Source organism: Onychostoma macrolepis, chromosome 05 (genome assembly GCF_012432095.1).
Source record: "Onychostoma macrolepis isolate SWU-2019 chromosome 05, ASM1243209v1, whole genome shotgun sequence".
Lineage (NCBI taxonomy): Eukaryota > Metazoa > Chordata > Actinopteri > Cypriniformes > Cyprinidae > Onychostoma > Onychostoma macrolepis.
The window spans coordinates 32,665,305-32,789,805 of NC_081159.1; the positions used below are offsets into that span (position 1 = coordinate 32,665,305).

The 124,501-nt window shown below is 38.0% G+C and overlaps 3 protein-coding genes and 1 pseudogene across 6 annotated transcripts in view; all 4 read right to left on the reverse strand.

The window, feature by feature from the left end:
• Window positions 1–11,565, reverse strand: part of kat5b (K(lysine) acetyltransferase 5b) — a 13,409-nt gene extending 1,844 nt beyond the window's left edge. The window contains exons 1-15 of one of the 3 annotated variants that reach the window (XM_058776839.1): window positions 11,478–11,565; window positions 11,302–11,368; window positions 10,589–10,657; window positions 10,289–10,425; window positions 10,046–10,114; window positions 8,215–8,388; window positions 7,929–8,000; window positions 7,494–7,556; window positions 4,474–4,536; window positions 3,849–4,097; window positions 3,135–3,224; window positions 2,835–2,975; window positions 2,620–2,713; window positions 2,265–2,424; window positions 1,580–1,661 (exon numbers count right to left, since the gene is read on the reverse strand). In XM_058776839.1, the coding sequence (XP_058632822.1) occupies window positions 1,580–1,661; window positions 2,265–2,424; window positions 2,620–2,713; window positions 2,835–2,975; window positions 3,135–3,224; window positions 3,849–4,097; window positions 4,474–4,536; window positions 7,494–7,556; window positions 7,929–8,000; window positions 8,215–8,388; window positions 10,046–10,114; window positions 10,289–10,425; window positions 10,589–10,657; window positions 11,302–11,368; window positions 11,478–11,492 (1,545 nt within the window). In that variant the 5' untranslated portion in view covers window positions 11,493–11,565. The remainder of the gene's footprint in view (window positions 1–1,579; window positions 1,662–2,264; window positions 2,425–2,619; window positions 2,714–2,834; window positions 2,976–3,134; window positions 3,225–3,848; window positions 4,098–4,473; window positions 4,537–7,493; window positions 7,557–7,928; window positions 8,001–8,214; window positions 8,389–10,045; window positions 10,115–10,288; window positions 10,426–10,588; window positions 10,658–11,301; window positions 11,369–11,477) is intronic. The other 2 variants (XM_058776840.1, XM_058776841.1) reach the window with 2 other exon arrangements.
• Window positions 11,566–16,444: 4,879 nt separating this feature from the next.
• Window positions 16,445–20,272, reverse strand: LOC131541347 (uncharacterized; annotated as a pseudogene).
• Window positions 20,273–58,695: 38,423 nt separating this feature from the next.
• im:7154036 (fermitin family homolog 3) lies at window positions 58,696–78,940 on the reverse strand. 2 transcript variants are annotated; one of them, XM_058776731.1, is made up of 15 exons: window positions 78,120–78,940; window positions 76,923–77,062; window positions 75,997–76,229; window positions 75,653–75,769; window positions 75,009–75,177; window positions 74,631–74,733; window positions 74,366–74,473; window positions 74,076–74,204; window positions 68,597–68,643; window positions 65,957–66,081; window positions 65,773–65,879; window positions 64,358–64,573; window positions 63,910–64,034; window positions 59,062–59,203; window positions 58,696–58,947 (listed from the first exon to the last, which is right to left on the reverse strand). In XM_058776731.1, the coding sequence occupies exons 2-15, from the start codon at window positions 77,054–77,056 to the stop codon at window positions 58,768–58,770; spliced, it is 1,935 nt and encodes a 644-aa protein (XP_058632714.1). In that variant the 5' UTR covers window positions 77,057–77,062; window positions 78,120–78,940; the 3' UTR covers window positions 58,696–58,767. The 2 variants fall into 2 exon arrangements, with proteins under 2 accessions (XP_058632714.1, XP_058632713.1); XM_058776730.1 differs by lacking the exons at window positions 76,923–77,062; window positions 78,120–78,940 and having other exon boundaries at window positions 75,997–76,242.
• A 4,913-nt stretch (window positions 78,941–83,853) lies between these two features.
• Window positions 83,854–104,412, reverse strand: stip1 (stress-induced phosphoprotein 1). The gene is made up of 14 exons (XM_058777147.1): window positions 104,259–104,412; window positions 101,225–101,434; window positions 100,563–100,704; window positions 95,661–95,802; window positions 92,102–92,267; window positions 91,356–91,482; window positions 89,162–89,264; window positions 88,947–89,067; window positions 88,531–88,627; window positions 88,296–88,420; window positions 86,397–86,433; window positions 86,186–86,289; window positions 85,909–86,081; window positions 83,854–84,660 (listed from the first exon to the last, which is right to left on the reverse strand). The coding sequence occupies exons 1-14, from the start codon at window positions 104,265–104,267 to the stop codon at window positions 84,588–84,590; spliced, it is 1,629 nt and encodes a 542-aa protein (XP_058633130.1). The 5' UTR covers window positions 104,268–104,412; the 3' UTR covers window positions 83,854–84,587.
• Window positions 104,413–124,501: the final 20,089 nt, after the last annotated feature.

The following is a 124,501-nucleotide window of genomic DNA, read 5'->3' on the forward strand; positions in this document are numbered from 1 at the left end:
ACTTTCATGTAATTATGCATAACTTATTGTTATTATAATAGTAAGTACATGTAATGTGTAACAAGGACACCTTAAAATAAAGTGTTACCAAGTAATTTTATTTCACGGTAACAATATATATAACGATATAGTTATTTTTGCTTTAAATAAGGTCTTTATATAAAAATTTTTGATACCATACAAATTTCTGAATACTTGTCACAAGTGTCAATAATCACAAAAAAATAATACTAGCCTAAATTCAAAACAAAAAAAACATTACTCCATTATCGGCACTTTCACATATGCAGGTCTCTTTGACAGCGCTCAGAAACAGTCTCTTAGACAGCATGCACATATAGCAAAATTAATCCTCTTTCGTTGCTGATTGCGTTTCAACGGCCTAAAATCACTTGTTTTAAAACCGCAATGGTTAAAAGCACGTGCAAACATTAAGTTCTTGTGACCACTTAGCACAGCAACGCGAGCGTGTAACTGCAATAGAGACGATAGTCAAAAATCACTACCAGTTGACAAATTTCTACCGGTTAATTGTTTCTATTGGTATATTGCCCATCCCTAACATATACAAAGCTGCACTTTACTTAAACACTACGTCAGACATTATACAATGGTAAAATACCAAGAAAATGCCATTGAAGACATTCGGTTGCCTTCAGACATACATTCATATAACCACACACACGTGCGCACACAAACAAAACTCTTGGGATTTGTACAAATCATGTGAATGGCTTGTTTCAATGCCAGAACAGCATATAATTCATTAACAGTAGATCATAAGCAACTGCTTGTCATAAAAGTGCACTATTCATTGATTGTAAACTGCTCTGAAACTGAGAGTCTGTTGATCGTGCAACAGACTTTGAAATGTGCAGAGCTCATTAATTAATTGAAGTCATATCCTTAAGTTCAATAATCAAATTAAAGCCCAAAGTATACTTCACTTTTTACGCGTACGCGAGGGACAGCGTACAGCGCGCATGACGCGAACTGCGTACCACCCGATTTTTCTAACCGCGCATACTTTGTAAGTAAGTTATTTTGCAGTAATCAGTTCTTCCACATAGCGGCAAAATGAAACTAAAGAGACAGAAAACGACAACAAAATAGCGGAGACTGCAACAACTGACACTCACATTAACAAGCGCTTGTGAGCGAGAGGGTATGAGACAGCTCAGCTTTGCTTTGAAAGAGTTCAATAATATTTGTTATCAGTCATGACTTAACAGGGAAAAATACAGCAGACACTGAACATGGATGAAGCTTTCTAGATGTGATGCGCATGTGTTGACCGCCCGCGTTCGCACACAACTTTAAATGGAGTATACTTTGAAAGGCTACGCGTTCGACAGTACGCATACTCTAGTGAACAAAAACTAAGTATACTTCGGCCTTAATCAATCACATCATGATTCCTGTTTTTCCATCCCCAAATGTAAGATCTCTTGAAATTATAATTAAGACCTTTTTTATACCATTATGATATTTAAAACTTTAAATTTGCTATAACTGAACTTTTTAAGGACCCATGAGACTCTGGGAAATCTGAAAGCAAGCATCCTAAGTGATCGCTTACCTTATAATAATTGATGAGGTTGAGGTATTGAAGAGTTGATATCACATCCTCTTTCTTGACACTGGTGATCTCACTGATTTCACTGACAGAATCAAAAATTGCCATAACAATAAAAAACATAACCAACGATACAAACTAATCTTTTAAAAAACTTCAATAAAACCACTGAGACAATCAAAATGAAGATGGGTATATCAGATGGGAAGAAAGAAGATTTTGCATTGAGAAAGCTGTGTTTTTCATTGTAATATTCCTTATGAGAATATAAAAAGTGTATCATTAGATTATCATTATTGTAATAATCATGGGAATCATCAGTTCTAGACAATTTTATAAAAGCTGCATAAACTAAAAGGCAGTACAACAAATCTTACCATGATGTATGCTTACAATTTAATATATCACTGACAATTTTTTTTTTTCCTTACAGTAATGAAAATTGGGGGTAGGTGTTCTAGTGTTGTCACAATATTGGAATTTTATATGTTTGTATGATGTCTTGAAAAATACTGTTATCCAATACTATTTTCAATACAACAGGTAAAAATAAAATAAAATAAAAAAATCCCAATATTAAGGTAATATTATGGTAAAAAAAAAAAAAAAGAGAGACCAAGATTCACCCAAATACACTTTTTGGTTCAGATTTTTGGCATAACGAGGATAATGAGGTTATGACACCTACTTGATGGTGATCTGTGGCCGTTCTCCATTTTCTGATTTGAGGTTCATGAGGATCTCCAGAATTGTCTGTGACCAGTATGAGCGGTAAGAAAGCAGACCCAGATCAGACAGAGGCTTCTCTGGAGTGCCCGTCTTTCCTTCCACTTTCGAAAGCTCATAACCTGACAGATGTGAACCAAAAACAAGAGTCAAGTTTTATTATTTGAAAAGGTTTGCTTATACTACCTTTTGATTATTCTGGCAAGCAATAATTTTGCACACATTGTAAAAGTAAAATTAAAAAATAAATAATTTTTTAATTCATTCTTTGATTGTATGCACCTCAGAAAAGACCAAATAACTGCACGATTACTCACTGAACTCAATTAGTAGTTTGCCATAGCCTCTTCTCTGATAAGGTGGTAAAGTCAAAATGCAGGCCACATTATAGTCTTCTGTTGATTCCTTTTCCTTTAATGGGAGGAAAGCACAGACAATAAAAACACAATGCTATCATACAAAAAAGGGGACTAGACAAAATGTAAAACACTTTGAATATCAGTGCACTAATGCAAGCAGATCTGTAGTTTACCTTGGAGAAGTAGCCAACTATGTGGAAACCCTTTGAGTCATACTCTGTCATAACATAGAAGAGGAAAGGATCTGTGTCGTAGTACAGGGTCTTGTGGTCCAGGAAGCATTTGGCCAATAAACACAAATTTTGGGAATATGTCTGTGTGGTGGAGAAAAAGAAAAGAAAAAAAAGGTCAAATGTATTTCTACAAACATATGCCTCACAATTCAAAATTTGCTACAGTTAAGTGTTTAACAGTAGCGTCTGTCTGATCGGTCAGTTCTAAACATCAATTATTACGAACTAGAGGTTACCCACCTTGTTTTTCCTGCCATCTATTTCAAAAAAGGATATAGTTCCTTTGCGATAGATCTCATTTCCTGGCGGGTGTCGAAGGTTGCATTTTGTCTGTAAATGTTATAAACAGGTGACAATTATCTGTGAGCATGTGTATTATGTCAAGATAAATGCACACCAAGACTCAAGCTTATTGTTTTTAATGTGTCTGGGCTCAGGTGCCAACGGAAAAGAATGTAGCTGGCAAGTAAAAACAGAAATCAGCAAAACAATTAAACTGATTCTATATACACATATATAATTAAATGTCCAAGCTTAAAAATATTAATTTAATATAAATACAGGATTTATATAATAGGAAAAAGCTTTTGCAGTTTTACTGATAGAAATCGTCTCATTAGACTGAATTTAATTATAATACCTGAAACGAAATCAGCTAAATAAAGTATGAACACATCGCCAGATACAAGTAGAGCTTGACAGATTGAACTGTAAGAATAGCTTGACCTGCACAAATAAAGGACATGAGCAATTCAAAAACAGAGTACAGACTATAAAACATTTGTTTCGCCTCCTGCCCATTTTGTCTACTTTACCCTTTATGCCTGAAAAATATAAAGATCATCATGACAAATTTTGAGATTTTTGTGTTTCGTGCCATTTTACTGTGATGGAACTTATATATGATGCTGGAAGCGTGTTTGCTATTTTATTTAGTCCTAAAACAGCTCTTACCAGGTGCCTCTGTAGACACTTGAGACTCTTGAGGTACTTAAGACAGAATTCACAAAGGTAGAGGATGGGGAGGGTGGTGAGCTCCTGTGGGTATGGAGAGAAGTACCATGGCTTTAGCCTGTGCCGCCCCAGCTCAATACAGTCTATGTTCTTCATTCGTGTGACGATGTCATCGTGACTGCGGTCTGACACTAAACTACCAGTCATGCGAGGGGCAGAGGGGATGCCATCAGAACTGTCCTGGGAATCCTGAGAGCAAATAGTAGAATTAGAGAGATTGTAGTAGTGCATCTAACAACAATAACAAAAGTGGATGTCATATGCAATTTAAAAAAAACAAAAAAAACTCTAAACTTTGTTATATTGCTAGGGAAAGTGGTTACACTCTTGCTTTCATTTCTGTAAATACCAGGAATTTTATCCATCTTATTACCCATTTATTATTACCCAATTACCTGAAAAAGTCAGTTAAGAGAACTGAATAAAACCAACTCCTGCATTTACAAGATCCAATGGCTTTTTAGCTAAATTTCTATTGTTTGAGCATCACAGTTTTGCCTAAAAGCCCTATGCCTCCACTTTTACAGACACACAATAAAGGCAATGGGAAGTAAAGGAGCCGGACCTCTCCTGGTGGCAAAAAGACGGTGGAGCAGCGAGGGTTGTTATTCTGGAACACCTTTACCATCTAACAGAAAAACACAAGTGGATGCAAAGCTTTGGGACATTTTACTTAAGAGTGGAGGAAAACAGGTAATAGAAAAAAATCAGCAAATTATGAATAGGGAATACAAAACATTTTAAATGTTTGATGATTAGGGGACAATGTGACTTGCGGCCTCATTTTTTTATTTGCATTCAACAGTCTAAAAATGTACTGTTTTACGTGCCAAGTAGAAAAAAATTTATGATGTATGGTTTGTTAGGATCAGATAATATTTGGCCGTGATACAACTATTTGAAAATCTGGAATCTGAGGGTGCAAAAAAAAAATGTGTGTGTGTGTGTGTATGTATGTATGTACGTATATGTACATGCCCCCTTCCTGTTTTTTTTTTTTTTTGCATATGTCACACTTAAAAGATTCAGATCATCAAACAAATGTTAATATTACACAAAGATAATGCACAAAATGCATTAAAAAGTACAAAATGCAGTTTTTAAATGATGATTTCATTTATTAAGGGAAAAAAAAGCTGTCCAAACCTACCTCGCCCAACGTGAAAAATTAATTGCCCCCTCCTATTAAATCATGAAAGAACTGTGATTAACCACATTATTTTAGAAAGCTGAGTTAAATTTCACTAGCCAAACCCAGACCTGATTACTGCCAGACCTCTTGAATCAAGAAATCACTTAAATAGAACCTGTCTGACAAAGTGAAGCATGTTTAAAGAGCAACACATCATTCCGCGATCTTAAGAAATTCAAGAACAGAAGAGAAACAAAATAGTTGACATGTAACAGTCTGGAAAAGGTTTGGGACTCCAGCGAACCATGGTCAGAGCCATTGTCCACAAATGGAGAAAACTTGGAACAGTGAACCTTCCCAGGAGTGGCCGGCCTACCGAAATTACTCCAAGAGCACAAAGACGACTCATCCAGGATGTCATAAAAGAACCCAGAACAACATCTAAAGAACTGCAGGCCTCACTTGCCTCAATTAAGGTCAGTGTTCATGATTCAACAATAAGAAAGAGACTGGGCAAAAACGGCATCCATGGGAGAGTTCCAAGGCAAAAGCCACTGCTGACCAAAAAGAACACAAAGGCTCGTCTCACAATTGCCAAAAATATCTTGATTATCCCCAAGACTTTTGGGCAAATATTCTGTGGACTGATGAGACAAAAGTTGAACTTTTTGGAAGGTGTGTGTACCGTTACATCTGGTGTAAAACCAACACTACATTTCATAAAAAGAACATCATACCAACAGTCAAACATGTTGGTGTTAGTGTGATGGTCTGGGGCTGCTTTGCAGCTTCAGGACTTGGACAACTTGCCATAATTGATGGAACCATGAATTCTGCATTCTATCAGAAAATCCTGAAGGAGAATGTCCAGCCAGCAGTTTGTGACCTCAAGCGCACTTGGGTTATGCAGCAGGACAATGATCCCAAACACACCAGCAAGTCCACCTCAGAATGGCTCAAGAAAAACTAAATTAAGGTTTTGGAGTGGCCAAATCAAAGTCCGGACTTAAATCCGATTGAGATGCTGTGGCATGACCTTAAACAGTCCATTCATGCTCGAAAACCCTCCAATGTGGTTGAATTAAAACAATTCTGCAAAGAAGAGTGGGCCAAAATTCCTCCACAGCGATGTGAAAGACTCATTGCCAGTTATAGCAAACGCTTGATTGCAGTTGATGCTGCAAAGGGTTTAGAGGATTTAAAAAGATTTAGGGGGCAATTAGTTTTTCACGTAAAGCCAGGAAGGTTTTGACAGCTTTTTTTCCTTAATAAATGAAATCATTATTTCAAAACTGCATTTTGTATTTACTTCGGTTATCTTTGATTCAGATCATCAAACAAATTTGAATATTACACATTCAAGTGTGAAATATGCAAAAAAAAAAAAAAAAACACAGGAAGGGGGCAAAAACTTTATCACACCACTGTATGTATGTGTATATATATACTTGTTATAGCACTTGCATAGCATCTTAAAAAAAAAACACTAGCTTTTCTAATCTTTTTGTATTATATCTATTTGTTTTCTTTTTATTTATTATACAATTAACAAAAGCAAAAAAGGCCTCTAAAACTAGCTTGCTCTATTCTCTTTCTATTCTATTCTATTTGTTTTTTTATTTAAAAAAAAAAAAAACCTTGCTACGTGTACTGCGTTAAGCTAACTGAGACTTGTTATAGCACTTGCAAATCATTTGATGATTTTGATTGCTTCCATTGTCCTCATTTGTAAGTCGCTTTGGATAAAGCTTCTGCTAAATGACATGGGGTCAGTTTTACCAACAGCTTGCGCCAGCGCAAACCGGCTTTTGCCGTTAAAATCGTTTTTTCAAAAGACACACAGTGGCGAATTAGCACTGAAAATTTTTTCCACTCCTATTAATTTATTTTGAATGCCAGAAGAACACATTATCCGAACATGTCATTTGCCAATCAATCCTCAACTAGGATTCACGCAATACCAGGTCTATCAAAACTTCTAGCAAACCTTCATTTTTTTTGGCCTCCGGTTCTTTTCGACATTCTGTGGCTTCTTTATTTCTTTATTCTTTATTTGCAACTACGCTAATTTGCGCTGCGCTTGGTATATTGCATTGGTCGATATGTAAATGAGATGTTGCGTCGGTGTTCTTTAATTTGTGCATTATTAGCAAATCACCCACAGAAATTTCCCCTCCCATCGGCGCTGTTTTGGAATTGCGCTCTTGCGTTAATTTGCCCCAATTAGTAAAACTGGCCCTAAATGTAAATCTTGAAAAATTTGAATATCGTGAAATTTTTTTTTTTTTGTAACTTGTTTCAAAAAGTGAAACTTTCATATATTCTAGATTCATTACATGTAAAGTAAAACATTTCAAAAGTTTTTTTTTTCGTTTTAATTTCCTTTTTTCTAAAAGCCCTATGCCTCCACTTTTACAGACACACAATAAAGGCAATGGGAAGTAAAGCCGGACCTCTCCTGGTGGCAAAAAGACGGTGGAGCAGCGAGGGTTGTTATTCTGGAACACCTTTACCATCTAACAGAAAAACACAAGTGGATGCAAAGCTTTGGGACATTTTACTTAAGAGTGGAGGAAAACAGGTAATAGAAAAAGTTCAGCAAATTATGAATAGGGAATACAAAACATTTTAAATGTTTGATGATTAGGGGACAACGTGACTTGCGTTCAGGGGACAATGTGACTTGAAAAAAAGTTATTCTAACTGACTAAGCTTGCTAAGCTTATGCCAGCTACTTCTAGGCAAATAACACTGAAATGTGTAATGTCTGATTTATAAATGTTTGAGTGTTAATCAAAAGATGGGATTCTATCATTTTTTATTACATTTAAAAAAGGTGCATCATGTTGTACTAAGAAAACATCTGTAAATCGAGTTGAAGAGCCTACCTCGTCCGTCCCCCCACAATTTTTCCTTTTTCTCCCTGGCTGAGAAGGAATAAGACGACGTGTTGTGCCATTCTTCCAGAGGAAAAAAGCAAAGGGGGAAAAATAGTCAAAATTAAATCAGTTTTATATAAAAAACAAAACAAAAACAGCAAGCTCTCAACATATTCTCTGTATTCATATTCTTTTTATGCTGATCATTGCATAGCAGAGATGACCTTATGTGACAGATTTAACTTAACTAGCTTCAATCATTTGAAAAAAAAAAAAAAAATTGTGTGTTTTTTACTGTGGTGAGAGAGGTGAGCTGCTCATGTTCTTCTCTGGATTTACTGCTGAAGGAGGGGTCCCTCATGGCTGGATAGACCGAGGCCTGACTTGCCTCTGCAGAACTTGGAAGTGAAGGCACTGGAGTCGCTGCAGTCACTTGTGCTGCCAAAGAGACAGATTCAGCTTTTCTCTTCTGAAAGAGCAAGCAGAAAGACGGATAACTTTTTATCAGCATAGAAAATGAAGCGCAACTTCAGCAAAAAGTTTTTTTCACATTTCTGAATAAAGTGGTGTTTGCCTATGCAAAACACACCGCCACCACCACTATGCTAGGGTGTTGTAGGTGGTTGGCAGGGTGCTTATGTTATCTAAAGTGTGATGAGTGGGTTTCAGCATGTTGCTACATTGTTCAAGATGATTTCTTAGTGGCCCATTTCAAAAGCTCCCACAGGAGCTGTACTTGATATTCTGGTCCTTAGATATGGCTTGGGTCTCTCCTTCAGTCCATCAGATTTTTCTCACCAATTTTTATAAATATGCCTGTAAAAGCTAACCATTTACACCCCTCCTCTACTGCTTGAGGTATCATTCACGGTAGCAGAAAAGTTGTGGGACAAGTTAAACACAAAAGTTTACAGTGTGTTTAGGGGTTTGTTCAAATCCCTAACCCTAACTCTAATTCGTAACAATAATCACCACTAATAGCTGATGAATAATAATAATAAAATGAATGTATTCTAGCCACTTACCTCATGTTATAAAACAGATTACAGGCAGTAATGACTGTGCTTATTATGAGTAATGAGAATATATTATGACAAATATGAAAAATGCTTTCATATTCACTACCAGTCCAAAATATGAGTTTAAAGTTTTTTTTTTTGTTTGTTTTTTACATTTTTGAAAGACATTCATTATTTTAAAATGTAGTTCATTCCTGTGATGCCAAAACTGATGTTTCAGCAACCATCAACTTATACAGCAAGGATGCATAAAATTAATCAAAAGTGAAAGTAAAAACATTTTAGATGTATATTTCAAATAAACTGTTCTGAAGAAAAGTCTCTTTTTTTTTTTTTTTTTACAATTGAGCACCAATACTAATTGATAATAACTGAGCACTGAATCAGCATATTACAATGATTTCTGAAGGATCGTGTGGCACTGAAGACTGGAGTAATGATGTTGAAAATTCAGCTTTGCCATCAAATACATTCAAAACAGAAGTGATTATTTTAAGAACACTGAATAGATTTGCTTCAGGCCTAGAGAAAGAAAGAAAAAAAAAACTGCAACAGATGCTATGACTATATTTTACATATAGAGCTGTGTAGCATGGCATCTGTTTAGAATATCTTTTTATAAGGACAGACCACCCCAAAATTAAAATTGTCATCATTTACAACATTTTCCCTTATGTTGTTTCAAACCTTTAAGACATACTTTCTTCGGTGGAAGATATCTTGAAGAAAACACAAGATAACATTTTTTTAAATAAATAATAATGAGTTAATAAAACAAAAACAATGGACCCCACTGACTTTCCGTGTATAGGAAAAAAAAGGTTTGGAACAGCATGAGGGTGAGTTTTAGGAATTGAGGGAGATGACAGAATTTTAATTTCTTGGTGAACTAATTCTATAACATTGCTAGCATTATCATCACATAAATTTTCACACAGCTTGCCAACTGGCAGTGTAAATTGAGACGAGGCAAAAAAAGCATCCCTCACACTTGTTGCAAAGTGTGATATAAGATTTTTTTTTTAACATAAATTCAGCCCATTGATTAAAAGCTCTTTCTTGACAGATTGACTTTTATTAGTGTACAATGGGCGGGTTTGTCTGTACCGGTGTGGGGAGGGTTTTGCCTCTTGAAGGAGCTGAAGCAGACTGAATGTTGAGATCTAGACTCTTCCTCTGAATTTGAACAGAAAGGAAGAGAGGTTGGTAAAGTATTACATGGCACGTAAACAACTCTTTGTGACACAACGTTGTAAAATGAAGGTCAATCAGGTGGAGGTGCGTAACACATATCAAATAAACCCTAACGTTGTAGGCAGATTTGAAATAACCAAGAAGCAACATTCTTACCACATCTCTCTCTGGGGAGCTGGGGCGGGACCCCGGCAGGCCATTCTTCGTTGGAGTCTTTGCCTCCTTTTTGGGAAACTGGAGCTTCTTCAAGTCCAGGCGGTCTGGAGTCACCCATTCATCCAGTCGCTTATTGACTTTGCAAAAAAATATATCAAGTAAATCAATTGGATTTTTCTTTACAGTTAGCAAAAAGGTAAATAAAACTTACATCAAACTGATTCATGTTATAAAAATTATATTGTATATGTTAGAGAACAAAACGTAAATCAAGCATAAAGGCAAATGGTTAATACTCACAGTCAATATAGTGGACATAATAAAGCTTTCTCCCAGGAATATCTTTGACACTGAGAATTTCAGCCAATGCTTTGAAGGAATAAAAGGATAAATTTAAAAAATAAAAAAAAAAGTCCAAAGTTGTCCTAAGACAAGAATGCATTTTGGTTTTAGGACAACTTGAAAGGTTTTGATCCACTTCAAATGCTGACTACTGTAGTTCTTAAGAAAAAGTCTTAAAACAACAAGAGGTTATATTTACTATTAATGGCTTGGACCAGTTCAAAATAATGTGACTCCACATGTTGTTTTTTGCTTAACTGAGATCTTAAGATATAACTTAAGAAATTCAAATTCATTAAAAACATTTACCAATAATAAAACGGACCATAGTACAACAATGGTATTTTTGTACCATAAGTTCTACTGTATCTTGGGACACATAAATCGTAAAATGGTGCATTCACATAATCTTCATTCAGTTCCATAACACAACTTAGCCTACTGTAAATCATCACCCAATGCCATCACTGTACCACCATATGTTTTATAAAAAGTGATTATCGTCCGAAAACGATTAACGTAAGAAAACAGTCCCTATAGTTAAATTGACCGGAAGAAATATTTTAATTTACACTTAAGTGACATAGTGACATTATCAGTGAGTAACGTTAACGTTACAGCCTCGTGTCTTTTGTTTACATTCGATACGGAGCTCTCTGGCTGATACTTACGCCACTCGTCTTCATTTTCTTGATTTTTCCGCAGTACGGGAAGCCGGCAGCCTTCAACGATTTCGATCTATGGGGAGATAATGCCGTTATAAAGCAAGGCTCTCAATGTCAATAGAGCGAATGTTTCACAACAGCATTCACACAACACAAAACCACACAGACTGTGAGCAGCTTACCGAGGAGTCCGCCATCTTAATCACAAAACACCTCCAGTGCACAGAATTGTGGGTAAAAACAGAACGCTGGCTTGTTGCTCCAGGGGGCGCTAGACGGCTCTCAAAGCCCCATACAGTGAGCTGCCTTGCAAAAATCTAAAGACTTGTTTACTCGAGACAATTAGGCATACTGTATGGTATTGTCATTTAAAAGTATAAACTACGAGGATTTTTAAGATAATAAAAAGTAAGAAAAATACATACACAATAATAATAATAACAATAATAATAATAACAAATGTTTTTTTTTTTTTTTAAATGCATTGATCAATCAACTGTGATTGGTACATCATGACCAGCGCAGTGAAAAGTAGCAAGTATCACGCGATAGCAATGGTGTGTAGATAGTAATAGTCAGGGGCGGATTGGCCATCGGGCAATTCTGGCAAATGCCGGGGCCGGAGCATTTTTTTTTTTTTTTTAATGTGGACCGGTCAGATTTTTAAAATATATATATAAATGTTTTTTTACAGGCCAACAGCGCATAGGATGGGTTTTTTTATCGCTTTCACGATTTCATATGGTTATAATAATCAGGGGCGTCATGCACTCATTATTTTTGAGGGGGCAAGTGTGTGTGTGTGTGTGTGTGTGTGTGTGTTTTATAACCTAAAAAGAACGTTCCCAGAACGTTCCCTGCAGGTTATTTTAAAGTTTTATTTTTATAACCTACAGAGAACGTTTCCAGAAAGTTCCCTGAAGGTTATTTTTAGTTGTCATAACCATGTAAACTAATTAAAGATTTTTCTGATTATTCTAATGCTGAAATGTGTATTTTTTTTAATCATAAACAAACTGTTTGCAGAATTTCATGTCTGAAATAAGCTTTTAATCAAGTGTAGACATCAAAGTCAAATCGCATTATATAGCTAACAAAAATACGTAACTGTTATGTAACCGCAACGTAATCTGGTGACCAAAGTTACGTCGTGGCGACCAGAAAAATGAAAGGTGCGTATACGTTGCCACAACGTAACTTTGTGACGTTGCCAGTTCGTAACTGCGACGTCGTGGCAACGTTGTGGATCAATAGTTGTGTGCTGGTAATCAGCTGGTAATTTGTTTATAATTATTTATTTTCTATGGGCGGACATGCAGTAGTTTAACCTAATTTATGTCCTCATATGCCCAAACTAATGTAAAGGCTTTTTCAACAGTGAATGATGAATAGACTCAAAATGAATTCAGTTCATTTATTTTGAAAAACACACAAATATGAACAGTAGAATACACCCAAATTATTAATAAAAACATAGGATATACAGCGAAATATGAATGAAAGCATTCAGGACGTTCCGTGCTCAGCATCATTAAAAACAGATGCTAGCATAAAATTTGCTAGCAGACATTTCAGATAATTAAGGAAAGATACCATAATCACAGAGGTGTTGATATTAACAAAAGGGTAATACTTTACAACAAGGTTCATTAGTTAACATTAGTTAACAACATTAGTAAACATGAACTAAGAATGAACATTACTTCTACAGCATTTATTAATCTTAGTTAATGTTAATTTCAGCATGTACTAATGCATTATTAAAATCACAAGTTGTGTTTGTTAACATTAATGCACTGTGAACTAACATGAATAAACAATGAACAACTGTATTTTCATTAACTACCATGAACAAAGATTAATAAATAGTGTAATAAATGCATTGTTCATTGTTTGTTCATGATAGTTCACACATTAACTAATGTTAACAAATGACACCTTAACGTAGACTGTATAAACATCATTTTTCAAAACAATAAATCTTTAAAATATTGAAAATGTTTATAAAACATAACAATGACCAATTATAACCACATTAGAACATATTTCACCCAAAAATTTAAATTCTGTCATTAATTACTTACCCTCATGTCGCTCCAAACCCATAAGACCCTGTTGTGCAGAACACAAATGAAGATATTTTTAACAGATGCCTTGTGTACGCAAAAACAAAACAAAAAAAAAACAGCAATAACAAAAATAGTATGTCTTTATTCACAAATTATGTATCTCCAAAGCATTTTCACAAAAGCACCATGAGATGGCCAGCTCTCACGGCAACGTAACACTGATGCATGATGGTGCTCTCATGTTATTTTGTAAATAAAAATGCAATGTTTTTTGTGCACACAAAACATTCACATCACTTCATAAATTGAGGTTAAACAACTGGAGTCACATGGGTTTACTTTAATGATGTATTTATTACCTTTCTGAGGCTTGAAAGTGGTAGTTGCCATTCTGAGGCTTGTCCCCCCTAAAAGTATCATTACAAGCGACTCTGTGTATTGAAAATAACATAATGGAAATATACTTAAAATAATTGTGTGGGTAGTAAAACAAAATAAACGCAAAAAAAAACGTTTTAACTTCAGAAATGTTTTGATTCCCCCCTCCCTTTCCTCACAGTGGTTTGGTCCACTGCCTGCTTTCCTTCTTTACCGATACACACACGAGTCCGGTGAGAGAGAGCAAGTTAGTTATGTGTAAGTAACTTAGGCTGTCAAGGCTATTTTATTCTCTTTAAACATCGGGTGAAATGATTCTCTCTCTTTAATAGAGATGATGCTGGATCATTAATAAATTAGTCATGACAAAAAAATTATGACATCTGATGTTTTTCTATGAGCGATTATAAGGTTAACAAGCTTAATACCGTAGCTTGTCACCCACTACAACTAACATGGCGATAAGCCTGTGTGTGGACTGATATTAGGCTAATATTGTAGACCTAACTTAATGATGTTAAGTGGCAGATCAGTGGGTTTAATGCGGTTGAATTAATGCGAAAGAGACGTACTAGGTTTCAGACGAAACCTAAAATACTATGGATGACGCAAAATAATAATTATAATATGACCGCCGTGGTGAACCATGGAACTCATATTATAACCTATGCTGTGTACACATATCTATCCTTACAAGTACAATTTTGGCTGTATTATTTGCGTCCCCTTCAAAAATTGCTCTTGAGAAATTTTAAGTTTATTGCCCCCTACTGTCAGATGAAATTTACGCCCCTGAGGATAAGAACAATTTTCTAGAATTTTCAACACAGTTTTTGGTCACTTCCTATACAGGGCTCCAGACTGCAACCAAATGGTTGCATTTTGTGACCGTTTTTTTCTGCCGGTGCGACTAAATTTTGTGAGCAATTACACTAGCTTGACCACTACGTTGTCCCACCTCATAAGCACTGCTATTTCTGTTGCATATGAGAAACATCAAACAGCAAGCGAAACAAAAGCAAGTGAAACCGCGCTACTTGTTTGAGCTGTGCAGCGTGGAGTGTTTATCAGCTCGGATCAGCGCAGAGCAAACAAACTTCTCCGAGCTCAGAACAGGTTTACTCAGGAAGCAGTGTTGATTTCGCAACGCTGTTAAAGCACAGTGCTGCGAGATCCAGTGAGAAGCATTCAAATTCTGCACAGATATCTGTTATAAACAGGTCAAACAGTGCTGACATATAACCAGAAGTAGTAATGCTAACTATAACCATGGTGTTGTGGCAGAAATAGTTATGCATTATGCATTTCAGGGTTTGTACAACCTTTTGAGAGAGAAATTCAAGCACATTTAAGTATTTCACACAACTATTTATAGCACTTTAAAACTTTAAAAAGCATACAATTAAAATTTATTTCAATTAAAGTTATTTTTAAAGGGATGACCAAAATATACTTTGTGGTAAACAAGCACTTTTGTAAAATTAAAAAAAAGGGGCATCAAATTACCACTAACCAGTAGATGGTGGCAGGGGAACACTTATAGGCTTATTATTTATTCATTTGTACTTTTTACTTTATATTTTGAAATTATAAAATCACTATTATATAATTTTAAATCATCAAGAAATCAAATTTTGTAAAAATGTTGTTCTTTTCTGTGTATGAAGTAAGAAAAGTCACAAAGTGCACTGAAAAACAAACTTCTCTGACTGAATCACACACAAAGCAAGAGAGCTCCTTTTATAATCACTGAAGTTGTTGGTCAGTTCCATATAATACTACAAAAAAATAATGGTACATTTAACAAGAGTAGAATATGTTAATTTTCTATATAAAACTTACATTTTGCACATGTTACTGTTGTTAATAAAAGTAAATTTTGTGCTTCCCAATTCAAGCTCAGTGCTTTACTGTCAAATGTGCATTACCAAGAAATAAATGTGTAATATTACTAGTAACTACACTTATTAGTGCAAAACTATAATAATTTTATGATTTAATTATCTTTATTTTTAAAACCCCCACACACCACCCCCAGCGCTACCAAATCTGCTTCTGGCGCCACCATCTGTAGAACTCAGTGGTGCTGGTGCCACTGCTCTCAAAAGTTAGTCTGGAGCCCTGCTATATACAGGTGCATTTCAATAAATTAGAATGTCGTGGAAAAGTTCATTTATTTTAGTAATTCAACTCAAATTGTGAAACTCGTGTATTAAATAAATTCAGTGCACACAGACTTAAGTCTTTGGTTCTTTTAATTGTGATGATTTTGGCTCACATTTAACAAAAACCCACCAATTCACAATCTCAACAAATTATAATATGGTGACATATGTTTATTACAGAGGTGGGAGGGTCTGTTTTGGACATCTGGGCGTTTCAGAGATCACGCGCTCTGTATGCATGCATTGCGTATAGTCATTCGGATTGATTACCATTAGTATAATCACACAAATACCATGATGAAGCTAAATGGCTAATATAGTCAAGTCAAGTCAAGTCACCTTTATTTATATAGTGCTTTTACAATACAGATTGTGTCAAAGCACTTAACAGTATCAAATTGGAGGATAGAGTGTCAGTAATGTATAATGATAAGATTAAACACTCAATTTTCAGTTAAAGGCATTTCATTATTGAATTCAGAGATGTCATTGTCTAGCTCAGTTTAGTTTAAATAGTATCTGTGCAATCAAATCGGCGATAATCGCTAGAAATGAACGGTCCCCAACTGAGCAAGCCAGAGGTGAAAGCGGCAAGGAACCAAAACTCCCTTTGTGACAGAATGGAGAAAAAAAAACCTTGGGAGAAACCAGGCTCAGTCGGGGGGCCAGTTCTCCTCTGACCAGACGAAACCCGCAGTTCAAAAGTTTATATTTCTATTTTAATTTTGTTGCAATTTCTAACAATAGTAGTATTATGTAGTTAGGTATTTTATTATATTTTAGTTATTTTGTTATTTTTGGGTGATATATCTGGGGATATATCTCTGGGGGTCATCCGGGCGTCCTGGTCTCCGCCGACGATGAGGGCCGCAGACATCACCTCCCGGCGCCGACCCACCATCTGATCGGACACGGACCGAGAAACAGACTAGGAAAGAAACAGACAAACATTAGCGCAGATGCCATTCTACTTACGATGTAACGAGTACATCGTGTGTTATGGGGAGTGTTCCCGGTTCCGGTTCATCTAATTAATGCAGCCTAACAATCCTTTAACGGATTTGAATAATAGAAGCGTATTAATGTGTTATGTGTAAGCCAGGCTAAAGAGATGGGTCTTTAATCTAGATTTAAACTGACAGAGTGTGTCTGCCTCCCGAACAGTGTTAGGTAGACTGTTCCAGAGTTTGGGTGCTAAATAGGAAAAGGATCTGCCGCCCGCAGTCGATTTTGATATTCTAGGTATTATCAAACGGCCAGAGTTTTGAGAACGCAGCGGACGTGGAGGACTATAATGCGATAAGAGCTTGCTCAAATACTGAGGAGCTAAACCATTCAGGGCTTTATAAGTAATTAACAAGATTTTAAAATCTATCCGATGCTTGATAGGGAGCCAGTGCAGTGTTGACAGAACCGGGCTAATATGGTCATATTTCCTGGTTCTAGTAAGGACTCTAGCTGCTGCATTTTGGACTAACTGTAGTTTGTTGATCAAGCGTGCAGAACAACCACCCAATAAAGCATTACAATAGTCTAACCTTGAGGTCATAAACGCATGAATTAACATTTCTGCATTTGACGTTGAGAGCATTGGTCGCAATTTAGATATGCTTTTGAGATGAAAAAATGCAGTTTTACAGATGCTAGAAACATGGCTTTCAAATGACAGATTGCTATCGAACAGCACACCTAGGTTCCTGACTGATGAGGAAGAATTGACAGAGCAGCCGTCAAGTGTTAGATAATGTTCTAGGTTACATGTGGGGTTTTTAGGTCCGATAATTAACACCTCTGTTTTTCAGAATTTAGCAGTAAAAATTACTCATCATCCAGTTTTTTATATCGACTATGCATTCCGTTAGTTTCTCAATTTGGTGTGTTTCACCGGGCCGCGAAGAAATATAGAGCTGAGTATCATCAGCATAACAGTGAAAGCTAACACCATGTCTCCTAATAATATCTCCCAAGGGTAACATATAGAGCGTGAAAAGTAACGGCCCTAGTACTGAGCCTTGAGGTACTCCATACTGCACTTGTGATCGATATGATACCTCTTCATTCACTGCTACGAACTGATGGCGGTCAGATAAGTACGATTTGAACCATGCTAAGGCACTTCCACTAATGCCAACAAAGTTTTGTAGTCTATTCAAAAGAATGTTGTGGTCGATAGTGTCGAACGCAGTGCTAAGATCCAGTAGAACTAATAAAGAGATACAACCACAGTCAGATGATAGAAGCAGGTCATTTGTAACTCTAATGAGAGCAGTCTCAGTACTATGATACGATCTAAATCCTGACTGGAATTCCTCACAGATATCATTTTTCTCTAGGAAGGAATATAATTGCGAGGATACTACCTTTTCTAGTATCTTTGACAGAAAAGGGAGATTTGAGATCGGTCTGTAATTAACTAGATCTTTGGGGTCAAGTTGTGGTTTTTTAATGAGAGGCTTAATAACAGCCAATTTGAAGGTTTTGGGGACATATCCTAATGACAATGATGAATTAATAATAGCCAAAAGAGGATCTATGACTTCTGGAAGCAGCTCTTTTAGTAGTTTAGATGGAATCGGGTCTAACATACATGATGTTGGTTTAGATGATTTAACAAGTTTATACAATTCTTCCTCTCCTACAGTAGAGAATGAGTGGAATTGTTCCTCAGGGGTCTATAGTGCGCTATCTGATGCGATACTGTAGCTGACGGCTGCAGGGATACAATTTTATCTCTGATAGTATCGATCTTGGAAGTGAAGTAGTTCATAAAGTCATTACTGCTATGCTCTTGGGAAATGCCAACACCTGTTGATGCTTGATTTTTCGTTAATTTAGTTACTGTATTGAATAAATATCGGGGTTATGTTTGTTTTCTTCTAGAAGAGACGAAAAGTAATCAGATCTAGCAGTTTTAATGCTTTTCTGTAGGATAGGGTACTTTCCGCCAAGCTAAACGAAATACCTCTAATTTAGTTTTCCTCCAGCTGCGCTCCATTTTCCGGGCTGCTCTCTTTAGGGCGCGAGTGTGCTCATTATACCACGGTGTTGGACTCTTATCCTTAATCTTCCTTAAGCGTAAAGGAGCAACCGCATCTAAAGTGCTAGAAAAGAGAGAGTCCATAGTTCCTGTTACATCATCAAGTTGTTCTGAGCTATTGGATATGCTGAGGAACTGAGATAAGTCAGGAAGATTATTTATAAAGCAGTCTTTTGTGGTAGAGGTAATGGTTCTACCATATTTGTAACAAGAAGTTGGCTTTACAGCTTTAGCTATATGGAATATACAGGAGACTAAATAATGATCTGAGATATCATCGCTCTGCTGCAAAATTTCAATGCCACTGACATCAATTCCATGTGACAGTATTAAATCTAGAGTATGATTTCGACAATGAGTAGGTCCTGACACGTGTTGTTTAACACCAATTGAGTTTAGAATGTCTATAAATGCTGATCCCAACGAATCTCTGTCATTATCAACATGGATATTAAAATCACCAACGATTAGGACATTATCTGCAGTCAGCACTAACTCCGATAGAAGATCAGAAAATTCTTTAATAAAGTCTGTATGGTGCCCTGGTGGCCTGTATACAGTAGCCAGTACAAACATCACAGGGATTTATCATTAACACTTGTTTCTTTGGATAACGTTATATGAAGCACCATTACTTTGAACGAATTATACTTGAAACCCAACCTCTGAGAGATACTGAAAATATTTCTATAAATTGTAGCAACACCTCCCCCTTTACCTTTTGCACGCGGTTCATGTTTGTAACAGTAATCTTGGGGTGTAGACTCGTTTAAAGTAATGTAATCATCTTGTTTTAGCCAGGTTTCTGTCAGACAAAGCACATCTAGTTTATGGTCAGTGAACATATCATTTACAAAAAGTGCTTTTGAAGAAAGGGATCTAATATTTAATAAGCCAAGCTTTATCATGTGTTTATCTGTATTATATCGTTTTTATTTGTTGAACATCAATTAAATTGTTACTATTACTTTGGTTTGGATGTTTTCTGTATTTTCTAGTTCGGGGAACAGACACAGTCTCTATAGAGTGATATCTAGGTGAAAAAGTTTCTATGTGCTGAGAGTTAACTGACTTTGGTGGCGTGAGGCGGCTAGCAGACGATCGGTTTAGCCAGTCTGTCTGCTTCCTGACCTGGGCTCCAGTTAGTCAAGTACAAACTCTAAGACTATGTGCCATATTTCTAGAGAGAAGAGCGGCACCACCCCAGGAGGGATGAACACCATCTCTTTTCAACAGGTCAGGTCTGCCCCAAAAATTCTTCCAATTGTCTATAAAGCCTATGTTATTTTGCGGGCACCACTTAGACATCCAGCCATTGAGTGATGACAGTCTGCTATGAATCTCATCACCACGGTAAGCAGGGAGCGGACCAGAGCATATTACAGTGTCTGACATCGTACTTGCAAGTTCACACACCTCTTTAACATTATTTTTGGTGATCTCCGACTGGCAAAGTCGAACATCATTAGCGCCGACGTGGATAACAATCTTACTGAATTTACGTTTAGCATTAGTCAGCACTTTTAAATTTGCCAAGATGTCAGGCGCTCTGGCTCCGGGTAAACAATGGACTATGGTGGCTGGTGTCTCTATTTTCACGTTCCGCATAATAGAATCGCCAATAACTAGAGCACTTTCATCAGGTTTCTCAGTGGGTGCGTCACCGAGTGGGGAGAACCTGTTTGATGTTCTGATCGAACGGAAGAGTGGTGTTTTGACCCGCGACTATGCCGCCTCACTGTCACCCAGTTGCCCTGCTGCACGGGCTCAACCGAAACCGAACAATGTACAGGACTCCTTGAGCTAGTCGCATCCAAAGCAGTATCTACAGCCCTCACATTCTTACTGTCCTCAACTAAAGTTTGGATGCGTGTCTCTAGTTCTAAAACCTTCTCTGTCAGCCTAACTATTTCCCTGCATTTATCACATGTGAATCCCTCGCTGCTGACAGAGACAGATAAACTATACATGTGGCAAACAGTGCAAACAACAATAGCAGGAGAAGAAGCCATTACTCACCGTGATTGATGAATGATACCAACTTAACTTACCACTTACCACTGTTGTTTGATGAGCTCGTGAAAACGGAGCGAGGAAAAATAAAATAATAATAGGCGCGAATAGAATGCAAATGGAACCGCGAGTGACAAGCTAACGGGCTAACAAGCTGCACTCGCGGTTTTTAAAGGAGAACGATCAAATTAGTTAGATTAGTTTGAAAGATAACACCAGAAATATGGTGGGAATTAAGTTATATATTATCACTTTAGACAAAAGGGATTGAAAGTAAAGTAGAGATTCAATAAAAAGCGAAGGTACACGGAGCTACAAACACAAACCTCTCAGCAGCACAACAGACTGAAGCAATCGAACTCAGAGGACTTAGTATAGCAAAACCATGTTAATGTGTGGTTACTTTACTTTTACTTTAGTTATTTATTTGTAGTAAACCCGTGTTTAATTTTCATAAAGGTACATATGTAATTAAAACATTATGTAATTGAGTGCAGAAATGAACGCAAATAATTTTACCTGACACTGATATTGTCACGCATTTGTGTTCCTGTTTGTCCTTATTTGGTTTAGTTCCTGTTCTCATTATTTAATCATCGTTCATTCTGTCCACCTGTGTTTATTAATCATCTCGTTTGCTCCTTTGGTTTGCCTGTTCTTTATAAACCTTCAGTTTCTAGAGTTTCTTTGTCTCGGATTTATGTTGTTTTCAATGGTCCACGTGTGTTGATGTTTATTAAAAGTATCTCTTTGTTTATTCCTGCCTCATGCCTCTTCACTATAACCATGACTGCGTGACAGAATCCGAGACCCATAAAGAAAGTGTAAGTGGCGTTCCCTCTCCCGCGTGTTTATTTTTCATTTTTTGAAAAGTCTGATCCCACTTTATATTAGGTGGCCTTAACTACTATGAATTTACATTTAAATTAATCGCTTGGTACAATGCACTTATTGTGTGCATACATGTGTTTACATTGTACTTATATTTTTAAAAATACCTACTATACTGTATATGTAATTACATCTGTAATTAATTTCTGTAATTACACTTAGAATTACACTGTTGACCCAACCCTTACACCTTAACCCACCCTTAAACCTACACTGTAAAAAAGAATTTCGCAATTTAGTTTGTTCATTCAACTTAAAATTTTAAATTTCACTGTCTTAACTAGTTCGTTAAGTTGACAAAACTAGCCATTTGCCCCCTCAACTTAAAAAAATGTGTTGAATCAATTTAATAACGATATCACGTCACTTATCGCGAGATCACGTGAAGACTTGCAGAAAGAAGACGTTGGTCAGCCATCTTGATGAGCTTCTCCACAGAGCTTGAAAATGTTTGTAAAGTAAATATTTGTATTTATTGATTTAACATGTGTACAATTACGTATGTTGTCTAAGAATAGTACAAGTATGGTTTAAAGCATCGCATTTTGTAGTAAAATGGATACCAGCGTTAGTTTCGCGACACTCCTCTTAAGCCTCAAAATACACGCGGTTCCACAGTATTTTTCATATAATTATTAACCTAAATATTCTCCCATGCTATACTGAGCTGAACTTATCTGGAGAATATACTGTTTGGTATTATTTGAGCCCAGTGCTGCATTAGAGACCGTTCAAACAGAGCACGAGACGGAGCGCGACGAACAACTGTGTGGATTTAGAACGGCGGAAATTTAAAAAAATGACCTTATGAATGATTAAAATTATTGGAAATAAACAAGATTACTGCTCGAACTGTCATTTTTCTGCACGTTGTAAGTGAAACGAACGAGCACCTCTCAGAGTTGGTTTGGAGAGCGTGCATTTGTCTGACATAATCTTGCTTCAGATGAGGTTCTAACGGTAGAAACTCTTCTTTCAGTTACAGTACAGAAGCAGTGTTGCCAATCTCCTCCCTCAGAAAATCTCTAGAACCAACCTCAAAAGTCTCCATTTTTCAAAAAAAGTGGCCAAATATGAAAAGAAAGTAAATACAGGTAATTTTGGTAAAGGTAAAGGAAAGTAAATATATATATATATATATATATATATATACACATCTACTTTACAAATGATGACAGTATAAAAAAATATAATAAAAGATGAAGTAGGCCTATAACAAAAAAATCTGAAGTGAAATTAGGAAATGCTTAGGCTTATTTGTAACTCTACAGGACACATTTGAATCAGTAAATTCTTCCTGTGATCTGCAAGCACATCAAACATGATGGAAATGATGTAAAGACACATAATGTTGGGCATTTGTTTCATGTGTCACCAAAGCGCATCCGCAAAGTCCTGCTCAAATACAACAGATAAGAAATATGATTCTCCCAAAACAAAACCTTTATTCATACAAACTTATTTCAGCCAACACACTCTATTACTACAAAGTAAGTGCAAAATACTGCATTCCAGCACACATGACACGATGATGCACTGTCTCTCAGTATCTGGTTGACATGACTGTGCATGAATTGTGGTATAACTTTTGTGTCTGTGGTTAAAACAAGATGTTCATGCACTGAGTAGTTGGTGCCTTGATGTAATCATATTTTTTCTCCACCATCTTGATGTTTATAATGAAATGGTGGTGTGTGTCATCATGTCTGAATGGCAGATGTACTGATGTGTGTTCACTGCGCAGACTCATTAGGCGCGTTCGACTTTAAGCGGCACTGCGCAGAATGGTCAGTGTATGACATCAAAGTACCGCGAGAGCGATAAGAGCCGACTGATCCTATGCTTTAGAATGGCTCTCGCGGTACTTTGATGTCATACACTGACCATTCTGCGCAGCGCCGCTTAAAGACGAACGCATCTATTGGCATGATTGAGAGCAAACGTGAGAGGGAAAAAAATCTCCACAAAATCGCTATTTTTATTTAAATATAGCTAAAATAGCTCCTTGTCGCAAAAAATCAATACAAGTCGCAGCAACAATGACAAAGTAGCTAAATTTGGCGACAAAATCCCCAAATTGGCAACACTGCTCACCGGACTCGTGTGTGTATCGGTAAAGTCCCCCCCAGGATTTACGCCTATGAGTGACATATCCGATTAACATGTACAGTGCATACTTTTAGGTTAAATTAATTAGCTTACTTCCATTCATCCGTTGACAAATTTCCAGCAAAACCTTTATATCAAAAACGCTCATCTACAAGACTACATTAAAAGCCCAAACTTTCATAAACAAGAGCTCAAGTCTTACCTCTCATAATTAGCTTACGGTTGAGATGCTAACAGACTTTTTCCGAAGACACTAATGAATGAATGAATGAATGAATGAATGATGAATTTATATAGCGCTTTTTATTGTGTATTGCTGTACACCCAAAGAGCTTTACAATCATGTGGGGGGTCCCTCCTCAACCACCACCAGTGTTCAGCATCGGCAGCCACAGTACAACAGCGCCAGTGCGCTCACCACACACCAGCTACAGGTGGAGAGGAGAGAGAGTCATAGAGCCAATCAAGTGGATGGGGATTATTAGGAGGCCATGATTGATAAGGGCCAGTGGAGGGAATATGGCCAGGACACCGGGGATACACCCCTACTCTTTACGAGAAGTGCCATGGGATTTTTAATGACCATAGAGAGTCAGGACCTCGGTTTAACGTCTCATCCGAAAGACGGATAAACCATTTCTATAAAGTAAATATTAAACGGAAGCGTGTCCTTTGCGTGAAAGAAAATGTCAGGAACGCTTGTATTTACTATTTGTGTAATGTTAGAGACTAAACGTACCTGAAATTAGTAAAAACAACAGTGACAGACAAAGTTGCTGCTTGACAGTTGAGCTGCCGCCCCGTTTCCATGGTGACTTCCTCAGCTCCAGTTCAGCGCGCGCTCGCCCATTAAAGCACGTAGAAGTCACGCAGAATTTTACGTAAATAATATAATATAATATAGATTTAGAAATGGTAAACGTGGTGTGGAAACAACATTAAAAAAACATTAATTAAAAACTAAGGCATAGGAATATATTTTTTCGTACACATTTACACATTATGTATTTTTTTAATATATTTCAACATATTTAACAGTGCTGTATGGGTGTAATTGATGTGAATTTATTAATAGGGCTATATAAAGGTGAAAAGAAGTTATCAGCTGTCAGGTAGCTAGCTTGAAGCCAGTGGGGCTGTCGGTAAGAACAGGTCCAGTCTAGTCAAACCAGGTATAGGAAGTTTATTGTACATCCAAGGAGGTTTTGTGCATCTAGATGTGTGGGTGTGCGTGTGGTTTATGGTCAATTACGCACACGCAGGAAAAAACACAGAAAGGAGTAAAACTCAGTCCTCTGCACTGTGTAAACACATGCAACAAATGGCAAGCTGTGGACACAGGTGCAGCTAATAAAGTCTGAGAGGTAGCTCTACTTGGCTTGAGTTCGGGTGGGTGGAGCTTGGAGCTAACAGGGAACTGAACAGGCTAAGAGGGGTGTGACACTGCATTGAGGGTGCAGATTAGAGACACAAAAACTTCTTAACAGCCGCCCCCAAATTTGTAACGCAAATTTGACAATTTACGGGGGATCAGGAAAGGCTGGGAGAGGAACAAGGTGGGCAACGGGCATCGTGTACGTCCTGTCCTTGACTTGGACATCAGCAACCCTACAACGGCCATCCTTGCTGGGATGGAGGGAAATCACTTTGCCCACTGAACACTGAGATCGGGGAAGTTGAGGATCAAGAATCAGGACAACAGTATTCGGTTGCAGGTTAGGATTGTCAGTGCGCCACTTCTGTCTGCACTGAAGAGAGGGGAGGTAATTTCTGAGGAAATGAGCCCAGAAATGATCAGACAGGATTTGACTATGACGCCATTGACAGCGACTGTACAGCTCAGAGTCTGGATATGTTACGAGAGGAAGGGAAGCATCATGCCGCCCCATTAGCAGCAAGTTAGGGGTAACAGGGTCAGGATCAGCAATGTCAGATGACACATAGCCTAAGGGCTTGGAATTTAGAATGCCTTCGATTTCAATCATGACTGTGCGTAGTACCTCTTCGTTGACAGTTTGAGCACCAAGGGTGGTCTCCAAGGCAGTTTTGATGGAGCGTATTTCACGCTCCCAGGTTCCACCGAAGTGGGGTGCGTGTGGAGGATTGAATTTGAAAGAAATCTTCTGCTTGGCTAGAGCTGCCTGAAGGTCAGGAGTTAAGGATTGGTAGGCTTCCAGTAGCTCTTTATTGCCCCCTGTCAGAGAGCAGCTCAAATGGTTTACTCTTGCAAGCAATAAAACGCCTGAGTGCCATCAAGAAGGAATCCGTATTCATGTGACTGAGTAGATCAAGGTGCATGCACCTAGTAGTCAGGCATTTAAAAATTATTCCCCACCTTTTTTCAGCTCGTCTGCCAGTCTTTACTGTGTAGGGCACGAAACAATCCATCCCAGTCGAGTAGAATGGAGGTTTGCTAAGGCGAAGGCGGGCTGGAGGAAGATCTGCCATTCGGGGAATAATTGGACGGGCACGGAACTGCTGGCACTTAGGGCACCTATGTTGATGTTTTCGGACCACCTCACGACCTCTCAGGATCCAAAACCTTCTCCTTAATTCAGCAAAAAGCCTTTCTGCCCCAGGATGGTGTAGGTGGTCATCATAATCCTTAACTATAAGTTTTGTGATAGGATGTGCAGGGTCCAGGACAACTGGATGAATGGTATCAGGGAGTAGATCACTCTGACGTAACCTTCCACCTACCCGAATGAGCCCTAGTGCTGGATCTAATTCTGGGGCAAGGGAGAGTAAACGGCTTGAAGGTAGAAGGGGCTTTTGGATTTGAAGGCAGGCCAAATCATCCCTGAATGAATCCATCTGGGCTTGTTTTAGGATTGCGGTCTCTGCATCACGGTAGTTTTCTGCTGATGGAGGTTCGCCGCCCCATGAAGGGAGGTAGCCATGCATTCAAGGAGGTCTTGGAAGGTGGCAAATTGACTGGGGTCAGGGATGGAGGGGTGTGGATTGAGGGATACAGTACCACAGAAATTGGGCTTGCGCAGCTCTACAGGGTCATCAGAATGATCTATGTTAGGGTTACTGGGCCACAGTTCAAGGGGTTGAAGCAGGAAAGCAGGTCCTTGGTTCCACCTGCAGGGTCTGCCAAGATCAGACAGCAGCTTTCCTCTGGTTAAGTCATCCGCCGGGTTGTTCTGTGAATCCACATAATGCCATTCCCGGCCTTTAGTGAGTTCCTGAATCTCAGCTATCCTGGTTCCGACAAAGACCTTGTAGCGGCAAGAATCAGAGAGAAGCCAATAGAGAACAGTCATAGAGTCAGTCCACAGGGTAATCGCTCTGATATGGAGGGTGAGCTCTGTTTGGAGGAGACTAGATAGCTGAGCACCTATGAGAGCTGCACATAATTCAAGTCGTGGAATGGATAGCTGTTTTTTGGGAGCAATGCGAGATCTTGCCATGAGGAAGGACACATTCATCTGTTGATAATCTTCTGTACGCATATAAGCAACTGCTCCATAGGACTGCTCTGAAGCGTCACAGAATATGTGAAGGTCATGTGTGGCTGCGGAGGGGTTTACTGACGGAGGTGTGACGCAGCGAGGCAAAGTGATGGTGGAGAGAGCAGGGAGTTCGCTTTCCCATGAAAGCCAGGCTTCTAGGAGATTATGAGGGAGATTTGGGTCATCCCAGTCTCGTGTCTTACCCCATAAATTCTGGACAATAATTTGAGCTCTTGTTGTGTAAGGAAGGATATAGCCGAGAGGATCGTACTGGCTAGCAAGAACTCTGTAAAGATGACGCATAGTTGGGGTGGTAGGTTCAATGGCTCTTTACCTGTATCGGAGGTTGTCCGTAAGGCAGTTCCAGAGGAGGCCCAGTGTAGACTCTGAGGGATCAAGAGAAGGATGGTGTGATAACCAGAGCACTGTTTGCTCTGACCTGGCTTCAGGAGGTAGGTCACAGATGACTTGAGGATCGTTACTGGCCCATTGTCTGATTTCAAGGCCACCAGAGGAGAGGGTAGTGTGCAGACTTTGTAGGAGGTCTTTGGCTTCCTCTGGGGTAGGTAGACTTTGTAAACAGTTATCCACGTAGAAGCAATTGTGTATGGAATGGGTAATGCGCTCATCTACCTGTGAGTCCATGATGATCCTTTGGAGGATGTAAATAGCACAGCAAGGGCTTGAGGTCGTGCCAAAGGGGAGAACTTGCCATTCATACATAGTTGGAGGCACTCTGCAGTCCAGGTCACGCCAAAGGAATCGCAGGAGAGGTTTATCCTGAGGTAACAGGCGCACGTGGTGAAACATTGATTTAATGTCTCCACTGATTGCAGCTCTGTGCTGCCTAAAACGGAGCAGAACTCCAAGGAGGGAAAGCCCAAGGATTGGTCCAGGAAGCAGCTGTGAATTCAGACATTGATTTTGGTAGGAGAAGGAACAATCAAACACAATGCGGTCCTTACTATTGTGATGCACAATGTGGTGGGGTATATACCAGGATTCAGGGACATTCTTTACTTCAGATGAGGACAACCTCTTGACACATCCAGCATCAATTAGTTTCTGGATCTCTCTGTTATAGATCTCAGCTTGTTGCGGGTTTTGAAGGAGTCGCCTTTCACAGTTGCGAAGACGGGACATAACTGCCTCCTTTGGGGCCTTCAGAGGGGGCCAGGGTTCTACACGAAGGAGAGGTGCGGCATATCGTAGGATGCCATCAACAGGTGTTCTGATGGTTTGGGTCTCTAGCTGGTGCATTGCCTCTTGATCCTGTTTAGATCGAACCACTGCTTTCATGTTTCTCTGGGGAAGTGCATCCAGCTGCCACAGCTTCTGAACATGGTGGTAGATGTCATCAGGTGGGCATTTAAAGGAAATATAGTGAAAATGAGTGGAGGAAGAGTTGGGGAGATCCCTCGCAGGACCCTGCAGCATCCAGCCGAGTTGGGTTTTAATTCCAACAGGAGCTCCCGGGGGGCCCAATTCCATTGGTTGTGTTGGGGTAATCAGGTGTGTTTGATTGGCCCCTAAGAGGAGTAGGGGTTTGACTTTATTAAGTTGTTTCAGAGGAAGCTGACGGAGGTGAGGGTAGCGTCGCTGGAGAGATTTCACAGGGTGAGAATGTTCGGACAAGGATAACTGGTCAGCAGTGAAAGCTTGACTGATGATATAAGACTTAGTTGGATGCGCTTTAGAAATGAGGGTGAAGGACACTGTAGCTCCATTAAGAGTCTGAACATCCTGTCTCACGGTTCTCAGCTTTAGGCTCTCAGATTTTCCTCTTAACTGAAGTGTTTGGGCAGCAGAGTGCAGGAGAATTGTTCTTTCAGAACCATCATCCAGTAAGGCATAAGTGTCCAAGGACTTGTCTCCATTTTGCAGGGTCACTTCCACTACCTTCAGTAGCACTTTATTGCAATCACTTGGATGGTCGAGATATAAATTCTGCACTTGCCTCTGGTTAATGGTGCATAGGATGTGTAGGTGTTTCCCGTTGCATTGGCTGCAGTGTCCCTTCAGGTCACATTGGGCTGCAAAGTGATCTCGTGCACATCGCCAACAGCGTCTCTCTTCCTGGATCCAGTTAGTTCTCTGGTCTTCGGAGAGCTGGAGGAAACCACCACATTTACTGACATGATGTTCGGTAGAGTGGCAATAGGCACACACTGGAAAGCCTTCAGATGAGGAATTGGGGAGAGGCTGTCGACCCTTAAGTGGGACAACTCGGGCTTTAGAGGAGGTCACATGAGAGGCAGTTTTGGCACCATGAAGTATGGTTGTACCTTTTAATGGGTGAGGGGGAGGAGGCCTCAGGCGGATGGGCTGCGGTGCTCTTTCCCTTCTGGGCTGACAACGGGCTTCTTGTTGTAGCCAGTTGGAAAAATCTAGGAGGTTATAGGAAAGGGGACCTGATCTACTCAAACATCTCTTAAACTGGCAAAACTGCTCATGGGGAAGCTTCTCTAGAAGCTGCTCAACATGCGAACCACAGGTAAGTTCAGCGAGACCTTCAGAGCCCATAGACTGAAGGAGGCCCACTAATGACTGAACTCTAAGGGAAAATTGGTCCAGGCCTCTACCATCACCTATGCGGATAGCAGGCATCTCCATTATAGCTCGGAGCTCCTTCAAAGCAAGTTGTCTAGGTTGACCATAACGCTCATCTAGGGCCCGTATAGCTTGAGTATACGGATCTGGGGCATAAACATAAGCCAATGCAAGTCTTCTCGCTTGGTCTACCTTCAGATGATCCAATAAGATGTGGTATTTATACTGCTCTGACTCTCCAGGATCTAACAAATTAGATAGGGCCATCTTTAACATCAAGTACTGGCTTTCATCCTCCCTAGTGAAATCAGGGAAAGAAGGACCTTCTACCCTCCTGTAACTTGACTGCAGGGGGCCAGTAGAAGGAACTAACTGACTTAAAGTAGGAGCAGATCTCAGGTAGGGAGGCTGCACATTGCTTGCTGGCTGAGCAGAGTAAGCCATAATACCAGGCAAAGATTGACTTGGCAGAGTATAAACTGGGTACATGGAGTTATACGGGGCTGGGACCTGAGATGTGACCACCGGCAACTGCCCTTGACTGGGGGGATGCGTGAGTTGCAAGGGCTGTGGCACAGGCTGGGTAAGAAGGGTACGGCTTACAGGAGTAGGACGTTGCTGCTGAAGTTGAAGAGGAGAGGGACTGCTCTTAAGCATACACTGCTGGATTAATCTACCCTGATTTCTTACTTCCTCTATCAGTTGTTGTATGAGTGCAGTCTGAGCATCAGGAACAGGGACTATTGGAGAAGCATATGGGTGTTCAGCATCAGGGGTAAGCGCTCTCTCAGATGGGACAGGTGAGTGAGAACATGGAGAATATGGAATGTCCTCTTGAGTGCCTCCCTCCATAGGCAGTTCTGACTCTTCTGAGTCATCCTCAGACTCCTCCTTTCTACCGGGTTGATAATGAGGACAAGTACCAGGCGTATCTGCAGAATGAAATGGTTGTTGTGTTTCTGCTGTAGGTAGTGGCGGCTGACGATATTGCAGGATGAAGTCATCATAACGTGCAGGGAGCTGAGCTTGGCGCCGTGGGCGCCCATGCTGTACCAATGAGGGCAGGGAGTGACTAGACATATCCACCGATCATCAATGAGCTCCGGCTCGAAGGACCATGAAAAGAAGTTATCAGCTGTCAGGTAGCTAGCTTGAAGCCAGTGGGGCTGTCGGTAAGAACAGGTCCAGTCTAGTCAAACCAGGTATAGGAAGTTTATTGTACATCCAAGGAGGTTTTGTGCATCTAGATGTGTGGGTGTGCGTGTGGTTTATGGTCAATTACGCACACGCAGGAAAAAACACAGAAAGGAGTAAAACTCAGTCCTCTGCACTGTGTAAACACATGCAACAAATGGCAAGCTGTGGACACAGGTGCAGCTAATAAAGTCTGAGAGGTAGCTCTAATTGGCTTGAGTTCGGGAGGGTGGAGCTTGGAGCTAACAGGGAACTGAACAGGCTAAGAGGGGTGTGACGCTGCATTGAGGGTGCAGATTAGAGACACAAAAACTTCTTAACAAAAGGCATATTAAAAGCAATCGTCCATATTCTGACTTGGTGAAAAGAAACACATTTTATCTTCAAGGAACGTTCAATCTTGTGTCTGAAGTTTAATTACACTTTTTAAATAGCATTATGGTAATCAGAGAGCAAAGAATTTACAAAAATTCATGTTAATGAAATTACGTGCATACAAAGTTGCAGTTACGTTGCCAGTAAGTCATGAAGTTACCAATATATTACGATTAGAGTACCTATCTGGGACGTTCTTGGTTACGTTACGTTAGGTATCTTGTTACGTTAGGAGGACGTACTGCCGACGTTGTGAGTTGGTAATAGGCTTGTTTGAGATGTGCCTTGCCTCGCCTGAAATGTAGGCGAGAGTAGGCGGCTGCAGTGAGGGGAGGAGTGAAATAAGCACAGTCAAGATGGAGGCTACGTCCGAAATCACATACTACTTGTGTAGGTACTACATTTGAATTCGAACGTACTACTCAACCGTTAAAAAAGTACGTTCTATATAGTATGAATGAGGGTAGTATGAATGGAATTCGGACGTACTACATCCGCCATGCTGATGTTGTCACGTGTCATGCGTCTTCACAACAGCGCGAAAATTTAAAGAGCCCACTTCACTGCACGAACATCGTTAATGATTTAAATTCTTAACGCTTAACGAACCGCCTATTTAAAGAAAGCAGCGTTAACAAGCTGATGTACTACAATGAGGTTAACATAACTCCATCTGATCGGTAATGATTAGAGATCTTTTTACACCCAATTCACACAATCGTTTCATCTGTTTGTTAAACCCTCAACCCTCTCCCGCGGCCTCATGGGATAGTAAAGTGTCCATCGTATGCCTACTACAGAATTCGGAAGGAAGTAGTAGGTCATCCGGGTACTTCTCGCCTACTGTTTTTCGAATACTATGAATTCGGACATACTACTCGCCTCGCATACTGTTTTTCGCATACTATATAGTAGGGAAGTATGCGATTTCGGACACACCCGGACAGTTCTGCCCTCTTGAAGTAGAACGAGATCTAAGGCAGATATCGCGTTATTGTCACTCATATGCTGTGCTGCTGATAAACATGATATAATTTCAGTTCTGTTGCTTTTATATGAATATAAATATGATGAACAAGACACTCAAAGTGCTTGCTATTTAATTCCATATGAAAGGCGTATTTATCCTCCATTTTTATTTTAATTCAAACATGTATTTTAGATTTTTATAGAAAATATGACAACAATCACATATCTCACACAGAGATCGCACTGTCAGTTTTGGGAATATTTGTGCACAATTTAAATACATAATAGCATGAAATCAGATTAAAAAAATAAAACATTTTAGAAGAGAATGCAGCATCACGGTTGTCTGAACCAATGAGCATTAAGCTGTGTCGTCAGTCAGGCGTTTCCCATCATGCTTTTGATCCGCGCAGTCGGTAGAGAGCAACTGCGTGCGACTGCTCAATCGGACACAGCCGCCTCGCCGTCGCAAGAGTTTTTTGGCACACGTCAGCATGACATCAGAGCAAGGCGGACATAACTTGGACACTTTTCTAACCGGCATGCATCTCACGGTGATCTCCGGTGATCGGTTCTGCGCAGATTTTGCTTATCTCAAACAAGCCTAATGGGATGGTAATGGAATTACGTGCATATGACGTCGTGGTTACGTTGCCTATTGGTAAATCGCCATTAATGGTCATTTGTTTTACTGACTGACTAACACTCGTTTATTGATCTCTTTATTGAATAATTACTTATAATTAATAAATATTCGAGAGTAAATATTGTGATTTCAGGGAGATTTGACAAGTAATTGAAGAGAACATGATATTAACCGATTAGTTTTTGTTTACAGACCAAAAGAGAGAAGCACGTACATCATCGTTAATTCAGTGGTAAGAAAATTTAATATTAAAGTCAAATAAATGTTATTCATTTTTAATGTCTGTAAAAATAAAATTTGCATTCTTAAAACCCAATATTTTGTTGAAGTCATTGTTATTGGTACTTAAGAAACGTAAGATCTGGGTTATATGATACATGGTAGTTATAATAAAGAAATCTTATATTAATTCAATGCCCCTTATGATGGTTAAATGTGCTCTGATTATCTTTAATGATTAAACAATAGTTTGAAACAAGACATATGGTTTGTAGTACTGATTATTGAGGTCCATATCTGTCCGTCTTCCCTGCCACAAATACTCTACTCGGGACGGGAGTGCTGGATGATTACTGACAGCAGCGCTATCGGAGTAAAGAGGTTAGAAGAACGTTCTGGGAACCTTCTAGGAACGTAAATAGAACATTTCCGTTAGGTTAGGAGAACGTTCTGGGAACCTTAAGATAAGTTCCCAGAAAGTTTCTAGGAACGTAAATAGAACGTTCCTTTTAGGTTAGGGGAACGTTCTGGGAACCTGCCAAGAACGTACCCAGAAGGTTCCCGGAACTTTCCACTAAGCTAAAGGGAACATTCTATTTACTTTCTTGGCTACCCAAAAGGGAATGTTCTTGAGAACATTCTGAGAATGTTCTGGGAACCAAAAATTGTTAGCTGGGAGGTTGCGCAGAGGTATGCTAATACATACATTGACAGGCAGGTAGGAAAAACAATAAAAACGCTCGGACAGGGCGTTTTGATTAGACGAACATTTCTTGGTCCTATGCCTTCCACAGAATATATAAATACATTTATATGGTGTGTGATTGATTATAACGCACAGTGCTGTAAAAACGCGTCTGTATCTGGTAGGGGTGGCACGGTACATGTATTCGTACCGAACGCATCTCTCGACTGACAAAGGAGTATACTTTAAAGGCTTGCGCACTCAACTGTTTACGAAAAGGAGCTTTGTGCTCGAGTATCCTACCTCTCTCATTCGGCACAAATCCAAATATTCCATAATATTTCCATATTTGCGATATAACCTATCTGAATGCTAAACTTATTATGTAAATGATAGGCTTTGTACTTCAGTCGCGTTTCAGCGGTGACACTGATGTTTGATTCACTGTATTTTATTTTGATAAAGTACCAACTGCGCTGTCAAGTTAGCAATGCTGGAACTGGTGTGTTTTGTGTGTGTGTGTGTGTGTGTGTGTGTGTGTGTGTGCGTGCGCGCTCCAGCGCGATCACTTCAACTGTTTCCTTATATCAGCAAACTTTAAACACTTATTGTCTTATTAATAATCACTGTATAAAGGTCTGCTTTTATGTGTTTACACTAACAAGGAAAACAAAACAGATTTTATACATATAACATGTAATAATATTTAGTATTTTCACATCTAGATGGAATTTTTTTTATTTGCACTACTGTCTGTTCAAAATAAATGAAAAGAAACTGAGCGTAGTAGATTATTTATTTTTTTTCCCTTTTGTACTGAAATCGTATCGAACCGTGACCCCCAAACTGAGGTACGTACCAAACCGTGACATTTGTGTACCATGCTACCCCTAGTATCTGGCTCAGCGCCAGCCAGCGAATGCAAATTTTAATTTAGCAGCTGATGATATGACGCGCTGAACGATTTAATCAATTATCATTTATCATATATAGAAAATATTATTCTGCTATTTTTTGTCTTTCCAGTGGCTCAGAAATCTGAGGGGGCACGTGCCCCCTTGCTTTGAATGGGCATGGCGCCTTTGATAATAATAATAATAATAATAATTATAATAATTGTTAAGCATTTCGCCCAGTCGGCCACAGGTCCCGAGATGGGCCGACCCAACTGGAAAATACTAAATTGATAAATTATTCAGTGTGATGACGTCGAATGTCTCTGCCAGCGCCTGTAGTCCCATTTAGCAACTTGTTAGCAACCGTCTTTTTAAAGAAACATAACAGTTTAAAAAAATCACAAGTGGGGTGTAACTGGTGTGTTTTATGTCGTAGAATAAAATGTGAAAGTATCTTGAGCCTGTGTGAGCCACAGACCTTATTTAAGGGATTTAACCAAAATCCCATTCAAAAAACCCATTGACTCATGGGACGATGGAACCGGAACTTGCTTCCGGGTTTTCGCCTACAAAGTGACATCATAGTTCCACCATTCTATAAGGTCAGGCACAAAAATAACTCTGGGACTAGGAAACTTGTATTTACGATAATTCCGATAGCACGTGAATGCAGCATAAGTTTCATATCTGCTGTTCCAATGATTACTTTTTTTGTGTGAGCTGCGTTCCCCATACAGTATGCATGTGAGATTAATTAAAATAAAAAACTCCTGGTAGCCATCACTCCTGGTGTTAAAGGCTATAAGGACCACCTATGGTGTGACATCAAAAGCAGGGCAGTCATGGCCTAACGGTTAGAGAGTTGGACTTGTAACCTGAAGGTTGCGGATTCAAGTCTTAGGTCCAGCAGGGATTGTAGGTGGGGGGAGTGAATGTCCAGCGCTCTCTCCACCCTCAATACCATGACTGAGGTGAGACCCTTGAGCAACCCCCAACTGCTCCCCAGGTGCCACAGCATTGACTGCCCACTGCTCCAGGTGTGTGTTCACGGTGTGTGTGTGTTCCCTTCTCACTGCTGTGTGTGTGTACTTGGATGGGTTAAATGCAGAGCACAAATTCCAAGTATGGGACACCATCATACCTGTCAACACTCCTGTTTTTCCCGGGAATCTCCCGTATTTCACACCCATCACCCAAATTTCAAACCATTTGTGGCAAACCTGGTAACCTACAACCCAGTTGCGATGTAGATTAAGTAGTAGATGCAGGAAGTTGAATCTACCATCAGTGGTAGAAATGGAAGGAGAAGAGTCAGGTGGTGCTCCGGCGAAGAAAAATATTCGTGTAAATTTAACAACAGCTGGACGGAAGAATTTCTTGTCTCGAAGCCATGTAAACCATGCCCACACCTTTTGCAAAGTGTGTCACATTCATTTTAATATCAGATACGGTCGGAAAAACGACATATCTCGGCATATTAAAATCACAGCGGCACATTCGTGCAGCCGAGGCACAAAATGGCAACACATACTATAAACACACAATGTTAGTGTTACGCACAATGTTACAAAGTTATGTAATGTAATTTGTTCCACGGTGTTTAACTGCTGTGCAGTGTTTGTTTAATAAAAAGATAAAATAAAGTAACAGTCATAATACTGCACAAATTATCCAAAATCTTCAATAATGCCGCAGGACCACTTTTTCAGAAATGTCTTTATTTTACACAATTAAAAATGGCAAAGTTCAAGTAATCTATTCATGCAGCATTCCATAGAATTAATCTTGACTAGATGAGAATTTCACAACACACTTTTACAACATTGACCTGAAAAGTTAAAGTAAAATGGTTTATGTAACATTCAATAAAATTACTCTGCATAAATAAAAAGCCCATAGACTAATTAGCACCACCATACACTTACTGACTTCTATATCAGCCTTGAATAAGCAATTTAGTAGGGGAACCAAGTACTAAGAAAAGGCCTCAAAGAAAAGCTCACAATTTGCACACACTTCAAAGGCAAATAATCACTACAAGTGCACGGTCAACCCACACAATTTCCCACTCAATACACACCACACAAAATACTTCCTATTCCCCGATTTAAATTTGCTCTAGTGCAGCTCTTTATGCCAGGCTAAAATATAGTCGTAACAGCACACGACTAATAATACTCACAACACGACAGTAATGATGCTACTAAATGACACGATTTCTTTTGATAAAACTCACTTTATCCAAGATTAGCAACGATAACGTTCAAACAGTTCAAGCAGCAATCTTCAAGGCCGCTCGGGAATCAGAGAGAGAAATAGGGAAAGAGCACTTAACTTGTTATCTGATTACTGGTTCATTTGCCCCACCTGCTATCCCTATTTATCCTAATTTCCTTCCCTATTTATTCTCTCTGTGTTCTTTTGGCGCATTCATGTTCTTCTGGGAAGTTTGTATTAACAGTTTGTGAAGTCGTAATTATGTTGTCAGGTGCGTTTAAGTCACTTTGGTCAGAGCAAAATGTACCGTTTCTACATAAAATTCATCGTTTTTTTGATCTACTTCTAAAACACACTTAGTGTGTTTTTATTTATTTATTTATTTTAATGTTTTAATTTAATTTTCGAAGGTTTCGAAAATGGAATCATAATTAATATGTACATGGAACTTAGTTTTATTATAAATGAAAATATGAGGACTGTCCAAAAAGTATCCAGCCATGTAATATGAAAAATCATCACGACAATGTGCCTACCTACGCATCACGTCTTGTGCAGAGTTTTTTGGCAAAAAATTTAATCACCCAAGGTGCCTGAGCACAGCCCCCCCCCTATATCCCATATTTGGTGCCTGGGACTTCTGGCTTTTCCCAAAACTAGAGGCATCATTGTCCTATGTACAATGTGTCTTGTATCTTGTATGTTCTTTAATAAATGTCTCTATTTTTCATATTAAAAAGCTGGAGACCTTCCAGACAGCCCTCATACATACATACATATATACAATTTCCAGTTTACAGTAGGGCTGGGATGATAAATCGATGCGGAATCGATTCCTGGATCGATTCTGAGATTTTCCGAATGCATCATGATTCCTCTGGAATCAGTTCTGAGCTTAGTTTTGAACAGCAGATGGCACTGCATGCTTTAGAAACAGCTTTACTCTGTTTGTTTCCAAATCCTTCTTGAACCTAAAATAATCATTCATAAAATTCGAAGAGTTTGAAGGGAATTACAAGGGTGTTCATAGTGGGCTGTGTTTACATTAATCTCGTATCATTAATGCATTCTGAGCCAAGGTGAAATTACAGACTCAGCCGAATGCACAAGCGCCCTTCTTCATGAGCATTTGAATGTGCAGATAAAAAATAGATTAGAGATATTGATATGACTTTATCCTCTATTTGTATAGTAAGCTATTAGGAGTGATAAGGCATGTGCTTCTGATGCTGTGTGCAGCTGAAATGAACCACACACTCATCACAGTTAATGAAAACATTGGCCTTACAAATCCTGAACCCCATCTGAAATGCATACAAATGAGAATGCTTATTTCATCAAAAACCTGTTCTCATGTCCATTACTGTCAGCGTGTCCTCAAAGTGATAACATGCTGTAGACTGCATTTTGCTCCAGCTGTATAAACATAGATCTGTAAATGCTACCGCTAATATGCATTTCGCTCCTGCATACAAATGCAAGACTGCTCACGAGACTTAGTTTAAAACTTGTTTATGGCTGCTCATTTTTTTTATTACTTTGGCAGACCACACAATATGCACAGCAATGTGGAATAAAAAACATTCTCTTATCTTAGATATTGATTTCACATGCTTCTGAAGCACGCTGCAACTCTTTCTGAAGCGCGCTACAACTGCTTCAGCAAGCACTTAGCCAAGTATTAATGCGCTAATACAAAAGAACCAATCAGCTGCACCATGTGATAATAATGTCATTATGTCCAATTGAGTTGCACCTATCGGACTGCGGCATCTAGAGTTTCATGACATAACCCTTGAATTTCCCACTGTTTCACAATTTGGGTCCAATGAATCTTGATATAATCATCCTGTAATAAGGACATGGGTTCATCTTCTAACATGGTTGTTTAAGTAATAAAAAGCCACACACTGCATCAGTTAGGCTAAAATGAAATGTTGCAATATATATAACATGCTAGAAACATATTAATCACTGCAATAATGATCCAATCCTAAAATCTTAAGTATTTGCAGTTACACTTTACTTGAAGGGGTGTGCATAAGACTGACATGACACGTTCATAATCATGACATGACACGTCATGAATATGAAGGGTTTTTATGCATGTTTATGACAACTGTCATTAAGTGTCATTCGCTCAGTTAATGCAAAGATGACACTGTTTGAAATGTCTTTGTTATGGGCTAGGGTTAGGTCAAATAATGTCATCTTTGCATTAAAAACAACTGTTTGCAACTGCCATTAAATGTTATTCATTCAGTTATGTCATTTTTAATGCAAAGATGACATTATTTGACCTAACCCTAACCTAATCCTACCCTTACCCCTAACCCTAGCCCATAACAAAGAAATCTCAAACAGTGTCATCTTTGCATTAACTGAACGAATGACATTTAATGACAGTTGTCATAAACATGCATAAAACCTCCTTCATATTCATGACATGTGTCATGTCAGTCTTGTGCAAGTAAAGTGTTACCATATTTGCTTATTTAAATACATTTTTTCAGTGTATTAGTTTCATTCAAAGGTAATCAGTAAAAAGGTCTGTATAATTTCCTAAATTATTATACCTTTGACTTTAATTGACTACCACCTCTAAATCGTATAAGGACTGTTCCATAGGTGCATGTGCAATAATTGTTTATAGTTCCTTGAAGAAATATGAAAGAAACCCTTTCCAATAAATATCTGTAAAGCTGTAAAAAAAATAAAAAAATAAAAAAAATAAAAATAACACTGAAAAAGGCATGAGACAGAGGAAAACGACATTTCTTTCTGACAGGTTGCTGAGTATATATGAACCCCTTGGAATGAACTAGTTTTCTGCAGTAATTTGCCATAAAATGGTCACAAAAAGCTCTCAAACAAGAAGAAGATCCAATTGCAGCTTTTATTCAAGAGTCCAAAAACAGTAATCCACATCAGGGCAAAATGCAGAAAAACATGCACAAGGTAATCCACAAAAAGGAACCCTCAAAAACAGAGCAACAGAAAACACGTAACAGAAAACAAAAATCCAGCATCCAAAGACTAAGTGAGCTAAAAGTGAGTATATATCAGGGTGAGCTAAAAGGTAAATCAGAAACAGCTGAAGGTAAAGAGACAATAATACAGAAAAGGTTGATGGGAACTGAAGTACAGAAGAAACAAACAAAAGTCAAGAAGAGTGCCCTCTGGTGGCTGTAGATGGGCACACCAACAGAGCGGATTCCAGACACTCCACAAAAAGTCAACGAAATCCAGGAGGGAGGCAAAACGGAGGCGGACCAGGGGGAGGGATGGTGTACCAGGCTCATGAAGTGGAAGAGGGCCTGGAGACAAAGACAGGCCAGACAGAGCGGATTCCAGACACTCCACAAAAAGTCAACGAAATCCAGGAGGGAGGCAAAACGGAGGCGGACCAGGGGGAGGGATGGTGGACCAGGCCCATGAAGTGGAAGAGGGCCTGGAGACAAAGACAGGCCAGGGCGCCAAGGCGGAGCAGGAGGCCAGGGCAGGGCAGGAGGCCAAGGCGGGGCCGGCAGTAAAAGAGGCCAAGGCGGGGCAGGCAGAGCAGGAGTAACCGTAGATCCCCATGGCGGAGCAGACGAGCACCACAGCAAGGTAGACATGACCAAAGATCCCCATGGTGGAGCTGACGGTGCTGAAGACCACCTCAGCAGAGCTGACAAGGCAGACGACCCCCCTGGCGGCTCAGGCAGGACTGCAATGAAGAGCACAGAGAGGTTAGTAACAGCCTTGATGGCTGTAACAGGACAGGCAGATTGTTCAGCAACGGTCTCCTTGACCGTAACAGGGCAGGCAGACAGTTCAGCAACAGTCTCTTTAGCCATGACAAGGCAGACTGAGAGTTCAGGAGTGGACATCACTGCCCAGAGGGGAGCTGAAGCGGACGCCACCACCGCGGGAGGTTCTGCAGCAGAAGCTACCACCTTGGGAGGAACTGGAGTAGGCTCAGGAATGGACTCCTGGACTGGAATGAGCTCAGGAGTAAACTCATAAACTAGAGTGGGCTCTGGAGCGGACTCGTAGACTTGAGTGGGCTCTGGAGTGAACTCATAGACTTGAGTGGGCTCTGAAGTGAACTCGTGAACTGGAGCAAGCTCTGGAATGGACTCTGAGGGCTCCCGGACTGGAGCAGACTCTGGAGTGGACTCTAAGGACTCCCGGACTGGAGCGGGCTCTGGAGTGGACTCTGAATGCTCCCGGACTGGAACAGGCTCTGTGGTAGGCTCCTGGGCTCCGGCAGGGCAAGGATCATGGGTGAGACAAAGTGAGCGGGCTGCTCAGTAACTTCTGGGACCACTGGAGTCGGGCCTTCCAGGACCACTGGATTTGAGACCACCGGAGTTGGGTTCTCCAGGACCACCGGACTTGAGACCACCGGAATCGAGTCCTCCAGGACCACCGGACTTGAGACCACTGGAGTCAGGTCCTCCAGGACCACCAGACTTGGGACTACAGGAGCGGACTTTGCTGCCCTCCTTCTCGACTTTCGTTTTGGTGTGGAAATCAATGGAGGGTCTTGAACTTGACTTGATAAGGGAGAAGGGGATGGAATAGTCCCTGCTGGCAGACTCTGGTGGTGGTGTCTCACCATCCCCTATTGACGAAGCTGCAAATAATGGGAGAAGTTCCAGAAGTTCAACAACCTTACTCGATCCATCTCCCAATGTAGTAAGGGTTCATCCAGAGAGAGGTTGAAGATGTCTGTTATGTCCTCACCCTGACAATCCAGCTTCTCCGCCCTCATCTAAAACTTCTGGGCAAAGGCCTGCACCTCCACTCCCTGCTGGTGAAGTGCAGCCAGACTTTGGAGACGGTCTTGTCTGTCAGGGAGCTGAATCCTGTCCTTCACACTGCTGCATCAGTAATGGTTGGATTATTCTGTCATGAAAATCTCTCAAACAAGAAGAAGATCCAATTGCAGCTTTTATTCAAGAGTCCAAAAACAATAATCCAGCAACCATAGACTAAGTGAGCATGATATATATCAGGGTGAGCTACTAGGTAAATCAGAAACAGCTCAAGGTAATGAGACAATAATAGAGAAAAGGTTGATGGGAACTGAAGTCCAGAAGAAACAAATATAGTTATAGTTGCGCCGCCTCTACTGCCGTGACTCCTGAAAAACATTTTAATTCCGCGTTGCTCCATCAAGCTCTCACTGGATCTGCTCGTCGGCGAGAGGACAGTCTGTACTTCCCCAACAGACAACGAAACAGCCATTTTTTGGTTGTTAAAAGAAAGGTGCGCTCATTCAAAACAGTTGCGTTCGATCCTTTGCTGGCTGCTGATTTAAATCTAGCGGGTCTGTTGTGTCTCGTGCCGCAAGTTCAATGACGCAGGCAGTGACTATTTTCTCCGGCCAATCAGTGATCAGCAGAGTTTACACGTCACGTTTTGGTAACGGTACAGTTCGCTTGGAACCTCGGCCGTGGTGGTACTAAAAAAAGTACCAGGTACCAGGTACTGTTCCCAGTGGAAAACCCCCCAAAAGTGAGCCGTACTGAACCGTACCGTGCCGTACCATGCAGTGGAAAAGCGCCATTAGAGATGATTCACAACACTTTGCTGTGCCGCAAACGGGATTTTGGATGACGACATATGCATGGACCAATCACTGAATAGATTTCCTTAATTAAGAATATTCTCAAATAAATTCACATTGAATGGTTAAATTCCTAATAGGAGTTTACATTCAACACACATTTGACAATTAAGAATTTTCAAGAGAATACATTATGGCAAGGAAACGGAGCGTCATCACAACTCAATTTAGGGTGCCGATAGACGATACTCAAAGATATCGCCTGTTGCTGATGGTGCAATTATTATTATTATTATCCGTCAAAAATAGACTAGGTGCCTATCTTTAGTGATGCAGCGCAGAGAGCCGCTTCAGAAACTTGCCATGACGTGGCTGATCAGCTCCAGTGGCCGGGGGGGTTGTAATGCGCCACAGCAGTGTAAATAAGGGGTAAGAGATTTATTCATCGTACAGTTTAGATCGCATAATACTCACGCTAGACTGAAGTCAGTTATGATGTTCTTTGGTCGTTTTGAATAACTGAGGAAATGTAACCATTTGATTAACTTGTCGCCAAACATTTCAAGAACATTCTTCCTCTCCTGAAAGACACACGTCTCTGTCTCCTCAGTGCCATCACAAGCCCCTACTGGCAACTCCTAACCATTTGAGAGACCTCTCGAGCTGTCTTAAATAACTGGGAGAGTAAGAGTGATTCTTAGCTTTAAGAAATTTGATAACTTGCTTTTATACTTAAGTTTGAAAGTAGGAGTAAATTTTAATTGCCCTGGGCCCGTATTTATCAAGCTTCTCAAAGTGCCATTTTAGTCTTAAGTGCTGAGAATTCATGAAATTTACTCCTAATTTCAAACGTAAGTATAAATGCAAGTTATCAAATTTCTTAAAGCTAAGGATCACTCTTACTCTCACAGTTATTTAAGTATTTATTCAAAATGAGCAAAGAACATTTACATTACCAAAGAACATCATAACTGATAGCGCGAGTATCATATGCTCTTTAAAAAACACACCCGTTATAATTAGTGAAGCTATCTACACTGTATGATGAATAAATCTCTTACCCCTTATTTACACTGCACATGTCTGCGGCAAGTTACTGCCATTACCATTAGTTACTAGGGTTGGAAAAATAAATCGTGGATCGATTCCGAGATTTTCCGAATGCATCGCGATTCCTCTGGAATCGATTCTGAGCTTAGATTTTAACAGCAGATGGCGCTCTACTCTAGTTTTTGTCTGCACACTCAAATGCTCATGAAGAAGAATGCTGAAGAGCACTTATGCGTTCGGCCGAGTCATGTAATATCACCTCAGATCATTAATGTAATAATGTAATGTAACATTAAGAGATTAATGTAAACACAGCCCACTGTGTTACACACCCTTGTAAATTGCTTCAAACTTTTCGAATTTTATGAATGATTATTTTAGGTTAAAGTGTGTGTAAGGATTTAGAAACAAGCAGAGTACGGCTGTTTCTAAGGCATGCAGTGCCATCTGCTGTTAAAATCTAAGCTCAGAATCGATTCCAGAGGAATCGCGATGCATTCGGGAAAATATCAGAATCGATCCAGGAATCAATTCTGCAACGATTTATTGTCCCAGCCCTATTAGTTACTACAGTTTGCTAGCTAGCTATGCCTTTGTCATGTAAATGCATAATACCTGGTTGTGATCATTTACAAAACAGCTCAGTCTCCTTATTAAATAAGCTGCTAGAGGAAGACTTTCCCGCGAGTGGGCGTGTTTTCAGTGCCGCCAGTGGACACACCCCCAGTGTTTGAGAGCAGAGAATACTGCTTATTTTTTCAAGATTTTGATACCTTATTTTATTTCCTTGGGTTTTTTTCTTTTTTTTTTTAATTCAAATTTGGCTAGGTGGTTAATAACACATTTGTCTGTGGTGTGACAAACTCAAAACACACATTTAATATTGACTTTACATGGACTTTAAAGATTGCTGTTTGTAAGAAGCATAAAGTTGGGTAATGCAGCAGAAAAAAATACCCTAGGCATTGAAGTAAATCCACCACAGACTGGCTTCAGAAAAAGAAAATGCACCTTTTGCAGTTGTCCAGTCGGAGCCCAGAACTTACACTCAAAAAAATTATTCTTGGCACAATTTTTTATGAAGTATTTGCATCTATTTGATTTTATTTAAATAATAGTTTTTTTTTTTTTATTTCATTTTTTATTTATGTACTCCGATTACTTAGAATCAATATAAATCCATTAACTGTCAAAACTATTAGATTTAATCAGTTAAAAATGATGAATAGGGTTTAAATAAAGCTGGCTCTGAAACAATTCAGATCCAATTAGTTAAACTGCATGCGATTGGTTTACATACAAATGGAATCGTTTACCATCCTTCAGTCGGTAGGTGATGGTACTGCATAATGACGTGCCTAAAGTGGCTTTGGCACGTGCGGGGTCGTCGGTTTTGACTTCCGGGAAGTGGCGGGCTGTTTGATTTCTGGCAGTTTGTTTTGAACATCTAAAACGCAAAATATTTCTAGGAAGGCGGTAGAGCATGACTGCTCCGTGAATGGATCAGAGGTAGGTGGCTGGAATAATATGGATGATAATGAAGGGGAGGATGAAGAATGGGGAGAAAGTAGGAGACGGACAAATGATAAAAGAGCCGAAGGGAATAAAAGAGTCAGAAATGAGCAAGATGAGGGCACGGAATGTGAATAAAATGGGCAAATTACGGTCCAAAAAAAAAGGGAGGAAAAATTTGTAGTCGTAATAAGATTTAATGAGAAGAACCAGGGAAGCATGAAGAAAGTTAATCCAATGGTGCTAACAACAACTCTGGCTAACAAGATCGGGGATATAGAATATGCAAAGGTTCTAATTGATGGCAATTTATTGGTGAGATGTGCTGATGCAGTGCAAATGGAAAAAGCGCTAAAAGTTAAAGAGGTAGGAAAATGCAAGGTGGAAAACACAGGAAAGGTGGGAGCTCGGATGGGAGGTGGAAGTACTGGAGTGATAATGGGGGTTCCAATAACTGTTAGTATGGAAGAATTAAAAAGGAATATAAAAGGAGGGAAAGTACTTAATGTACAAAGATTGAAATCAGCTAAGGAAGGAGTGATGAGAGACAGTGAAATGGTGTCAGTAGAATTTGAAGGAGAAAACGTTCCAAAGAGGGTATTCTTGGGTTTTATGAGTTATCCAGTAAGGATGTTTGTACCAAAACCAATGAGATGCTTTAAATGCCAGAGATTTGGGCACACTGCAAAGAATTGTAATAGGCAGAGAAGGTGTGCTAGATGCGGAGGGGACCATGAATATGGGAAGTGTGGTACAGGGGTTCCACCAAAATGTTGCAGTTGTGGAGGTGCCCACAATGTGGCATATGGAGGGTGTGAAATTATGAGATGGGAGACTAATATTCAAAAGATAATAGTGGAGAGAAGGATATCCTATGCTGAAGCTGTAAGAGTGTCAAAAGAGAGGGGAGATGCAATAAGAGAGCTAGAAGGTATGGAAACACGAGAACAACATCAGAGAACCAATGACAGAATATATGTGGGAAAAAGAGATTTAGTTACATTCATAGCAGGGGTGATTAAATCTAAAAATGAAAAAATTCAGTTGATAGTTAAAGTTGCAGTTAATCACTTAGGACTGGTAGGACTGACATGGGAAGAAGTGAGAGAAAACCTCACTACTCAGTCAAGCCAAGAAGCACCATGGGTTGGTTAATAATTTTAATGGTAATTCTTTAACAATGGAATGCTAGAAGCTTAATGGCTAATGGTTAAAAATTTAAGCATTTCATAAATGAATTAGAAGAGAAACCAGATGTGATATGTATTCAGGAAACATGGCTGAAACCAAATGTTGATTTTGTAATACATGGGTATACTGTGATAAGGAAAGAGTGATGGAGGAGGAGGGGGGGTGCCACATTTATCAAGCTGGGATTGCCATATAGGTTGATAGTAATGGGAGGTGATCAGGAATACATAGTGGTGGAGGTGTGGGAAAGAGGGGAGGGGATAAGTGTCATTAACTACTATAATCCATGTAAAAGGTTGTTGATTGATAACTTACTAAGTATTCAAGGTCAGGATAGACAAAAAGTAATCTGGTGCGCAGATTTTAATGCTCATAGCCCTATGTGGGGTGTACAAACAGATGCAAATGGTAAGATTATTGAAGAATTGATGGATGAAAGAGAATTGGTCAGTCTGAATGATGGAAGTGGAACTAGGATAAATTTAGTATCAGGAATGGAATCTGCATTAGATGTAACTTTAGTGTCTAATACTCTGGCTGGAAGTAGTAGATGGGAGGTCTGGGCAACAACTACAATGGGTAGTGATCACTACCCAGTAATATGCACAGTTTGTGGGAGACAAGAAATAATTGTAGAAGAAAGGATCCCAAAGTGGATATTTGAAAAAGCAGACTGGGATCAATTCAAGAAGATGAGTGAAGAAATAATGACTAGGATTGATACATCTGAAAATATAGAGGAGGTAAATAGCTAAGTTACTTCAGCAATTATAATGGCAGCTGAAGAAGCTATTCCTAAAGGGAAAAATAGAGGTAACCGAAGACTGGTGCCTTGGTGGAATGAAGAGTGTCACAAGGCAGTGTTGACAGAACCGGGCTAATATGGTCATAGAACCAGGAAATATGACCATATTAGCCCGGTTCTGTCAACACTACATTGGCTCCCTATCAAACATCGGATAGATTTTAAAATCTTGTTAATTACTTATAAAGCCCTGAATGGTTTAGCTCCTCAGTACTTGAGCGAGCTCTTATCGCATTATAGTCCTCCACGTCCGCTGTGTTCTCAAAACTCTGGCCGTTTGATAATGCCTAGAATATCAAAATCGACTGCGGGCGGCAGATCCTATTCCTATTTAGCACCCAAACTCTGGAACAATCTACCTATCACTGTTCGGGAGGCAGACACACTCTGTCAGTTCAAATCTAGATTAAAGACCCATCTCTTTATCCTGGCGTACACATAACACACTAATACACTTCTATAATTCAAATCCGTTAAAGGGTTGTTTGAAGAGAGAAGGAGAAGGTCAGTAACTTTGAATCAAAATATGCATGCTTTAAATTGGAAGGAAGAGACTGGTAGTATCATTGATGAGCCTTTTTCTTTGGCGGAATTGGTTAGAGCGATTAAAAGAGCAAAGCCTACTTCTCCAGGGAAGGATCAGGTGTGTTATGTAATGCTAAAACACCTCAGGGAAGGGTCACTGTTAAAACTGCTTGAGGTATTTAACAAAGTTTGGAAGGAGGGAAAACTGCCAGTTGCATGGAAAGAAGCAGTAGTAATTCCGATTAGGAAACCTGGCAAAGAGCCAAGTAAACCCACAAGTTATAGGCCAATTGCCCTTGCATCAAACTTGTGTAAGATAATGGAGAGAATGATAACAGAGAGATTGTCATATGAAATGGAAAAGAGAGGATTACTGGCAAGTTGTCAGAGTGGTTTTAGGAAGGGAAGGAATACAATGGATTCAGTAGTAAGATTAGAAACTGAAATAAGAAGGGCACAAGTAAATAAAGAGACCATAGTTGCAGTGTTCTTTGATATTGAAAAGGCCTATGATATGATGTGGAAGGAGGGGTTACTAATTAAGCTGGATAAAATAGGGATAGGAGGGAAATTGTTTAACTGGATAAAAGATTTTCTGTTCGGTAGGAAAATCCAAGTGAGAATTGGGGCAGAAATATCAAGCCAGTATGAGGTTGGGAATGGGACACCTCAGGGAAGTGTGATAAGTCCATTGTTATTTATTATTATGATAAATGATGTCTTTGTAAATGTTTCAGAAGACATTGGAACATCATTGTTTGCAGATGATGGGGCAGTGTGGAAAAGAGGAAGGAATATAGAGTACACAATTAGGAAGGTTCAGAATGCAATTGATAAAGTGGTAGAATGGGGCTATGACTGGGGGTTTAGGTTCTCAATAGAAAAGACTCAGTCTACAGTCTTTTTTTACCAGGAAGAGAATTCAGGAAGAAATGAGGCTAATGATGTATGGGAGAGAGTTAGAGAGGGTAGGTTTCATTAAGTTTTTGGGAGTGACTTTGGATGCAAGGTTGACATTTGCAGAACATATAAAGAAAATGGAAGACAAGTGCAAAAAGGTAATTAATGTGATGAGATGTTTGACAGGAAGAGAGTGGGGTGCCAGTCGTTCATCTCTTAAAAGTATATATGTGGCTCTGATAAGATCAGGGTTGGATTATGGTAGTATAGTGGTTGGGTCCGCAGCTAAGTCTCTATTAAAGAGGTTGGAGGTTATTCAGAATCAAGCTTTAAGAATTTGCTGTGGTGCTTTTAAAACGTCTTCAGTACCTGCCATACAAGTGGAAATGGGAGAATTGCCACTGGAATTAAGAAGGAATCAATTGGTGGCTAATTACTGGGCTGGATTGCAGGGACATAGTGACTCTCATCCCACAAAAGCAGTATTGCAGGATTGCTGGGAGAATGGAAGAAATTTAAAGGAAAACTTTGGTCGAATTGGAAACAATGTAGCAAAGGAGTTAGAAGTGTTTAATCTGCGAATAAGCCCTACGGCAGTTTTTCCAGAGATTGCCCCTTGGAAGATGATATGGCCTGAGGTAGACTGGTTTGTGCTTGAGGAGAAAAGGAAAGCAAAGGAAGAAGTTAATTTGAAAAGCATATTTAACAATCGAGTAGGAGGTAACTATATTGAATTTATACAGATTTATACAGACGGTGCTAAAAAAAACAGAGACAGAAGAAACAGGGTTTGGGGTGGCAATTCCAGGGAAAGAAGTAGAAATTAGTAAAAGAACGTCTAATAAATTAGGGGTATATACAGTAGAGATGATGCCAATTTTAATTGCTTTGCAATGGGTGGAAAAGGTAGGGCAGGGAAAGGTTTTGATATGCTCTGATTCTTTATCAGCCTTGGTAAGTTTAAGGTCATTACATTCTAAAGCTCGGCAAGATATCTTGTATGAAGTGTTTCAATTAAACACAAGAATAAGTCATAAGGGATGTCAGGTTAAATTTATGTGGGTCCCAGCACATGTTGGCATTACTGGTAATGAGTTGGCAGATAGGCTGGCTAAAAGGGCGCTAACAAAAGAGAAGGTAGAAGTGCAGGTAAATGTAAGTAAAGCAGAGGTAAAATGCATAATTTGGGAGAAAATCAATAAAAGGTGGCAAGAGAGGTGGGATAGAGAGGAGAAAGGGAGGCACTTATACCAAATACAGAGAAATGTTAAAGAGGATAGGGTGGGAATCGGGAATAGGAGAGAAGAGGTAGTGATGACGAGGTTAAGGTTGGGACACAGTTCCCTGAACAAAACACTAAAGATGATAGGGAAGCACCAGACGTGAGGGTGTAAGACTTTAGCCAGCAATACATCCTCCAACCACTAGGGGTCATACTCCTGCCATGACGAGCAGTATTGCTCCCAGCCACAAGGGGGCGCAGGATGTCTGTTGCCTGCAATCTTCCTCCCAGTTGCCAGGGGGCAACCATTGGCAAGAACTCTGTTGTACCTAGCAATTATTGTTGATGATACTCACCTGTGTAGGGCTCTATTTAAGTTTGCCTTTAGCCATTGTTTTTTGTTCAATCTTGAGCCTACCTACCTGTTGCATACTGTGAGTCTTTTGTAAGCTATTGTGCTTGTTTTGTTTTCCCTTTTTGTAACTATTGGAAGCTTTGCTGCTGGTTTTGTTTGTACTTTGTTCATTGTTTTTGTATCTTCTACAAGTAAAGCCACTTGAAGTTTATACCTCTCGTCTCCCACTTGTTATTCCTCTGCACTTGGGTCTCAAAATCCTCAACTTTGGTTTAGCTCACTCAAGAAGAACACCAGCTCTGTGACCAGGAGATATGGGTTCTAGCCCTGCTAAGAACAACCTTCAAGATTTTAGTCTATAGTCTGGCAGTTCCTGCTTCTGTATCATTTCAGCGGGATGCCGAGAAGAGGAGACAGTGGAGCACATAATCATGACTTGTAAGAAATATGAAACACAGAGGCAGGTAATGAAGTATAAGCTGAGGGAGATTGGAGTGCAGGGGTTCACATTAAAAAGGTTACTAAGTACTGTAAATAGGACACAGAATAGAATATTGATCTCATTTTTAAGGGAGGCAGGAATTTTCAACAGGGTTTAAATGGATAATTAAAGTGTGATGTGAGGGTGTGTATGTGTGTTTATGTGAGGGGATTAAGTGAGTGTCATGTAAGGGAATAGACTATCTTATAACCTATCCCTGGGATATGTTTAAGCAGGCTGCCACAAACAACAATACTACAGATCTTCAAGAGTACTCGGAGACTGTCACTGCCTACATCACCAAGTGCATTGATGAAGTAACGGTCACAAAGACTATCACTGTCCGGGCCAACCTATCCCGCGGCATCAGAGAGGCCAAAGACAGTACTCCAGGAGGATAGCTCATCGCTTCAGCGACAGCAGGGACACTCGGAGCCTGTGGCAGGGGATTCAGACCATTACGGACTACAAGCCCCCACCACGGACCTGTGACAGCACCATCCCACTGCTGAACGAGCTGAATGCTTTCTTTGCTCGCTTTGAGGCACAAAACAGCACCACTGCACAGAGGACTCCACCTCCTCCCGGCGACCAGGTGATGACGCTGTCCCCAGACAGCGTGAGGAGATCCCTCAGCAGGATCAATGCACGCAAAGCTCCGGGTCCTGACAACATTCCTGGGCGTGTACTGAGAGACTGTGCAGTGGAACTCACTGATGTCTTCACAGACATTTTCAACATCTCGCTGAGTCAGGCTGTTGTCCCCACATGCTTCAAAGCTACCACCATCATTCCAGTCCCGAAGAAGTCATCTCCATCCTGTTTCAATGACTACCGTCCAGTAGCACTCACTCCCATTCTCATGAAGTGCTTTGAACGGCTAGTCATGCAACACATCAAGTCTGTCCTCCCCCCCTCCCTGGACCCATTCCAGTTTGCATATAGGCCCAACCGCTCGACCGATGATGCCATCGCCACTGCCCTCCACCCAGCACTCACACATCTGGACAAAAAAGATACGTATGTCAGATTGCTGTTCATAGACTTCAGTTCAGCATTCAACACTATCATCCCAAATCAGCTCATTCATAAATTGGCCCAGCTGGGGCTCAGCACGTCGCTGTGCAACTGGCTGTTGGACTTTCTGACCGGGAGACCTCAGGCAGTACGGGTCGGCAGTAACACATCCAACACCATCACACTGAACACAGGAGCCCCCCAAGGATGTGTGCTGAGCCCCCTCCTCTTCACTCTGCTGACCCACGACTGCACACCGTCGCACAACTCCAACCTCTTCATTAAGTTTGCGGATGACACGACTGTGGTGGGTCTCATTAGCAACAGAGATGAGACAAATTACAGGAGCGAGGTGAGCCGCCTGGCCGGGTGGTGCAGTGACAACAATCTCTCTCTGAATGTGGAGAAGACGAAGGAGATTGTTGTTGACTTCAGGAGAATGCACTCTCTGCATGAGAGCAGCACCAAGTTCCTGGGTGTACACATCACAGAGGATCTCTCCTGGACCAACAACACTGCAGCACTGGCCAAGAAAGCACAACAACGTCTCTACTTCCTCCGTAAACTCAGAAGAGCCAGAGCCCCGGCCCCCATCATGTGCACCTTCTACAGAGGCACCATCGAGAGCATCCTGACTAGCTGCATCACTGTGTGGTATGGTGCCTGCAACGCGTCCTGCCGCAAGTCCCTTCAACGGATAGTGAGAGCAGCTGAGAAGATCGTTGGTGTCTCTCTCCCCTCCCTCCAGGACATCTACAGCACCCGTCTCACCCTCAAAGCTCTCTGCATTGCAGGCGATCCCACACACCCGACACACTACTTCTTCAGTCTGCTACCATCAGGGAGGAGACTGCGGAGTCTCCAGGCCAGGACCAACAGACTGAAAGACAGCTTCATCCATCAGGCTGTCAGGAAGCTGAACTCCCTCCCGTCCTTGCCCCCTCCCTCTCTTACCCCCCACCACCACCCACATCCACACACACACACTGTGATCAGCACCAGTCACTTTGTACAAGCATTGGACTGACCTCATTCAGCTACCTCTTCTGTCAGTCTGAAAAAGAATGCTCTTCGTCACTTTAAAAAATAGTCTCAATAAGCTCTTTGCACTACCATTTATAGTCTGCACTGTGTGTTTGTTTGTCTGTCTCACTGGTTTTGCACTCTATTCACCATGTGCCTTATGCCACTTTATCCATTTCATATTTTATTTTCATTTTTATTCTACATGTCCTTATTTGTAATAATTGCATTTTGTGTATATGTGTATATGTGTGTGTGTGTGTGTGTATATATATATATATATATATATATATATATATATATATATATATATATATATATATTTGATTTGTACTTATCTGTATTTTTGCGTTCTACTGTTAGTACTTAGTGTTATCTGTATGCACCAGGGAGTAAGAGAGTAACGAAATTTCAGTTCTCTGTATGTATGTACGGTACATGTGGCAGAATTGACAATAAAACTGACTTTGACTTTGACTTGACTTTGACTATTATCTGATCCACACTCCGGAGCAGAGGGGGCGGTAATGCACCAAAAAGCTGGATGCCAACCGCCATAAAACTGGAAAGAAGGCTTTGGCACGTGCAAATAAAAAAAAATCAGCGCCAGAAGTTCTTCTGAATCTCCTCATCATTTTGCATTGGAGCTGCCTGGATTATAATCTATTTGCAAGGTAAGATATATTTTCTGTACTCAGTGTATATTATTTGACAATTTAATTGTATATAGTATATACATTATTAGTGCGGTTGATATCGTATTACACTAATATACTATAGTTTATTTCACTAGCTAGATAATGGTACTAATTAGGACTGGGTTGAAATCTGTTTTTCGATTTGAATAGTTTCTCATCGTTTCTCAATCCTAAGAATCGATAGATGCTGTTTTCACTTGATGTGTTAACTTAAATGAAACTTAATGAAACACAATAAATTGCAGTAAGTTGTGTTACTTGTGATATGAAACAAAGTGTCAAATTTCAGATTCTGTCAATGGTATCACTAAAGTTAAACTGTAAATACAGTTTTGGTGTTAAATGTAATGTGAAAGATCATTTTAGCGCCTCAGTACAAGCAGCAGTGCAGAACTCACATGAACTGATCATCTCTTCCTCTTACTTCTAGTCACCACAGCAAATAAACATGAACGATCATCAGAAGGTGTTGAAAGAAACAGAACATCCTACCGGAATGAATCACATCTCATGTAATCGCTCAGAGTTTCAAGACGTCAAAGAAACGGCTTGTAAACAATGTCACAGAAAAGCCATTTGTGAGTGAGTTGTGACGGATCGGTGGCCCTCCCCCTCATCATCATCATCACCACCCCGTCCCTTATTCGCCGCCCTTCACCAGGCTCCCGACTGGAGTGGGTGGATGAGAGGAGGGGCCATGGGATCAACGCGGGCTGGCGGCGTGTGATGAGGCACAGCTGGACTGAATGAAGCCTCATCACCGCCGCCGTTAAATGCCGAGCGCGCCTCTCCTCGAGAGACCGGTCTCTTCCCCCGTGCATGCACGCTGGTGTCCTCGTGGGTCCAGGAAGGGTGCGTTGAGGGATGTCGCACCACCGGAGATGTGAGCTGCAGAACCCGCGGTCCGGGAGAAAGCCGCACCCGTATTACGGATGCCGGGCCGTTCAAGTCCTGCCAAAGGCCGAGGAAGAAGAGGAAAAGCCACCGCTCAGAAGAAGCCGCCGCCCCTCGTAACCGGACCAGAGCGGGAGCGCGTGCGGCCACCGGACTCCGCCCCTTCCCTGGACCCTTCCCCTTCGAACACTGCCCTCCTTCACGAGCCCCGCAGCACAACGAGGACACCAGATCCCCCCGTTTTGTTGGACACTTCTTTCCCTGGACACTTTTATTTATCACTTTTGTTTAATAAAAGCCTCTCCGAGGCCTGACGCCACACCCACTGTGTCTGTCGTTGGCTCCTCCCGTCACAGAGTATAAACTATAAACTTGTTACTTAACTAGAAAACTAGGATAATTTTGTTAAATATATGCACTAGATGACATTCATTATATTTTTTACTTAACCTGTTCTTCAATATGTAATGTAATTTTGAATAAATTAGTCTTTAAAAAAAAACAAGTAATGACATCCACTGTTTAAATGTTTGTATTTCAGCAAACTGGACAAGAAAAATCATATCATTAGAAATTTATTATTTAAAAAAATAATAATAATATAGAAACAGCCTTGCATGTAATTTTAAATGTTTATTTACAAACCACTTTATACCAATGTACCAATTGACAGGGTTTATTGTATAGTTGCAGCATTAGTTGAGTGAGATTTTTAACTCCGCTTTAGCTTTGTCTGAGTAAGTCAATGACTAATGTTGTGTTTTTGGGATCTTGTTGTTCTGCATGTTTGAGAATGAAGACTAAAATCAACTGCAATTACATCCCGAGGAGCCCAAGTATCTACCTCAATGAAGACACGGAGACACTCAGAATATGTGGTAAGTGTTTGTCAACATGCTCTTTTTACATTATATATGTCTTATGGATATATTTACATTGATAGTTATGTTAATTTTCTTATTGGCATCACAGTCTCGCTTTGCCCATGTGTGTGTAGTATGCAGCAAATTAGCTCATTTTTGATTTGATAAAACTCATTATCTCTTAGTAGAGGTAACTAGAAGTTAGTATGAAAACTTGAGTATTGGTAACTGTTTTACAAGTTCAGTCAACTTAAAGATTTAAGTACATCGAATTCAAAACAATTTTCTTAACAAGCTTGTTCTCTAGTTATTTCTCTCTAGTTCATTTGAGAAATAATAGCACATTTGCAGCTGTTACAAATGGCAATGCAGAGTAAAGTTTAAGTACAAATAATTACAAAGAAAGATCGATTAATACATTGGAAAAAATATGACATTTTGAAGTAAAATACTGAAATGGTGTTTTCTTGTAAAATGTACTCAAAGTTAAATTTTTTTTTTTTTTTTTTTAAATGCAGTACAAGTGATATCAAGCCACTTGACCATCCTGGAACAACACCAGTGCTCATGTTTTTAAGCTTGGCTGTGTCCAGTTCCATCAGAATTATCTTCTCCTTAAGGTTGTATAGTTCAAAATAATTGGCTATACATTTAATTCTTATTTTATACTGCCAGGTTAAAAAAGGTCGCTGCCTGGATTTAAATGAGTAAAAACTTGATATTTAAGGATTGACTCATTACTTGAAGTGATTCATATGTTTCTGGCATGTTGTGTGTTTGGCAACAATTCTTTTAGCCCTAACTGATGCAGTGTATAGCCTTCTATTTCTCAAACAACCAAGTTGGAAGTGGTACCCATGTCTATTTTCCAGGATAACAATGTCAAGATTAATCAGGCTCAAACTGTGAAAAATTGTCCACCAGAGAGTCCTGACCTAATCCCTATAGACCTTTTTTCTGTTAGTAAACAATGTGACGTTTTTCTGTGGGCGGGGCTTAGCTGGAGGCAGAAAGATTCCACTGACCGCTTCACTAACGCTAGCTATGAAGTTTGTTTACCTTGTTTTTTTAACAATGGCTGGAGAAAATCCGATTTTACCTGCATATTTAAGGTCACTCACTGTTTAGGACCATTATTATTTAAATAAGTTAACTTTAACGGACAAAATCAGATTGGCCGACCCTATGCTCATGGATGGACGATCTGACAGGATTACCTCCGATTGAGTGACTCGAGTCGCATATAACGTTAGAGAAACCTAACGAGTAGTAAAGAGAAACTCACCTGTGTCTATCTAGTCATGAAGATGTATATTTCAACTTCAGCAGGCTATTTTTACAGCTAACGTTATGTGAGAGTGAACTGGGCCAAAATACAAAAAGTAAGTTAAACATTCAATGTGATGGATATATTATTTGAAGATGTATGTATCATGGCCAAATAGTTATTTTAAAGTATATACATCCTGTAAATTATGTAAGTTAAGTTTACAATACTTTACATACAGTACATTTAAAGGAAGATGTGAATAGTTTCTGGAAATAAACATTCCAGAAATTAATTTTGAACTTTCTGTATTTGATTATTCTTTCTTACTAAGTTCTTAGAAAGTCCAGCCACTATCAATCACAACAATTACAGATGATTAAGCATATACATCGTCAGTTTGTTGTTTTACACACATGCACACAGACATTATTTCATAGTTGTGAGATGCATAAGAAATCTTTAGACACGTAACACAAACCATAATCCATAACAACAAAAGACAATACTTTGTTTAACCTTTTCTGATAAGAAGTGTGCGCTGCAAATGCAGCATTTCTGAAGATAGTTTCTGTCTAGCCACTCTGTAAAGTCGACTCCAGCACATCCTCAAGCAATTCAGTAGAGTTAAGCTCAGCATTTCTGCACTTTATTTTTTTCTGTTAAATTTGCTGTTGTTTTTTTTGCATTTATTTCTGCAGTATGGTCGATTGTGGCAAAATGTTTGAAAATAGTGTTTAACCTTATTGTGCATGTAAATATGAAGGCACTTTTTTGTTTTTTGTTGTAGCACACAAGTGTATGAACACTATGTAGTATGTCTTGCTAGCTCATATAGCCAAGTGATTTGAAGCATTAATAAATTGATATAATGTAACAGGGTGGTCTTGCTGTTGTTTTTTGTGTGCTGTAGTGATTGGGTGGGGTATGATTAAATATATGAAATACATTGGGTTAATTGATAAACAATTATGTAAATGTGATGCATTTTAAGTACATTGGGTTTATTACCTAATCATACATATACATGTTTCTTATGCATTTAAAACAAATTGGATTCATTGGTACTATTACATAAATCTTATTACTTACTTTCATTTATATAAGGTTGGCAAATTTGCATCACATAAAGTTTATTAGTTTAAGTTAAAAATATGTAATCAAAATGGATGGAAATTGAAATACATAAATCATAAGAATTGGGCCTAAATATTTTTTTGTGTGTAGAGATGCCGTGGAATAACCTTAAGATAGTTGTTCACACCAGACATCCTACAGATGTCTGAGCTGAAGCGGTTTTGTAAAGACTAATGGTCAAAAATTCATCCTGAACATTGTGCAGATCTGATCCAGAGCTACCAAAAGTGCTTGCTTGAAGTCATTGCTGCAAAAGGGGATTTGACCAACTATTAACAAGGGTTCACTTACATTTTCCTCCAGCACTCTGAATGTTTAATGGTTGTGTTCCATAAAGACACAAGAAATTAGAATGTTTTGTGTGTTATCAGCATAAGCACACTGTGTTTGTCTATTGTTGTGACTTAGATGAGGATCAGATCACATTTTATGGCAAATTACTGGAGAAAGCTAGTTAATTCCAAGAGGTTCACAAACTTTTTCTTACCACTGTGTATATAATGGTATGATGTTGTTAACAGGAGACAGGAAAATAAAAGTATATTTCATGTTTTTAGGAGATGTATTGGAATTAGTCTCACATCTAAAAAAACAACTTCTGAGTAGATGTACGTATATGGAGTTTATAATTGCAATTTAAGAGTAAACGAGCATCCTGTGCACTAAAATGAATTCAGAATTCATTTTAGTGCACAGGATGCTCTTTTATACACTCTGCTATACGCAATGCTTGTGAAACTTGCACTGTGGTTTCCTGCTCCAAATTATGTCACCACAATGTACCCTTTTTAACACTTGAGCTGCAAGTCACACATTGTAACGTCGCCTCGCAACGCTGTATTTAACGCAGTGGACTTTCATACATATATTAATGCAGCAACCCAAATGCTTGAAAATAACCTACAATAAGAATGTTCAAAGCCAATTAAAACAAAGACAGAGAAACATCACAAAATGAAACACCTCAGGTCTCACAAACGTGTCAAGACACAATAGTGTTTTTTAAGGGAAATAGTTATGAATGGCCATATCTGCATGTGTATTTTTATTTTTTTGGTCAGATCTTATCTTCAGTCCATAGGAACACAGACTTTTTTTTTTTCCTCATAGAGCTTCATGGCCACCTGTCAGTTTGTGAAACAGCTCTTCATTCAGGGTGTCACTCTGCTCCCGACTTCGAGTGGACATGAAGATGTAGCCACCGATGTACTCGTGGACAATCTTACAATCTGCTGTCACGCAGCTGAAGGCGATGTTCACATTGCCATCAAACTCAATGGCAACCTGGTACAGATATGGCAGGAATGTATTATTTTACACCATGATATTTATATTAATGTGAGAGCTTGGAAAAACTGACAAATCTCATTGGTACATAAATATATGAATTCGGATTACCTGTTTGATGTCCCAGTTGACATTCCATTGCCTCATGGTGTTGTATCTCCAGGTTTTCACAACATCTCCAACACTCAGGTCAATGCGGATTAAACGATTATTGGCAATGCCGAGCACCTCATCCTTACGGCAACCCTTAAACCTTATGTGGACAATGAAAATGTTTTTTTATGATGTCACTTATAATGTGAAATTATTTTGGTTAAATTATGTCATACAGAATTTTCAGTTCACACTGAAAATTCCAAAAGGAAAAATTGCACTTTAAATACCAGGATAATGTATGGAATGTTGGACACTTCATACACTCAACTGTTGCAAGGAGGCTATCACACTTGAAGATGCATGACAAAATAACCTTTAAAAATGTATGCAATACACAGTTGAATATATAAGTATAAAAAGTACACAGACAGTGTATAAGTGCATAGTGTATAGTACATCATTTGGTGAGTAATTTGTTATTTGTTTCTGTTTCCTTTGTTGCCTTGGTTTCTCCCGCTGTTCATTTCTTGTTATGGATACCCATGTTATTGTCAGTGTCTCATATAGTTCCTTGTTTCTCCCCTTGTATATATAACCTTATGTTTCAGTTGTTTTCTGTCCATTCTCGTCAATGTCTCATTAGTAGCTGGATGTTGGGCTATTTTGGTTACTTTGTACCCTAGTGTTACGCCCATGATTAGTGTGGCCCTTATTGGGTCGTATTTTTATTTTATTTTATTATTATTTTTTTATTGGAAATGTTAACCTCTCACCCCCTCATTTGTTTCTCCACTAGAAATATGTAATGTATGCAAAATAACATCCATATATCTTTTTATCAACTGGTATTTCAAGAACTCATTGATGATATTAGTTTTTGTTCACTGATTAAATTTTGACTGTTTCTGTTATCAGCGATGAGGGGCAGTTGTGGCCAAATGGTTAGAGGGTCAGACATGTTACCCGAAGGTTATGGGTTCAAGTCTCAGTACCGGCAGGAATTGTAGGTGAAGTTTGAAGATTTCTTACTTTTCTGCTTAGCAATACTGAGATTGAATGATAGCAGAAAGTACATTGAAAGATAAAATTGTAAGAAAACAAAACAAAATACAAAAATACCTGAGAAATATAAAAACTACATTTTCAAAACATATTCAATAATACTACTCCAAAAAATAAAAGATATACATATGCACATATATACATATACGTCTGTCCATACATAAACAAAATGTACATCCATTCACACATGCATATAATAAAAATAAAAAGTTATGAAACATACAATTGCAACTGTAAAAAGGATTCTAAGCATTCATGGAATGGTAGAGCTAGCACAATGTTTTGTCCTTGATTTGAATAATAATGAAACTGAACAATTAGATGGAAAGAGAGACCAAACTTAAGTTCAAGTGGAACAAAAAGCACTGAAGATTACATGTTCCATAATAGTTACACTTTATTTCGATAGTCCACTTTAGACCTTCTTCTAATTATAAGTAACTTTGTAACTGCATGTCTACTAACTCTAATTTGAGTAGGTATTAGTAGACTGGTAACACTTGATTTTAAGGTCCAAATTAGGAGTTTGTTGAGGGGAAAACTCTTAGTTAATTGTGAATGTGTTCCTTAATCTTAAGTGTTACCGGTAGACTGTTAATTTAGGGTTAGGGTTAGTAGAATAAATTGGCATGTACTTGCAATCTAATACCAAAAGGAATGGTAGAACTAGCATAACGTTTTGTCCTTGCTTTGAATAATGTCAAATTACTTTGCTTACTAAGGTGGGGAAGTGAATGTACAGCACTCTTTCACATTTAGTAACCATGACTGAGGATCAAGGCATCTAACCCCCAGTTGCTTCAGTTGGCACTGGAGCAAATGGCTGCCCACTACTCCAGGTGTATGTTCACAGTGTGTGTGAGCAGTGTTCACTATTCACTACTGTATATGTGCACTTGGATGGGTTAAATGCAGAGCAGAAATTCTGAGCATGGGTTACTATACTTGGCAACATGTCATGACAATGGCAGAACACTAGCAATGTCTTTGTTATTCTTCCTAAATGAAGATCCTGTAACAATTCAAATGCAAGAAAGAGGTATATCCAAGAGTACAACGGACTTCTCTCAAAGACTGAAGAACAAATGCAGTTCATTATGTTTGATTGTCAGAGAGCACCAAACTCTGTATCCAGTTTCTGCTGCTAAAGCACGTTGGATTGACATCACAATCCAGAGCAGATCACAATATATCAACAGCATTATAATTGAACTTTTTTAAAAAATATTTTATTTTGACATTATTTCAATAGGACAGTAAGTGGACATGAAGCAAAGTGGGACAGAGAGGGGGCAAGATTGGGAAAGGTCCACGAGCTGGGACTCAGGATGCCTGAAGTGCAGCAGCACCACATGTCAGTGCGCTGCCCACAAGGCTATCGCTGCCAATATAATTTAACATTGTAATGCCCTATTCGGACGGGACTAGTTTTCTAAACTACGTTTGAGTTTCGATTCTTATCACCTGACGTCTGCGATTTTCATGTACCAATTCGGACGGGACTAACATCTCCGTGTTTATTTCAGAGGTGGGAGGGTCTGTTTTGTACATCTGGGCGTTTCAGAGGTCACGCGCTCTGTATGCGTGCATTGCGTGTCATTCGGATTGATTACCATTAGTATAACAGTTTTACTACAAATACCATGGTGAAGTATAGCAAAACCATGTTAATGTGTGGTTGCTTTAGTTTTACTTTAGTTATTTATTTGTAGTAAACCCGTGTTTAATTTTCATAAAGGTGCATATGTAATTAAAACATTATGTAATTGAGTGCAGAAATGAACGTGAGTAATTTTACCTGACGCAGATTTTACAATAGCCAGTCTGAATGGTTTACGTGATCTGACTTGATTTTATTATTGTTTTTATTTATTTACTTATTTTTTCCTTGCTGGGAGGCAAATATATCAAACATGAGCGCGGTAAGAGCGTCTACGGTAATTCACGTTGGCCAAAACACACAAGGAAACGCATTGTGAAAAAAAATCTCACCGGCAATCACAGACATCGCATTCGGACGGGATTAGTTTTCTCAGAGGATCACTGAGTTTGCTGAAAAACAGTAGGTAATTTGCTCTGGAATTATTACAGAGGTTGTGTGAGAAAAACACAGACATGGCAGAATTGGACAGGATTAAAATCACCAAGTACGTCTGTGAAACACACATTTCTCTAACGACCCCCTGTAAAACTAGTCCCGTCCGAATAGGGCTTAAGACTAAAAACACTGTTCTGTGTTCTCATTTTTAACCTAATTCACAGTTTGCTAACATTTTAATGGTTTTGTATAATTATTAATTACATGCTGGTCACCAATGCATTATGGTCATTAAGACAGAATTTCAGCTTTGTTGAGCACACCCCACACGTTGTCCAATCTCAGCAAAATTTAGTTTGTTTCCATTTCTCATGAAGGAGAGTTGATTGGGTGGGTGAGAGCAAAAGATTTCAAAAGTCCAAAAATAAGTGCCACCCTACCCATGGTCCTTCAGCAAAACGGATTTTGAATGCAACTTTCAAGAAAAATAAAAATAAATTTGAGCCTATGCGATTTGAGCAGAACCAAGGAATTTTGTGTGCGGGTGGTTGGGGGGATACATCCAAAATCAACAGAAAACAACCAGATTTAGCATTTAATGAGATATGTAATAAATGTTTGTATAAATGTCAGGATTTTATGAAAATGACTTCTGCAGATCAGCTGAACTCAGTGCCCACTGGGGAATCTGTTAGAACAGCCTCTGATTCACCAAATGCAACATGAAATGCAGAGATAAGGTACAGTTTAACTTTGCAGTATCTAGTTTTTTGTTTTAAATTAATTTATTCCTATAAACTACAAAATATGTGGAAGATTGAATCTTTGCAGTATTTAAATATTTATAATATTCTGGAATAGCAACAGTAAATGCATTAATGACGTATGTTCTTGCTTCGGACCGTAATTTGAAAGTATATAATTTGATCTGAAGACACTGCTTTAATTTATAGTGAAAAATTGATTAACTTCAGTCAATTCCACTGTTTTCCGTATATGAAAATGCATGATGATAACTAGCAGTCAAGTTCTGTTGCAATTTTTCTTGGTTCATTATTGTGAAAAATAAATGTAAAAATGTCATATATGTATATAATATCAGGATCTGAACCTCATGCATAAAATTACATCACTACCCTACCAAGACTCAGAGTGTTGAAGAAGAAGAAGTAGTGCCAGAAGACAAAGAAGTGCCAGAACTGGGGCCTATACTATGAAGCCGGTTTGGATGGCTAGCTAGGTAAGTTTCAAATTAGTTCACACCAGCTATGGGTTTTAGGCACAGTGAAAATGGTTTGGATTTTAGTGGTGTTCGTTGCCATAGTAACTTATGGTCCACAGCTAAACTGCTCCTGGGCAGGATATATTCTGGTTTAGAGATTGCAAACCGACATTTGACCAAACAGCTTCGAGCAAAGTGACACATATGTGACACAATAAAGCCACTCCCCCAGTTTCCCTTGTTCCAAATTAAAAGTCACTACATAATAAAACATTTTAAAAGATAAAAATCTGGCTTTTAGTGATGATTATTTATTATAATTATTTTATAGAATTTATATAATTATTATACACTTTATCTTTTACACAAGCCATTTTAGTTTACTAATTATTATTAAGGGTTTATTTTAAATTAATACAAATGTATACATATAATATGAGCTTTAGAATCAACAGATAAAGCTTTAAACTTTAAAGCTTTAAAAATAGGTGCATGACACCCCTACAGGCCTCTGCCTACAGAGAAATTTTACTAAACTCACCTGACTACAATGTAAGAGAGGCCAAAGTCAGGCAGAGCCTGCCAGATCTGAAGGAACTTCTGAATGGCATCTGTTAATGAGAGCTGAGCAACATTCTGATAGGCCTCCAGGATCCTCGGTGTGAGCTGAACAATTAGAGGGAAAGAGACACCAAACTTAAATTCAAGAGAAACAAAAAGCACTGAAGATTACATGTTATATAATGGTTACACTTTATTTCGATAGTCCACTTTAGACATTTTACTAATTATAAGTAACTTTGCAACTGCATGTCTACTAACTCGAATTAGAGTAGGTATTAGTAGACTGGTAACACTTTATTTTAAGGTCTTGGCACTAATATTCTAATGACTGCTAGTTTGTATGTAGTTGCAAAGTAACTTTGTGAATTAGTGTTATGAATAATGCAGTAATTAACCAGTTCAAATATGCATTCTAAATGTGGTACCTGCTTGGGTTTGTACTTCTTCTGGTAGCGTGGAGAGACGAGGCTGTGTGTATTGATACTTTCATCTGTCTGAGCTGTGTTATTACTAGGTGTGGTTTTCTGCATGGCCAAGAACGACTGGATACTCTGCACCTCACTAGAGAATGAGCTGTCAGCTAAAGTCTTGCCCTTCGAAGCCAAACGACATGCTGCCATCCATCGGCTGTACTGTTGTTCCTAAAATAAGACAGAGAGTCAGAGTTTTTCTGTAGTTTTATGTAACATAGACCACAACGTACTGCTGTCCATTTTTGGTGAACCTGTATTACTCACTGTACAGACCTGGTTCTACAAGGGTGCTAAGGACATTTTCTGTGGTGCTGTCAGCCAATCAAATTTCTTATATTTGCTTCCATAGCATTTATTATGTTATTTAGAATTTCCATTTCCATATTTCCCATGGTGCGCTAAATTAAATGCTCATATCTCCAGCTGAGAAATGTCTCTGATAAAGAGACTACATCCGATATTCCTGGCATATTGGAAAGATCTAACAGTTTGTTTATTGAAATTAACAAAGCCATCGGCACCAGTGGTCGTTAGAATCTACTAAGGCTTTCCCAAGAGCTTTAATACATTGAAAATACCAAGATTCGTTTACATAGTATTTTTGATGTATTTTCTGATACATTTCTGAACCTTTACTTCTAATATGTTAACAAAATAAAACATAAATGTTGAACCTGGCCCTATCCATTTCTTTTCTTGAAATGTATGAAAATTAATGGATATTTATATAGATAATGCATCATTTACATATTTAAACAGCACTTCAGAAAACTTTGAATAAACTTTAAAGTCACTTAGGGTATGTTTACACAAAAATGATTGTAGTAAAAACTTAATTTTTTTCTTTATTGTTCTTTTTCATGTTTTTAGAGGTTCATGTACAGACAACAATGTTGTCAAAATGACCCCTGTTCATATAGATCTGTGAAAACTACTAAAATGTTGTGTTATGCATGCCAGGCCAGTAGTTGGCGATGTCACATTGCAAAGAAACACTACGTGCCTACACACATACACATTCCAATAGAATGAACATGAAAGACAAACAGGTATAATGTCACTCTTTTCACAAATTTGTGTTTTCGTAGTTTACAATGGAGACAATAACAGTATTGTTTTGAAAAAATTGCTGTTTCATGCCCCCAAAATGCCACTATGTAAATGAACAGATAAAATGCTTTTTTTTTTTTTAAATGGTGTCGTGTAAACGCCCATTATAATGATTATATTATGAGATTATAGATTATAATGTCTGAATGCTTTTATGTGATGTGTTACTGCCATGTTATTGGCTCATTAGGTCTAAATTGGCCACTGCATATACTGATGTCAGTTAAGCTGTTCTACACATATAATCATAGACTTACTTGCTCACAGCGCAAGTACACCTCATTCATGCCCTCTGGCCCGGGTATCAGCAACCTGATACAAAACTTCTGCCCAGCAACACTCACATCAGGGGCCACCTCGCAACCTGTGTTAACGAAAAAGCTGTTGTGAACCTGTGTGATATGTATATACACATTTTAACATCCATGAGTGTGTGATCACCTTTAAGGTTCATTTGTTGAATTGGCTCTTTAGAACTCTCCTCTTTACTCTTATAGTAGGAGATGGTCGTGTCCTTAAATGTAAACCAGTATTGTTTATATCCTTTCAGTGTCAGCCTCTTCGGTCTGAAAAAAAGGTGAAACCACAAGCATATTAGTCATAAAAGTCAGATTTACAGTGGTGGCCAAAATTATTAGAACACTAGTATTTTCACCAGCTGTCAGTTATTTCTATATTTTGCTGTAGTGTGTCAGTAGGAAATATCAGTTTACATTTCCAAACATTCATTTTGCCATTAATTGCAATAACTGTACTTTTATCTTAGTGAGGAGGCGGGGCTGACCCCGTTGCTATATGACACAGTCTTTTGAAGACTGTGATTGGTTGGTTGTCCAAGAAGGAAATAAAAGAGCCCTTTTAAGAATATGGTTTATTTTAAGCCTTCACTTTGAAATTACAGGCGTAATTTTTCCTGTTTTACTGTACTCTCTCTCTCTCTCTCTCACACACACACACACACACACACATTATATGTATATTAGTGGTGTCAAAATTAGCATGTTACCGCATGCGATTAATTTTTTCAGTTTAACGCGTTAAAAATATTTAACGCAATTAACGCAAAGTTGGTCATCCCACTTATAACTGCTGTTTCTGTCATTTTTTCTCTTGACAAGAAGTGTATTTATTCAGTCGCATAACGTTTTTACGATCAAATCAAACGGGAGACATTTCAGACGCTCTTCAACTGCATGCACAAAGGTATGTAGCCCGTATCATTTCATATCAAAGCGCAAAATAAACTACGTACATGCAATGACGTGGTCAGTTAAGTAATGAAGTTACCAAAAGGCGATTAAAGCTACCTGAAACTGTGCATGCATGTAATATATTTTATATGAGTCACATTTAAGGACATGTCTCTGAAATGGTTTTCAAAACTGTCCTGGAGCAGCCCGCACTGTCTCCCTCATCTAACACACCCGATTCAACTTGTCAGCTCATTAACAGACTTTAAGACCTGAAGTGGGTCAGAAATGGTAAAAAGAGTAGAGAGAAAATATGATGCATGTCAGATCCGTGTCATGTTCAGCAGCAGCAGCTCTTAAAGAAATAACAGCCAAAATAACCTAATGACCAGCTGCTGTGATGTCTATTAATCAAAGGACAAAGAAAAAAAAGAGGAAGATTTAAGGATTCATCTTTATTTAATTTAGAATTTAGTGTTTGATGACTTCAATTTCAATTTCCGTATTTCTGCTGAAGTGCACAAGTAATATGACATTTATTATAATGGGTTTATGTGAAGATTGAGTTAATTTAAGTTAACTTAAATTAGAAGTTATTTTTTTTAAAAGTCTAATAAATGTTACAATTGATAGCTCTCAATTATACTGTAATGCTGAATGGCTATAGTCAATTGTTAAATATGGGGGCAATTTTATAGAGAAATCAGTAGTATTGGGATCATTGATACTGACCTTTAGTCATAAAAAAGATGCCATTGAACAAATATTTAAAAAATATACTGTCTTTATGTTGTTTGTACATTAAATTGAAGATTGAATGTGAAATTATTGCTATATAAAAGTATATTTAAAAATTTTAATGTTAGGTGGGATTAATCGCGATTAATTTCAGAAAAATGTGCGATTAATTAGTTATTTTTTTTAAATCGATTGACAGCACTAATGTATATATCTTCTTTATTTTTTATTTACCATGCTGTCATACTTAACATATTTTATAGGAAATGAACAGCGACACAATAAAATTTTGAAAGTGCTGTAACAGACCCAAATCATCGCTGCTGCATAGTTGCATTTTTCCAGTTGCCAAATATGTTAATGTAGTGATTACATCCATTTCTGGTGCTATGGCATTTCTGCGCGGTGTCGGAGATGTTAGCGTGTCTCTAATAAGATCGGTCACAAACATGATCCCTGCACGATCTAATGTGTAGCATCTTATTAACTCAGTCATGCACTGTGTGCAACACAATTCTTCTCCCTCTTCATGTTTCGTCCATTTTCTCCACTGCTAAAGAAACTGTAAAGCCTGTAAAAGACCTCGTCCGTACTCCTAACAATTTTGGACCTTAAGACCTCTTTAAGCGTTAAGATGCTTTCTGAATTACTTTTTTTCTTTACTAGGATCTTTTCTTTAATTTTAAGGGGAAACACCCACATTTCTAAGAATTTTCTTAGAATTTTGTTACTAGGAGCAACTCATAGCGCTAAGATTTTTCATGAATACAAGCCCAGATCTCTGTGTGGAACACTGGCTGTTGTCAGACTCCAATCTCACTGGATTACTACAATTAATGGCAAAATTAATGTTTGGAAATGTGAACTGACATTTCCTACTGAAACACTACAGCAAAATACAGTGAAAATACTAGTGTTCTAATAATTTTGGCCACCGCTGTATTTGTATAGCACTTTTCACATTGTTTCAAAGCAGCTTTACAGACTGGATTACTATATTGTGGTATTTATCAATTGCTGTCATTACTAATTAACTTTAGTAAGAATTAAGAGTAATTTAGTTTTGTCAAAGATTTAATAATATGAACTAATAATAATAATAATAATAATATGATGTATTAATGTGGGAGGGGAGCTGGGATTTGTATCTTACCTGAATATTTTCAAGTAGTCATGTAGTTCTGGTGCTGTCATTGTTTCCTGTGTGGACACTTGAGATGTTAGATATGCAAACCGTTCACAGCTCACCAAAACAGTGATTTGGGGCTGTTTTGAAACACCCACAGTAGTATATGATGCTCTATAAATGCTACTGTATCATATTTGATACGCAAAATGATGATAGAGCCTACTTTTAATGCCTCTAAATTAGTGTTACAATTATAAACATGATCAAAACTTTGCTGAAAAAACCTGTTGTAGACAATCTGCTATGTGACTTCTGTCATCTGGTTGATAGTTCATACTTTTTAGCAAGTAGAAGGCCTTTTAGTATAAGTGTAAAAATGTCCACTTTAAGGGTGTGGTACACATTATTTCTGGATTGTTTTTTATGGATGCAGAAATTTTGTCCTGTCTGCAAAAAATAAATAAATAAATAAAACATTACCTTTGCGAATTACTAAAGACACCTTGACATATGTTTTTGTGAAATCTTTACCGATTTTTATAAAGTAAACGTTACATTTTATATTGTTACACTAATATAATTTAATATTTTTATTATTTTTTTCAATTAAATATTAATTAACTGAAATATTAATTAATATTTCAAGATGAATACATACTGGACTGAAGCAATTTAGGTTTACTTGTTTCAGTTTTCATCATTTTTAGAAAAATCATAATAACATTTATCAAATATGATACTTCAGGTTTTAGAGGAACTTTTATTTGTACATCTCTCAATTAATGCATCGATATATTGCATTAAATAATCATCTTGCATCATTAAATATCATACTGTTATGATTTTAATGGGGGATATAGAGTGAAAACTGATCTTTATATGCATTTTATGTAGACAGTCTGCTATACGGTTATATAGATCTCATTCATTTTTGATGGAGTCCAGACCTTCTGCTGTCAGTCTAAAGGTCTAGTTACGCAACACTTATGTCTCCTGTCTGCCTTCCCCTTTGTGATCCTCTGATCAACCCTTGGATTTGGCTGCACTGGTGGACTGTTTCTCAGTATACATCTCTCCCACTGACTCTGATTCTGACTCTCACTTGGTTACTTTGTTTGATTAGACTGTCCTCCCAGCTCTGACTTTGGCCCGTCTCGACTCATCCTGCTGAGGCCTGCTGAGTGTTTTGTTTTTGAATAACTCTCAATAAAGTTTTTGTTCAGTATCTTTCTGCTTCTGGGTCATATCTCATAAAGGCTGACTTTACACTCCGGCCAGTATAGACCCAGGCGAGATATCTCCTGCCTACTCAGTGATGGAATTCCTTAGAGTTATGCTGGGTCATCATGACTGAGGAGGAGATTTCTGATGCTCTGGTTTCTTGGGCCAACCAAGCTCTTGGGCCAGCTTTGCTGAATCTAGATCAAGCAGAATTTTGGGATCCCAACTGCCGCCACTGTTTGTCCTTCCCATAAGCCTTGGATCAACAGCTGTTTATTGTTGTGAGCCTGCTGGTCAGTTCTTCATGATTTAATGTGAAGTGCTGTTCTTTCTCTAGCCACATACATACATCATGGGGAGGTCCAAGGTGGTATGTGTGATCTCTCTCCTCAATGGATGGGCTGTGACTGGGAAACTGCTGGGAACTGTCATGTTCAGGCATAAGATTTGTAGTTTTTAAAGCAAAAATCACACATACCTGAAAGTACAACTGCAAACCATTCATCAAATGGAGAACAAATCCTTCATGACAAAAAAATGTGGCGAGGAAGAGTAGGCAAGAGCAGTGCTAGTAGCTCTCAATCTCAATTTAAGAATCAACAAACTCTGACTTTGTGCTTCCAAAGAGCTGAGGTTTGAGCAATAAATTCACATGAATATAAGAAATCAAAAACTGTACTTTTAGATTTGTTTGACACTGTATGTACACTAGACTGTGTGATTCAGTAGTTCACTTTCACGTGCTATCGGAAATTTCCTATTTCCCACTTATAAAGTCATGATTACGAGCTTGCCCCATTCAAGTGCTTTGTTGTCGGAAAGAACAAAATGTAGCATCCTATTGGTTGACAATCATGTAAATATTCACCGTTTTAGATAGTCACCTTGTTGACGATTCTGGAAGTTTGGTCAAATACATGCTTATTTCACTCTTTATAAAACATACATGCTTCAAATGATTGTTCATATATAGCAATACACTACTTTAGTGACAGAACAATGTGATGTTGTTGTGGAAAACGCTAATAAAGAATAGCATTGACAGCAGCAATGGTTCTCCCCTCCAACATGTTTAAAGTTTATGACCCGCCAAACTCAGAAACTCTGGTATCAAAATTATCTCTGAGTTTCCCAGCAGTAAATACAACTTGAGATGCGTCTAATTTCCCATTAGGAAACTTGATTCCGATAGCACGTGAAGGCGGGATAATTCCCTGATTGCACAAAAATGCAAACCACAACTCAGCATGTGAAAACAATTCTGAGAGAGAGATGTGTAAAATTACTTAATGTGTATATGGACTGACTAAAAAGTCTAGACTGCTTCATTTTGTGGAATAGGGGCATGCTTTTACCATTCCCTTCAATCATTTTCGGTATGCTTTGCTAAGTTTCTATAGGGACATCAATATATTGAGATCAGGAGGTCTGTGTTGATCTAATCAGCCTTTTCCTCCACCTGGAGTGAGTTTTGCACTTCAGAATCCATGGTTCTTCCATCAGGTTATGATTTGATTCTTCTAATCTCACTTCTGCTCCTGAGTAGTGGAAGGTGGCATCTAAGCCTGAGCCCATGCAGGTGGGAAGGTCGCGTCTTACTATGAAAGAGAACCAGTGGCATCCTTCCAATGGTCTGTGTCTTTCTGTCTAGTAAAAGCTCTTGCAAGTGAATAACCAGGTGAGTTCTGGTAAGCACAACTTCTGTCTTATTTACCAGTCCCACTGATATTCCACAACAGCACTCATAAATGATCTTTGCTCATCGACTCAAGAGCTGAGGGTAATTTCATAGACATATTTGTCTGTGTCTGTCCAGCGGCTGGTATGATTTGTGTACCTTCGATACCTTGTATATTTTTCCCCTCTCCAGGTGCACATCCAGAACATCAGATGCATGATCAAAAGGCTGCTGGAGGACCAGATTTATATTAAGGCAGAAAAGTAATAATTCCATTTCCAACCACTCCTGTTCTTGAAGACCTTTATCTTGAGGGAAAGGGTAGGGAACAACGGGGCTAAAGGCACCTTTGATATTATTTTCATCTAAACCACTAGATGGCACAAAAACGTTTCGTAACACTTTCCAAAACATCCGCTTTTCAATATGCATGTGTATATTTGTCTGATCTTTGACACGATCGCAGGCAGCAGTACAAAGTTGCTTCCTTGATCTAATAGGGTTTTTATTTTATTTATTTTTTTTTGTCGTAGATTTCAGTAGCAAATGAGAATCGCTAAAATTAATGCATATATTCTGAGACAAAGGTGTTCTTTATGATTTTCAGTTTTGTTTAAGATAATTAAAGCAACAGTTTTTAAATTGAAAAATAATATGTAAAAGTATGGTATTTGGGGTAAAAAGCGCCCCTACTGTTGGGGCTAAAGGCACACAGTAATTAACATGATAATTAATAGATGGCTGACTTTCCATTAGTTGACATGTTAGGTAATGTTGGGTGTCCATATTAGAGATAATCACCATGTTTAGAATGAAACCATCATATGTAAAAACATGATATTAATCATATCATATAATAAAATATAATTTGTTGTTACTACTGTAAATATATATTCAATTATTATTGGATCTCCTTCAATACTTTCAGAATCTTTACTTATTAAAATGATTTTGTTTTTGTATTTTAAAATATATTTTTTATATTAACATATTTTAATGATAGTATATTTATAAAAAAAATTAATTAAATTAAATGAACTCTTTTATTTTTAAAAATAAGCAGAAAATAGTACAAACTTTGCTAAAGTGATTGTTTTGAACAAGTATTAACTTAAACATTATTTAAAAAAAAACATTATTTTAGCTGAAGTATTTGTATCAATACTGTGTGCCTTTTACCCCATGCCACCTCATACATTTATAAGATTTTTAAACAAAATAAACAACTTTTCAATACAACGTATATATTTTTTCTGCAATTATACATTTTAGGCGTAGTGAACAGCACATTTTTTCTTAAGGTGAGCCTTTAGCCCCGTTGTACCCTACTAATTGACCCTGCAGTGGTATAAGGGCTTTAACTATAGTTGGCCATTTGCCTGACCTGTGCAAAGCCAACAACAATTCCTGGGCTTTGCAAACTTCTGTTGACAGTTTTGCTGCAAATACGGCACTTTTGCTGCTCCAGATGATGTTCCCCCTCCTGATACCACAGTCTATGGCCTGTTATGGGCCTCCTTCTATCCATTGGCAATACTGTGGTCTTCACCATGGTGGATCAATCCTCCAAAGTGGTCCACTTTGTTCCCATTCCTAAACTCCCATCTACTAGAGCAGGGATAGGCAACGTCGGTCCTGGAGTGCCGATGTCCTGCAGAGTTTTGCTCCAACCCTAATCAAACACAACTGAACAAGCTAATCAAGGTCTTCAGGATCACTAAGGCTACAGGCAGGTGAGGGTTTTTTTCAAGGTTGGAACTAAGCTCTACAGGACTATCCTTGTACTAGAGCATTGGTTCTCATCTCTGGTTGTGGGGACCCGCAGAACTCCATAGAACTATCACTTTTTTAAATTTCCCACATAATTACCCAGCACATAGTAATATAATTAGTTTATTTTAACACACACAATAACACTTCAACAGGGCACGTTGTCATAGTTGTCACAATGTGAACCCGTTGTGTTTTATGGACTGGAAGCCAACCCTGCTCACGTAGGGTTACCTTCCTGCAGACTTTAGTTCCAATCCTGCTCCAACATCTGCATGTATTTTTCTAGTCATCCTGAACACCTTGATTAGCTGGTTCAGATGTGTTTGATTAGGTTTGGAGCTAAACTCTGCAGGAGCAGGGTTCCCACTGTGACAACTTACCCAGACAACACGCCTTGCTATAGTGTCACTGTGTGTTACATGAAGTGTGTGTTATATACTCGCGTTTCCTGGGCAATAATAGAGGAAATGTTCAAAATCTTTGTGATAGTAAAGACTTAGGGTAGCAAGACTTGCATTATGGACTGCTACAGGAGAGAAAACCAACTGAGCTACCCAGAATTAAACATATTATTCAGCAACTATTGATATCTGTTTAATACTAAAATAAATATTTTATTTTAGCTAGTCTGTAAAAGAAGCCAGTAGAAAATTTTAAGGTGTACACTGGAACAATTCAGCAAAAGCAAGGAATATAAAAATACATTTGCACGTGATTAGTTTGGTGTAGACTTGTCCTACTGTTTTGATCATGTGAATATGTAAATGCATGACTCTACAGGCTTTGTTAAACTAGTCTTTTGAAGAGCTGTGTATATGTCATGAAACTGACCAGCATGTCATCTGCACTGCTTTCTCCTTCCATTTTCACCTCCAGACACTGTAGAGCCGAATCCAGATCTTCCATAGCTGGACAAGATGCCACAAACTGTTCCGTCAGAGATACTTTCCCAATGTGGTACTGATGTAATCACACACACAGAGATCATAAAAACAAAACAAAAAACACTTTTTACTATAGCTCCAATTATGTTTGAAAATTGTTCACGATCTCAGTGATCACAATGATAGATCATTTTTCATTTGTATGGTGAGATGATATCTGTTCTATATCACCTATACCTGCAAGGCGGCGAAGACCATCATCTCCTCCTCAGTGCATTCAATTTCCTCCAGCAGAATGGCCCACCTTGCCTGTTCATACAACTGCGTCAGGCGCACCACGTCAGCCTGGCAGATAGATTCAGATGATTTTTCATAATTTTATGGGGGGGAAACAGGAAAGGACAAACATTTAAATAAAATGTAAATAACAAATTTAAATAAAATAAATAAAAATATATACAAGTAAATACATAAATACAAAAGGGAAATATGCTGTACCTACCTGTGGCATGATATCATGAAAAGTATAGTATTTGAAACGCAGTAAGAGTTTATCAAATTCTTTGACTCCCTGTTGTAGAAGAGAACGGGATGAATCCAACCACCTGAGCAGAGATTTCAGAACAAGTTACCATTACAGCATATTATCATTTTTTTTTTTTTTCATCATACTCACAATGCATTATATTTGGGGCATGAAGTGCAAAATGAAGCTTTTCAGCATGAGGGTGCAACAAAAATGAGAAAAAATGACAAGGAGTGAGGTGGTGATTATTTTCTGAATGCACAATACAGTACCTTTTTTTGCATACACAATAAGCAGTATTTCATTGAATTTAGTCATCCTGAAAACCAGATGTTGCCTAGTGTATTACCCTACCTGCTGTTAATATGTGCTTTCTCCGTTATGTTAATTGTCCGATACAGCTTAGCAATGGTCTCTGGTGCTGGAGCAGGCTGACTGACCGCCAGCATTTTGTACACAGCCTCAGTTTCAGGCGTTTCAGCAAAGAAAGCAGGCATGCCATTGGCAAGCTTTGGGATTGTGCCTGCAATTGCACAAATGAACATCAGAGCAGCTTTACCTGACCTTTACTTGTGTGTGTGTGTGTGTGTGTGGGTTGGTATTTGTGGTTTACGGGGACACAAATTTGTTTAATGACATGGGTATGACAGAGGTATTACAATTTGTAGGTGGTTTATGAGGACATTTCCTGTGTCCTCGTAATTCAAAAGGCTTAAAAAAACATACTAAATGGTGTTTTTTTGAAAATCTACGTTTCCTGTAAGGGGTAGGGTTGGTGTAGAGCGATAGAAAATACAGTTTGTACGGTATAAAAACCATTAAGCTTATGGAGAGTCCCCATAAACCACAAATACCAACATGTGTGTGTATGTAAATAAGTAAGTAAATAAATATTATTTGTTTGTTTATTTAGTTAGTGTGTAAGCATACTTTGAATTGGATCTTATATTTATGTGTATTGGTTTGGAATTTATATTTTCTTTATATGTATTGCTCACTTGACGGAAGTGGTGCGCATGTGATGTCATACACCTCTTCCCCAAAATCTTTATCTTTCTTTTTCTTCTTCTCTTCTACTGGCCATAGAAGGGACAGTTCTTCTGGACGGCGAATGTCTAAAGAAGAGAAAACAAAAGTAGTCGTGCAATAATCAAATCAAACCACATGTGGTTTGGAAAAGCTATAGATAGAGCTTTCATTCTGGCATACACTGATCCTGACAACTTACTGGTCATATATTAACATAAATGTATGCATATTTTCAGCAACAGACTGTTTCTGTATAGATGATCTGAAAGTTAAAAGCTAGAAGAGCTATAGATGATTTGAACTCATCACTCACTCAGGAGTTTGCATATGCCCATGACGGTGCGGAACACGGAGCTGGAGAAGCAGACTTTCATTCGGAGGACAATGCCACTGGGCATTACCAACCGCAGGGGCTTGTGCTGGGGCGTGAGGCAAAGTCGGGCATCCGCATGAATTCCACATTTATCCAACGTCCAGGATGGTTTCAGTAACCACTGCTGCTTCTGTTCCCACCACAGAGCATGATCGGACCAATCCTTTTTATTTCTAAAGTGGAGAAAAAAATTGTCAGTCTCTCTTAAAATGTTGGGAAACTGTTCGTATATATATATATATATATATATATATATATATATATATATATAGGCTATATATCAGGGTGGTGAACTCTAATTAAAACTCACCTAAATGTAGCTGTCTAGTAACCTTGATTAGCATGTCCAGATGTGTTTGATTATGGTTGAATAATAATAATAATAATAATATACATATATATATATATATATATATATATAATAAAAATAACTAATAATTATGTAGAAAACTTTTACCAAAATGGATCTGGGAATTGATTTGAAAGACCTGAGACTTAAGAGTCTGTGTTAAAGAGTTATGGACATGCCTGAAATCAACAATCCTAATACCCTAATATCCTAAATATATTTATTTTATATAAAATAAAAGAAAAATAGTATTATTTTTTTTACAGTAAATTTAAACTTCTATAACTTTTTAATACTTTAATTTTACTAAATGATTTCACTTCTGCAGTAATCTGCCAATTGTCTTCTTTAAAAAGAGAACAACCTTTGGTCTGTATTCAAAGGCGTTCATGAATTATAATAATTTAAGTTTGTATAGTGCACTTTCTCGTGAATTTTCATAAACGGGGGTGACAGTTAAGAGGTTAAAGCCACTGCAAATAAATCTGAATGTCACTTAAAATAACAAACATCAGACATCAACTCACGTGACTTTTCCACAACTTTGAGGATGACTCCACCAATATGTAGGTCCGAGGTGACACTGATTTTAAGAGGTGGGGCTTCCGGTCCCAGTTCCTCTACAGAGACGGACAGGTCCCACACTGCCATTCTAAGCTGAATAGAGATGCCATGAGAAGTCATGCTTCCACAATCTCAGCTATTTCCCTTTTTTATACTTTTGCATTTAATCTGTTTAACCTGCTAACCTGCTGCTTTCTAACTAGCTTTAATCAGCACATTTACAGATAGGTGGCTGACAAATAACATGACTTATATAAAAAGTAATAAAAATTATTATTACCACAATTACTATACTTTCTAAATCGCATATAACCTTGACCAGTTGAATGCTTCCACAATATCAGCTATTTCCCTTTTTATAGTTTTGCATTTAATCTGTTTAACCTGCTTTAACTAGCTTTAATCAGCACAATTTCAGATGGGTGGCTGACAAATACAAATAACATGACATATATAAAACGTATTACATTACTTATTACTAATTACTTTCTAAATCCCATATCGACCTTGACCAGTTGAAAAATACAAGAATAATCATGAAACTGTAAATAAATTACAGAAAAAAAAGAGTAACCCCTTGCTTTACTTTTTTAAGGAAATGTAATTAAATTACAGTAATTAATTATTTAGTAATGTATTACAACAATGTGTGTATACACACACACACAGAAAGAGAGAGAGAGAGAGAGAGTCACTTTACATTATATAAAATGACTTAATAATCAAAAACATTAACCATTCAGAAAAAGACAAACTCGCATTAGAGATGTAGAATATGGTCAAGCCAGCAGAGTATGTGCTTTATAAGTACTAATAAATAGCTAATATGCTAGTGATATGCATGTTAATAAGCAACTAGTTAATAGTAAGAATTGGTCCCTATACAAAAGTGGTACCAAAAAAAATCAAACCTTTGTTAATTCACATGTAGCAGGGTGCACCAGTAATATTGTACACTTTGATTAAAATAATAAATAAATAAACTTAAGAAATCATTATGAAAAAACAAAGATAGTGTCTCTACGGTACACTGTCTAGGCCTGAAGGCCCATGCGTGTGCACCTTCTTCTCTTCTAAACCTTACACCAGCCGTCAGACAAAACATCCCACCCTTCCTTTTTGTTGTGTTTCATTTTTTTCTGTTTCTTACCTCGTATGGTTGTGGTTCCAAAAATGTTAAGCGATGTACAGACTACGCCCTTGGTCTCTAGCACTTTCTATCTGCCTCTCTCATGAACTTGTGAGACATGTGCTGTCACTTCCTCCCTATTTTTTTTCTGTCTTTATCTGCTGAGGTTTCACTCTGTCTATGTGAGTGAATGGCTCTTCTCTTTTTCAGACTGATTTCTTAAGGGTTCAGCTACCCATAAATAGGTTTCTCTTCCTCTTCCTGTGATTGAGATGCACTTTTAAAATGAAACAAAGCCATATAGCATACTTTTTGTTTTTTTCTTTTTTGTTTATGCATTTATTTATTTATTTTTAATAGAATGCATCCAGAAGACTTCTGCTCCCACAATAGTTTAATAAATTTGACTTTTCTAGATTACTGCACTTATACATCAACTATTATACAGGTAACTATATAGTGCTCCCTGCTGGATAGATTTTGCAGAACAGAGTTTATGTATTTATTTACTTAAAAGGTGATCAAAATCTTTGATCAAAGTCTTGCGAAAAAATATTGTTTTGCTTGTGCTTTGGATCTGCTGGAGTAGATGAATGTGTTTCCAGGCAGCAGTGTACAGATACAAGATATTATATCAGAGCGGATGGACAAATAATTAAGGTGATTTTTACATAATTAATAATTAAGTTGAGGTTTACCATAAATTTATAATCCATACATTTTTTTTTTTTTTTGTTAGATGACAGTTTGTAGGATGAATGTTTTCCCATCTGTCATTAATAACATTTTGTTATTGTTTATCAAAATATTTAAACGTTTAAACTGTGATTTAAAATACAAAGAGCGTGTGAAGTGTATTGTTGTACAGTCAGAAGCTGCTTCTTTAAAGGGACAGTTCACACAAAAATGAAAATTATGTCATCATTTATTTACCCTCAAGTCGTTCCACACCTGTACAAGTTTCTTTCTTCTGCTAAACACAAAAGAAGATGGAAGTAGTTGGTGTTAGCCATTCCAAAGGACTTTGAGCAGGAAAAAATGCTACTAAGTGCAGGTTTGGAACATCTTCAAGGGGTCATATAATGCTACATGCACTTTCACAAGTTGTTTGAACTGAAATGTGTGTTGGCAGTGTGTGTACACAAGTTAACACAACCACCCTAAATGATAAAAATCCACCCAGTGTTTTTTTTGTAATCACGTTAAATCTTTACCCCTTTCTCAAATCGAGCCGTCTGTCCGTGTGACGTCACACGGACGGAGGCCCCTCCCACGATTGTTGATTGACATCAGCCTTTTAGCACAGACTGCACTGGGGCCGTATGTATAAAGCCGCTCAGAGTAAACTTTTAGTCTTAAGTGTGTCAAAATTCTAAGAATGACGTCATTTTACTCTCATTCCTAGACTTAAGAATAAGAGTGATTCATAAAGGTTCCTAAGCGTTAAGACTAGGTCTCAGCTCCTAAATTATTTAAGAGAGCTGGAGAGGTCTCCTAACCTAGTTAGGAGTAACAAGATGGCTGCAAAGAGGAGGAGACAAACCCTTTCCAGCAAAGATATGACACATTGGAGTTATCTGATGATATGGAGTTGATAAAACGATACAAACTTGATCGTTATGATAGTCATATTTTTTTTGTAACTGACAAAGTAAGAAATTTAAATAACTTCTTCCACTCTACAAATCAATGCTCTAACTGCAGAAATTAAAGTAGTAATGACATTTTTTTTTGGCTGGAAAATTGGAAAAATGCAGCAATGCACCAGTTATGAGACAATAAGCAGGGTCTTACATATTGTGGCACTAACCCCACAAAACACAACAGTAGCCAAAAGTGATATATGGGATTTTATTTATTTACTTCTTCTTATTATACCACATTTCACTTAAACCATTAAAATACAAAGGACAAAAAAAAAAAAAAAAAAAACACTGACCAGTGTTGACAAATGCTTTCAATTGAAAGTAGCTAAAACTGGTCACTGATGTTGAGTATTTGCTGAGTTACAGTTCATTTTAGTGACATTTCTAAAAGCAGTTTTATTTTCCAAAAGCACAAAGTTGTGTTGTTATTGTGAGTGTAGACAAATAAAAGTAGACACTTAACACTTCAGCCTTAGACTTTACTGAAAGTTGCTTTTAGCTTCTTTATAAAAGTCTCCTACTCTTAGAAAAGTCCTACTTGTAACTAAGATTTTTTTTACTCTTAAATCCAAGGTTAAGACTATTCTTAAGAGCAATTCTGAGAAGTTTTATACATACGGCCCCTGGTGTCTTACCTCACACCCGACCCGATCAGTTGTTTCACCGCCAAAGCAGATGTAGACAAGAATGACTCCTAAGAGATTGAGGTGTTTTGTTGTTGGGTGTAATGATGAACATAGCAGTAGTCATTTACTTCCGTCATCTGAGCGGCTGAAGAGGATTGTTTTGTTCTGAAGGGAAATGCGCCCTCGATCTGCCTAAATGCGTCTATGTTCGCGTGAATCATTCGTGATCCAGCTTCACCTCCTGAAAAACTGAGTAAAATGTTTTGTAAATGAATCTTTGCAAATGGACTTTCCTAATAATGTGCTAATTAGCAAGTTTCAGGATGAATGCGTCTAAAGTAAACAGTCCATCAGAGAGGGGCTCGGAAGAGAGGGGCGGAGTCAGCAGAGCTCATTAACATTTAAAGGAGAATGACACAATAGGCTTGCTCTGACAAGAGCTGTTTTTGACAGGGTGAAAAGGGTGTTTTTTACACTACCAATGAGAAATTTTAACCAAACTATGTTACAGACTTTTTATTAAGACCCTAAAGGATAATATCAACTTGTGGAAAATGGGAATTATATGACCCCTTTAAAAGTAAATGACAGAATTTTAATTTTTAGGTGAACTGAACTATGCCTTAAGTAAACCAATAGCCACAATTTGTTGCTTCTATCCATTTTGCTGGTTCCTATATCTGGTCCAAGTCGACCCAGCTGGTAAACCAGGATGGTACCACTCCATCACTAAAATATTGGCAATACTTTCATAGATCTAACACGTCAGTGGATGATCAAATGTTTGCTACAGGCTAACAACAAAACAATCCTTGACTTTCTGCATTGAACTATTACCAGTGTTGAGTAAGCTTTAAGTTAATACTTATTCTTGAGTTGACCAATAGGAGGTGGATAAGAAAAGAAAAAAGTAATAACATCAGATGGTACATTTTGGTTTTATATAATGTATTATACAGGGGTGTGGACTGGAGTCACATGACTCGAGACTTGACTCGGACTCGAGTCCCAAATTTGATGACTTGCGACTCGACTCGACATAATTAAAGAAGACTTGAGACTCGACTTAGACTTTGACAGCAATGACTCGAGACTTGACTTGGACTTGAGCCCTGTGACTCGGAAAGACTTGATCAGATCAGCGTTGTTATCACTCTAGACGGGTGCAGCGTGCTTGGGCTTGACTGGCAATAAGCCAGAGACTGCGTTCAGGGAGCGCTTGATATACAGTATAAATTAATAGCATAACTTTCGACAAAAGAACCGAGATAAGAAAAAAAAAAAAATTACATGATTCGTCTAGTGGCTATCTCCGCTCGTGAAAAGCGCTGCCCTGCCCGTTTGATCGCCGCCCAGCAGACACACGGAGCGGGCATGAGAAACAAGAGGCGCTGCCGCGATCACTGGTGCTGGCCTTACCATCACCGACCGCTGCTGTTAAATGGTAAACATATTCCTCATTTCTTTTGTTTGTCCGACACCGAGGTGCACCATCCCGCCACGATACTCGCACTCTGTCAACTCGATGTACTTTAATTTGTAAACACCTCTCCAAGACCTTTTTTTTTTTGATCAGATCCCCACTTTTTGTTCAATCAGTTGCATATTTTAATTGCATGTGCATTTTATTTTATTTAAACCTCCATTAAGTTTAAAGTTAATCCATAATCAAGATTTAAATCAGTTTAAAGTTATGGTGCAACAGGATTAAAGTTAATCTTAAATATTACTTAAATCCAGGATCAAAATGATGGGTTAAAATGTAAACCTGCTTATTTTTAAAGGTTTAAAGTGCAAAATAATTATTAGATAAACCTTGATTTAAGCTAGATTTAAAATTAATCATTGCAAACAATTTAGCTATAATTTGATAGAAAAAAAGCGGCACTTGGCCTAATGATCATTTAAAATATAATTTGAAGAAGTGTTTCTTTCACAAAATGATTTGTGAATTTTAGCCTATATATAACTATAAAATATACTAAATTTTTCTCCCTCTTCACCAGGCACTCATTTCACTTCTATTTCTTTCGGGGTAAATAATTGAATTCACCTGTTGTAAATCAGTCTGTATAGTGCTCATAGACCCTAAATTTAGCGATCAACTATGCATATTATAAACGTAACATTTAAAGTACAACATTTTGTCTTTGTTACTATTAGTTATAAAGGATGGTAGCACATTATTTTTGAATGACTGTCTTCATGAGTTTTTCTGCATCCATATTGCATGTTTCCTCTCACTTGTAAAGTATGGTAGCAGTTTTTCTTATAGTTCTTTCGAAACAGTTCTTTCTGCGTTTCTGCTCACATGCTTTTAAATCTGTTTCATTGAGGTTCCAAATAATGGCTCATTGGTTTAGATATAACACCTAGAAGCATATATTCTTCTTATGCACACATGCAAAGTACTGCAGCTGTTATGAAATTCTGTTGTCTTTGCTATTCTGTTACTAATAAAATAGTTTTTTTTGTCCTTGTCACAATCCCTAAATTGAACTTGAGTAGTTTTACTAAGGGCACCCATCTCACATGAAATTAAACTATGTAAAAACATATTCTACCTGACTTCCTGATATAAATTACGATAAATTTGATGTGGTAATTAATATTGAGACACTAATTTGGGCAAAGAGCACTAATGACTTGTTTAAGACTTGAAGCTAAAAGTTGAGGACTTGCAACTCGACTTGGACTTGCCTATTTTGACTCGGGACTTGACTTGGGACTTGTCTGTCTTGACTCGAGACTTGAATGCAAAGACTCGAGACTTACTTGTGACTTGCTAAACAATGACTTGGTCCCATCTCTGGTATTATATAGTATTTTGTATATAATCATTTTATAGTCTATACAGTATTCAATGCATTTACATCAGGAATAACTGTAAGGCTGATGATACACGGGGCAACTTTTTTTGAGCAATGTTGCTTGGGCACTTTCCCATTGAGAATGGGTAACAAATTTCTATCTGGATATTTTAGATTAGACATGGGCCCCGTGTTTCACCTGGTCGTCCGTTGACGGCAACATTGCCCAAAAAGTTGCCCCGTGTATCATCAGCCTAAGCTACAAATTGGCTACAAGCAGCTCACAGATAAACACTGTATTAAGTGCATCAACTGACAAACATGCACAAAATGAACATGCAGCATAGAACTGTTTGAAACCGCATAATGTGTATACTATTTTTATATATATATATATTATATATATGAATAATAGACCGTAGCACGATTTTGCTTCTTCAGTCGATTTATACTGAAAATTGATGGTCAAGCTGAACATATTGCATTGTGGGATACAGTATTCCAAACATTGTGTTGGGGTTGTATACTGCACATTGTACTGTTTCATAGGTCATCCTAGCATTCCCTACATCATGTTTAAATAGTAAGCAAAACTTACATAATACAAAAATATATTAAATAGTAGTAAGCGATATTGTAATGTACCATTCCAAACAATGAATGCATGTTGAGTTACACACGTCACACAACTTCATGGATCCAGAACTTTATTAAACTGATGTTGCATTTCAATGTGGTGAAGCTGAAATCACAGTCAGTTAATCGATCGCAAACTATGAACCAAAGCTAAACAGGTGGGAGGCCCTCCCCCACGAATAGAAGTGCATTATATAGTACAATAATAGCGATGCATTCACATTCAGAGACAGACAGATTTCTAACAGGCCTACTATGTGAAAATTAACCACTGATGGCGAGCTGATGTCACAACACTTCCCTCCCCCTCTCCTCCAAAGCATGGAAGAAACAAAACCCCCACATACAAAAACTGTAAGAGAAGAGAATAGATCCAGAACGAATCTGCATTTAATCTGCCAAATACTGAGCTGTAAAAAAATAAATACAAAAAAAAAAAAAAAATTTGGTTTTAATATTAAGGTTCAAACCCCATTCTTTAATACACTAATGTATGAACAATAAAAAGTCTGAAAACCATGACAACTGATAATAGCGAATGTAGTGCTGAGGCAATACCAATTGGCCACATTTTTATCCAATTAAGGCTTCAAAAAAAAAAAAACAACAACAATACAATAAAATAAAGATTATTGGGATGAGTGGGAGGAGAAGGGTTAAGGTGTCTTAAATTTGGTGAATAATTTGTTTGGAATGCTGCCATCCTTTGTAGTCTTCCTGTTGCTGTTCTTTAGATGAATAATGTCCTGGGTTTTCTTCTGGTTCCTTTGATCACCGAATTGCTATTAGCCCAACATCTATCAGTTTCTGAATTTTCTGAGCGATGACAGGGTTCTTTAGATGACTAGGTGGACAGAGGGGAAAAAAGGAAGAAATTAATCACTGAAAAATCCTAAATATTTACATTATGTGAATGTCACTGATTCAAGAACATGTCTAGACACATTTATAAACACGTTTCTTAAAGAAAAAAAAATGGTTTATTATTATTTATTTATTTATATGTGTATGTATGCATGCATGTATGTGTGTGTGTGTGTATGTGTATGTATGTATGTGTGTATGTATGTGTGTGTGTGTGTGTGTATGTATGTGTGTATGTGTGTGTATGTGTGTGTGTGTGTGTGTGTATGTGTGTGTGTGTGTATGTGTGTGTGTGTATGTGTGTGTGTGTGTGTGTGTGTGTGTGTGTGCAAAAAAAAAATATTTTTAAACACTGCCTGTCCAAAAAAATAATAAATAAAAACTGAAATAAACCTGGATTATTTGGTAAACTTGTTTTATGAAACAGGCCCCAGGTTATTCCATCAATGATTTTTTTTCTTCCCTGATCGCACGGACATTCCAAGATGACAATGCCAGAATTCATTGGGCTCATATTGTAAAAGAGTGGTTCAGGAAGCATTGAGACAATCTGTATTGTTAAAAGTGCTATATAAAATAAAGGTGACATGAGACATCAGTCCAGATTCAGACCTTAACCCCACTGAGAATCTTTGGGATGTGCTGGAGAAGACTTTGCTCAGACTCCCATCATCAATACTAGATCTTGGCGAAAAATTAATGCAACTCTGGACAGGAATAAATGGGGAGCACCTCAAAAGTAAAAGGTCAGAACACATTACAATATTGAGAAATTTGGTGGTAAAATCTGCTTAAATTCCATGATTTTTTTTTTTTTAATCTTAATTTGTTGACAATCTCCCACCTCACATTTTGAAGGGTGGTCACACCACACTTTTCAAATTCAGGACTGCAGATTTGCAGTAAGGTGAAGAATGCATGTTTTTACTTTTTGGGTGTATTACAGGTTAAATTATATGTTTAACATTTTTGGGTTTAAAAAAAAAAAAAAAGTTTAATGTTTCTTAAAGACACTTCAGAGTGTGAGGCCATATCACAGTTGCAGTGCTTAAAGTCTACCGTGATGGTAGCTTTGTATCTCACTAATCTACACCCCCATCTCAGTTCATGCAGATACCATATTAGTTGAATCAAGAGTGCTAGATAAATGGAAACACCCAGCACACTGAGGAAGCCAGATTGTGAACCACTGCAAAATACTGAAAATAATACTCGAATGGTTTCTTACTCGCTGAGGGCCTGTGGGTCTTTCTGCATCTGCTCTAAGATCATGCGCATGGCAGGATCACTCATGATCTGCTGCACCTCTGGGTCGGCCATGGCCCTCCGTTTCACGTCCTCTGGGCTGTCGTTACGCATTGCTTGGCTCACCATACAGCGTTGCAGACCCTCTGTGGCCTCCTGTAGTGGCAGAGGAGGAGAGAAATATAATGTTACTATGTCAGGCCATCACCACCAGCACAATCCTCCTCAAACTCAGAGATAATGGAGCAGGTCATGTATACCTTTGAGTTGGAGTCAAGCTCGAGAGCTTTCTGGTACACATCCATTGCTTTAGAGAACTCCTTCATAGCCTCCAGTGCTGCTCCCTTGCGTGTGTAACCCTTAACTAAAAGTGAGTGGATAGCGTAAGGTCATTGCAAAAACAAAAACAATATGTATGCATGTAAACTGCGCTCACATGGAAGCGGAGAAAACAAAATGTATAGCACTTACTGAAGTTTGGGTCCAGTTTGATGCACTCCTCACAGTCCTGATAAACAGACCAAGAGGTGATGGTTAACAGTAACAGGACACGATGGTAAACTAGTCAACCAACTAGTCGATAATTGACATCAATGTAGAATCAGTTTTTTCCCTGTTATTGTGCTTTTAATGGTTAATGCTGTTAAATTTCTCAGAAGGTGTTAATGTGATGACGCTCTGAGAAGTTGCATCTATAAATTCCTTCCCTTTGAATCACGACAACTACAGCAATAACACCACTCTGGAACCAATTCAACATGCTCAAGTTTAGACTATTATAATCTGAAGATGTCCATTTTTTCTTCTGAAAGCAATGATAGTTTTGTGCAATAGAACATAGAATAGTACAGATCAGACACATTGACATATCATACAAAGGCTGGAGTCACGAAGGGGGGTGGCAGTCTTATCTACTTCATTTATCCATTCATGGTATTCATTACATAGTTATTTCATTGTCTACCACACGTGTCTTTCTTGTGTTAAAGGGATAGTTCACCCAAAAATGAAAATTTGATGTTTATCTGCTTACCCCCAGGGCATCCAAGATGTAGGTGACTTTGTTTCTTCAGTAGAACACAAACAAAGATTTTTAACGCAAACCTTTGCAGTCTGTCAGTCCTATAATGCCAGTCAATGGGCACAGAATCTTTGAGACAAAAAAAACAAAAAACATGCACAGACAAATTCAAATTAAACCTTGTGGCTCGTGACGATACACTGATGTCCTAAGACACGAAACAATCGGTTTGTGCGAGAAACTGAACAGTATTTCTATAATTTATCATCTCTGATAAACCTCAATGTCCGACCGTCACAACATCCGGCGCATGACACGTCAACCTGCTCTGGCACATAGAAATATATACATGGATGCCTCATTGGCGACTCTTTCTATAGGCTGCGATACGTAATGATCTATGTATACATCTATATCTATATGTTCCAGAGCCGTTGACGCGTCATGCGCCGGATGTTGTGGATGAGCTCAGGAGAGTTGGACATTGCCTGTATCGGAGGTAAAAAAAATGATATAAATGCTGTTCAGTTTCTCGCACAAACCAATCGTTTCGTGTCTTAGGACATCAATGTATCATCACGAGCCACAAGGTTTAATTTGAATTTGTCTGTGCATGTTTTTTTCTTCTCTCAAAGATTCTGTGCCCATTGACTGGCATTATAGGACTGACAGACTGCAAAGGTTTGAGTCAAAAATCTTTGTGTTCTACTGAAGAAACAAAGTCACCTACATATTGGATGCCCTGGGGTAAGCAGATAAACATCAAATTTTCATTTTTGAGTGAACTATCCCTTTAATACAGCAAGTAGCTCTACAGGTCACCAATGTGTCACAAATCCTTTAGATTAGTTGCTGACAAACTCTCTCCAATTCGCATATATTTTTTTTATTTGTCAATCCACCAAGATTTACAGTATATGAAAAATTAGGTAACACTTTATATTAGAGAACACTATTCATTATTAACTAGCTGCTTATTAGCATGCATATTGGTTGTTTATTAGTACTTATAAAGCACGTATTAATGCCTTATTCTGAATGACCTTCTAGCTCCCTTAACCCAACCCAATACCTAAGCATAACTACTCCAAACAACTACCTTACTTACTATCAATAAGCAGCAAATTAGGAGTTTATCGAGAGAAAACTCTTAGTAAATAGTGAATGTGTTCCCTAATGTAAAGTGTTACCTCAAACTCCATTGCTGGTGCCCCGAGGAAAAAGGATGGAGTCATCCGATACTCTCATACTCGCCTTCAATAACGTGACAAAAACTCACAACATGAACATGATCTGGCCCACTACAAGAGCTTCAAACAATCTCTGTGTGTTTGTATGCATGATTGTACCTTGAGGGCCAGCTGGAATTCCAGTAGTTTGGTGTAGCAGGCAGCTCTGTTGCTGAAGAGTTTTGCATCATAAGGGTTTCTCTTGATGGCCTCCGAGTAATGTTTCATGGCCAAAGGATAGTCACCTACATGTCACACAGCAACAGAACAAATGAAATGGCAGTCTAAATCATTTCAAAATAAATCTTATTAAATCAGAATGTTACAGCAGTGTTGATTTGGTTCATATACACACCCTTCTGGAAGGCATCATTGCCCATGTTTTTTTCTTCCAGTGCCAAATCTGGATTGATGTAGGCCTGCTTCTCCTGTTCCTTTAAAAACTTTTCCGCCTGTTTTGAAAAAACAGTTTTAAGTATAGATTTTGAGTATAGACATTTTACTTCTGAGCTTAAGTCTCATTACACAGAGTCTCATTTCACACTACTTAATGCTAAAATTAGCGGGGGGGTTTTTAATTGTATAATGGGACAGTATTTTTCTAAAAAAAAAAAATAATCCTCATGACATTCATTTTTTAAAAGCAAAATAAAATTCTTAAAATCACTTTAATTTTCAGGTGAAATATGACCAGGACACCACAGTCTAACAGAAAAAGAGAGATATACTAGGGGATATTGGTGTGAATCTTTCACCAAAAATCTCAATGACCTGCTGGCATTTCTTGAGGACTTCAGGTGTGCGATGCTCTGTAAGACTCTTATTAAAAAACTGGACTGCCTCTTTGTACTTCTCCTGCTTAAAATAGGAGTTACCAATCCTGGCGTATGCCCTGCAACCAAACAGAGACAAAATAAATCAGTATAGAGGTCCCATGAATACATTAACAATCACTTTTCAGTTTTGTTCTGGTACAGAAAACTTACTTGGCAATTTGTCTGTAATCCTCCCGGTTCTCTCTGCCCACCTCAATGGCTTTCTCACAAATCTCTCTGCACTTATCAAACTCCCCCTTTTCAAAATGCACAGCTGAGAGAGAAAACGGACACACTTAATTAGAAGTATTAACTTGTAGAAGTTGTGGGTTTGTGAGAGTAGTTAAGGTGGTTTTATCCTACATGACTTTAAATTAAAACTTCTCACCAAACCTTTTATCTTCATACTTGAACAAAAGCTAAGTGGAAGGGCAAAGGCTAACAAACACCATATGGGGGTGTATACAGTCTTATTTTGCTGTTAAGCATCTCAATGTTGTTAAATAAGTGGTTAAATGGTTGTTCACACAGAATATGGTATTTGCATTCCATTCCATGAAATGAAATTGGGATTAAATTAAATATTAGATAAAAACAAAATGAAAAATGTTTACTTTGCAACTGAAATGGAATTAAATTGAAGCACTAAAATTACCAACTAGAAATTAAAGCTAAATAAAACCTAAATAGTAAAACATTCATTTATTCAGCTATTTCCAGACTCAAGGTCCATTGGCAAAACACTAAAACAGTACAATACACATTAAAATAGTTATACCAATGTTTTCTCATAAGCGACTGATCACACCACAGTAAGCCTAGGATATGACAGCAACATTATTATAGCATTCTGTGAATCATCCAAACAAGTGCCGTCAATCGATTAAAAATTGATTTAATCATAATTAATCCCACCTAACATAAAAAATTTTAAATATAAATTTATATTGCAATAATTTCACATTCATCTTTAAATTAATGTAGAAACAAAGACATGTATATTTTTAACATCTGTTTAATGGCATCTTTTTAATGACTGAAGGCAAGTAATCACTGGCCACGTTTACATGCAACCAAATAATCAGCTTGCAATCGGATTGACAGCTTAATCGGACTGAAAAGCCTTCATGTAAACACCTTAATCGATCAGAAAGAAATTTCGACCGGATTGAAAGGGGTGGTTTATTCCTTTTCTAATACGATTGAGAGCGCATGTAAACGCTTGATCAGATCCTTGTTTCGGATTCTCATCCACAGACGACTGGTTTTGGATGTGGGGAGGGGCATTTTTACTGCGTAATAAATTTAAGCAGCACGACACAGCGGTTTATATACTCATTTTTACCAAGTCATGGCCAGAAATGGATAAATGTTCTGCCGTTTAAAAACAAATAAAAGAAACAGTGTAGGAGAATGGTTATTATGCGCAAACAGCAGGAAACTCTATATATGCGTGCAGTGCACACACGCCAAAGAAATCTATTCTGATTTGAAGCTTTTGACAAACACGCAAAGCAACCCAATCACTTTATTTAGCGTTCATGTAAACACTACATTCTGATTTATCAATCGGAATGAATTCAATCCAACTGAACCAAAAGTTGTGCATGTAAACATAGCCACTGATACCAATACTACTGATGTCTCTAGGAAATTGTTCTTTTTTTTCCTAATATTTATCCACTGGCTATATGTAATGTTGACTATAACAACAACAAAAAAAAAAAACAATCTTTACATTAACCCAATATAATAAATGTCACATTTACCTCTGCCCTTCAGCAAGTAGGAAATATACAGAAATTGAAACTGAAGTTATCAAAAATAACTTAATCTAAATTAAATATAGATGAATCCTTAAAGCTACAAAGTTATTGATTTCCTCTTTTTTCTTTTGTTCTTTGATTAACAGACATCACAGCAGCTGGGCTATTAGGTTATTTGGCTGCTACTACTTTAAGAGCTGCCGTTGCTGAACGTGATGCGGATCTGACAGGCATGCTTATTTCATTCGCGCTTTAATATGAAATGATACAGGCTACAGCATGTGTCGCTGTATTTGAGTGTCCAATTGAAGAGCACGCGCTACGAGCACATTATAATGGCTGACAGGACAGGAAAATTTATTTTTACTGACATACGACCTTGACAACATCTCATCTGATCACAGTTCTTGTCAAGGGGGAAAAAAAAGAAAAGAAAAGAAAAGTGAGTGAGTGGAGTGGCCAACCCTAGCTCCATGTAAAGATTCCTATTCGGACCGGATTAGTTTTACATGGAGAGGTGGGGTATCTCAGTGTGTTTGCAAAACAGTGATTTTATTCCCACCCAAATGTGCCATCTCAGAATAGTGCTTAATTCTTACCTGCTTGGTTTGACAGATAGGTCATGTTGGTGGGATCGTGCTTTAGAGCTTCTTCATAGTGCTTCAGTGCAGCAGCAAAATCTTTCTTCTTGTATGCTGCATTTCCCAGTTCCTTCTCCTTCAAGGCCTGGAAGAACGATCAAAATTAAGACAGACATCATTGCTAACATGGCATTGCAGCATATTCAACGTACAACTGCAGTCAACTAAACACAAAAAAAGTCAAACAGCTCAGTTTAAATTGTCTGTTGTATGTAGGGCTGTGTCGGAGCGCATGGCCACTGTATCGCCAGTGTGTTATTCCAAGCATGTGAAGGATGCTGTTTTGCATGGATACTGGGACAAGAAAGAAGTTCAAAGCCTTGTTTACATAAATACTAGTTTAGCAACCAAATGTTAGGCTACACCTTGAATATTTAAACATATGGATTTATGCAGAGTTATGCGAGCCCAACGCCGGTTTCAGTTTCATTTTAAACAAATTTGTTTATAGGTTTAGCCTTTATAAACTCAAATGTTGTTTATAATTAATGTTCACATACATTTATTTTATTTACTGATAATTTACGTTATTTCTGAATGTTACGTTATTTCTGAATGTAATTACATGCGTCACACAACTTTTTTTTTTTTCTTGCAACAAAGCAATTTTGACCCAATGCGACTCATACAGGTGTGACTTGTATGGAAAACAGGGTACATGTAGAGAAGAGCTACACCAAACCAAATTTGCTTTGACAGAGTACCATTCTCTTGTTCTCTGGCAGGTCTTCCTCTTTGGGAGGAGGTGGAGCTGTCTCTTTGGGTTTAGGGGGTGGGGATGGAGTCGGTTCTTCATCTTCATCCATGCCAGCTAGATCCAGGCCCAGCAGCACTGAGAGAGTGGTCATCACACGAGGGTCCTGCAGTTTTCTGCAGATCCAAAAAAAAAAAAAAAACACACACATTACTTAGGGCTGCACAATTAATCGTTCTGTGATCAGTAGTAAATCTTCATCCAAACACCACATGGCGCTCTCGTGCTGAAACTCCAAATATGACTCGCAGAAGAAATCCAGGAAATCCCTATAGCGGTTGCTGAATAAACAGAAGATTTAAATGCTTTCATTGATTCAACGTGACTAATGAACACACAACTACAACAATATATGGGTTAACGGAGTTCTTCAAAAAAGTATGAAATAATGCAATCCTAATCAACATGCCTTTGTCACTGCTTGGAATACTATGAAATATGTTACGTGTCTTATTCTGTGCAAGAAGCCACATCATCTCACAGAAAGATTTATTTGAAACACTCGGGTGACGTTATGAAGAGAGTTTGGAATAAAAATGTTATTTAATGTGGTATTTTCATGTGCTTTCAGATGGAGCAGCATTTACTACATAGAGCCGTAGTTCACTGACAAGCTATGCAAACTGCTTTTATAAATCGCAGAAAGATTTCTTCACGATTAAATCAGTCTGCGATTATGAAAGCAGTTTTGGGTAGCTTGTCAGTGAAGCTACACCACTCTGTGTAGTAAATGCTGCTCCATCTGAAAGCACATGAAAATAATACCAAATTTAACAACATTTTTACTCCAAACACTCTTCATATTTCATATTCACTTTTGATCATAAAACTGGCTTTACTGACAAGATGCACATGACAATCGCATTTGATTAATCGTGCATGCCTAAGAAATTACAATACAAAAATATTTGACAATTTTTTATATACATTTACTGGAGAACAGATGCCAATTTATATAATCCCGCTATATACCCTCTTAACATCAGATAAACTACTTTATTTGCCAAAGTGTGCAGTACACAAGGACACCATGTGGGATATTGTATTAATATTGCAGTGTTCTATATGACCTTCCATTTCACAGGGTTTCTGCAGGATTTTTAAGCTCAAATTTCATATGAGCAGGGTAGGGCAATGTCTATAGTAATATATGCTTTTACCGTCATTTTACAGTTTAATGATTTACAGTTCAGATACAAGTTTTCACAAAAACAAAAGTTTTATAAAAATGATACACTTCACATTTCAGGCTTTAAACCATTTTTAAGAAAACGGATGAGTCAAAAGTATTAATTATTATATAAATTTTCACAACAATGATCATCAATAAATTATTATATTATTAAAGAACCTTACATTTTACGGTTTAGATTTTTATAATGCATTATCTTCTTATCGATCTACCAGTTCACATTTACAGCTCTGCGTGTTTGCAGGGTAAAAACATGGGTCGAATTTTCATGGAATAGTCCTGGCTTCTAGATGAAGTGATTGTATCACTGCAGTGGCCGTTAGAAGCTCCGGTTCCCATAGAAACCCGAGGCTAGACCAGCCAATGCACATGCACAGTCATAATTGCGTAATAACTGCACATGCGCATTGACTGGTCTAGCCTGAAAAATAAGCTTTTTTAACGCCATTTGAGCATTATAAACTACATTCATGAGACAGTTCATTTCAGATTTTGTTGCTGATTTGAAATATGTAATTTATTTGTAAGTTCATAGGGCAGTTTTTGAGATTCCAGGATTCCCCAATTCATTTAGATAGGACTTGGTTTTGGATAAGCTGCCCAGAGGCGTTGCAAATATGGCCAAGGAGTGAACAGACTTTTCTTGAAAGCGACTTCGTCTGAACTAAAACAACAGGCTTATTAATAATGCACATTCATCTCTGGACTGGGACACGCTGATAGGATAACATTCTGATCAGAAGCTTCTTTACACTTGTCTTTTCAATGTGTATGTGGACAACATCCAGATACAGGTCGCATGTTAATGCCAAGTGTAAACGCAGCCCTCGACTCATTTAACTGGAAGGCCAAAAGACATTTGTGCATTGTGCAATATTATTGCTCTTTAATAAACAGTTTCTATTTTGAATCCATTTTAAAATGTAATTTATCCTGCGATAACAAAACTGAATTTCAACATACTTATTTGGTGCTCAAGAAAGAGCATCTCATCAAGTGTTTAACAGTTGTGCTGCTTAATATTTGTGGGAAAACTGTGATATATCAAACTCTATAACTGACTGCAGCCCAAGCAACATCTCTGCTACATAACTGCAGTGACTTGTGTCACTCAGTGATCTCTCCTTACATAATTTCACAAAATTCATTGTCAATCGATATAGCAGAGTGCAAGCAGGACCCTGTACAGTCAGACTGTCCTTATAAGTTTAGTGTGAAAAGAGTAGTGGTTAACAGACGCAGATTTTATTTCATTTTTTTCATGGCGGTGGCCGATATAAAACTGATAAATATGATATGACACTATTTAAAGATGGTAAATGACTAGAATATATTTACTAAATTAGATAAATGATATAAAAATAAATTGACGTGAAAAAAATAAAATAATTCTATATAATTTTTTTTTTTTTTCACTTCAATTTATATTTTTATATCATTTATCTAATTTAGTAAACATTTACTAGTCCCTGGAGGGGTACAAATGGACGCAATCTAATTTTTTGATGAATATTTCATGACATGTCGTCACTGGAAGGTTAAGTCAACTGTGTTGTTAGCCAACGTAAATCAACCCTAGCTGTCCTTGTAGGTAGCCAGCATAACTATATCACTGTGAATACAGTATAGACCATAAATGTCATAAAATCTTACCCGTTTAAACCCAGATGTTGTGTGTTAGCATGTTTTATTGCAGTGAACCATTTTAGTCGTCTGAGGAATACAATAAAATGATTAGCCCTTTGCTTTATGGGACAATCGCGTGTGTATATAGGAAAATGCATATTTTCAATTGAAGATAACTTCTAGATTTAATATGGGCTGCTTTTGGTGCTCAACACTTTTTTTTATTGGTCGTTTTGTGTGTTTTACGAATAAGATGGTAATATTTATTTGCTAAATGACCAAAGCCAACTAACATTATTCATATTGTTTTGGTTTCTCTCCCCCATATTTTTAAAAACTGAAAAAGCGGCATGAAAACACAGGTATTGGTATTCCGTATCGAAAAGTTGTATTGGGCCATCCCTACATATTATAGTTTTTTTTTAAAGATTGATTTAACAAAGACTGTAAACCTATGAAGAAAATAGAAGCTTCTGTGCATCTGCGCTCGGGCACTGCATTCTCAGCGCTGTCAAAAAAAGTAAGTTATAGGCTGATACCACTAAGCAATGCCAAATATCAGCAAACCACTATACAAGAGACCTTTGGGTAGTGTCGCGGATTATTATGTGATAATGACTAGCCGACTGAACATTATGCAAAGAAAGACACAATTAGAATCCGAAAGGCAGAAGGCATACAGAACACTTACGTGCCAAGCTCTGAGGGCTTGTTCCTGAGCTGCTCAAGCAGCTCCCTGTAGCTGGGGTCAGACAGGAGCGCTCTGGTTCGAGGGTCACCCTCCAGCTTTTCATACAAGTTGGGAATGGAAAATGGGTTCATCATCTTTCGCTCTGAAAAGAACATGAAATCATCAGTTACACTAAATTTTTCAGTTTCTCACCATGTTCCTCCACTGACACTACAAAGAATCTTTTACATTAAGAAAAAAAAGTACAAGTAGTGCTGGGCGGTATGAACAAAAATTCATATTACGGTATTGTTCAAAATTATGCCAGTTTCATGGTATATAGCGGCGTTTTGTTTTTTGTTTTTTTCTCCATGTACGTGTCTCTTCTACGCATTTTCCATTTTAGTCCAGGTGATGTGAAAATAATGCTCACTTTTTCATAAAAGCATGAAACTTTGTACACTTGTAAAGTTTGCTGCCCTAAAAATTTTCAGAAATGGAGCCATGGCAAAAACGCCTCATGGTTGCCATGGCGACCATTTTTACTTTCTGCCATAACCAAATTATGTATTTTGTGTCATATCTCCTGAACCAAACATGATAACACAGAAAAGGTATATACAAAAAAAATATACAAAAACTATATACATAAACTGTTCAGGTGAAGAGTTAATGGTGAAATCAGCAATGTGAGAAGGAAATGACAGTATCTGTACATTAAAGCATGCAGCGGCACGACTGGTCTTCCATGAGGCCAGAAGGGCCCACTTCACACCTCTCTTTATCTCTCTGCACTGGCAATCACAGCATTTACAAAGTCCATATTATGGCTATTACTTCTTTCTTTGATAATAAATGCACATTATAATTCTTTAGATTGGGTTGAACAAATCATTTTTGCTTGAATAGAACAGCAGCTACGCTAATTATGTCTCTATCCGTTTCTCCGATTCTGTAACTAGGAATTACTGAAGCGTCAGTCTGGATCCAACCCTTAAAAAGATACGAGATGACCAAACAAACACCTGAGAAGAGATGATGGCAACACCTCAGAGGACCACGGAGGATGCCAACCCTCAGACAACATACAGAATTACCAAGTTAAGTCTGTCATAACTTAAATATATTGGGTTTCTTCTGCATGTATTTGTGTATATATATATATATGCGCATGTGTGCGTATGTGTATGCGCATATATATAGTAGAAACTTAATTTCCTGTAAAGCTGCTTTGCAACGATTGTATCGTAAAAAGTGCTATACAAATAAACTTGAATTGAATAATTAACTAATATTTTATTCAATACCACATTAAAAGATTTTTTTCTTCAAGAATACCATCATGTATTTCAGGGAAAATCATCTCAGGTAAGTGTATTTTTCCTTACTTCTCAGGCAGAGGCAGGTAGGCGGTAGTGTGACGGCAATGCTATCAGGTGAACAGTTAATTGTGAATTCAGTGACTTTATGAGAAGGATTAAAATGAAATCTCAGATGATGCAGAATGAAATTTCAAATATTTCATGTAAACTTAATTTACAATCACTCTCTGGGGCTAGAGTTGTCCACACGGGGGAGCCAGAGTCCTGCATGCAGGCAGGTACACGCAGGTGTGACGTCACACAGACAGGCATCTGAGATCGGCGGTAAAGATTTTAGTAGATAAAAATAAATAAATAAATAAATAAAAAACACTGGGTGGATTTTTATCATTATAGGGTGGTTGTATACACACTGCCAACACACATTTCAGTTCAAACAACTTGTAAAAGTACATGTAGCATTACAGTATATGACCCCTTTAATTAATATAAAGCACACAGTCGCAGCAGGAATACAGCCCGCTGTCACTTAAAGAGCCGCACGGATCCAATTTACACATGTATTTTCATTCTCAACTCTTTACGTTCATTTATTACATAACCAACAAGGGTTTACATGAATAATCACCAAGCGCTGCATTTTGACACATTTTTGCGTGTATTTGACCATTTAGGCGCTAAATGATGACTGTACATGTTCGTGTTCTGTTCCGTCTGAGCGCATTCACCGATATCCTCCCGAGGAACTGCGCAAGTTCTCTTTCACGCTTTTAATGAATATATCTAATCAACTAAAATAAATCAAGCACGTCCGATTTTGCAAGTGTTTCATTACATGATTTTACTGATTTGCAAGAGAAATCGGGCTTACATGGAGGAGTGAAAGCGCACCGCTGGAAAGGGGGCGGAACAGGGCGCAATAATCGTTTTATATCGATTACTGTAATTTCATAATCATTGGAGGCCGAAATCGAAACTGAATTTCGATTAATTGCACAGCCCTACCATATTTAACAAATGGTTCATAGAGCATTATTTTCAGCTTTATATTTGGTATATAGTACAGTCATCTGTAAATATTTTTATTTTCTCAGTTTTTTTCTCTAATACAGAATCCCTAAAATGAAAAAAAAAAAAAAAAAAAACAGACTTTTACATGTACACAAGAAACTTTTTTTGTGCCATCTAGAAACTATTCACATGTGCATGGGAATGTTTTGCATGCTTACGCATTACAATTTCTAGTTTTATATAACCCCTTTCCTTTGTGCATCACTGCCATCTTACTATTCTAAAACGACAACATGGATGCACATGAATTAACACCTGCTGGGTTCATGAATATTTATCAGAGATGTCAACGATTAATTGACGATCGATTAATTGTCAGTAAGAGATGCGATCGATTATGGTCGATTAAGCAGTTTAATTTTGGGGTGCGTGCGGCTCATGCGCAAAACACGTGCAAGCGGCTGTGAGTGACGTGTCGGAGCTGGATCTTTGGCGAAAATAATACTAACGTACAAATTACGCTTTTAATGTGATCCAAACTTTAAAAGTACATTTAAAAAAGAAACAATATACATTTATTTTGTATTGAAATGTAGTAACTAAGTCATGTTTAATTATAATTTCCCCAGATATAATTGTTTTATCTCTGCGCTTCGACAGGTAGCGAGACACGAGCAGGACATGTCTATATACAGGCTATATAGGCTTAGGCTATAATTTGTAATTTAATTCTTTACTACATTTGACTTAATTTATGGGCACTGTCTGTTTCATTAATTTGTTCACTAGAAAACCCATGATTTAACTAAAATAAGGGAACAAATTAAGTCATAGGAACGAATTCTTAATTCATGGCCACAAAATCTTTCATTCCCCCCCGCATGTTTACCACAGTAAGAGATGCGAAAACAGTGATTAAAAGTGAACGACAAAATAAACCTGCGAAATTAGAGGGTGAGACGGTGAGGATTTGGGAAAAGAAACAAATATTATTAAATTCCTGGAACTCATGACCAACTGGCAGAACAGAACATAAAGCCGTGAATGGCTTCAAATGTACAGGTATCGAACAGCATGAATGCAAATGCAGTCATGATGTAACATTTGCCTGCTAACCCATTATTTCTTTTATAAACAAAGTGTCATACTTGCATTAAAATGTTTCATGTGAGCAGCAGTGCTTTCCGTAGCACCGGCGATAGAAGCGGTTCTCTGACTGCGCGGTGCAGCCCCACGAGCCGCAGTTACGTTTGGGATCATTTTATTTTAAATGCCAATAATGTCAATTGCAAACATTGCGATTGTGTTTTAAAATACAGCAACGAGAACAATGAAACCATTTCAGTGGTCTCCGTGACAGGATCTGAAATGATCCGTCAGCGCACTCTTCATTTTATCAAATGATCATAATCACATCTATTCATTTCACAGTCCTGCTGCTAGCCTTTCATTTTGACCAAAACCCCTTAAATTTGGGTGAGAAAGCCTGCATTTTGAGTGGCATTTGCACATCCCGTCATGCCGGTGAATATATGCCACTGCAATAGATGCATTTTGCATTATTAAGGTTAACGATTAATCGATTAATTGATCAATTTAAACGAAGATCGATCACTCTAATTTATTTGCTGAAATCAAAGCAGGGACAATAATAGGTCAGCACCAGCCAATGAGATTGCTGATTGCGCATTAGTTCCGCCCACTACTCGGCAGTTCTTAAAAGCTGAAGATTTCCAAAGGATCTCCGTTATTTTGACAGGAAAATACAACAAAGAATATCGTTTACATGTAGCACGTCAATTCTGCATGTTATGCAAGACTCTCTTGCGGTCTCTTTCTTTGCGTGTGTGTGAGAAAGTGATGGTGAGGTGTGCGCCGTTACACTAGATTTTACAGTACATCAAATACAGGAGCGCTGCGCAGCCATTGAGATGAACTGAAAAATAGCACAGATCGCTTGACAGAGAGTGAGACTCTGACGCGCTCTGTCAGTGTGTTCGGCTAGTGAAAATATATCTGTGATAATCTTATACTCAGCCACCAACTCATAAACTGGCGAGTAGAATCTTAGAATTTATTAGCCATTGGCTAATATTAGACCTCATTTATTCACCCAAAGTGAAGATTTAGTCGCATATGCGAGTGATTTACTCACACTGTAGGGGGTTGTCCATCTTCACCATCCCGCTTCGTAATACAGCTGTGACCTCAGCACAGTGAAAAGGGACCCTGTCGCGCCACGTTCCAAACGTTGTTTATACACCAGTATTTCAATATATTAAAAATCCATATCATAACAAAAATAAACACCGGTATTCGGTATGAACCGGTATACCACCCAGCACTAGGTACAAGCAACCAAGGAAACCTACCAGGTATTTTTCACCCAAAGAGGCTTAAAGTACATTAATTTCAAACTGATGTGCTCTAAGGCTTCGGCCTTGAACAAGACAAAAATCCAAAATCCATTTTATAAGATTCAACATTACACTCTACTCGAGGTGAACAGATACGTTGGTTTCTTATCAAATGTTTTGCATTGTGGAAATTCTTCCAAAATCATGGCTAAAAAGGGGGAGACATTCCTTACCTGCTAAGCGTGCTTCAATGTTCTGAAGTCCCTCCTTGAGTTGCTGATTGGACGGCTCTTGGCGTATCCCCTCCTGATAGGTCGCTTTGGCATCCTCTAGTCGCCCAAGAAACTCCAAAGCAGCTGCTTTTCTTGAGTAGCCCTTAAAAAAGATGAAAATTGAAGATTACAACTCTAGAAGAAAACGAGAACTAAAGCATAAATGGCAACAAAAGGAGATCATGAAAAGAGTGACACTAGGGCTGGGTGATCTGACAATTTTATATTGTCATCGATCTTGAAGACGTCTACGATCAATCTTTTGTGTCCTCATAATAACTACAGCAATGACTACCTATTAGATGACTGTGGCTGGTCAAATTAAATTAAGTCTCTATTGTGTGTCTTTCATGCATGGTGATGTATTTTAAAAAAACAACTCAACGTGAGCTAGCAGTAGCAGTGCGATGAATCAAATTTTAGTTTGTTTCACATGCCATTCTATTTAAACTGTTCAAATAGATAAGGCATAGGCTTGTTCCAGTCTGGATATTCTCAATAGTACATCTCAAAATTGGGAAGATCGCAATTCAGATTGAGAATCGTAATTGTGAGATAAGATCATGACATGATATTTTGAGAGGATCTCCCACCCCTAAGTGACACTAACAGCAATAACTCACCTTGCCCCAGTCTGGCTTAATCTTTATGGTTTGGCAGGCATCTTTGAGGGCATTGTCATAATCGCCCTTCTTGGCATAGGCGGCAGATCGGTTGCTGAAGAGGACGTGATTGGAAGGGTCTAATGTCAGGGCCTCAGTGTAGCACCTAACCGCCTCATCAACATTTCCTGCGCTCAGCGCCTTGTTACCTTGATCTTTCAGTTGCGATGCCTAAGGAGAAAGATGGATTAAAAAAGCAAACATTACATTTAACAAATTTTCCCATTTTACTACATGTCAGGAAGAGAACAAGGTCAATGAAAATAGCATTTGGAGGCGGCCACAGCCGGTTGTACCAGCTGGGTGTAAGTTACAACTTTTGACATAAGGTTCACTAAATGCCTGTTGACACCAAGAATGATTAATATAAAGATAACTCTAATGATAAATCACATTAGTGTCCACACCAACGCATGATAATTTTCTGTTTATTATAAGCACACTGCTGTTTTGTCATCTGTGGCTTTAAGACCTCTAGCTCTTTAAAGAAGGATTGATTTTGATTGGCTGTTTATGTTTTTAATAGCCTATTCATCAAATTGTTCGGAATTTGATTCCAACTAAATCATTCATCAGTGATGTTATCATCATAGTGTGGACTCTACAGTCTGCAATTCTTTCAAATTTAGAATAATTTTTAAAACTCTATTGTTATTATAGTTAGTTTATTGTCCTTTCGAAAATTATTTTTGTATCTGTGACAACTCTTCAGTGATCAATAACAATAATTAATAAATACAAACAAACATCAACAGGTTACAACACATTACAAATAAATACAACCAGCTTCAAACAACATCGCTTTCACAACAACAGAATCACTGCCATAGATGTAAAATGACAACTGTGATATCACAAAAAAAAAAAAAAAATTAATTAACATTAACACAGCTATACTGGAAAATATAAAAAAATCTTTGCGCCTGGGCAGTCTGTATTAATGGTACCCTGCACCTTCGACCAGATGGTAATAACTCGTATTATTATAATCATCATCCATGGTGTAAATAGGCCCTAGGTTACAAATCATCCACTACTAAACACTTTTTAAACTTTAAGCTGAAATGGAACTCTAGATAAAAACTTGCAGGAGCCACAGTAAATAACAGACTGACTGAATTTCATCCTACTGAATTTTCATTTTACCTTACAGACTTCATACCTGACAGAGTTTTTCACCATGAAAAAAAAAAATGACACTTATTTTAAAAATAAGTTGAAATAAAGCTAATGGACGGCTTGAAACAATAACACACACAATGATTTACAATCTTGGCCTACCTTTAAAAGTTTGTAAGCTAACGTTAAAAATAATTTTCACTTTGGAGAAAATGAATGGAATTCGTACTCCCAGAAGCTGACTGTGGCACTATAAATACTGAGAGTAAACTATTTTTGTTTCAATAAGCAATGACCATCAGCTACATTCTGCCTAATGAACAAATGCTGCAACCAACCAAAGCACAGAGTTAAAAAACTAGCTAGTAATGACAGGAGAAAAATAAGTATATATTGTTTATAATTAATATTCCACAATGTTAAGCATTGCACTGAACTACAGTATCACTGCATAGATAATTTTACCATTTTATTTCGGATGAATGAGGGATGTTTAGCACTGACAAATGTTACACTTACAGCATGTTTTAATTATTATTATTATTTGTGTGTGTGTGTGTGTGTGTGTTATTGAAGGATTGCCATTCAGCATAGGAGACTCAAACATACTCATTCTCGGACCTATACTCAAAATAATGATTCTCACTTCCTTAAAAGTTCTTGCTGACAGATTGATACATCCTAGTGGTTTAAAACATAGTGGAAAAGTATAAATATTGAAAACAAACAAACAAACAAAAAAATAGTATTTTGAGGCTGCATTGTGATCTAGGCTATACATAGAGACTTTTCATAATTCAGTCTTCATTTTTTGCTCAGAAAAAAATAAACAATACACATTGTAATCTAATTAAGCTCAATTTAAAGCTGTAGGCTATTACAGACGTATTTGTTTGTTTAACGCTTGAAAACACCTTTTTTGTCTTTGACCCACACGCATTGATGTTGGCATGGCGTGGTGTTAAACGGTTAAAAACCGTTCCTTGAAACAGTGAATTGTGGAAGACGGACACATTCGGTGTGTTCAGCAGCAGCGCAGCATCTGTAGCCGTCGAGACTAGAAATGAACGTCACAGACAGCTGAAGCCCCACTGACACAACTTACATTCAGCCACTTCTCACAGTTTGCAACGCTTCTCCCTGCCAATTCAAAGCTCAAACAATCAAAATTATTAAGTAATTAAACTATAGCCGCCCATACGAATTGCATAACCTCAATGGAATAAAAAAGACAGGATAAACAGGATGTTTTGTACTATCCTTAAGTGCAATTTAAAAAAAAAAACTCCGTTTTACTGTAATTAGTGTTACGATAGAATTCTATTAAAAGTTACCCATTACGATCCGGATTGTAAAGAATTAACCATCCTATACATATTCCTTCGGGACTTTCTAATTGGCGTGACATATAATAATATAATAAAAGATGGGAAACCCCATCAGTTGAATCTCAAAAGTAACTGAATGAAATGACGTTGCGCCCTTCACACACACTAGAAGTCTCTAGATCTGACGTGAGCTTATGCTAACTTGCTAACTGCTGGAGGAGATCGACCGGATGAATAAACAAGCATTATTCACAAGGATCAAAATCTGTACTAAAACATGATCACCCTCTTTAAGATAACCCTTATAGTACGACTGTTTGCACAGATCGCAGGTTACAGCACAGCGTGTCAAATTGAGCTGCTAACGCGTTGTTAGCTTACTAGCCCTTACTATCATTGATGCGGTTTATAATGAACTACACGGAGTACGTCTTTAAAACGTGCAAACATAGAACACTTTTAACACGGTTTATTTCCACAATAATTTGAAAAAGCCACGTCTTCTTCATAATATGAAACGAAAAATATCCTATGTAAGAGTTACTTACTTTCTCCATAGCGTGGGCATGAGGTTCCAGAATCTACCAAGACACTAGCGTCGCTCCGCCTCTCTGCCTATTATCAATGTAGCCTAGAGAAGGGTTGCCAAGTATTGTAGTTTAACCCCATAAAAATAAAGTTGTATAAGCGTAATCGTGCTATGTCAAGATGCATAACTGAAATGAATAACAATCTAAAAACTATTCGTAGCCGCACATCTAGTTATTTAAAGTTATTATGCATTTATTCATATTAACAGCTCATAAAAGTTGTAATATGTAATCATTAAGCAAAATCGGTCTCTAGAAAATTCTGGCACAGATTTACGAATCGATGCTTAATACATGGCAACCCGAATGAAAAAGACATGTGAGAAGAAGAACTTAAACTTGTTACTTTTCCCACTGTATTAACAGCGCTGCGGTCTCTGATTGGATGAATGGTTGACTAGTAAATAAACGAGCGCTACTGTTGATGAGAAAAGTAATGCTGAATGTTCCAGAATTGTTCTGGAATTCTGTGAGGTGCAGCATGCCATGTCCATATGGAACATATTTTTCAGTATAATATAACGTCATATTTTTCTAATAGTTGATTGTTTGTAAAAAGTTTTTGATTTATAAAGTTTGTAAATCAAACCGGGGCTTGTTGTTACATGTTTTATTCTAGTGAATATTTTTCATTGTATTCTCAACCGGATTTTAATGCTCATAATTCTAATTTACATACCTTAAAATCTTGACTATAGCACTGACACAACATAAATTGTTGTGTTGACCTGAAAGGGGAATGTCAGACAAAGGAGACATGCAATAGGCCTACTTCACAATATGGCGACCGACAGTAATGCGCTGGGAATAGTTGTTTTCTCGCCGTCATTACATTAATTTGTTTTCTTATAGAGTAAGATTCCATTTTGTGGACCGTTTTTATGGAAGACTAAATTATTTTTTGAGAAACTCATTTTAATATTGTCAAGGTATGTGTTATTTGGCAGTTGCCATTATAGATAATTTCCAATTTATCACTTGTTGGCTTTATGGATGAATTTCAAAGTGGTTTAATATAAAAATAAATAATTAACTATTTGTGTATACTGGTTTAACTATACTTGTGAGGGCCAATTTCTCAAACAGTCTCAAATAGTATTGCAGGGAAAAGTGGTAAATTAGGCCCAAGTGTTGTCAATAAGAAAGCATGAGGAGCCATGTCAGATTGAAGTAAATACAGACTGGATTTGACTGGATTTAGCTAAAGATGGTTTCAAATATATTGGTTGTCTCAGTGTCTATAACAACTTAGTAACAGCACCCTCTGCGAATAGGATTAATATATCATGGCATGTGATTAAAAATGCTTGTTTTCTGTGCCTACTGACCTATCTTTTATATTACATAGTAATGGTCATTTGAACCCTTATTCAGTGTTCGGGGGATTTCAGGGCACCAAATTATGTTTGCTTTAAAAAATGTTCCCTTCATTTAAATGGCATGACATTTGAAGATTCAGCTCCCACTATATATACACACACTTAATAAATTGGAATGATGTCCGATAGTAAATGGCTTTAGTTTAAATTATTTTAACTGTTTGTTTTCCAATAAACAGCAGTGGTCTTCCACTACACTATGGCACATTTTTCATTTTATCACATGCATGAAATTGAGAAATGTAAATCTTTACAATGAATTTGACTTAAAACGTTGCAATTCTATAAGCACGTATACAAAAGGCAAATAAATAAACACAATACCACACCACCTGTAGACTTAAAACATCAATTAAGCGGGTAATATTATTAAATGTTTAAAATTGTTTATAAAATGCACAAGCAAACAGCAGGCCTGGTATAGGCTCTGCACCCAGTTGAAAAAAAGAAAAAGCGTATTCTTCAAAACCATTTTATTTTGACAACAGTTCATAAAATAAAAATCAATGTAAAGTGCATGATGTGCAAATCAGATTACAATGTAGTGCAAGAGATATACATGTTTTGTCATGACATCTGCAAGCAAGTTCGAAAAAAGCAGCTTAGCAGAGGTTCTTCACTGCAATGCTGAGAATTTTGATGTTAATGTTCTTCCTTGTGGTGACTTCATCCACCCCGATGCTTCACACCTTGGTGCCAGTCCAGATGGAAAAGTGAACCCAAATGAAAAACCTACCTATAGCCTGGTAGAAGTGCCCTAATGTGAAAGCCATTGGATAGGCATGGCATCACAAATTGTGTTTGTTGGGGGGCCAAGCGAAAAATAAAATAAAATAAATACCGTATTGTCCCGAATATAAGACGACCCTGATTATAAGACGACACCCCTTTTTCCAGATCTACCTTTTGGAAAAAGGCTTTTTGAAAACCAAATCTTGTTTTTTTTTTTGTTTTTTGTTTTTCTCTCTCTGTAAAACATTTTTTCTTAAATTATTTTCAAATTGCATATTTTTCCTATTTTAATTTTTGTTTTTGAAAGTATGCTAAATACTGGTAAAATGTACCAGCAATGACACTGAAAAATATACACTTTTTGATATACCATAAAACTAACAGGTAGCCCATCTGAATTATATAACATTTAGGCTATCCATCTCATAGTAGCCTACCAACATTTTATTAACAGTAGAAGTGAAATCTTATTGTAGTCTTCAAATCTGGGTAGCCTACTGTCTTGTGTTTTAAAATCACTTACAGAGGAAGTTTGTTCCCATCAGGCTAACATGACAGTCACGACTCGTGCCGCTGTAAGCTTTGCTTTTTCTTTTTTCTCTCGCGATCTTTATAACACACATACATTACATATTTCATGGCACACTCGTTTTGTGCGTGTTTGGCGCCACCTATTGTTGTGGGTGTATTACTGACGTGTCAAAGTCTAGACCCCGAATATTTAGTCTAGACCCCGCGTTTTTTCAGATGTATTTCCAAGAAAAAAACATCGTCTTATATTCGGGTCAATACGGTAATAATAATACACACCTACCACTGGCATGTCCAGGGTCTGCTGATGGTCACTGGTATATAGCATGGGGATTCTCTTATGAAATAGGCTAAGGGTGACTATGCAACTTCTCTAAAAGGCACTACCTGCTCTTGTTTGCGTAGCAAGTTTAGGAGTTGTCTGACTGATGTTACTGAGTGTTAAGAAACTGTGGTTGATGTTGCTGGGTAATAAAGAGGAGGAGGAGGAGGATGTACTTGGATGATGAGGCGGATGTTACAGCAGGCATGTAGATGAGGATCATGTTACTAACTGGCTATCCAGCAAAGCTTGAAAAAAAAGTAACATTTCAAAATATACATTTTTGGTTTTACTATTATTTATTGTGTGGTAACCGTTTTATAAAAGCAATAAGGTACTCGAGCCTGTGCTGTATCTTGAATAAATCACGGCTGAAGGGTGTTGTTAGGCAATACGATGCAATGCAGAAAATATGATCACTTTTAATGCCTTGAGGCCTGTTTCATAAAACAAGTTAACCAAATAAGCCAGGCTTATTTCATTTAGTCTGACTCATTGTTAAATGATTTTGTTCCATAAAGCAAATTTAACATAGGCCTAGATCAAGCTTAGTCACTGGGTAGTCAGCTTATGCTGGGAAACTAACCTGGTCTAAAGCAGGCCAACTGTCAGGCTAAGCTGAGCTCCTCTAACACTGACCAATAGGAAGTGTGTGTGTGTGTTTGCTGTATACATGAATCTTCCTGAATTATTGATGTTGCCTTTCATTTACATCTGGAAGAGAATTTCGTTGCATTTTATCTACATATTTGCTGCTCTTGCATCATAGGAGAAAACATGTAAGAAGGTTGAATCCATGCTTAACAAGCTCCTGTCCTGTCAACATCTCCACAGGCCTCTTCCTTTGTGGCTGGTGATGTTGTTCTGGACCACCATGTCAACAATGCTGCATTCAAAATAATCTTGATTGTCCACCTGAATGATGATTTTGAGATCCATCTTTTCACATGGACGACAATTGGGGGACTCATACATAACTATTATATAAGGTGAAAATATTTACTGATGCTCAAGAAGGCAACACAATGCATTAAGAGCTGGGGATGTAAACTGGATGTGAGCTGGATGATTAGGGTAAATTTTACTTATCTTGTCTTCTGGGAAACATGTAAGTATTTATGTAGCTTCTTAAGTGCAGTACCTAATGAAAAAATATGATCTTTAAACAAAATAAGAAAAATTTTCACATCATCATCCTGTTCAAGTGTTCACACCCTCTGGCTCTTAATGTATTGTGCTGCCTTCTTGAGCATCATTAAATGATTCCACCTTTTGTAATAGCTGTGTATGAGTCCCTCAACTGCCCTCAGAAAAGATGGATCTCAAAATCATACAGTCACTGTTGGAAAGGGTTCAAATATGCAGAAAATGTTGAAAAACCAAAGAATGTGCAGGAGCTGGAGGATTTTTCTGAAGAACAGCAGGCAGTTGAACTGCTCAGGACCAACGAGCGACTCATGAACAACTACAGAAGGTCATGGATCATCCAGGAAACAACCCATATTATTAAGATTCATGAGTATGTAAACCTTTGAACGGGGTAATTTTTTATGAATTCAGTTATTATTTTGTCTTGTGGAGTACATAAACATCTGTTATGTGAAATAGCTTATTCAGGACGGTATTAAATAAAAATGACATGCAATTTTCATGTTCCCTCTCATTTAGTTAAAATTTGTAACATATTTGCATTTTCTGCAGTATGTAATCTTATAAGCAGGACTATCCCCAATCAAAACCCCCACCCATCCCACCGTGGAAATTCTCACTCAAAGTTCACTGAAAAAATTATTATTATTTCGGAGTGTCTATTTACACCAGGGGTCACCAAACTTGTTCCTGAGGGCCGGTGTCTTGCAGAGTTTATCTCCAACCCTAATCAAACACACCTGAACCAGCTAATCAAGGTCTTGCTTGGTATACTTGAAACTTCAAGGCAGGTGTGTCGAGGCAAGTTGGAGCCTTGTTGGCAGAGGCTATTTACACTAACTCCGCCCACCAATGTGTGATTGAGATAATCAACATTGAAAAAAGACACTCATTAAACATCAGTTTCAGTGGAGTAGGTCAATGTGGAACTAGTTATTAACTAAAATAGAGACTTAAAGGGATAGTTCATCAGAATGCATCAGAATCAGAAATCAGATATCAGAACACAGTTAAATGAATTTAAAAAAAACACTCAACACACACACACAAAATTAATTGTTAAATTAAATTGTTAATGCATTTGCCGTGTCAGTGGGGAAGCAGGGCAATGTCCAATCAAGGATGACCAAAAGTTCTGTGAAATAATTAGAATTGCTGCCTACATTGCTTGTCACACTTCAATCAATGCGGTGCTAACACCGCTTTCAAATTACAGGTGTGAAACGTGTCTTTACCCGGGGTTAAAAGCGGTGTTTAGAACGACGATAACCCGGGGTTAAGCGCAGTGTGAAAAGCCCTAATGTGTGTCACACCCTTGGACTGTCTGTTTGTGTTTTTCTCCCCATGTGCTCCCCGTGACCTATTTTTTCTTTTTCTTTTCCTTTTTTTTTTGTCACCAGACCGATAAAAAAGTTGATCTGCATTTACCTCTCCATTTGGTTCAGTGTTTTGTCTTCTGTTTTCCCCATGGATCCCCTCGCCTCTTAAGTTCACCTCCCTAGCCTGCAAGGACCTTCCCCTCCTGGAGTAGGAGTTTTTGTATTTCTGTCGGTAATGATTTGCTCTCGGTCTTCTAAAAGTCGTAACAACTTGTACAGAATATCCACGTTCTTAGAATGTCTAATCAAATTGTTGTACCCGATCAGATCTAATATAAATAACACCAAATTTGCTGTTGTTGGCACACTTTGTAGAAAAACAAAAAACAAAAAAAACAAATAAAAAAAAATAAATAAACAATGCCTTCACAAAAACGGAGAAAGAAAGAGAAAGAGCAAAGGGAGGCAGCTAAAAGCAGTTCAACATCGCAAACATGAATTCAAAGCTCCAGCAAGCCAGCAAGTAAATCATCATATAGAATATTTAGCAGTTTGTCACACTTTAATTCTTGATATTAAGTATATTTCTCATTATAATCACTTGTCTTAGTTACTAGTAATCTAACACATTTATAATATTTTACTAAAACCATATTAATAGGTCTAAAGTAGTTAAAAAGGTAATATAAATGTTCTAAATTAGCTGATTATTAGTATATAATATAGATTTATGCTGTATAATATTAAATTAAATGTCTAATACTTATACTTCCATTGAAGATGAGGCAGAAGCAGGCTCAGAGAATGAGGGAGAGCCCATTCTATCAAAACATCTACAATAAAGTCTGAAATTATTACAGTGCTGTCTTCTCTTTCAATTGTACACTACCAGTCAAAAGTTTTTGAACAGTAGGATTGTTAATGTTAATGTTTACTATTTGTTTACTATTTAATTCTATTTAATATTCTATTTAATGTTCTATTTGAATATATTTTAAAATGTAATTTATTCCTGTGATTTCAAAGCTGAATTTTTAGCATCATTACTCCAGTCACATGATCCTTCAGAAATCATTCTATCATCATTCTAATATTCCTATTTGCTGCTCAAAAACATTTATTATTAGTATTATGTTGAAAACGGCTGAGTAAAATTGTTTTCAGGTTTTGAATAGAAAGTTCAGAAGAACAACATTTATCTGAAATAGAAATCTTTTGTAACATTATCAATTCTTCATTCATTATAAAGACTTTATCATCACTTTTGATCAATTTAAAGCGTCCTTGCTAAATAATAGTATTAATTTCTATAATTTCTTAATATATATACACTGACTCCAAGCTTTTGAATGGTTATAATGTATAAATGCTGGTCTTTGGATATTTCTATTCATCAGAGAATACTGAAAAAAAAAAAAATCTTTTCAACTGTTTTAAATAATGATGATAATAATAATAAGAAATGTTTCTTTAGCAGGAAATCAGAATAGAGAACAGTGAAGTGACATGTGGCGACCCATACTCTGAATTTGTGCTCTGCATTTAACCCATCCAAGTGCGCACACACACCCAGAGCAGTGGGCAGCCAATGCTGCGGTGGAGCAGTTGGGGGTTCGGTTCCTTGCTCAAGTCTCACCTCAGTTGTGGTATTGAGGGTGGAGAGAGCACTGGTTATTCACTCCCCCCACCGACAATTCCTGCCAGACTTGAGACTCAAACCTGCAACCTTCAGGTTACAAGTCCGACTCTCTATCCATTAGGCCAGAAATATTAGAATGATTTCTGAAGGATCATGTGACACTGAAGAGTAATGATGCTGAAAATTTTGCTTTGATCACCGGAACAAATTACATTTTAAAATTTATTCAAATAGAAATCAGTTATTTGAAATAGTAAAAATATTTCATAATTTTATTGTTTTTGCTGTTCCTTGGATCAAATAACTGCAGGCTTGGTGAGCAGAAGAGGATTCTTTAAAAAGCATAAAAAATCTTCAAAAACTTTTGACTGGTAGTGTATATTTGTAACAACTGGATAATTTATATTAGCAAGCACCCATCCCCTTAGTGCCCCTTTTTTTTTGGTTTGGGCTACTGCCCCTCAAAATGTCTGTGCCTGCTTTTTCCGGTGTCAAATGTCTTATTGTTCTCCATGTTTGTGCTGCATGTGATCCTGCCTGCTTGTAATCCTTTGGATGTTTATTAAAGACTGTTTGTTTGAAGTTTACTCCACGTCTCTTCGCTCCACGTTGTAGCAGCAAACTGTGACAATATGAGTACAAGAATATATATGAGACTATGAATAATGAGGACTGCTCATACAAATACACAAAAAATAAATTCAAACATAAAAAACAAACAAACAAACAAAAAAAAAAACAATGTGTAACTGTAGTTAGTGTTTTTAGGTCATTGTTTTTCCTAAAATGTTTTAAATTTTGTGTATTTTGAATGTGAAATCATCTGCTGTGTATCAAGCTGAAAGCTGGTTAGGATAACTGTGTTTGAAAAAGTGACCTAAGTAATGAGTATTTGTCTTAGTGACTAAAAAATAAAAAAATAAAAAATAAATTCTGTAAAGAAGTACAATGACAAAAACTAATATCTTTTTCATATACTTTCTTCAGCCTGTTCTGATGGTAATCAAAGCTGTGAATAAATGCTTTCTATTGGAAACAGGAGCCACTCTAGGTGTGTAGAGGCCTAAATAGACTGTACATGGCATAGCCACAATCTCAGACTGAGCGGCATCTGCATGAGTAATGACAATAAACTCTAAGAACTTAACCTCATACTGTATAGCATGCTTCTTTCCCCTCTGGATCCAGACCTGGGTAACACATTCTTGAAGCAGTTGGACTGAAGGAAAGTACAGTAGGTTAGCCCTCAATATGAAGGAGAGAATTGCATTGCATTGTATGGAATTTCTGAAAGAAAGTGTAAACCAGTTTGAATAGTGCTTAACTATTAAAGCCAGGCTTTTTTGATGATTAGGCCATTGACAAGTTTTGGCTGAAAGTCCAAGCGGTCAAAGATGCAGAAGCAAAGTGTTTCCAGGAATTACCACAAGGTGCCATAAGACTCCTTGTTCTGCCTCTGTCTAAAGCCCTTGTTTAGTGAGAATTTTCCCTGGTTGCACTTTAGAAAGATGACGCTAGAAATCACATGGGACTAACACTCCTATCTGGCATCATGGATGTGCCTACTGGCCTGGCAAAAAATGGCTGGACCTCTGCAATCTCCCTGGCAGTTGTTGAAGAAATTTAACCGAGCAATATATTACTCAATACAGAGATTGTACTATTATATTTCAGGAAAGACATTCGCTTCAGTTATGCACTGAAAAGAAATGGTAGAACATCTAAATTAACTGGTTTTATTCAAATCAAAATATATTATTTAGCATCACTGAATCAACCTAAATATGTTCATTTGTACCAACCAAACAAATTAGTATGTGTTAAATAAGGTAAAAATAGTTCTTTAAGGTAGTAATGCCAGATGCATACAATACCTTTCATAAATGGATGGTTATTTGCATTCCATAATATCAGCAGCTCCAAGTAACTGTAGTTACAGTTGTCTTACACCAGATGGCACTCACATCATTTACAAATAACACAAGGAAAAATGCAGGTCTGGATTTTCACCAGCTTTTCCAAAATATTTGTGCTTGCATCTGTGTGTGTACATGCATATCTATATACGTCTATACCTATTTGCTGCCAGTGCCTTTTTATAAAAATTTATACACCAGTATTGAGTTGCTGTAACTCATGTGATATATAGGCCTATTCTGTATTTGATTAATTTAATTCAGCTTATTTAATTACATGAGATAATTGTAACTGTGTGTTTACACACAAATGAGGCCTAACCAAGAAGAATAAGGTAACACTTTATATTAAGGTGTCCTTGTTACACATTACATGTACTTACTTTTATAATAACAATAAATTATGCTTAATTGCATGCAAGTAACCTTAAACCAAACCTTAAAGGGATAGTTCACCCAAAAATGACAATTCTGTCATTAATTACTCACCCTCATGTTGTTCCAAACCCATAAGACCTCCATTCATCTTGGATCTCCTAGCTACGTTTCTGGACCTTGATCGTGTAAGGACCCTTGCTGTCTGTGGAGGGTCTGAGAGCTCTCAGATTTAATAAAAAAAATCTTAATTTGTGTTCCGAAGATGAACGGAGGTCTCACGGGTTTGAAACGACATGAGGGTGAGTAATTAATGACAGAATTTTCAGTTTTGGGTGAACTAACCCTTTAATCCTAACACTAACTAAACAGTAAGTACATGTAGTTAATTGGAATGTACAGGTAGATGGAACACCTGCTAAGCATCACTGCCAGTCGCACCTCCTCCGGTGCCCACGGGTCAGCTACAGGGTCATCAGCCAGGAACCACCATTCACCAACGTTTCGCTCCTTTAATCCTGGAACGTCTCCTGGTGGCGGAGCAGTGACAGGGACGTGTCCCTGTCACCCCCTGCAGCTGATGGATGTTAACCTCTGTGGCTGTTGTCGGGGTTAGTTGTTCTTTCCCCAGCTCTTGTCTTTCCTCCTCAGCCAGAGCCAAAAGCTCCCCTTCTCGGCCTCTTCCGCTAGCTCTTTGGTTGCCTTCTTCCCTCCGGTCACTCCTACCTCCCTCAGCAGGCGTGTGGTTGACAGCCCCACGTAGCCTCTGCATCCAACCTTAACTGGATGGATGGTGGTCTTCCAGCCAGCCTCCCAGCACTCAGCAGCCAGCTCTAAGTACTTGGCCTTCTTGCGTTCGTGGGTGGCCTCCATCCCCCCCTCCGCTGGTATTGTGAGCTCAATGAGCAGCACGGATTTTGCCTTGATGGACCACACCACTATGTCAGGGCGGAGAGATGTAGTAGTGATCTCGACCGGGAAACGGAGCTGCCTGTCAAGGTCGACTCTCATGTTCCACTCCTGGTCAGGGGAAAACGGCCGAGGTGTTTCCCTTGATCTGATGTTTCTTCTCCCCCCACCTTCCATAACAAAGCTGATGTGGTTGTGGTTCTCTGCTGATGGTACCCCTTTGCTGCCCCTCTAGTACCTCGGCTAGCTTTCTCAGGACCTGGTCGTGGCGCCATCTATAGCGTCCCTGGGAGAGCGTGATCTTACAGCCTGACAAGATGTGCTGTAGGCTTGCGTTAGGGGTATTGCAGAGTGTACAGCCTTCCTCACTCCCGAACCACTGGTGAAGGTTCCGAGGACAGGGAAGCGTATCGTAGGTTGAGCGAATGAGGAAGCTGAGCCTTGCCTGCGGAATCTTCCACAGGTCTGACCAGGTGATGTTTCGGTTGACAACTCCCTCCCAGGTTGTCCAGCTTCCCTGTCGACCCTGCGACACGGCTTTGATCCTGTAGCGCTCTTCCTCCATTCTTGTCACCTCTGCCACCACCATCTCCTTCCTCTCTTTGTTGTTAGCCTTGGACCAGAAGAGTGGTGCTTCTCCCCACCCTAGCCCTGCTCTTCCTTTCTGGACTCTGCCGACAATCTCTTGATGTTGCAAACGACTGACGGCTTGGACAACCTCAGTTTGGGCATTCCACTTCCGGCCTGTCAGAACCTTAGGGTTCGCGTTCCTTACAGCCTGGTCCGTGGACTCTCTCAACTTGAGAACAAGTCTGGTCTTTTCCTGTTTGTATCCCAAACTGATGGATTGGAGCAGCAGCTGGAGGGTGTTCCTTCCGAAGAGGCCCGTTTCAGAGAGGCACCGTGGCAGCTCCAACCACTTTCGGATGAATGCGTTGGCTTTTCCATCCATCTTCATTTTCAGTGGCCACATCACCCTCCTGTAGAGCGTAAATTGGTAGCACCAGACCTTATACTTCCCTGGGAGTTGGCTTTGATCGATCTTTACCAGGCCTTCTGAGAGCTGTTTATAAATATTACTCAGTACTTAAATGTGTAATTACACTGTAACAAAGACACCTTAAAATCAAGTGTAACTCAAAATAACATGATACCATTAAGTACAATGGTATTACCATTTGATACTATCATTGTACCATGATACCATTGTATCAGTTTAGTACTGTGGAAGAAGCTGAAGAATTCAAAATTATTTATGTGATTATTATTTAACTTATTTCCCTACTCAACACGCATTATAAACCTGATTCGATTGATGGTGAGTTGCCTACAAATCTTATCTGATACACAATCAAAGCTATACATTTGCAATCATTGGATGATTTTAGATTTCAAGACAGGCTTGGCAGAAAATCCAGCTTTCACCCTATCAGAGTTATAAATGCTGACATGGGGATGTTTTGCCAAGTGAAGTGTCACAAGTAAATCTGCCATTTAGTCTTGGCCTAGCGGTTAGCAAATGTGCTCTGACACTGAGCTGAGGTGCTTACGAGCCCAATTGAAAATACTTTTATTTTGCAATGCTTAAGTAAGCTGTTTCTTGTGAATGTGTGATATTTCTGATTCATAAATATGTTAATATGGTAAAACTCTATAGATAAAAATAACAGTGCAGTAAATGATAAAATATGTTTTTTTACAGCTAAAATAACTGGAAGTGACTAACACCAGAAACTGCTAAAAATAAGACGAATTCTGACTTTCCTATTGCTTGAGTATATGGTTTTCTTCGGCCATTTTATCATCCACCAGGCAAAATCACAAATCTGAATGTTAATAAAAGCAACAGAACACCTCAAAAAGCCATATGGTTTGAGGTATCATTCACACCCGTTACACATTGCAGTTTAATTTCTAGATTTAGGGGTTGTTCAATTCTAAGATATGAGCAATGAGTGATGCTTACCTTAGCAAACACCTCTAAAAACCTGCCTCTCAGATGTTTACATTCACAGACCTTCCACACTGCTTTTCTCTCAAAAGACTGTTGTCCTCAGAAATGTCTCTCTCAATGTGTGTGTGTGTCCTGTGCACACTGACGTGATTGAGAGTGACAGACTGAGGAGAGGGAGAGACTGTAAACAGCAGAGGAGCTGTGAAATCAGAGCTGGGAGGCAAATCTGTGTTCCCACTGCACCAGGATCAGTCATTAAAACCAGCACAAACCTGCTCTGCTCCAATACAGCCATTCTACTGCTTAGATGGATATTTCTTTATAGTAATATACCATTTAAATGATGCTCATTAAGGTTTATATTTAGGCTAAGGGTCTTGAAAAGCTTTAAAGGGATACTCCTGAAAATGAGAATTTTCTCATCATTTACTCACCCTTATTTTATCCCAGATATACGTATATGACTTCATTTCTTGAAGTAAACACAAACAGAAATGTTTCAGAGATTAAGATATAGAATTAAAATATAAAATATCTCTGTGAGTCCAAATGCAAGTGGATGGATGCTTAAAAAACACACAAAATGAACCACACAAAATAGTAAAACATACAACCCCATAAGTATGTAAGAAAATTAATTGTATTTTACACTTACATATTTTGGTTTTTGCCATACACATGTTCATAAGTTCAAGCTTGACATAAATGACAGTATGAACTATGATGTAAGTATGTTGTGAAACTCGCACGAGAAGTGGCAGCCTGAATTTATTGTTCCGAATTTATGGTTTATATTTTAAAAAGATTAAAATATCAGTATTTTTCTCAAACAAAAGTATCATTTCGCTTGAGAAGATATTGATTTATCAACTGGAGTCATATATGCATTATATGGACTCACAGAGATCTGTTTGTTTTCATCTGAAGAAAGAAAGTCATGAATATTTAGGACAGCATGAGGGTGAGGAAATGAAGACAGCATTTTCATTGGATAAGTATCATTTTTAACTGTTTTAACGGGGTTTTTGTTTGTTTGTTTGTTTGTTTGTTTTTTAAGAAGGTTCAGTGTCTCTCCTTTGACTAACATTGAAGAAGTGACCCAAGTTATATCTAGAGACCAGAATATCATGGAGACTTGGATGAATATGTTTGACTTGGACCACTTCTTTACATTGCCACTAGTTTTATTTATCTTTTGCCATTATTTTAAAAAGTCTTTTGGTATATGCCCAATGAATTTTGAAAATATATGTGTGTGTTCATGGCTGGATTATGCAAGAAAAATCTGTTTTGGCTAAGAGAGAGACACTTGTAAAAAATTGATCTTCATCATTTTACTTGGTGAAATAGCTGCTGTTGCTGCACTGAACAGTGCAGGTCTGTATGTTTGTGTCTTGAGTGTGTATTAATGATAATGTGTGTATTTGTGTTTATGTTGAACTGCTTATGTGTGTGTGTGTGTGTGTGTGTGTGTGTGTGTGTGTATAAGAGAGAGAGAGAGAGAGAGTCTTTCACAGCCCAGTGCACAGCTAGATTGCCTGCAGAAGAAACGACAGCATGAAGAGAAAAATGAGGGAGGCCCTGCCAAAAGGAAAGGAAGTACAGCACATCGAGGAGGGCTGAGGAGAGATCGACGAGTAGAGTGTGAGATAAACGTGTATATGAGGAGGAAAGACTGGTAGCATGCTAAAGAGAGCAATGCAGAATGATATAACCATGGAGAGAGAGAGAGAGAGATAAAAAACGGTCTTTGTTTCAAAACGTCTACCACATACAGATGAAACCTCATAAACCAGGCTTCCTAATCTAGATAACCTTTTCCCCTTTTTTATTTTCTTTTTTATGTACCCTTTTATTGTACTTGATAACATTTCACATTGTTAGTAATATATAATATATATTAATATATAATATAATATATTTAAATTACATTTACATTTAGTCATTTAGCAGACGCTTTTATCCAAAGCGACTTACAAATGAGGACATTAGAAGCAATCAAAACCAACAAAAGAGCAACAACATGCAAGTGCTATGACAAGTCTTGGTTAGCCTAACGCAGTACACATAGAAAGGTTTTTTTATTATTTTTTTTTTTTATAAGAAAACAAGTAGATAGAATATAGAAAAAAGAAACCTAGAGAGGGTTTTTTTGTTGATGTTTTTTTTTATTATATATATATATGGCCACAGCGATATCACCCTGCAGCCCAAGACCGGTTGCCCACGAAGCTAAGCAGGGCTGAGCCTGGTCAGTACCTGGATGGGAGACCTCCTGGGAAAGCTAGGTTGCTGCTGGAAGAGGTGTTAGTGAGGCCAGCAGGGGGTGCTCACCCTGTGGTCTGTGTGGGTCCTAACGCCCCAGTATAGTGACGGGGACACTATACTGTCAAAAAAGCACCGTCTTTCGGATGAGACGTTAAACCGAGGTCCTGACTCTCTGTGGTCACTAAAAATCCCAGGGCACTCATCGTAAAAGAGTAGGCGTGTAACCCCGGTGTCCTGGCCCAATTGCCTCCACTGCCCCCTGTCTATCATGGCCTCCTAATAATCCCCATCCACTTGATTGGCTCTATCTCTCTCTCCTCTCCACCTGTAGCTGGTGTGTGGTGAGCGCACTGGCGCCGTTGTCCTGTGGCTGCCGACGCATCATCCAAGTGGATGCTGCACACTGGTGGTGGTTGAGGAGAGACCCCCCCATATGATTGTAAAGCGCTTTGGGTGTATAGCAATACACAATAAAGCGCTATATAAATGCTTCATTCATTCATTCATTCATTCATATATATAAGGGATTTTATATAGAAAGCTAGTGTTAGTTTTTCAAGAAAAGCTAGCAGTTAGAGAAAAAATATGCAATTGATAGAGGGTCAAATGTGCGTTTCTTTTTTTTTTAATAAAAAGAAGGACAGATAGATAAAATGGATTTATAATAGAGAGTGCTAGAGTTAGAGGGTCAAATAAAGATGGAAGAGATGTGTTTTTAGCCGTTTCTTGAAGATGGGTAAGGATTCAGCTGCTCGGATTCAGTTGGGCAGGTCATTCCACCAGATGGGAACAGTTAATGAAAAAGTCTGTGAAAGTGATTTTGTGCCTCTTTGGGAAGGCACAATAATGTGTCGTTCACTTGCAGAACGCAAGCTTCTAGAGGGCACATAAGTCTGAAGTAATGAATTTAGGTAAAGGGGTGCAGAGCCAGTGGTGGTTCTGTAGGAAAACATTAATGCCTTGAATTTAATGCGAGCAGCTATTTAATCTTTTTTAATCTATTTAATAAGTAATCTTACTTAATCTTTGCATCACACTGTCAAATCCCTCAATGAAATCTGCTAAAAATAGGTCACGATTATGTCATATGCTTGCCTCACGTTATCATCATTTAATTTTAGGCGGTCGTTAAACAGAAAATAAGGAAGAGCATACACTCAACATAAACCAGTGCATAGCTTATTTATCCAGATCAGCTGGAGCAATGCAGAAATGGAAAATCAATCAATAGACTGACAGAATTCTTCATTTTCATATAACGTTAGCCAGCACATTAAAACACAAGTCAAAAACAATAGGAAGGTTTATCAAGGAATAGCATTAAAACGGCTTTTAAAAATGTACTTCATGTTGACTATATTGTCTAAAAACAAAACAATGCTCGTTTTACTTACTTAGACCATGCACATTTGTTCAGTGAATTTAACATGTTAGTGTTAAATTCATATACATTTAAATTAAATTAAATTCAATAACATGTGGTCTGGCAAAAGAAGGGACTAGAGACGATTCTGCTCTTGAAAAAAAAAAACGTGCTCGGCAGGCACTGAAGTCACAGGTACGCAGAGAAATAACTACAATCAAGCAGACAGTTTCGAAAAGAGCCTGGAAATCCCGCACCACCACCGAAGTGGGTCTTCGAGGAATAGACGGCGCGGATGGGATCGCGGACCGCCGTGGCGGGTTGTAGTGTATGACATGATTGACATTTGCTGGCTTTGTCTAGCCTCCAAGCTAACACATATGTGCCTGTATTGAATATGATTATGCATCGCTCCAGTAGAGTTATTGTAAGCCAATTTGACATTACACAGTTTACACACAACTTTTCCATTTCCTTCTAATTCAAAATAATGGCACATCTTGCTGGTTCTTTGCGTGCTCATTTCAAGCTCGCTGCAACTGACATGAAGAAAAGGCATGCGAGGTCTGAGGTAAAAATGTAGTTTCCGCCCAGATCGCTTTTAAAAATATTTATATATTTAAATATTTTGATATTTATTATTTTTCAAAACTTTTTATTTTAGCTTGTTGTTAAAATGTTTTAAATGTAACGTTAAATGTCTCTCTCGTGTAATCGGCTATTGATTTCAGTGTCGACTAGCAGGAGCTGTACCGACTAGTCGACTAGACCCGCACATCCCTAGTCAGGAATCATGTTGAGGTTAAGAGTGAGGAAGAAGTGATCTGAGGTGTGCAGTGGAGTAACCAGCACATGAGCAGTGGAGCAGTGGAGCAGTGTCGTGTGTAAATAAGGTCCAGTTGGTTGCCACTCTCTTGAGATCAAAAGAGGCAAGTAGAGTGATGAAGTCTGCAGCCTGAGGTTTATATATATATATATATATATATATATATAACATATAATATATTAGATAATGTGTTAGATAATTAATAATGTTAAATCTTCAAGTCATTTTACAGTTTTTTTCTTAATCGATTTGACACATTTCTCCAATCTCGGGTCGCTGTTCTCAAAACAGTTAACACAGTGAGCCGAAGACTTTGTAATTGTCCTAAACAGATTGTAAGTTTTCATTAATTTCATACAAATTACAAATCATGCAAATAATTTTCTCAAAACTATGTGCACAAAACTGTTTAAATGTTTTCACAATAGTTAATACAACCAACCAATACTTTAAAATATCTGAAAAAACACAAATCACAAACATTTATGTACCATTTGTCCAAACACAACAAACAAAACTCTGTAATTTGTCATGCTATCAGATGAACATGGTATATTTTTGAATAGCCCTAAACTGATAACTACTAGGTTAATCACTCAACACAGGAAATGCAGTTTTCCTAATCGTTTACACATTTATCACGATTGCTTTAGAGTAATAATAACAGGGAAAGTATACAAAAAGCAAGAATGAATATACAAAATAATAATAATAATAATAATAACAACAAAATATAAATAAATAAAATAAATAAAAATAAAAACAGTGGGGGGAAAAGAAAGGTGTAAGTCTATAAGGTGGCGGAGTGGGTAGAGAAAGGGGTGTAATGAGAGAGAAGAAGAAGAGTGGAACAGATAAAAAGAGGTGAGCAGAAAGGAAGATGTGAGAAGAGAGGAGTTGAGAAGGAAAGGGAGAAGAGATGAGTAGAGAGGAGGGCACTGGTGTAGTGGAAAGAGCATGAGGAGAAACTGTAAGAAGACATGGACAGAGAGGAAGTGGACGGCAGGGTGGAAGGGGTGGAGGGAGAGGTAGAAGGTGCAAATGAATTTCAAAAAGAAATTAGAATGACCCAAATTGACCATGTAAAAAATCATGGCCTCTCCTCTCCTCTCTGACATAATATGGGGTTACTATGTCAGAACACTTGGACCTATAAAGTGTTGTACTATGATTGTTGATAGCACATATTTTTAGTCCTCCTGGGAAAACTTCTGTTATTTACTGTAAATGTCCAAACATTTTTCCAAACAGATCATTCAGGTGGACAATCAAGATTATTTTGAATGGAACAGGAGCATTGTTGACAAGGTGGTCCAGAACAACATCACCAGCCACAAAGGAAGCACAGCATCACCCCTATGATGCAAGCACAGCAAATATGTGGTGTATATAATAATGAAAAATAATTAAATTCTCTTCCAGATGTAAATGAAAGGCAAGATCAATAATTCAGGATAATTTATGTATACAGCAAACACACACACACACACACACACACACACACACACACACATACACACACACACACACACACACACACATGTTTGTTTTAGTAGTTTACGGGGACTCTCCATAGGCGTAATGGTTTTTATACTGTACAAACTGTATGTGCTATTGCCCTACACCAACCCTACACCTAAACCTACCCCTTACAGGAGACTGTCTGCATTTTTAGATTAAAAAAAACACCATTTATTATGTTTTTTAAGCCTTTTGTTTTACGGGGACATAGGCATTGTCCTCATAAACCACCTTCAAATTGTAATACCTCTGTCATACCCATGTTATTATACAAATTTTGTCCCCGTAAACCACAAAAACCAGTACACACACATACACACACACACACACACACACACACACGTGTGTGTATATACAGTGGTGGCCAAAATTATTAGAACACTAGGATTTTCACCAGCTAAAAAAGATCTCTTATATACAAAATATACTGTATATATATATATATATATATATATATCCACCACTGTGCTGTAAAACACTGATCTGTAGTTATCAGAAAAGTTTGTTTACAGTTATTGCTGCTGCTAAAGGTGGCACAAACAGATTTTAAGTTTAAAGGGGCAATTAGTTTATTCTCATGGCTGATAGCAGGTGTTGAATAACAATTTTTATTTTGTTTACTGTAGATAATACACAATATATATACTGTATACAATGAAACTCCCTTTTGAAGAATTGCAATACACGTTTTCATTAGCATATTTGTGCATCTACAGCTGAATGTGTTTTATAATCAATAGAGAACACACCTATAGATTTGATGCTAATATTTACTTGAAATAAATGCATTACTAGACAAAATTGCAATGCTTCATTTTGCAGTAAAGTTGAACTGTTTGGTTAAGATAATTTTGTGATTGAATGGCTGTACTAATTGTTTTGAGAACAAGTACATTGCATTGGAGAAAAGTGTCAAATCAACTGAGAAAAACTAAAATTAAAGAAAAATAATTATTGTGGGTAAAAACAGACTTTCTGCAGCACGTGGGTGATTGACGCATAACCTGTCCTTCAGCTTTTATTTTTCATTAAGATTTTAGGTTCACATTTTTTATGAATGTGTAAAAATGTTTGGTCACACTTTATATTAGGTGGCCTTAACTACTATGTACTTACATAAAAAAATAAGTACAATGTACTTATTGTGTTCATACTGTATTGCAAAACGCTCCTGCTGCTATTGAGGTGGGATATGGGTAAGGTTAGGGACAGGTTAAGTGGTATGGGTAGGTTTAAGAGTGGGTTAAGGTGTAAGGGACGGGTCAACAGTGTAATTATAAATGTAATTACAGAAATTAATTACAAATGTAATTACATATAGGTATTTTTAAAAATGTAAGTACAATGTAAAAACATGTATGTACACAATAAGTGCATTGTACCAATTGATTATTTAAATGTAAGTACATAGTAGTTAAGGCCACCTAATATAAAGTGGGACCAAATGTTTATCTCTGGTCCTGAATCTCAGGATAATTTCTTTACATCTTCACCTGTCATGGTACTTGTTTAGTTTCTGCTTCTTGGTTTTCCTTATTCCCATTTGCCTGTGTTCCTGCTAGTTAGTCTCCTTGGTTGTTAATTAATTATCCAGACCTGTTATGTGTCAGTTAATTCTCATCTAAGCCCAAATTTCCTTAGATCTATTGTCCATTCTTAGTTAGTGTTTGTGTATTCTTACTCCTGTGTTTTCTTTTTCTGTTTGGATTTACTTTTTAAAGACTGTTTCTTGGACTTTCTATCGTTGTGCTCCTCATTACAATCATCATCATCATTTCATCATCATATATACTTTATTTATCCCTTAAGGGAAATTTGTTTTGGGCAATACAGGTACAAATGCATAACAACAGTACTCACATCAATAACATAAACAATCACACAGTCGCATCTCTTGAGCTAGAATTTAACAGCCTTATAGCCAAAGGAACAAAAGAGTTTTTATAACAATTGTGTCTAAACCTTGGGGTATGGAATGTCGACCAGATGGGAATAGTT

Coding starts and splice junctions, on each gene's coding strand:
- im:7154036 (XM_058776731.1), bottom strand. CDS start 77,056: ATGGCAGTGTGGGACCTGTCCGTCTCTGTAGAGGAACTGGGACCGGAA. Junction 76,230..76,922: donor GAAAAGTCACGTGAGTTGAT/GTCTGATGTTTG, acceptor TCTCCACTTTAG/AAATAAAAAGGATTGGTCCG. Junction 59,204..63,909: donor CTCTCTTACATTGTAGTCAG/GTGAGTTTAGTA, acceptor TGTCCACATAAG/GTTTAAGGGTTGCCGTAAGG.
- stip1 (XM_058777147.1), bottom strand. Junction 89,265..91,355: donor CTATCTGTCAAACCAAGCAG/GTAAGAATTAAG, acceptor TTTCTCTCTCAG/CTGTGCATTTTGAAAAGGGG. Junction 84,661..85,908: donor GACCCACAGGCCCTCAGCGA/GTAAGAAACCAT, acceptor CTGTCCACCTAG/TCATCTAAAGAACCCTGTCA.